The following is a 119910-nucleotide window of genomic DNA, read 5'->3' as shown; positions in this document are numbered from 1 at the left end:
TCTGGGCTGGCACTACTTGTTTTAGGACAAAGCGCGCTGGTCTTTGTCCTTGTTCGTTTGTCGGGAGGACTGATTGCCAGAGTTGGTGCGTCAATCTTGCTCGTGGCGCACACGTTTTGGGCTTCTGTGATAAGATGCCGTTGTGTATCTATTCTGTTTCTTTAAATGATGGTGTGCTATTTATTTTACATTAGGTGTGTTAGAGTAGTGCAGTCCTACAATGAATATGAGAAATGATACTATTCCCTGATTGATTATATTACGTGTGTTCGAGTAATGCAAACAGTTAGACGGTGCCTATGAGAAACGGTACCATTTTTCCTTTTCCCCCTCATGAGCGCCAATAAGGTGATTCACTCTACTGTGTTCAAGGCCACTGAGTGGAGTCTGCCTAAACTATAGATAAATGAATGTGTTATACTAATGCCAACAATTATATTGTGTGTGCGAGAACAGTACCTTTTCCCTTCAAATCTTAGTGTGATAATATGGTAATTCCATTTGTATGTATTTTGTGGTAAAAATTAAATTTTCATGTTGTTCACGCTAGCCACCCTTGTTAAGTGTTCTGTCTTCTCTCTCTCTTCACAACGTTATTGAGAGAGAAAGAAATTAATCAAATCAAATGTTTTAAACTTAGGATTTATATTTCATTATATAGACATGCCCCATAAGGAAAGGAGGTTGAGGGATTACAAAAAAAGGAGCTGGATGAAGCTGCTAAAGGCAGTGGATCCCTCATCAGCTGGGTGAAGAGCACAATAGTTAAGAAATACAGTTTTCAAGGATATTCAGGTATAAAATAAAACAACTACAAACATAATTACAATGCTATTGTTCTATAACATTTTATGTCAGTACTTTATTAGTTATTAGGTGCTAGAGTTGTCAAATATGGATAATCATGAAATAAGTTTTGAAAAAACTGTGCTGATTGTGGCTCAGTGAACATCTGAGGTGGTTTGTTCTCAGATGAAAAACAAGTTGGGGAAGGAAGTTTTGATATTTAGAGGTTATAGGAAGAAAAGAAGCAAAGACTGACTGAGTCACAGCCAGAAAGTGTTGATGACAGTGTTGATTTCTATTCACTATCCCCCCCCCCCCCCCCCCCCCAATTAAAGTCTGTCACATTCACAGCCAATTATACTGTAAAGCTGGTTAAACTGGCAGTTATGTTGTTGTAAGGTGTATTAAATTTTTGTTCATGTGCCCCTTTTGATCTATGAGCACCTGCCCCTCCATCGGTCTCTGCATGGCCCAGATCACTATATTTCCCCTTTTCGATTTATTGTCACGCCCCTGCAGGTTACAGACAGTTACTGTAAAAGACAAAGTGGAAATGAATATACTGAGTAAAATATGAAAGAATACAGTGCCTTGCAAAAGTATTCGGCCCCCTTGAACCTTGCAACCTTTCGCCACATTTCAGGCTTCAAACATAAAGATATAAAATTTTAATTTTTTTGTCAAGAATCAACAACAAGTGGGACACAATCGTGAAGTGGAACAAAATTTATTGGATAATTTAAACTTTTTTAACAAAAAAACTGAAAATTGGGGCGTGCAATATTATTCGGCCCCCTTGCGTTAATACTTTGTAGCGCCACCTTTTGCTCCAATTACAGCTGCAAGTCGCTTGGGGTATGTTTCTATCAGTTTTGCACATCGAGAGACTGACATTCTTGTCCATTCTTCCTTGCAAAACAGCTCGAGCTCAGTGAGGTTGGATGGAGAGTGTTTGTGAACAGCAGTCTTCAGCTCTTTCCACAGATTCTCGATTGGATTCAGGTCTGGACTTTGATTTGGCCATTCTAACACCTGGATACGTTTATTTTTTAACCATTCCATTGTAGATTTGGCTTTATGTTTTGGATCATTGACCTGTTGGAAGATAAATCTCCGTCCCAGTCTCAGGTCTTGTGCAGATACCAACAGGTTTTCTTCCAGAATGTTCCTGTATTTGGCTGCATGCATCTTCCCGTCAATTTTAACCATCTTCCCTGTCCCTGCTGAAGAAAAGCAGGCCCAAACCATGATGCTGCCACCACCATGTTTGACAGTGGGGATGGTGTGTTCAGGGTGATGAGCTGTGTTGCTTTTACGCCAAACATATCGTTTTGCATTGTGGCCAAAAAGTTCAATTTTGGTTTCATCTGACCAGAGCACCTTCTTCCACATGTTTGGTGTGTCTCCCAGGTGGCTTGTGGCAAACTTTAAACGAGACTTTTTATGGATATCTTTGAGAAATGGCTTTCTTCTTGCCACTCTTCCATAAAGGCCAGATTTGTGCAGTGTACGACTGATTGACAGACTCTCCCACCTCAGCTGTAGATCTCTGCAGTTCATCCAGAGTGATCATGGGCCTCTTGGCTGCATCTCTGATCAGTTTTCTCCTTGTTTGAGAAGAAAGTTTGGAAGGACGGCCGGGTCTTGGTAGATTTGGAGTGGTCTGATGCTCCTTCCATTTCAATATGATGGCTTGCACAGTGCTCCTTGAGATGTTTAAAGCTTGGGAAATCTTTTTGTATCCAAATCCGGCTTTAAACTTCTCCACAACAGTATCTCGGACCTGCCTGGTGTGTTCCTTGGTTTTCATAATGCTCTCTCGGCTTTAAACAGAACCCTGAGACTATCACAGAGCAGGTGCATTTATACGGAGACTTGATTACACACATTTGGATTCTATTTATCATCATCGGTCATTTAGGACAACATTGGATCATTCAGAGATCCTCACTGAACTTCTGGAGTGAGTTTGCTGCACTGAAAGTAAAGGGGCCGAATAATATTGCACGCCCCACTTTTCAGTTTTTTATTTGTTAAAAAAGTTTAAATTATCCAATAAATGTTGTTCCACTTCACGATGGTGTCCCACTTGTTGTTGATTCTTGACAAAAAAATTAAATTTCATATCTTTATGTTTGAAGCCTGAAATGTGGTGAAAGGTTGCAAGATTCAAGGGGGCCGAATACTTTTGCAAGGCACTGTATGTTAGAATGAGTCATTTGAACTGAGGGAAGCTCCCAGTTCATTTGACGGCCCATGGTTTAAAATGTCAATTGGAGAAAAAAAATCCCTACTCAACCAGACAGCCACTATCAACTGACATTAACGTTCCATGGCTTCATGGCAAATTATGTCATATATAAACAAGATAGGGCGTTACACACTTCTGAACTAAACCTCTGCACACGACTGCTAACTGTGCTGTGGTTTGCAGTATGTGATTGAACACAAAGGCATTCTTAAGGTGGAGAACTTGTTAACCTGGTGGAACACGTACTATACGTATATGGTTGTGGAACTGCCCAATCTTGTTTGGAGGAAATCAAGTTGTAAATTTAGTGCCATTTTTGGTCACTACAGTTGAGAATGCAGGCCTTTGCAGTACGCTAATGTACTCCGTAAGACTTATTATTGGACTCTGGTGTTTGTTTTCTTTGGCTACAAGGGTACAGGTATGTTCTTAAACTGTTCAAGTCAGGTGTCGGGGAGAATATGAGCGTTGGTGTGGTGCAACGGGCCGTTGTTACGCAGGTTTCCTGTGTGTGTGTGAGATTTGATTGAGTCACTTCCTTGCGGTTCTAGCAATGCTTCGTGATTTCAATTTGAAATACATTTTTGGATTCTGGCAGAGCAATTGTTTATATGTTATTGTAGGCAATATGATGTTTTCAGTTGAGCAAAAAAGTGGCAACTTGCAGCTAAAGCTTTTCACTTATAGTTCACTCAAAATAAGATCCGCATAGGATCTACAGTGCTCTCTCGCTACTTCGCGCCCTCAGTACATCACAGATTTTTTTCAATTAAAAAAAAAAATCAAATAAATACAGTATTTTATTTAAAAATGTTAAGATATAAGCATGTATACATGTACAAATCATTGTTTTCATTTATAAATATCTAGTTTATATAATAACTATTACATTTGCATTTAGGGTTGTTTCGATCATGTTTTTTTGCTCCCGATCCGATCCCGATCGTTTTAGTTTGAGTATCTGCCGATCCCGATATTTCCCGATCCGATTGCTTTTTTTTTTTGCTCCCGATTCAATTCCAGTCATTCCCGATAATTTTTCCCGATCGTATACATTTTGACAATGCATTAAGAAAAAAATGAGTAAAACTCGGACGAACATATGCATTTAAAATACAGCACATAACTACTAGGGTTGTTCCGATCATGTTTTTTGCTCCCGATCCGTTCCCGATCATTTTAGTTTGAGTATCTGCCGATCCCGATATTTCCCGATCCGATTGCTTTTGTTTGCTCCCGATTCAATATCAATCATTCCTGACAATTTTCCCCGATCATATACATTTTGGCAATGCATTAAGAAAAAAATGAATAAAACTCGGACGAATATATACATTCAACATACAGTACATAAGTACTGTATTTGTTTATCATGACAATAAATCCTCAAGATGGCATTTACATTATTAACATTCTTTCTGTGAGAGGGATCCAAGGATAGAAAGACTTGTGACTTTGTATATTGTGACTAAATATTGCCATCTAGTATATTTGTTGAGCTTTCAGTAAATGATACTGTAGCCATAACCAAATGCTTGACGGGGACCATGACTGTGCGAAGTGTTACCAATTGATATATCTTCTCTGAAATTACATAAGGCGTTAAGAAAAAGATCAATTGCTACTTTGCTTCCCCACATTGCTTCCCATATTTCTAATCGTTGGGAGAGGGATTGTAAGGCTTTAGCAAATTAAAAAAAGGCCCCAAAGGCTGCCAAAATTCACTCTACTCATTTTACGGGAGTTGAAACGGCGCCACTACAGATTGAGCGCGACAATGCGTGAGTGGGTCGTGCAGCGCATGCATTAATTGCGTTAAATATTTTAACGTGATACATTTTTTTAAAAATTAATTACCGCTGTTATCAGGATAAATTTGATAACTCTACCTTAAGCCTAAACTAAAGACTCTGGATGAGTGTAACATATTATGTCTGTAACGTTAAATACAATTAGAAAACGATTTAATTTAAAAATATATATAAATTAAAAAAAGGCATGGCCGATATTTTTTTGCCGATTCCGATACTTTGAAAATGACGTGATCGGACCCGATCACATCTCTATTTGCATTGCTTTAAAAACATTTATTAGAATATACGTATTTAAGATATACATTTTTAAAGCAAAACTAGGTAACTTTTAAACCTTTATAAAATATTTTCATAACATTTGTGATATGTCGATTGACAACGAGTTGAATGACCCCTCTTTTATATCATGGAGGGGGCCTGTATCGCTTTCACCGGCACTAATTAACTTTGGTGGCGGGAACCCTGGCACACACACAAAAAAAAACTTCAAATGTGCTGAGTGCTTTATGGCATACGTCATTTTCCCCTTTCCACATTTATTATAAAGACGGAAGTCGTTGCGAACGCTTTCAGGTGAATTCTGCAAAGATGGCAGAGCAACAGAAACAAAAAGTTTTGTCGTAGGTGGGAAAAAAAGGGAGTCTATCAGGAAGAGGTGGGAGTCTTTGGGCACCTAACGATCTGATTACGATTATGATTCAGAGGCTCAATTCGATTATAAATCGATTACTGATAAGCCCCCCCCCTCCCCCTAACCCCGCTTTTAATGTTTTATACATTAGTTCCAAAATCGTTCAAAAATCCTCTCTGGCTAAACCAAACCACTAGTTCAGTATCAAGTTAACGATTGAAAATAGTAAATAAAATACTGAAGTCCCCATTCTGTATCAGAACCTTTAAACTACAGTGCCTTGCAAAAGTATTAGGCCCCCTTGAACCTTGCAACCTTTCACCACATTTCAGGCTTCAAACATAAAGATATAAAATTTTAATTTTTTTGTCAAGAATCAACAACAAGTGGGACACAATCGTGAAGTGGAACAAAATTTATTGGATAATTTAAACTTTTTTAACAAAAAACTGAAAAGTGGGGCGTGCAATATTATTCGGCCCCCTTGCGTTAATACTTTGTAGCGCCAACTTTTGCTCCAATTACAGCTGAAAGTCACTTGGGGTATGTTTCTATCAGTTTTGCACATCGAGAGACTGACATTCTTGCCCATTCTTCCTTGCAAAACAACTCGAGCTCAGTGAGGTTGGATGGAGAGTGTTTGTGAACAGCAGTCTTCAGCTCTTTCCACAGATTCTCGATTGGATTCAGGTCTGGACTTTGACTTGGCCATTCTAACACCTGGATACGTTTATTTTTTAACCATTCCATTGTAGATTTGGCTTTATGTTTTGGATCATTGTCCTGTTGGAAGATAAATCTCCGTCCCAGTCTCAGGTCTTGTGCAGATACCAACAGGTTTTCTTCCAGAATGTTCCTGTATTTGGCTGCATCCATCTTCCCGTCAATTTTAACCATCTTCCCTGTCCCTGCTGAAGAAAAGCAGGCCCAAACCATGATGCTGCCACCACCATGTTTGACAGTGGGGATGGTGTGTTCAGGGTGATGAGCTGTGTTGCTTTTATGCCAAACATATCGTTTTGCATTCTGGCCAAAAAGTTCAATTTTGGTTTCATCTGACCAGAGCACCTCCTTCCACATGTTTGGTGTGTCTCCCAGGTGGCTTGTGGCAAACTTTAAACGAGACTTTTTATGGATATCTTTGAGAAATGGCTTTCTTCTTGCCACTCTTCCATAAAGGCCAGATTTGTGCAGAGTACGACTGATTGTTGTCCTATGGACAGACTCTTCCACCTCAGCTGTAGATCTCTGCAGTTCATCCAGAGTGATCATGGGCCTCTTGGCTGCATCTCTGATCAGTTTTCTCCTTGTTTGAGAAGAAAGTTTGGAAGGACGGCCTGGTCTTGGTAGATTTGCAGTGGTTTGATGCTCCTTCCATTTCAATATGATGGCTTGCACAGTGCTCGTTGAGATGTTTAAAGCTTGGGAAATCTTTTTGTATCCAAATCCGGCTTTAAACTTCTCCACAACAGTATCTCGGACCTGCCTGATGTGTTCCTTGGTTTTCATAATGCTCTCTGCACTTTAAACAGAACCCTGAGACTATCACAGAGCAGGTGCATTTATACGGAGACTTGATTACACACAGGTGGATTCTATTTATCATCATCGGTCATTTAGGACAACATTGGATCATTCAGAGATCCTCACTGAACTTCTGGAGTGAGTTTGCTGCACTGAAAGTAAAGGGGCCGAATAATATTGCACGCCCCACTTTTCAGTTTTTTATTTGTTAAAAAAGTTTAAATTATCCAATAAATGTTGTTCCACTTCACGATTGTGTCCCACTTGTTGTTGATTCTTGACAAAAAAAATTAATTTCATATCTTTATGTTTGAAGCCTGAAATGTGGCGAAAGGTTGCAAGATTCAAGGGGGCCGAATACTTTTGCAAGGCACTGTACATTCAATTAATTTAATGTTGTGAATCAGCCGTTAAAGTTGTAAAAATTGCTCAAGTTTTCCATAATTTCCCTTCTGTCTACTTTTGACATGTAAAAGTTTTAAAACTGATTAATCATTTAAAGATAGATTCAAGTAAATATTTTGCCAATTTAGGAGTATTTTAGATAAAAAGTTAATTAGGTTCGCTACAACAGAGCCTTCTAGATAAGTCCACTGCTTTAAGATGGCGGCTGTCTACTAACGCTGGCCGAGTCTGTCATTTCGCATCTAGTTCTCTAATACATGTTCTAACACCGCCGTCGTCTGTCATTTTGCATCTAGTTCCGCATATATGTGATATCTACTGTAGCTGTATGTGGCCGTATGTTTGTAGCAACTAGCAACTGGGCATTGTTTGTAGCGGCTGTCGGCCGCAGTCAGGTATTATTGTTTTTTTTAATCTAGCAGCATGAGTTGAACATGATATTTACTTTCGGTCCGTTCCTCATTGCGCCCTGAAGACCGCGCCGACTGTGTTTTAGTTCCGCTCTACCTGGTATGATTCAATAATCGGAATTTGGAAGTTTGTGAATCGTTCTCGAATCTTCCAAGGCCGAATCGCGAATAATCTAAGAATCGGAAATTTCGCACGCCTCTACTATCAGGGTATACAGAATAAACATTGGTCCAGCTGGCATGACACCCCCCAACCAAACTCGTCAGTGCTGATGTGTTCGGGTCGGGTGTAGCATATGACGGTTGCTAAGCCTAATATGCTATTGTTTAGCCAGAACTCGATTCATTACCTTATAACTTTTCATCCTTCACACAGCCGCTGAAAACAGAAATGTTGTTTAATCCATCTGCAGGCGACCATCATCATTTTACGACACTATGCGGGTGTGCGCTGGTTCTCATGGGAAACGCCTTGTGGCAAAAACACTATCACTTTTGTCCACCGGTGTCGCTCAAATTGACCAAAACTGAAAAGTTACCAAGTGTTGCTTTAAGTATACTTTGGGAAAAAGGGGAAAACATGTCTTAGATGTATCTATTCCTATGCTGTTAAATCTGAATAAATGCATTCAACACGAAAAAAAATATATATATATATTATATATATATATATTATATATATATATATATATATATATATAAATTAAATCGCTTTCTAATTGTATTTAACGTTACAGACAAACTGTCTTACACTCATCCAGAGTCTTTAGTTTTGGCTTAAAATAGGGCTATCAAATTTATCGCCTTAATGGCGGGAATTATTTTTTTCTAAATTAATCACGTTAAAACATTTAACGCAATTAACGCATGCGTTGCACGACCTACTCACGCATTGTCGCGTTCAATCTATAATGGCGCCGTTTTACCTATATATAGAGCTAAAAGGCAGCGTAAAATGAGTAGAGTGAATTTTGGCAGTCTTTGGAGCCTTTTTAAAATCCCTCTCTCAACAATTAGAAATATCGTGGGAAGCAATGTGGGCAAGAAAGGTAATAGCTGATCTTTTTCTTAATGCCCTATGTTATTTCCCAACGCAGAGAAGATATATCAATTGGTGCCCCTACGCACAGTCATGGTTGCACTTCCCATCATGCATTTGGGCAGAACAGTTAAATGGCTACAGTATCATTTACTGAAAGCTCAACAAATACACTAGATGGCAATATTTAGTCACAATATACAAAGTCACATTTATCCTTTAAGAATTACAAATCTTTCTATCCGTGGATCCCTCTCACAGACAGAATGTTAACAATGTAAATGCCATCTTGAGGATTTATTGTCATAATAAACAAATACAGTACTTATGTACTGTATGTTGAATGTATGTATTCGTCCGAGTTTTATTCATTTTTTTCTTAATGCATTGCCAATATGTATATGATCGGGAAAAATTATTGGGAATGATTGGAATTGAATCGGGAGCAAAAAAAAAAAAGCATCGGATAGGGAAATATCGGGATCGGCAGATACTCAAACTAAAACGATCCGGAGCAAAAAAAAACATGATCGGAACAACCCTAATATTAACCGCGAAAAACGAGGGACTACTGTTATGTCAAATATTTAATTATTTATGCTGATTTTGGAGTGGCATTTTAGAAAAACGTCCATACAGATTTATGTCTTCATATTCATTCAATGCTGCAGTGTTTTGAATTTACGTTTTAGAGCAAATTACTCAGCTAGATAAAAGAAAAATGTGTAACCTCACTTCTTGGGGGGGAGGGGGGGCATCTAATGTCAGGCTTTCTTTTCATGTACTGTATGCTAAATTATTCCCAAGTCACTTTGGACAGTAATTCGTCAAACTTCGGACTTCAATTTTTCACAGAAAATCAGTAAAATCAGCAATTTTATACGCCGAAAAGGAGGATTGTGTGAGAGGATGTGCCACTTTCAAAGAGATTTACGCAACATTTAGTAATCTGTGCCATTGGTGGTACCATTTAGCAACATCTGACAAATACGCTTCGATGTTAAAGAGGCGTTGATGATGTTATCCAATAGAAACCAAATATTGCTTTGACAAGCATCTCCCTTGACCAATAGAAATGCTGCGTAACTGGCGCTCGCGGAACAGCAGGGCGGGGCTTCATCGGCGACGTCTCTGTTCAACATGGAGTACAGAAGGAAGAAAAATAGGCAGGACCACTCTAAAAACTTGAATAAGCGCAATTCCATTTAGCTTAACTACCCGGGTATACACCATGGACTTTCGTTTGTAAACAGCGCACTTGCTTCCGGAACATTTACGAACGTCGGACGACATTTGGAGTGTCAGTCACTATTTTTTTTTTTTTTTTTTAAACTGAAACCACGCGAACCGGCGTCATGCAAAAGTCTCACTACTATTAACAACACCCGTTCAACAGTAGGCAACTTATCGCTCAGGAAAGCCGCACCAAATCGGAAGTAATTTTTGAAAACGACTACATGTGGCCGTGACCCCCCCCCCCCCCCCCCCCCCCTTCGGTTAACTTTAGGTTATTGGGTGAAAGGTGACACTGCCGTGGCTGTTTACTTGAGGTAAGTTAAGTTCATTCATGCTAAGCTAACCCACGTGACCTGTATTATAAATGCATAGTTCAAGTTCATTTTAAGCCAAACCCCCTGATGTATTCCAAAGAACTGTGCAAAAAGTGAACGTGAATCTGTATCATAAATTCGTATGAGTTGCCCAAGTGTTATGCATGCTTGAGTCATTTCTATTATAAACATATTTATCACTTGACTGTGCCTTGAAGTGTTCTACCTGTCTGTCTGTCTGTATCCGGTTAGCTAGCTGTCTGACAATATATCAAGGGTGTCGGTTTGGGCTCAACCTTGGTAGGGACGATGTAACAGCATAACATGCATGTACAGTTTTTGCTGGGGACGGGACATTAATAAGACCAAACAGATTGTGTAAACGGGGGTCAGGGCTACATTTCTCACGAATATGAACCTATTTAATTAATAGGCTAACTGTTCATTGCAAAATAAATCTGTATTGAGTTATACCAGTGCTTCTCAATTATTTTCTGTTACGCCCCTCATAGGAAGACAGTATGCGCTCATGCGCTGGTCCTCATGGGATATGCAGTCTTTAAAAAACTACCGCTTTTGTCCACGAGCGTTACTAAAATCGACCAAAACTGAAAAGTTACCAAGTGTTGCTTTAAGACCACATAAACAAAACAAAAATGAAAATAGAGTAGAAGGGGGTAAACCTCGGTTCACTACATTTCTCACAGTTTAATTAACGTTAACAGCAGAAAATACATACAAAAGTGGAGGGCACTTCTCTCTAAGCAGCTTCCAATTCGAGTTTTGCAGGTTAGCAAATTCACAGTTTAATGTTATGCAAACTCTGATGCAGGTTGTAGCAAAATTTCAATAGCAACACTAGTGGTGTGTTCCCCACCTCCATAACATTGATGTCTTTTTATATTACTTATAGGGGCTGCTGCTGCTGACTGAAAAAAAAACTTTTAATATCCCCTCCTCTTTGAAGGGGGAGGATGAGGCAACATGTTGGCGATTTGTTGTATTTTCGTCGGGTCAGTGTGTGTGTGTGTGGGGGGGGGTTTCAAGTCATCAGCCAATCAAACGTGAGTTTGATGGGGGAAAATGGACTACCACATTCAGCAGTGAAAAAGGGGTAAATATAAGTCTGAACATCATGAAAATAATTCACTTCATAATCATTTGTATCCTTACAACGTTTGGGAAGGCATTTTAAATTACCTATGTAACTGAACTCATTATAAAATGCAAACCAGGTTGCTTAAAAGTTGGTGGGGACAATTTGAGCATCCTAAAAAGTTGGTATTGTTCTGTCCCTACCGTCCCTATGCAAACCTACGCCCTTACAATATATGCATGTGTCTTCCTGCAAATGTATTAATTACCAGAGGTGGGTAGAGTAGCCAAATATTGTACTCAAGTAAGAGTAGGCCTGTCGCGATAACACATTTTAGTAGGCGATATATGGTCTCATAAATTATTGCGATATGCGATATTATTGCTTGTTTTTTTTTTTTTAACCTATTCAACCACAAATATAGTGACAATACATCCTAATAAATCACCTATTGAAAAGCAATATTGTTATTCTTAACACAAACTATATTAAAATTTATAAATATTAAAAAAAAAAAAAATGAAAAAAAAACATGCATTATGAGTCATTTTAAAGCTAGTTAGATGCATAATATGAAATAGGTGAGAAACCCACTGTCATTTTTTGTTGTCTGCCAATTAGTGCCCATTAAAAGTGTTAATTTGATCCAAAATGAGTGTCATCTTGTCCTGCACAGTGTGCATGCAACACATTTGAAGCCAAATTATTATCATTTATTACATCATATTATCAATTCCAATCAGATTTTTCATAATGGGTCTCATTTTAAATGAATTCTTAGAGTAGAATCTGAAGTATATGCGATTGCCTCCAGAAATCTGAAAATGGCATGCTTTTATTTCGAAATGTTCACCGGACGTACGTTTGCTAAGCCACTAACTGTAAGCTTTACACTCAGTAAAAAGAAACAAAAGTAAAATGCACTTCTCTTTCGTCATGCATTTTGTATCAGTAATAGATTATTTTTCGTTTGTCCGCATCGCTTGCAAATTTTTTAATCCAGCGAGTTTTCATGTTTCATATGTCACCTTTTAACCGCAATTTTGCGTTGTGGGGAAGACTTTCAATGTTTCATAGCAGACTACAGTGGTTAGTACATTGTCTTTTTTCCATTAGCCTCAATGTAGCAATGCTAACGTTTTACAATGTTTAATATAGAAGTGTTTCTTTATTTTGTATGTTTTAAACATTAATTCCACGCCATGGCAAATAAACATCTGTGAAAGCTACTGGAGTCTATATGTAATTAACACGCACATGTGCCGAGAGCACGCACGCTGCGATAAATCGCAGCCAGGAAAATTACCGCCCTCATTTTTATTTATCGTGCGATAATTTGACTCATTGCATATCGCGACAGGCTCAAGTAAGTAAGTAAGTAGCGTTACTTCAAAATAATATGTGTATTCCTCAAGTAAAAGTAAAAGTAGTCGTCCAAAAATGTAGTCAAGTACAAGTAAAAAAGTATTTGGTGAAAAGAAAACTCAAGTAATGTGTAACATTGTGAGTAACTGCTTACATTTTTGTTTGTTTGTTTTTTTTTGTTTTTTTTTAAACAATGGTATTGTTTTTTTCAGCAGTTATCTACAACCTCTAGCAAAAAGTATGGAATCGCCAGTCTCGGACGAGCACTCATTCTGACATTTTATCATGTAGAACAAACTCAGATAAAAAGCTTGCAAAAATAATGAATTAGTTCAAAAGTGCTGCTCTAAATCTCACTGGAACAGCACCAAACAAAGGTTCCAGCATCATCACCTTGTCCAATGCAGATTCTTGACTTTTGACAAGGTGGTGAATGGTGATGCTGGAACTTTTGTTGGGTGCTGTTCCAGTGAGATGTACAAAGATGACTGCCTGAAGAAAACATCAAAATTCCCTCAGTCCTTGATGATATGGGGCTGCATGTTAGGCAAAGGCACTGGGGAGATGGCTGTGGTTAAATTTTCAATAAATGCACAAGTTTACATTGAAATTTTAGACAGCTTTCTTATCCCTTCAATTGAAAATATGTTTGTGATTTTCCAAGATGACCATGCATCATGCCACAGAGCTAAAACTCTTAAAGCATTCCTTGGAGAAAGACTCATCCAGTCAATTGTCACGGACTGCAAATAGCCCAGATCTCAACCTTATTGAAAACCTGTGGTGGATATTGAAAAAAATGGTCCACAGCAAGGCTCCGACCTGCAAGGATGATCTGGCAACTGCAATCAAAGAGAGTTGGCACCGAATTGATGACGAATACTCATCAAGCCCATGCCTCAGAGACTGCAAGCTGTCATAAAAGCCAGAGGTGTTGCTACTAAATACTAGAGATTTGTTTTGATTGTTATGTCTTTGTTTGTTTCTCATGATTCCATATTTTCATTCCATATATATCTCCCTGCACTTGCGCTATAAAATTAACATTTACTAACCACCGCAATGTTTTTTATTCATTTCTTTTAGTGTTTCTGAATGCTAAAGAGTTGCACTTTTGAACTACCGTAATTTGCAGAATAGAAGGCGCACCCGTGTATAATGCGCACCCCAAATTTACTTGTAAAATCTAGGGAAATTTATTGTACCCGTTTATAACGCGCACCCTAATTTTAGCACCAACAAATAGAAGAATACAAGAAAACAGCTCGTGTACAGATACAGAAATGTCATTTTACTGACTGGTGAAACGCAGCACAAGCATAGCACATTGGTAGTTCAAAACATTACCATAAACTGACAATATTTACGGTAATAATATGATTTGACAACTTCTCCAACTTACCAGAATCTAGGAGAAAACAAAACAGATGTGACTTTTCTTTTAATGGCTGCTGTATAACTTGCTCGTTTCATCATGGTGATTAAATGTTTCTTCCATGGATTGATACGGTAAAATGAAATTGGGAACGTAAGTCGGAAATCTGTGAGAGCTCATCGCTGTCAACGCGACAGTAACAATAAGAACTATTGTTATTTGGGTTTGAGTTTCCCGACGGACGGATAGAGTTGACGGACACAGGAAGTCTGTGTACTTACGTTTGTTATGGTCCGAGTTGCGGAGCTGCAATAAACGTTGACTCAAATGAGTTCAAGAAACTAAATTCTGTGCTTTAGGAAGAGTGAAAAAAAGCAGAATTTAACACAGACGAAATCATTCGGCCGATTAGAGTGAAGTATTTCCGAAACAAAACGGTGACGTCACGTACCGTAATGGTCGGCAACGGGTCGCCGCATACGATTTTGGGGGGAAAAAGGTGCGCGTTGTATTCGGGAAATTACGGTAATTCATTATTTTTTTTCAAGCTTTTTATCTGAGTTTGTTCTACATGATAAAATGTCTGAGTGAGTGCTCGTCAGAGACTGGTGATTCCATACTTTTTGCTAGGGGTGGTATATGAACTGTTGTTATAATGATAATGTACAATAATGCATTACATAACCACATTAAGCCAAAGAAATAAAAAAAGAAATCATTGAATTCCAGCGAAAGAAATTACCAAAATGAAACATCATTCATCCAAAGAGCCCGAGTGCCCTCTAGTAGAAAAAAAACTTCCTAGTTTAAACCCCTTTACTTCCTTCGTAGTTCCTACTATGAAATTAAAAGGATCATAACTTTGGTTTTCCATGGTCAATCGGTGCCAAATAAAAACTGAGGGAGGTTAAAATCCGTGCTTTCGAGTCATGTTGAGGCCAGCGCTCTTTGTCAAACACTTCATTTTTTGCAGTGCTTTGAAGACACCACATGATTGAACATGATGGCATGAACAAGAACGGCAAGCATGCATCTGATTGGTATAATGGAGTCATGTGATTATTGTTGCGACGTCTCATTGGTGAAATTGGTAGAGCTACTCTTGGCATCGCTGGCAAAAAATAAATAAATAAATCTAATAGGCACAATAAAGAGGAAAAATTTAACTTGTATAGCCCAAAGTAGCAAAGAAAGAGTGCTGTTTTTTTCTTCACAAATCTACTCAAATAAAAGTAAAATGTATAGCTTAAGAAAACTAATCTTAGAAGTACATTTTTCTCAAAAAGTTGCTCAAGTAAATGTAATGGCGTACATGTAATGCCTTACTACCCACCTCTTTTAAATACACATATCTAACTGTCCATCTGTGTAATCTTATCCTTCTATTTGTAGAATGCACAATGCAGCGAGTGTGTCAGCCTCTCTGGGCTCCATGGGACTGCTGCGTCTCCTCGGGGTGTCCTGGCCCTGGAGTGTGGTGGCGGGACTTGGGGTCTACTTGGGCACCAGCAAATGGAAATACTTCTATATAGCGGCGCGGACGTTCAAAAGAGACTTCACGTAAGTCAGACTTGTCAGGAAGCCGACTAAATCCCAGAAAGATGGTTTGAGATTTATCCTTCTCGTGTAACTAAAAAAGGTAACAAAAAAACTATAGCTTAGATGGGATAGCAGCGATTAAACGAATGTTAATTTGTTGCCACCCTCCTAATTCAAACGTATTGGACGTCTACTCGTGATAAACAGTACAACGTTATTGACAACTTCTCATCCGTTCTTTTCCTGGCTCTCACCAGAGGTCTATGCGTTCTCCTAAGAGTCAAACTGGCCATGTGGCACTACATGCGCGACGACAGCAACGTCCTCACCATGTTTGCTCAGACGGTAAAACGCAACCCCAACAAGGTCGCGCTGATCTACGAGGCCACGGGCGAAGCGTGGACGTTCACCCAGCTGGACCAGATTTCCAACGCGGTGGCCAACTGGGCCAGAAGTCAGGGTTGGATCACCGGAGACGTGGTGGCCCTCTTCATGGAGAGTCGCCCGTTGCAGGTGGCGCTCTGGCTGGGCTTTGCCAAAGTCGGCGTGGAAGCAGCGCTCATCAACTTCAACCTCCGCGCGGATTCGCTCATTCACTGCATCGGGGTGTCTCGCTCTCGGGCTATTATCTTTGGAGCTGAGCTTGCTGATGGTATGTCCAGTATTGAAACGATACGATAACTTTTTTTTTAAAATACAAAATCATTCTTTTACGCTCTTTATTGTACACATTAGCCATTTCGGAAGTCAGCGCCTCCCTCAGTCAGTCCATGATGAGGTTTGTTACCGGAGACCTCGACACCAATTACAAGAGCTATCTGGGTGCCACGCCCTTGGATCCAATTTTAGCATCCACGCCGAGGAATTCCCCTTTACCTTGTATTACGCACAAAGGCATGAACGGTTAGTAGCATTTACTTTTGTATTTATTAGGGATGTCCCGATCGATCGGGTCTGATCACATCATTTTCAAAGTATCGGAATCGGCAAAAAAATATCGGCCATGCCTTTTTTTAATATATATATATATATATATGTTTTTTAATTAAATCGTTTTCTGATTGTATTTAACGTTAGAGACATAATATGTTACTCATCCAGAGTCTTTAGTTTAGACTTAAGGTAGGGTTATCAAATTTGTCCCGATAACGGCGGTAGTTAATATTTTTAAAAATGTATCACGTTAAAATATTTAACGCAATTAATGCATGCGCTGCAAGATCCACTCACGCATTGTCGCGCTCAATCTGTAATGGCGCCGTTTTACCTATATAGAGAGATGAAAGGCAGCTTAAAATGAGTACAGTGAATTTTGGCAGTCTTTGGAGCTTTTTTTTAAATGGCTAAAGCCTTACAATCCCTCTCCCTACGATTAGAAATATCATGGGAAGGAATGTGGGGAAGCAAGGTAGCAATTGATCTTTTTCTTAACGCCTTATGTTATTTCCCAACGCAGAGAAGATATATCAATTGGTAGCACTACGTAGTCATGATTCCACTTCCCATCATGCATTGGGGCATGGCTACAGTATCATTTACTGAAAGCTCAACAAATACACTAGATGGCAATATTTAGTCACAATATACAAAGTCACAAGTCTTTCTATCCGTGGATCCCTCTCACAGAAAGAATGTTAATAATGTAAATGCCATCTTGAGGGTTTATTGTCATAATAAACAAACACAGTACTTATGTACTGTATGTTGAATGTATATATTCGTCCGAGTTTTATTCATTTTTTTCTTAATGCATTGCCAAAATGTATATGATCGGGAAAAATTATCGGGATTGATTGGAATTGAATCGGGAGCAAAAAACAAGCAATCGAATCGGGAAATATCGGGATCGGCAGATACTCAAACTAAAACGATTGGGATAAGATCGGGAGCAAAAAAACATGATCGGAACAACCCTAGTATTTATTCATCTTTAATAATGCTGTTATTTATTTTTTTATTCACAATTGTCAAACTCACTGTAGTTCTCATTTTATTGAAAAAACCTCTGGGTAACTCACGATACGATTCGCCAGTGACGTGCGGTGAGGTTCATGGTTGGTGAGGCACTGACTCCTTTAGTGTCAGATTTCCAAATATATAAACCAAAAAGGGTAGCTTATTCAATTGGCTACTGGTTATTTCATATCTCATCAGCATTCTTCACAAAACACGCACACACGGTACATATCATCGATACGTAAAAGTAAGAAAATAACATGCATTTGCGATAATTCATGCAACATAAATGAGAGTAAAGAGTGGTGTACAAACCACAGAATTAAATTCTGACCTTTAGTGAAATATTCAGTTGTTTTCAAAACTTGTAATTCTGATACTTTAATCAATTTATTACAGATTGCTAAACAAAAAGTGTGAAAAGAAAAACAATATTTTATTTAAGGCCAAAATTTAGTTTTTGAATATTCTATTGTATTTTTCTTAGTCTAAGCTCTTGTTTTAATTTTTTTTTTATAAGATTGAAATGAAAACTGTTTGTGGTCTTGCGCTTGTCCTTCACCACAAAAACCGCCGTTACTTTGGAAGAGCATAGGTTTGGTCTCAACATTCGTAGGGACGATATAGACCCTACCCACCGACGTCACAAAATCACGTGCTCGCTGTATGGTTCCGCCCACTTGTCCGTCATTTTGTGTCTGTATTATCAATGGTCTCAATTGATCGAGCAATTTATAATGCATTTCATGGAAGACCCGGTGCTTTCGGATGCCGTAAACTCACTTGATGCGTTGCATAAAAGGCGTTATGTGGAAAAGCTTCAGTTTATCCATTCGCCAGATCCATATTTGATGCCTAAATCGATGTTTTTTGACCCGCTGTCTCCGCCGTATTTGCCTGACATCTGCTAGCTACCCTGAACTGTACAACTATCTTGTCCACACAAAATCAGCCTATTCTCACGAAAGTTTGAAAAATTTTAAGAGCTTGGAGGCTTATAAATACTTCGTTGCTGGTTGGGTGAAACAGGTCCTCGTCCACGAAAATTCGGCAGGAATCTATCTTGTGCTTGGAAAGGTGAGTTACGAAATTTTCAATTTCAAAATCTTTTGTTCTTGCTAACATCCACTGTCAAGTCTAATGTATTTCATGTCGTTTGTCAATGGAGTTAGGGCTTTTAATGTTTATATGGTTTAGCGATAGCACTCTCACTACATACATACGTGTATGTTGTCGGCGATTAGCCTAGCAATGATCTTAATTGTGGTTGTCAGCCCAAAACCCTCTAAATATATATTAAATGCATCTTACCAGATATAAAATGACTACTACATAATCTGTGGTAATCGTTTGGAGCCCAGTTTTCTCGTCGAATTGCAGCAGCCCATCTCGCTCTCTTCTCTCCGGGTCTCTCGGAATCCGGTAGAACATCAAGTCTCTCAGTCTTCTCCGTCTATCTTCTCTGTTATTGCAACCGACCGCCACACACGCCTTCACCATTTTGATTATTAATGTTAACGAGCAGAAAAACACGTCGTAAATAGGAGGAATGTACGTAGCCGTAACAAGGAAACATGATGTGTTGACGGACAATTGGGCGGCACCAGTCAGGAGTTGTGACGTCACGTGGGTAGGGTCTATAACAGCATAACCTGCATGTAGGTACACTTTTTGCTGGGGACGGGACATTAATAAGACCAAACAGATTGGATGAAGGGGGCAAAGGGCCACATTTCTCATGTATATGAACCTAGTTAATTAATAGGCAAAATGATCAATGCAAAATAAATCCTTATCTACTGATAATAACTTTTATGTGCATTGGTTCAGATGATACACTGTTCGATTCAAACCTTTGTTTTCAAAAAATACTAAAGAAACATTTTGAAAACTTCCTGAATAAATGTCTGGTTTTTATTAGCATAAACATAATGAAAATAATTCACTTAATAATGGTAGGGTCAATTCTATCCTTACAACATATGGAACTATTGAAAGATCTAAATTCTCTATATAACTGACCATTATTTCATGCAAAAAAGGTAAGGTTGCTTAAACGTTGGTGGGGACAAGTTTAGCATCCTGAAAAGTTGGTAGTGTTATGTCCCTACCGTCCCTATGCAAACCTACGCCCTTTTTGTAAAAGTCCTCCTTATTTTCCTTTACCTTAAAAAAAATCTCTCCGCCTCAATGGAGAGGATTGCTTCAATTAGATCGCTGTGTTCTATTTGACAAGCCAGAACACACAGTGGATGTGTCCAAATGTCTAGCTAACCTTTCATCTTTCTTAGCAAAACCATGTAATCGTTCTACATATATGCCACGTTTAGAAGAGCTTACACGCTCATCGTTACCACGAAATGTTAACTCCTATTTAGCTAGGATGCAGGTTGCATTAATGAGGTATTTCAAACTCTTTACCTTAGCATTCTGGATGCTACCGTTGAGCTTCCGCTGTTCGTCAAAGCCAAATCGATCCTTGAGCTTCCAAAAGTTTTTAAAGCAATCAGGCTTTGATGTGAGTGGTCGAGCTCTCGTGTCAGCTGAGGCTTCGTGGTAGTTTTTTAATGTCACAGTATCTCGTGTTAGTCCAGACATTGGCACAAGTTGAGGAAAAAAGGCAGGGAAAGCAGCAAAGCCGATTTTTTCGAAGGACAGCCACATAGCCAGTCTTTTCGGGTGTACCAGTCCGTTTGAAAAGCGCGAGTTATCTTCTGTCCCGTAGTTTGAAGCAAACCTTTTAGCTCCGGTGTTGTTAATCGCGTCCACTTTTGACGGAAAGTCCAGTTTCACGTACGCCCCCTTTCAGTGCGGCAGAGTACTATCTGCCGCAAGCTGTTCCTTTTCACTGCGGTTTTATTTCCCATCAGCAAAACTAAATATGTCGCTAACAAAAATTAAACTTTAAGGGTTAAAGACATTAGCCAGACTGTGGAAAATCAGGTCAAATAAACGTATCTGGAAACATTATAATGGCGACATGCAGATGTACGGCAACCAGCACGCTCCAATTCCATGTATCAACCCAGTTTGTTATGGATTGCGCAATCAGAGGTGAGGCTTTACTCGTTGCTGCCGCACCTCTCGTTTCATTTCGTTATTTGAACAGGAAATGGGCAAATTCAGCGATTTTGACTATAAAAAATGTTTGAAATGAGTCATACATAAAGAGCAATGGACAAATATTAATATAAATTTGATGCTATAATTATTTTTTTGTCATGATGACAGGTGGCTCTGCCTCACCTGCTTCCCCTGACCGCACGTCACTGCGATTCGCGATGCAAGGATAACGATTAGGGCTGAAACTATCGATGATTTAGGTAATCGATTAATCTATTAATCGGTTAGTTTGAATAATCTCGTAATTGGATAACGAACGTTTATTGCGTTGCACATTAAGTTTTAGCAGATGTAAAACAAAGAAACAAGTGTTTATGCCAGCATTAACATTTATTTTGGCTTGCTAAATGCAAATACAAAATTAAATTCCTAAATGTTTCTTCAAACAATGCAGAAATGCAATTGAATTTCAAAAGAGCAATAAATTCATTTAAAACTAAATTAAAATACCTGAGCTTGGCCTCAAACGGTCTTAAAAAAAATAGAATCTAAGTACACCAAAAGAACAATTGGCTAACTTGCATAGCAAAATCTGCCACCGTAAATGCTATAAAATGCTTTTTTTCCCCCGTTCAAACACATAATCCCACAAAAAAACACATAATGCCACTGAACACTGCTAAGTATACTTCTAAACTAAATAACAAATGCATAAACAAACATATTAGCTCCAACAAAAACATACCTTAGGTTGGGCTTAACAGGGAGCAGCTGGATTCAGCCATGTTAGGCAGGTTATGGCATATTCACTGTTGCCACGAGAGCCACCCAAAACAAAACTAAATACAACACTTTCAAAACGAACCATTAAAATGTCACTCTAATTGAACGAACCCTTGAAGCAGCAAAATTTGATTTGAAGCTTTGTTCTAATTGAATTAGTCGAGTTAATCGTTGCAGCTAATTGATTAATCCATCGATTAGTTATTTCGAATAATCGAGTAATTGGATTATGAAAATTTATTGCGTTGCAGAATAAATAATAAACATTGCTTGATTACTGATAAACTAAAAATCTCAGTCAGGTTTTGACAACTGATCATAAACGTTTAACATATTGGCTTCAATTTGATGTATTCCACAACGAGGTTGAGCAAATGAGCACGGAATAATTGAAATTCCAAAAATGGCACCTTTTTGACAAGTTTGCAAACAAGTCACTATTGTCATGAAACTTGAAAATGAAAATGAATAGAAATTTTTCTGGGAGGGGTCTGTTCATCCCCGGTTCTTCTTGGAGAGTATCAATGCCATTGTTTATTAACTCTATTTCCTCTGAATCCACGCCCCCTCTTTCTGGAGATTCCTCATCAGACTCGGCATAATTTACTACTTGTACTTGCCTCTACGGACTGGATGGTCTTCTCCTGGTGTTCCACACCTTCTTCTACCCCTGCCTTGCCGTTGTGATTCCATATTTTCAGTATAATTGTGATCAAAATTAATTATTCCAAGGCAGAGAGAGCATATAAAACTTTACGGATGCAAATTGTCGGCCACTGACGTGAACTTAGAAGGGATATTTCCAGTCGGCTAGGCAAAACTCGTTTAGTTATGATGCTGCAGTGATGCCATGATCTGGTGTTGAATGAAAGCACTATGATTCGTCTATTCACTTATCAAAAATGACATCTTTACAATGAATGCATAAACAAAGATATCAGCTCAAACAAAAACCTTAAGTTTGTCTTAACGGGGAGCAGCTGGTTTCAGCCATGTTAGATGAGTTATGGCATATTTACTGTTGCCACTAGTGGGTAGTGTATCCACCCAAATCAATAAAACTAATTGCAACACTTTCAAAACAAACCATTAGAATGTCACTCTAATTAAACGAATCCTCGAAGCAGGAAACTTTAATTTGAAGCTTTTTTTAAATCGAATTACTCGATTAATCGTTGCAGCGCTAATAACGATCTAATAACGATCTTGCGATATGGCGATACAACAATTATTAATACATGGGTCAGGAAATCCTTCTGGGATGTTCTACAAAACAACTAATAAACAGAAAAGCAAGATATTATCATGAATTACATGTTTTGGAGCTTTTCATAGTCCTTTTCTTGTTTCAGTTTCTCGTGTATTATACTTGCTCTTATTACTGAAGTATGTTAACGTTCTCCTCTGCAGACTGTTTGTTTTACATCTACACCTCTGGCACCACAGGACTACCCAAGGCTGCTATTGTCGTGCACAGTAGGTATGTTCCCCTTCTCAAAACCACAACAAAAAAATGACGTAGCATGTGTATCAATACACGTTTCAGAACAAGTGTGTGTTGTACAGGTACTACCGAATCGCTGCTTTTGGCTACTACGCGTTTCGGATGCGCCCAGATGACATCATCTATGACTGTCTTCCTCTCTATCACTCAGCAGGTTCCGAAGACATCTCATTGGTGGCACTTTTTTGCCTCGCCACTGCGGAGCGTTACTGAATCATACACTTTCCTTTTTGACAGGTAACATCATGGGCGTCGGGCAAAGTCTGATACATGGCGTCACTGTTGTCGTCAAGAAGAAATTCTCAGCGAGTCGCTTCTGGGATGATTGTATCAAGTACAATTGCACTGTAAGTGACAGTGGTTCTTAATTACATTATACCAAAGGGGCAAAGCCATATTGTGTATAGAGTTGTCCGATAATGACTTTTTAACTGATAGCCGATATACCGATTAGGGTTGTTCTGATCATGTTTTTTTGCTCCCGATCCGATCCCGATCGTTTCAGTTGGAGTATCTGCCGATCCCGATATTTCCCGATCCGATTGCTTTTTTTTGCTCCCGACTCAATTCCAATCATACCCGATAATTTTTCCCGATCATATACATTTTGGCAATGCATTAAGAAAAAAATGAATAAAACTCGGACAAATATATACATTCAACATACAGTACATAAGTGCTGTACTTGTTTATTATGACAATAAATCCTCAAGATGGCATTTACATTATTGACATTCTTTCTGTGAGAGGGATCCACGGATAGAAAGACTTGTGACTTTGTATATTGTGACTAAATATTGCCATCTAGTGTATTTGTTGAGCTTTTAGTAAATGATACTGTAGCCATGCCTAAATGCATGATGGGAAGTGGAACCATGACTGTGCGTAGTGCTACCAATTGATATATCTTCTCTGCGTTGGGAAATAAAATAGGGTGTTAAGAAAAAGATCAATTGCTACCTTGCTTCCCATGATATTTCTAATCGTAGGGAGAGGGATTGTAAGGCTTTAGTCAATTAAAAAAAGGCTCCAAAGGCTGCCAAAATCCATTCTACTCATTTTACGCTGCGTTTTATCTCTCTATATAGGTAAAACGGCGCCATTACAAATTGAGCGCGACAATGCGTGAGTGGGTCGTGCAGTGCATGCATTAATTGCGTTATTTTAACGTGATACATTTTTTAAAAAATTAATTACCGCCGTAATCAGGATAAATTTGATAACCCTACCTTAAGCCTAAACTAAAGACTCTGGATGAGTGTAACATATTATGTCTGTAACGTTAAATACAATTAGAAAACGATTTGATTAAAAAAAAATATATATATATATATATATTTTTTTTTAAAAAAGGCATGGCCGATATTTTTTTGGCGATTCCGATACTTTGAAAATGACGTGATCAGACCCGATCGCAGGACATCTCTAAACAAACTCTTTTAAATAAAATTAAAATAAATGCAATGCTTTAAGTGAGCCTAAACCCACAGCCACAGCTCAATATTATTACCATCGGAACAAAAATAACTGAATTATTTTTCATAATAAGCAGGTGCGTATGACTCGTATCATGTTTACAATACACACATGCTCTTCCTTAGCAAAGACAGTTGCCAGAGAGAAAAAAAACACGTTTTAGCAACGCTAGACACAATAAACGCGTTGGAGTTAACTCTCATAGCTGGTGGGAAAGGTTCTTGACAGTGTTTACTAACCTTTAATTTTTGTATATATGCGAAATCCTACTGGAGATATTGCCTCCTCAGCAGTCACCCTCCGCAAACATGTTTTACATGTCAATTGGCCCTCCTCCTCTAAGCCGTGGCCGTCTGTAACGTTTCTGTTGCCGAAGTATTCCCATCCCAGCAATTTTGTTTTCTTCGATGGAGGGAAATAGTTTAAGGAATTTCACCTCCTCCAGCCATCGTGTAGCACAGCTGACACGAAGCAGCAACCGGTGGGGGAAATTTTTGGGACATAAATAATAGCTAATACCACAGGGACTGTATGACGGAAACTTTTTGCAGTTTTGAAACCGTTTTCATACCACATTATACCTTTAAACTGGTAATCGGTGCATGTCTAAATAGTAAATGGAGAGTACTTACAGTGGGACAAATAAGTATTTAGTCAACCACCAATTGTGCAAATTGTCCTACTTGAAAAGATTAGAGAGGCCTGTAATTGTCAACAAGGGGAAACCTCAACCATGAGAGAATGTGGGAAAAAAACAGAAAATCACATTGTTTGATTTTTAAATAATTTATTTCCAAATTAGAGTGGAAAATAAGTATTTGGTCACCTACAAACAAGCAAGATTTCTGGCTGTCAAAGAGGTCTAACTTCTACTAACGAGGCTCCACTCGTTACCTGTAATAATGGCACCTGTTTTAACTCATTATCTGTATAAAAGACACCTGTTCACAACCTCAGTCAGTCACACTCCAAACTAACACTATGGCCAAGACCAAAGATCTGTCGAAGGACACCAGAGACAAAATTGTTGACCTGCACCAGGCTGGGAAGACTGAATCTGCAATAGGTAAAACGCTTGGTGTAAAGAAATCAACTGTGGGAGCAATTATTAGAAAATAGAAGACATACAAGACCACTGATAATCTCCCTCGATCTGGGGCTCCATGCCAGATCTCACCCCGTGGCGTCAAAATGATAACAAGAACGGTGAGCTAAAATCCCAGACCCACACGGGGGGACCTAGTGAATGACCTACAGAGAGCTGGGACGACAGTAACAAAGGCTACTATCAATAACACAATGCGCCGCCAGGGACTCAAATCCTTCACTGCCAGACGTGTCCCCCTGCTGAAGCCAGTACACGTCCAGGCCCGTCTGCGGTTTGCTAGAGAGCATTTGGATGATCCAGAAGAGGACTGGGAGAATGTGTTATGGTCAGATGAAACCAAAATAGAACTTTTTGGTAGAAACACAGGTTCTCGTGTTTGGAGGAGAAAGAATACTGAATTGTATCCGAAGAACACCATACCCACTATGAAGCATGGGGGTGGAAACATCATGCCTTGGGGCTGTTTTTCTGCAAAGGGACCAGGACGACTGATCTGTGTAAAGGAAAGGATGAATGGGGCCATGTATCGAGAGATTTTGAGTGAAAATCTCCTTCCATTAGCAAGGGTATTGAAGATGAGATGTGGCTGGGTCTTTCAGCATGACAATGATCCCAAACACACAGCCAGGGCAACAAAGGAGTGGCATCGTAAGAAGCATTTCAAGGTCCTGGAGTGGCCTAGCCAGTCTCCAGATCTCAACCCCATAGAAAATCTGTGGAGGGAGTTGAAAGTCGGTGTTGCCCAACGACAGCCCCAAAACATCACTGCTCTAGAGGAGATCTGCCTGGAGGAATGGGCGAAAATACCAGCAACAGTGTGTGAAAAGCTTGTGAAGAGTTACATAAAACGTTTGGCCTCCGTTATTGCCAACAAAGGGTGCATAACGAAGTATTGAGATGAACTTTTGGTATTGACCAAATGCTTATTTTCCACCATGATTTGCAAATAAATTCTTTAAAAATCAAACAGTATGATTTTCTGGTTTTGTTTTTCCACATTCTGTCTCTCATGGTTGAGGTTTACCCATGTTGACAATTACAGGCCTCTCTAATATTTTCAAGTGGGAGAACTTGCACAATTAGTGGTTGACTAAATACTTATTTTCCCCACTGTATATAGCGCATTTATCTACACGGATACCATGCCCAAAGGGCTTTACATTAGCACACATTTACCCATTCACACACACATTCACACACCAATAGTGCTGCTGCCATGCAAGGCGCTGCCAAGCCACTACTTGACAGGACTTGAATTATTCCACAGTGGCCAGTCCATGTATTTACCCATGTTTCCTTTAGGTTGTCCAGTACATCGGCGAAATCTGCCGCTACCTGCTGTCTCAACCGGTGCGACCGTCAGAAAAGGCCCACAAGGTTCGCCTGGCCGTCGGAAACGGTCTGCGTCCCAGCGTGTGGGAAGCTTTCACCGAGCGTTTCGGTGTGCCGCGAATCGGAGAGTTCTACGGAGCGACCGAGTGCAACTGTAGCATAGCCAATTTGGACGGCAAGGTCGGCGATTAGTGCGACGTTTTTGAAAATTTGCCGAAATGAAAACATGTAAACCAGTCTTTGTTTCTAGGTGGGGGCCTGTGGATTTAACAGTCGCATTCTACCCAATATTTACCCCATCCGTCTGGTCAAAGTGCACGAGGACACCATGGAGCTGGTCCGGGATAGCCGAGGCCTCTGTGTGCCCTGTCAACCCGGTAAATAATCCAAAACGATCCTCTATGACTTGAAAGTTACCCACTGGGTGACTTCTGTACTTTCCAGGTGAGCCGGGTCTCTTGGTGGGCCGCATCAACCAAAAGGATCCCCTGAGGCGATTTGATGGCTATGTTAACCACGAAGCTACTAACAAGAAAATAGCTCAAAATGTCTTCAAGAAGAATGACACAGCCTATTTGTCAGGTAAGTCATAGACGTTCAATCAATTCTGGCAGTAAATGATCATGTCCCATTGATGGTAGCTTTGCATGTAATGCAAAAGCAACCATGCTTGCTTCAAAATGTTATTCCGGTTTTTTGAATGGCGTTTCTTCTGCGCGCTGCACAACCCAAACAGGGTACCTGCGGGTTATTAAAAGTATTAAAAAAAGCATTGAATTTAGTTTTCCATTATTAAAGGTATTAAAAGTATTAAATTAGCTGTCGTAAGTCTGGAATTTTTTCACCGTGGTTTTAATTTTCAAGAACATCTCAGTGCAACCTAAATTATATACGTGACAAAGTTTGTTTTTTTTAATCCATAACGAAGATGACGCGTAAAATTTTTACGATGCACTGCACCTCGTGCGTGCGCGCCGTTAGCATCATTAGCATCAACATCACAACAGCAGGCAATCGCACAGTACTGTGTGCTAACGCAAGGAACTGCTCAGATGCCTTAGTTGTTATGTTCGACGAAAGCCTCAACAAGACAACCAAGTCCAAACAGTTGGACCAGCATGTGAGGTATTGGATCTGCAACCAAGTCGCATCCAGATACTTTGGGTCGTAGTTTATGGGTCATGCGAAGGCAGTGGACCTGCTTAACATTTTAAAGTAAGTTGCCAGTTTCTCCAATTAAAATGTGTTAGATGCAATAATGTATTTTTGCACGGTTTGCCTTTCGAATGAATGTAAATTTTGCAGTTTTAACTCAAGAGTTAGCCATGTTCAATGGGGTATTGGCAGGTGCACTAGCCTTACCATTGATAAACCGGAGTCGTAGATTCACCATCACTCTCAGATACACAACACGGTTGACACTGTCTATTATTGGAACGAGTGCAGGGTAACATTGATCTGAATAACATGGCATGGTGATAGGCAAATTATAATGTAGGTGATAGTAAAACACCTCCTGGTATATTTAAATGTTTCTCTTGATTAAATAAGAGTATGGATTTTCTCTATCTGATTAAAAGAAATGTCTTCAATAGCTAACAAAGGATTAACATGTGTTTTGTATACTTCTTGTAATGTGATTAGAAAAAAACAATTACCAAGGGAAATGGTCATGTGTAGCTTTTTTATTTTGTGGTAGTTAGTGATAAACTACTGCCATTTAGTGGCTGTTTTTTAAACTTTCACTGCCAATTGCAAGCACTTTACAGTTAAGGTGGCCAACTTGACAATCACCGACATACCACCTTGAGTAGGTCCTCTTAAAAGGGAAACCTGTTGTATTGCAAATATAATTTCTGGAGTTGCTTTACAATAATAGTGTAAAATCCATTTCATCCTGGGAAAAAAATTCTTAAAGACCTTATATTTAAATGTGTTTTAATTGTATCTTCAATAAATGTGCATTCTTTTGTCAAACACACTTAGTAATTGAGGTTAAATTTGATGTTCAGTGCTTTATTTTTTTAATATGATTCAATATTATCTAAATAATGGGTGCGAGAAAAGTATTAATTTTCAGTTGAAATGGCATTAAAAAAGGTCTTAAAAGTCTTGAATTTAGATTTATCAATCCTGGGGGGACCCTGACAACACCGTTCGAATACCGAAATGACCGGAGTTCTCGTGCGACGCATGGAATCTTTTGATTGTTCCTGCAAAAATTACCGTTCACACCAAAATGCGGGTTTTTTTAAAAAAAGAAAATGTATCTAGTAGAGCTTAAATGATTACTCGAATATTTCGAGTAACTCGATTTTAAAAATTGATCGGGGAATCGTTTAATTTCGCCACTTCTTAGCGTGTCGTTTTGCCCGGACTACTTTTAATGGGGCACAAGACGCTGACGTCACGTGCGTGCAGGAAGAAGACAGGTGGCGGGTAGGGTTGTTCCAATCATGTTTTTTTGCTCCCGATCCGATCCTGATCGTTTTAGTTTGAGTATCTGCCGATCCCGATACTTCCCAAATCCGATTGCTTTTTTTTTTTTGCTCCCGATTCAATTCCAATCATTCCCGATAATTTTTCCCAATCATATACATTTTGGCAATGCATTAAGAAAAAAATGAATAAAACTCGGACGAATATATACATTCAACATACAGTACATAAGTACTGTATTTGTTTATTTTGACAATAAATCCTCAAGATGGCATTTACATTATTAACATTCGTTCTGTGAGAGGGATCCACGGATAGAAAGACTTGTAATTCTTAAAGGATAAATGTGACTTTGTATATTGTGACTAAATATTGCCATCTAGTGTGTTTGTTGAGCTTTCAGTAAATGATACTGTAGCCATGCCCAAATGCATGATGGGAAGTGGAACTATGACTGTGCGTCGTGCTACCAATTGATATACCTTCTCTGCGTTGGGAAATAACATAGGGTGTTAAGAAAAAGATCAATTACTACCTTACTTCCCCACATTGCTTCCCACGATATTTCTAATCGTAGGGAGAGGGATTGTAAGGCTTTAGCCAATTAAAAAAAGGCTCCAAAGGCTTCCAAATTTCACTCTACTCATTTTACGCTGCCTTTTAGCTCTCTATATAGGTAAAATGGCGCCATTACAGATTGAGCGCGACAATGCGTGAGTGGGTCGTGCAGCGCATGCATTAATTGCGTTAAATATTTTAACGTGATACATTTTTTAAAAAATTAATTACCGCCGTTATCGGGATAAATTTAATAACCCTACCTTAAGCCAAAACTGAAGACTCTGGATGAGTGTAACATATTATGTCTGTAACGTTAAATACAATTAGAAAACGATTTAATTAAAAAATATATATATATTAAAAAAAGGCACGTCCGATATTTTTTTGCCGATTCCGATACTTTGAAAATGACGTGATCGGACCCGATCGATCGGCATATTTGATTTTAACCACTTATGAATATAGAGGTAATGTCGAAGAAGCTGACGAAACCGAAGAGTAAGGCATCAAGAAAAAGCAGAAAATTTCAAAAAGTGTGGGAGCATTTCAAGCTGGTGACCTAAAAAAAAGTTTTATGAGATTCATTGATGGAATTTTCAGTAGAATACTCGATTTCTAAAATATTCGATTGCTGCAGCCCTAATTTGGACGCCTGTATCTCTTGTAGGTGATGTCTTGGTGATGGATGACTTAGGCTACATGTATTTCCGAGACCGCAGCGGCGACACTTTCCGCTGGCGGGGAGAGAACGTGTCCACCACAGAAGTGGAGGGCATACTGAGCAACATCTTAAACCAGACCGACGTGGCTGTGTACGGCGTGACTGTGCCAGGTGAGTGAGTGCGAAATCTATCTTCGTATTTAAATTTAAGCAGCAGGGTTCTTGAAATCCTTAAAAATGCTTGGATTTTACTTTTGTGTTTTCAGGAAAAATGTTTTTCTTTTTGTACAATCGTTTGATTAAAAGCATTTTAAAATGATATTGGACAATATCGACACTGGTTTTTCATTATCGGTTTTGGGCACTTTGCCCTTGCACTTGATCCAAAAAACTGATGTTTGCACAATTTTGATTTAAATAATAAATATAGTGGTGCAATATAAGCACTTTTTCCATAACGTCAGTTGAAGTAGTTATTTTTCAGAGAATGTTTATTTGAAAACCTTGAAGTAGGGATGTCACGATCGCATATTGGTGAGTCCTGATTTTGAGAATCTACCAATACTGAGTCTTGGTCTTACTTTATTACTTCTTAGCCCTTAAAAAATAAAATTAAAAAAATATTTTTGATCTAAAACACAATCTTTTTTACCCGATTGCGATTCTCTGAAAAATGGCACACTCGGTCCAATTTCCGATCAAGTGATGGGATCGGTCACACTACTTCTTTGAATTTGATACATTTATCATTATTAAAGCAGACAGTGGAGCATTAAAATTCAATTAGCCATAATATGTTAAGTCCAAGACCGCATATATCTGTATCTGTTTGATATCAGATTGTTTGAGTTGGACAATATCAGGATACCGGTTGAAACAATCATTATCGGACAACTCTAGCTTTATGTTGTTGTTGGGAACTACAGTTCCACACAAATGTACATCAAGATATCATTTAGCTTAGCAGTTGGAGGTGTGGGAGCCATTTATGAGTGTCCAAAACGTCCAAGAAAGCGCCTTTATCACGCTTTCATCGGCCATGATGTGTGTGTCTCCGTCCACTGAACAGCATTCCATCACTACGCCAGCACCGCTGTCATAGGCCCTGTTTAGTTTGCCACAAGACGCTCACCGCTGCTGGAACCACACTCTCCCATGGAGATTTGCAGGATTCCCGCGGGTCATAAAAAATTTTTAAAATTCAGATAATCAAGGTCTTAAATTGTATTAAATTTAAAATATGGATAATCAAGGTCTTAAATCGCCTTAAATTTAATCCATTCACTGGATATTGGCCCAAAAAAGCCCTACTACTGTGGGACCATTGAACTTACGAGGAAGTAAGTAAACATCGTATTTTGTTTTATGTCAAATACTGGGATCATGGTACACGTTTTAATACGGAGGTGGCTTGCATTTTGTGGCTGATTGTCCATCGTGAATGCCCTCATCGTGTGCCCGGTTTTCTGTCAAATTTTCAACCCCATCAGAAATTGCGTCTTTGTGTCAAAAATTGCCACGAATACAGCGATTACAAAGTAAACACGACAGATTTATTTAAATAAAGGACTATTTACTTACGTTTAATCATTGAAGAAAATGTAAAAAATTTCTCCTCAGACACATTCTGCCATGTTAGCTGCACAACAGCTGCACGCCTATCTCTCACTTTTTACGTCTTCGCCGTGTAGTAAAGCATTATTTTACGCCATATTCGTGTTGACCATGTGGCAGCTACGCGCTCCTCTGACGTCGGCCGGTTTGTCCAGCTGCTTCCCCAGCAATATAGCTCTCCTGCCCGCTGCAGGGGAACGAGTCCAACAAGCTGTAACTTGCTCGCCGCTGTGCGGGTTGCCGATCGTCGAAGACAATCGACAACCCCGCCGCCCCGTGACACGGTCCGTGGTAGTATTCTGTGATTTTTCGCTTCGAAAGCCGAAAAAAAGAGAAGGAAACATCACTCTGTTCGGGTTAGCATTTCGGCTATCTGTCACGCCTCCTGGTTTGTTCACGCTCTCCCAAGCCGGGGCAGGGAAATGACAAAAGTCGGACTAATGCCGGTGGCATAAAATATAGTTTGGGAGGTGCAAGAAGTGGACAGTTTTGACCATTATGGAGTAATTTTGCCATGTTGTCTTGAATAAATGCATCTTTATTATTTCATATTCCATTTAGCACAAGACAGTTATTTGTCATGACCATGCCATTTATTTAGCTATTGGAGAAAAATAGTCAGATAAAAAGAATATCCTATAAAAATATTGGAGTTGTTCTGAATAATTTCCCCTCAATGGGCTGAATTCTAAATCAGATGAAAGCATAACCCTGCTGACGTCATCCTCATGTTGGGGACGCTAGGGCCCTATAATAGTAGGCGTGGCTAAACGGCAGATTAAAAGACTAAATTTCTCGTCATCTGCGTTTTTCCAAATTGTTGCATATTGTCAAATCGTCTCAAAATATGATTCTAATTCACATAATAATGCTATTTAAGAGTTTGTTTTTTTAATCCTGTCGTAGGCACTTTAAGGCAAAACACTACCGCTTTTGTCCACCTGTGCTACTAAAATTGACCAAAACTGAAAGCTCCCTAGAGTTGCTTTAAAAATTGCTTGAATTTGGGCAAGAAAAAGATGTACGAACCATGAAGATACTTGATATTCTCCCATGTATTGTGCTCAGGTGTTGAAGGGAAGGCAGGCATGGCCGCAATCGCCGACGCCAACGGCACTTTCGACTGCAATGCCTTCCTCCAGAAAGTCCAGACCGCTTTACCGCCATACGCTCGTCCGGTATTCCTACGTTTATCACCGACCGTCGATACTACAGGTAAACCACGGCTAACAATTTCCATTTCTTAAATCGTGTCTAATCGTGTTTTTCACATTTTGTAGGTACCTTCAAAATCCAGAAAACCAGGCTGCAGAGGGAAGGTTACGATCCACGCTTTACAAGCGACCGGATCTACTTCCTCAACGTGAAAGTGGGCCGCTACGTGGCCATCAACGATGAGCTCTTCGCGGCTATAATGGAGGCCCGAGTTCATTTATGATGCGAAGTCTGGAATTTTAACCCTTCAGGGAACAGAGCTGACAAGACTACTCACCAAGGCAGCATTGTTACAGGTGACTTTTTTGTTTTTTTAACACTTAGGAGTAATATGCCGCGTAATGTGCTGGGCATTTTTTTTTTTTTACCTCCGCCACCTCACAGAGCCTTCGCTGTACATACTTGAGTGGTCATTCTGAATTTAGGAGCACAATACAGTGGCTAAGTCACCTTTGTCAGAGGGAACTAGACGTTATTCTCATAGTGTTACGCGACGCCATGAAGGGAGTTGCGAGGTCAAAGACTAATGTTTGTTATGCCGTGGATAGGGAATAAAAAGTTTTCATGTTCTCATGTTTGTTCTTTAAAAAAAGTTTCATGTCCGCACGTCTCAAAAGCCACCATTGTTAATGTGCCTTATGTCAGGAAAAAAAAATTGAGTTTTATGCAAAAATTGTTTTGAAATGCACATACATCAGTGAAATGATCAGGAAGTAGTGAAAAAAATAATATATACACCTTCCAATGACAGCTTTTGTGTGAACTCCAAATTAAAGTTTGAATCTAAAACAAGGCTTGGCGTTTGTTTCATGTTATTTGCAATAGTGGCTTTGAAAATGCAAGGTTCGTACGCGTACGAGAAATCCTTGAAAATGCTTGGATTTTTACCATCTCATCATCAAAGTTTGAAAACTTGCGTCAAGTCCTTGAAAATGCTTGGAAGTGTTAGGCACACAATATTTCTCAGTGTCTAAAAATGGAAATGATTAAATGAAGGAAAGTCGAATATTTTTGCTTCATCGCTGCTCCACGCTCGTTCTGTTGTTGCTTTTCCTTAATGTCCTGCGTCACATCGAGTACGGTGCATTTGACTCCGTGCGTGAGCGGTTTGGAGTTTAATCAAGTGAACAGGATACCAGTATAGGATTTAAATGTATACATGTGCATTTGCTGTGGTTCAGTTTGATATGTGCCGATTACCGGTTTCAAGGTATACCTTGTTATGAAAACGTCAAGGTTTCAAAACCGCAAAAAAATTTCAATAATACTGTCCCTAAGGTATTAGCAAGGGCGTAGGTTTGCACAGGGACGGTAGGGACAAAACACTACCAACTTTTCAGGATGCTCAAATTGTCCCTACCAACTTTTAAGCAACCTTATTTGCGTTACATAACGACTCCAGTTATATACATTGGGGCAAATAAGTATTTAGTCAACCACCAATTGTGCAAGTTCTCCTACTTGAAAAGATTAGAGAGACCTGTAATTGTCAACATGGGTAAACCTCAACCACGAGAGACAGAATGTGGGGAAAAAAAACAGAAAATCACATTTTTTGATTTTTAAAGAATTTATTTCCAAATTTGAGTGGAAAATAAGTATTTGGTCACCTACAAACAAACAAGATTTCTGGCTGTCAAAGAGGTCTAACTTCTAATGAGGCTCCACTCGTTACTAGGATTAATGGCACGTGTTTTAACTCATTATCGGTATAAAAGACACCTGTCCACAACTTCAGTCAGTCACATTCCAAACTCCACTATGGCCAAGACCAAAGAGCTGTCGAAGGACACCAGAGACAAAATTGTTGACCTTCACCAGGCTGGGAAGACTGACTCTGGAATAGGTAAAACGCTTGGTGTAAAGAAATTACCTGTGGGAGCAATTATTAGAAAATGGAAGACATACAAGACCACTGATAATCTCCCTTGATCTGGGGCTCCATGCAAGATCTCACCCCGTGGCATCAAAATGATAACAAGAACGGTGAGCAAAAATCCCAGAACCACACGGGGGGACCTAGTGAATGACCTACGGAGAGCTGGGACTTCAGTAACAAAGGCTACTATCAGTAATACAATGCGCCGCCAGGGACTCAAATCCTGCACTGCCAGACATGTCCCTCTGCTGAAGAAAGTACACGTCCAGGCCCGTCTGCGGTTCGCTAGAGGGCATTTAGATGATCCAGAAGAGGACTGGGAGAATGTGTTATGGTCAGAAGAAACCAAAATAGAACTTTTTGGTAGAAACACAGGTTCTCGTGTTTGGAGGAGAAAGAATACTGAATTGCATCCGAAGAACACCATACACACTGTGGAGCATGGGGGTGGAAACATCATGCTTTGGGGCTGTTTTTCTGCAAAGGGATCAGGGCGACTGATCTGTGTAAAGCGCAGGTGTCAAACCGGTCCTCAAAGGGCCGCAGTGAGTGCTGGATTTCATTCCAACCAAACAAGATGAATACCTTTTCACCAATCTGGTGTTTTACAAGCATAATCAGTTGATTGCAGTCAGGTGCTGCTTATTTTAGCAGAAACCTCATTGGTTGAACTGTCTGTGCTGGATCTGTTGGAACAAAGACCAGGACCCACTGCGGCCCTTTGTAGAATCGGTTTGACACCACTGGTGCAAAGGAAAGAATGAATGGGGCCATGTATTGAGAGATTTTGAGTGAAAATCTCCTTTCATCAACAAGGGCATTGAAGATGAGACGTGGCTGGGTCTTTCAGCATGACAATGATCCCAAACACACAGCCAGGGCAACAATGGAGTGGCCTAGCCAGTCTCCAGATCTCAACCCCATAGAAAATCTGTGGAGGGAGTTGAAAGTCTGTGTTTCCCAATGACAGCCCCAAAACGTCACTGCTCTAGAGGAGATCTGCATGAAGGAATGGGCCAAAATACCAGCAACAGTGTGTGAAAAGCTTGTGAAGAGTTACAGAAGATGTTTGGCCTCCGTTATTGCCAACAAAGGATACATAACAAAGTATTGAGATGAGCTTTTAGTATTGACCAAATACTTATTTTCCACCATGATTTGCAAATACATTTTTTAAAAATCAAACAATGTGATTTTCTATTTTTTTTCCCCCCACATTCTGTCTCTCATGATTGAGGTTTACCCATGTTGACAATTACAGGCCTCTCGAATATTTTCAAGTGGGAGAACTTGCACAATTAGTGGTTGACTAAATACTTATTTGCCCCACTGTAGGTCATTAAGATCATCTTCCCCATGTTGTAAGGACAGAAAAGACCCTACAATTATTTTCATTATGTCCGGACATACGTGTACTTCTTTACACTTGCTGACTGTGCCGGTCCATTTTTTCCCCCTCCTTCTCTGATGACTTGTTGTTACTCCCTGACAAAGTTTTTTTCAGTTATATTTAATTTCTTTATTTAGACAATGTTGAGTGGTGTTAAGACATATGTTTATTTTTATTTTTATTCCTGGATAGGTCATAGATGATTAACAAGCTTGTATTTTTGTTTATGTTAATATAACTTAAATTATGTTCAAATAATGCCATCTAAATTTGCTTATAAAATCCATTTTTTTCCTGAAGGTTTTCAAAGTGTTTCTTTAGTAGTTTTTGAAAACAAAGGTTTGAATTGAATGGTGTAGGCTGAACCAATACACATTAAAGTTGCTATAGGCGGAAAACACAGACAAGACTGAAAAAGCAGTTCCTGCTCTTGCACTCCTCTTTAAAAGAAACTATTGTATTTTAAGCCAAAACAACTGTTGTGTTTGATAGAACAATATGTCTATATGCTGCCACAGCAGATTCGTGGCGCATTAGGCCCCAGAACCATTTTTAATTTGTCTATTTTACCCTGGAAACCACCTTTTACAGACGTCGCGCAACCGCTTTTGTTTCAACCCAGCCAAAAAACAAAGGTAATTAATTTTATTTATTATTCAAAATGTCTGTCATTTTTAGCTTACAATCATTGATGTGTAATATTTCGTTTAAAAAAAAAAACGACTTTAAAAAATTATTTACTCACATATTTTAAACTTTTAAACAAATGATGTCACAATGAAAAAAATGGTGTCTGTAAAAAATCACGGATATCTACCTCATAACTATCGCTTAATGGCATTTTTTTTGTTACTGTCGCATTTTTTTTTTTTTTGCTGATATGTTAGATGATGAATAATAAAACAAAGAAAAAAAAAAAAACAAAAAAAAAACTTTTAAAATGGCAAATATATGAAAAATGTCGACCTCTCCTTGATGTCTGCGATTTCCGCATCGCGACCCTTGTTATATTACCATGTTTCACCCATAAAATCCAGCTGTGGCCATTCGCAGCTGTGTCTTGACACTCGGTGATACATGCTACATTGAGTTTTTGGATTGAAACAAGGTAAGTACGCGATAATATCTCGTGAAAGTCATGGCGTCTGTAATTCTGCTCTCGCGTGTTCTCACCTCCAGATAGGGTTTTGCTGTTTAAAAAACTTTTTTTTTTTCTAAAATGCCCTCCTGTTCAAAATTTTGTTCCCCCAGAAAATTGAGATTTTAAGGTTTCCGATGATGTGTCACACATGCATATCGGACAATTTTGAAATTTGGCCACATTGGGGGTCTCAGAGCGGAACTTCAAGTCACCTGAGTGTTTTCCGCCTATAAGTCAATTAGAGATGTCCCGATCCGATATTTGGATCGGATCTGACGCCGATATGGGCAAAAAAATGTGCATCGGTATCGGATCGGCCGATACGGAAAAATTCCGATCCAGACTTCCGATCCAGTTTTTTTTGTGGAAAGGCCGGTCCGGGTTTTCCACCGCACCGATTTACATAATCCATTCCAGTTTTTGCTTCGGTTTCCCTAAAATCCGTTCCGCATTTTACGGGACACCTTCAACACACTACATTTTTTAAGACAGTTTACAATATTATTTGCACGTTTTACTGACTGACTATGCCATTTCTGTTTGTTATTTGTAATGTTTTGTGTTTGTCACTGAATAAACAGGTCAGTTTCTTGTTACCAACCGTTGTGTGTTATTCAAACTCACCTAATTCAGCTAATTCAGGCTAAATAACTTTAAACTTTAACACATGCTCAGATAGGTCTGTATTGGTATCGGCCAGTATCGGTATCTGATCGGAAGTGCAAAACAATATCGGTATCGGATCGGAAGTGTAAAAACCTGGATCGGGACATCCCTAAAGTCAATACAGATTTATTTTGCATTGGTCATTATGAATGTTCCATCCCTAGCAAAAAGTGCACATGCAGATTATGCCATATCGTCCCTACCAGTGTTGAGACCAAACCTACGCCCTTGGGTATTAGCTATTTTTTATGTCTCAAAAATGCATGGAGAAATCCCTCGCTTGCAGCTGAACCCTCCTCCACCGGTTGTTGCTCAGTGTCAGTGAGTCAGCTGTGCTACACGATGGCTGGAGGGCCACAAAAAAAAAAAAAAAAAAAAAAAAAAACTAAAAATGTGCTACTACTAATGATAACCTCAATTCATAGCAGTTCTGTTTATTACTTTATAAGAATTAAAACTCAATACTTATACCACTTTATTGTGAATGCCACACAGTGGCTGATGCAGCATCCCACAATTGCCCCTTGTTTAAGAACAAAGTCTCAATTCTCCGTCTTGTCGGACGGCCATTTGTATCTTTCTGCGGACAGTGGCGCGTCAGTCGGTGGTAAGAGTCAACTTAGCGGGCAAGATAGTCAGCGGGTGTTCTTTGCAAGCCGTGCAAAAGTAAGGAAAGGCTTTCGGCGTGATGATGTCGGTGAAAGTGTAGAGCGGCTCTCGTTCGGGGGGGCTGTAAAAAGCCACTTTGCCCCGGTCCATGTCCAACAACACCCTGATGACCTCCGGCTTGACCTTCATGTTGAGCGACTCCCACGGCGCCGTGCAGGCTTTGTACTCGTCGTTGCGGAAGCGTATGGTCCAGAAGCCCTCGGCGGGCGTCAGCACGTGCTTGCCCTTGCGGTTGATGGACTCGCTGGCTACGCCTACCACCCAGTAGGTGTTGTCCTTGACCTCCACGCACCAGCTGTGGCGGCCTTTCGTGTAGCCCTCGGCACCCAGCATCTCTGCGCTGATGTCGAAGCGCTCCGGGTTGTTGGGGAGCTTGAAGGTCTGCGAGGTGTTCTGCACCGCCGTTAGGTCCTCGGACATGATGAAGCAGTTGGCTGCCGTGTTGGGATCCATGATCACGGGACCTTGGAGAGGACAGCCGCTTATTTCACGTCTGTTTATACGGCGTCTTAATACTACGTAGCACATGATGTGAAACGCATTTACGGATTCATAAAATTAGCACTAGAAAATGCAATTTCCGGAGAAATTGCGATGGTCGCTTTGCTGTGATGTTTGGTAAAAACCTAAGTCACTTTGATTATGGGGCATTTCAGGGTCACTCCCTGTTTATATTGCGTCACTTCATGTTGATTTGCTGGTGTTTCGGGGTCACCCATTATTGGGTCGCCTCCTATTGATCTGGTGTCATTGTGTGGTCACTTTCTGTTGATATTGGGGAATTTCGGGGTCATTTCCTGTTGATTTTGGGGCACTTCAGGGTCACATCTCATTGTTATTGACTGTTAAACTTGTAAAACCGACACCGTCCATACACCAAAACAACTGGAATTCTCATTCAATGCGAGCTCTCTTTCGTGTGACACCCCAAAAATGACCGTTTGCCCCCCCCCCCAGTTTTTTTTTTCACATCAAAGAATTCGGAACGCTAAGAGGCTCAAAGGTCCAGTACAGTTTAGGGCTTCAGCTATTAATTATTTTAGTAGTCTATTAATCGATGAAGTAGTTAGTTAGAATAATCGAGTAATCGAATAAGGAACATAAAAATTTAAAATACCTGAGCTGAGCCTCAAATGGTATAAATTAATAAATAAATGAGGATGTAAGTGCAACAAAAAAAAAATTGGCTAACTTACATAGCAAAAGTTTGCTAGCTTAAATGCTATAAAATGCCAACATTTTTTCTTTTTATACAATGCTCTTAACAAATCTTTCAAATACATATTACCACAAAAAACAGCTAAATATACCTATAAACTTAATTACGAATGCATTAAAAAAACATCAGCGCAAACATAAACTTAGCTTAGGTTGGTCTTAACAGGGAGCAGCTGGATTCAGCCATGTGAAATGAATTGTCATATTCACTGTTGCCACTAGAGGGCAGTGTATCCACCCAAATCAATAAAACTAAATGCAACACTTTCAAAACAAACCATTTCAACGTCACTCTAATAAATCCTGCAACAACATTTGATTCAAAACTGTTTTCTTATTGAATTACTCGAGTTAATCGATTAGTCGTTGCAGCACTAATACAGTTTTTGCTAAAAACGTACGCTTCGGCCCAAATTTGCCAAAAACATACCCATACATATCTAATGGCCAATATTTCCCATTCATTTCCAATGGCCCAATTTGACGTTCATTTCAATAGCACAAAAACTGCCATTCACTCTTTTCGATTTCCAAACTAGGTGACCCCGAAATACTCCCAAATCAATACAAAGGGACCCAATAGGAACAGGAAGTGAACATGAAATGCCCCAAAATAAACAGGAAGTGACCCGATATACCAACTATCACAGCAAAGCTACCTTTTCTTGCAGTGATTAATAATCATGATTTCGGTGTCAATTAAAACTAAATCATATTCCTTAAAAAAGGCGCAACTATTTTCCCAGCCCTACTTTAAAAAAATTTCAATTTTATAGTGCAATTTTTTATTTTTCCATTCCCTTTTGCTACTGGATCCTTTATGACACAACTTAAATATCATAATTTTGGAATACAACCTCATAAAAATACAAATCTGCCACCAATAATTTCCATTAACTTTCAGAGGGAAAGTCCCTCGTCTTAAAGTGCTTGTAACATGAAAAAGCATGTTTATTTCATAATACACGCGGTATTTTATGCTCCTGAATGAAATGGACCGCTTCGATGTGTGTGGAAGCGATCGCTATATTTATTTAGTTTTTTGAATCCCGCGCCATGAAAATGAGTGACTGTACGGAGGAAGGAGTCCTCTTCACTATACAGCCGTACTGTTGTATGAGAAGGACTTAGGATTCAGCTGATTTTGCGGATTAATACGTTTAGTTTTCGCATCACGCCAGCCAAACGGCTGCAGAACAATCTTGCTGTACGAGGGAGAAGCGTGTGCGCCATTTTGGGGTTTCAAAAGGTTCCCATTCACCGTTGGATATTGGCCAAAACAAGCCCTACTACTGTGGGACCATGGGACTTACAAGGAAGCGAGTAAACGTCATGTTTTGTATTATGTCAAATACTGTACTGTGATCATTTTAATATGTAGGTGGCTTGCATTTTATGGCTGACATGCTCCTAGTCCCCTCGGCTGACGACCGGCGGCTTGTCGCACATCACCCCACCGGAAAAGCACTATACTCTGCTTACTGCCCTCTTTATTTGCCCGGTGTTCTGTCATATTTCCGACCGATCAGAAATTGCAACTTTGTGGTAAAAATAGCCGCGTGTACAGCGATTACCGTAATTTCCCGAATATCACGCGCACTTTTTTTCCCCAAAATCAACTTGTAAACTCATGGTGCGCATTATAAACGGGTACATGGATGGAGACAGAAATATATATGTATTACATATATATATAAACCGATTTTTTTTCATTGACACGGCCACGTTGTGTTGAAGAAACGTATGCGGCGACCCGTTGCCGACCATTACGGTACGTGACGTCACCATTTTGTTTCGGTATTACTTCACACTAATCGGCCGAATGATTTCGTCTGTGTTAAATTCTGCTTTTTTCACTCTTCATAAAGCACAGAATTTAGTTTGTTGAACTCATTTGAGTCGACGTTTATTGCAGCTCCACAATTCGGAGCATAACAAATGTAAGGACACACACTTCCTGTGTCCGTCAACTATATCGGTCCCTCGGGAAACTCAAACCCAAATAACAATAGTTCAGTAGTTTTACCGTATCAATCCATGGAAGAAACATTTATTCATCATGAGGAAACGAGCAAGTTATACAGCAGCCTTTTAAAAGAAAAGTCACATCCGTTTTGTTTTCTCCTAGATTCTGGTAAGTTGGAGAAGTTGTCAAATCATATTATTACCGTAAATATTGTCAGTTTACTGTAATGTTTTGAACTACCAATGTGCTATGCTTGTGCTGTGTTTCACCAGTCAGTAAAATGACATCTCTGTATCTGTACACAAGCTCTGTTTTCTTGTATTCTTCTATTTATTGGTGCTAAAATTAGGGTGCGCGTTATAAACGGGTACAATAATTTTCCCCAAATTTTACAAGTAAATTTGGGGTGCGCATTATACACGGGTGCGCCTTATATTCGGGAAATTACGGTACAAAGTAAACACTACAAACTTTCTTTAAATAAAGGACTACTCACGTTTGATCATGGATGGTCATGTAAAAAGCTCTCCTCATACACATTAGCTGCACAACAACTGCAGCCGCCCTCCTTCACTGAGTCTCGCTTTTTATGACTTCGTTGTGTAGTAAAGCATTATTTTTGCCATATTCGTGTTGGCCATTTGGCAGCGACACGCTCCTCCGACGTCGGCCGGTTTGTTCAGCGGTCGTTGCCCAGCTGCTTCCCCGGCGAGATCTCCTGTCCGTAGTAGCAGCGGCACGAGCTGTAAATTGCTCTCCACCGGGCGGGTTGGCGATCGGCGAAGACAATCGACAACCCAGTCGTCATGTGAAATGATCTGGGCTGGTTATGTGTGATTTTCCGCTTCGACGACTTTGAAACATCACTCTGTTCGGGTTAGCATGTCAGCTAGCTGTCACGCCTCTTGGTTGTTTACATCCTCCAAAGCCAGGGAAGGGAAATGACATAAGCCCGATTTAGGTGGCATAAAATATCGTTCGGGAGGTGCGACAGTAAAGGTGAAGTCGACAATTTGGCCATTATGGAGTAATTTTGCCATGTCGTCCTGAATAAATGCATTTTTATTATTTCATATTTCATTTAGCACAAGACTGTTATTTGTCATAGCTATGCCATTTATTTAGCTATTGGGGAAAAATATTTGGATAAAAACCAATATCCTGTAAAAATATTGGAGTAGAGAGACTGAAACAATGACATTTTGCGCATAGTCGAATCGTCTCAAAATATGATTCTAATTCACATAATAATCATATTTTAGACTTTTTTTTCTCCTGTCGTACACACTTTAAATGTTACCATATTACTATTGAATAACTCACTGTATTTGATTATTTTCTTCATCTTCTCCCACACTTGGAACTTGAGAGTGCCTGTATGCTTGGCCACATCAATTAGAGCACCAGACAGCTCTTCAGGCTCCACAGAGTTGATCCATGTTCTGCAAACACAAGTTGATAGGAAGCCGTCTTATTCTTAACTATAACCAAAGTGTCCAAGTGAGGCTCACCTCCTTATGATGTCCTTGTAATTCTGCAAAGACAATTAACAAAGCAGTTGTCACAGTGATGGATTTAAAAAATGTGAAATGAAGCTTCTCATGTTAGTTGTCCCTAACCTTAAGAAAAGGGATATCTTGCATTTGCATCTCCTTCTCCACCATGAGGATGACGTTGGAGAGCGAGGCCAGCTCTTGGTCCAAGTCCTCAATCCTCTGCTTAATCACCAGGCTCTTGTGAGCCTCCTCAGCTTGGAGGGCAGCCAGCCTGGTCGCCTCCTGCTCCCTGAGGAAGAGGTGGAGCGCCTCAAATTCTTTCTTGATCTGCATTTCCGTGTGCTCCGCCTGGTTCTGCGTATTGGAGATGTTGTTCATGACCAGCAGTCAACTTACTGTAAAATGAGATGGAGTTTGCTCGTGCAATACCAATCATAGTTTTAAATGGGTTCTCGCTTTACGTGTTTGAGAGCTCACGATGGGTGGAAAATGATACCTCGCGCTTTAAATCTTTAAAGTTCAAAGCAGGGGTGACAAGAACTGTATGTTAATAATATTTATGTTTATTTAATTATTATCATTACTACACTGTAGTTTTACATAAAAATATTATTGATGTAATACTTGTAATGAAACATTCTAAAAATTAAATGTAATTTTTGTACTTTGTATATTTTTATATTATGTAATATTTCACTTTTTTTTTTTTTTTTTTAACCCATCAATGATGGCCGATGAGGTAGTATATAAGGTACAATTTAGATATTGTGGATATATATATCTGGCGGAAAAATCACACAAAACTGAAAAAGCAGTTTCTGCTCTTGCACTCCTCTTTAAAAGGAACTGTGGTGTTTGATAGAACTATATGTCTATATGCTGCCATAGCAGATTCATGGCGCATTAAGCCCCCGAACTATTTTTAATTTGTCCCTTTTACCCTGGAAACCCCCATTTACAGACGTCGCGCAACCGTTTTTGTTTCAACCAGCCATAAAACGAAGGTAATTCAATATATTTCTTATTCAAAATGTCATTTTTAGCTTTGAATCATTGATGTCTAATATTTCGTTAAAAAAAAAAAAAAAACTTTAAAAAATTATTCACTCGCATATTTTAAACTTTTAAACAAATGACGTCACAATGAAAAAAATGGTGTCTGTAAAAAGGTCAAAGATATCTACCTCATAACTATCGCTTAATTGTTTTTTTTTGTTGTTTTTTTTTTGTTACTGTAGCATTTTCTCCGATGTGTTAGGTGATAAATAATTGATCCAAACAAAAAAAACAAACAAAAAACAAAAAAAAAAAAAGTTTAAATGGGTAAATACATGAAAAAGAAAATCTTGACCACTCATTGATGTCTGCGATTTCTGCATCGCGACCCTTGTTATATTACCAAGTTTCATCCATAAACTCCCCAAAAAATCCAGCTGTGGCCACCTGTGTCTTGACACTCTGTGATACATGCTACATGGAGTTTTTGGATCGAAACAAGGTAAGTACGCGTTAATATCTCGTTAAAGTCATGGCGTCTGTAATTCTGCTCTCGCGTGCGCTCACCTCCAGATAGGGTTTTGCTGTTTAAAAAAAATTTTTTTTCTTAAATGCCCTCCTGTCCAAAATGTTTCTTCCCCCAGAAAATTGAGATTTTAAGCTTTCCAATGATGTATAGCACATGCATATCGGACAATTTTGAAAGTTGGCCAAATTGGGGGTGTCAGAGCGGAACTTCAAGTCACCTGAGTGTTTTCCGCCATATACAGTAGAATGTTCCTACGTACATATATGTATATATACATACAGTATGTGTACGTCCTTATGCACGTATACAGTGATCCTTCATTTTTCACGGTTAATCCCCTAGCCCGTCACGAATATCGAAAATCCGCGAAGTAGAGGCGGAGTTCATTTACATTTTTTTAAAAAGTTGTTTTTATCTAACAGCATTGGAAAGCAATACATATAAGATGTAGTATTTCTAAGCCCTACAAATGTAGTAACTATGATATAAATGATTTATATATATATATATATATATAAATATATATGTACATATATATATATATATATATATGTATATATATATATAAGAATGTAACATTTTTAAATAACATACTGTATTTTTTGTTGAAAAAAAATCCACAATAGACAGAGGGCGAGAAGTTCGAAGCGCGATATAGCAAGGGATCGCTGTATATGCAGTATATACTGTATATGTGTGAATACGTAGGCGTATACATATATTTGTTATACATATATACACACACACACACACACACATATATATGTACACACACAGTGGCGCAAATAAGTATTTACTCAACCACTAATTGTGCAAGTTCTCCCACTTGAAAATATTAGAGAGGCCTGTAATTGTCAACATGGGTAAACCTCAACAATGAGAGAAAAAAAACCTGAAAATCACATTTTTTGATTTTTAAAGAATTTATTTGCAAATCATGGTGGAAAATAAGTATTTGGTCAATACCAAAAGTTCATCTCAATACTTTGTTACCCTTTGTTTGTTTGTTTGTTTGTTTGTTGCACTTTGTTGGCAATAACAGAGGCCAAACGTTTTCTGTAACTCTTCACAAGCTTTTCACACACTGTTGCTGGTATTTTGGCCCATTCCTCCCTGCAGATCTCCTCTAGAGCAGTGATGTTTTGGGGCTGTCGTTTGGCAACACGGACTTTCTACTCCCTCCACAGATTTTCTATGCGGTTGAGCTCTGGAGACTGGCCAGGCCACTCCAGGACCTTGAAATGCTTCTTACAAATCCTCTCTGTTTTTGCTCTGGCTGTGTGTTTGGATCATTGTCATGCTGAAAGACCCAGACACGTCTCATCTTCAATGCCCTTGCTGATGGAAGGAGATTTTCACTCAAAATCTCTCGATACATGGGCCCATTCATTCTTTCCTTTACACAGATCAGTCGTCCTGGTCCCTTTGCAGAAAAACAGCCCCCAAGCATGATGTTTCCACCCCCATGCTTCACAGTGGGTATGGTGTTCTTCGGATGCAATTCAGTATTCTTTCTCCTCCAAACACGAGAACCTGTGTTTCTATCAAAAAGTTGTATGTTGGTTTCATCTGACCATAACACATTCTCCCAGTCCTCTTCTGGACCATCCAAATGCTCTCTAGCGAACCGCAGACGGACCTGGACGTGTACTTTCTTCAGCAGGGGACACGTCTGGCAGTGCAGGATTTGAGTCCCTGGTGGCGCATTGTGTTTCTGATAGTAGCCTTTGTTACTGTGGTCCCAGCTCTCTGTAGGTCATTCACTAGGTCCCCCCGTGTGGTTTTGGGATTTTTGCACACCGTTCTTGTTATCATTTTGACGCCACGGGGTGAGATCTTGCATGGAGCCCCAGATCGAGGGAGATTATCAGTGGTCTTGTATGTCTTCCATTTTGTAATAATTGGTCCCTCAGTTGATTTCTTTACACCAAGTGTTTTACCTATTGCAGATTCAGTCTTCCCAGCCTGGTGCAGGTCTACAAGTTTGTCTCTGGTGTCCTTCGACAGCTCTTTGGTCTTGGCCATAGTGGAGTTTGGAGTGTGACTGACTGAGGTTGTGGACAGGTGTCTTTTATACCGATAGAGTTAAAACAGGTGCCATTAATACAGGTAACGAGTGAAGCCTCGTTAGACCTCGTTAGAAAAAGTTAGACCTCTTTGACAGCCAGAAATCTTGCTTGTTTGTAGGTGACCAAATACTTATTTTCCACTCTAATTTGGAAATAATTTATTTAAAAATCAAACAATGTGACTTTTTTTTTTCCAGATTCTGTCTCTCATGGTTGAGGTTTACCCATGTTGACAATTACAGGCCTCTCTAATCTTTTCAAGTAGGAGAATTTGCACAATTGGTGGTTGACTAAATACTGATTTGCCCCACTGTATATCGATTTTTTTTTTTTTATCTGGGATGGAGGAGATGGTACATTAACAATTCCAGGTGAGTAAATACTGGGATTTTCAACTACAAAATTACCTGTAAATCGGAAACATTTGTAAATTTTTCAGTTATAATGAAAGTTCTGACATATCTGAACAACTACAGGATTTTTCTTCCTGCAACAAATGCCTTCACTTGTCCGCTTCCATTGACAGCAATAGACGTCCAATCCAATGATATCTCCCAGTTCAAATGAATTGGACGTCAACTCTGTCAATGGCACGCAAGCATGATCCTCCACTACCAGCCCTCCCCATTCAAATAAATTGGATGTCTGGAACGTTTGGACAGTACCTTGACATGCTCCTGCATGTCCTCGCACACGGTTTTGGCCTGCTTGTACTGCTGTAACTTCTCCTTCAAAGGCAGCAGGGCGCCTTTCAGCTCTTCCTATATGGAAGTAAGCGGACAGCAAGGTCAATACACGGCAGGTGGCGAGCTGTCAACGCAATACGCCGTCTGGACTGTCGGTCCGCAATGTGGACGATGGACGGCGGCGCCAGATAAATGGGTCACATCTGTGGGGAAGACTCAAGCGCGGCCGGGTGACAAGCGTAAAGCTGAACTCGCGCTGCTCGAGCCAAGCGAGTATTCTTTTCACATTAGTCGGCGCAGGTCTCTCATTCTTGAGAGAGGCCCAGCAGGCAGAATGGGATGAGCGCTCAGAAAAAAAAGTGCACGGGGGCTCGAGTTTCACCGTCCCAGCAACCACCGTAAACCCCAAAATATCAGTCTATTATTAGAGCGGCAATAATCTCTGATAACCATCAACATGCAATATTAAAGAAACAACTGACACATGAGTTAAGTCTATATGTCTATAAGGTATGTCTATAAGGAATAATTTAAATTCGAGAAAATTGAAGACAAATGTTGTATTAGTTATATCCAAATAATTTAATCCATTAAAAAATGAATGAAATATTGGATAAAAAGTAGCAATTAAGAAAATAAAATATAAGAATAAAATGAAAAACACAATAAAAAAAAACCATGACCAAATGAGTACTGTATAGTTTGAGAGTAAAATCATTTATATAATCTAAAACATAAAATTTATAAATATTCATAAATAATGTAAATATGTGAATAAAAGTTGTGTGGGGGGGTGTAGATAGACATAATGCAAGTCAGGTAAAAAACAGATCAGGAACAATTAGGGTAATTTTAAAAAATCTGAAGCAAAATTGAAAACTATTCAAACATTAAGTACCGTAATTTTCGCACTATAAGGCGCACCTGACAATACGCCGCCACCCACCAAATTTACCAAAATGGCATTGGTTCATAGATAAGCCGCACTGGAATATAAGCCGCAGCTGTCTTCAGTGTCTTATAAGTGTCTGTCATAAGACCAAATGAACCACCATGAAGCTTTGAACCAATTGGCTGCAAAACTTCATTGCTTCAAGAAGATTCATTTGGCCATAATTACTCCCTTGGGAAAGACGATTAACATCTGCTGCCACCTGCTGTCAATACCGTTGTTTTCCAACATGCCTCCTAGCATGCATTGCAGCGCTACAGATGTGAATAGCAATCAAAATTCATTTTCTGTGCTAATCTTCAGTTACTCTTCCAGTTGTTTCATTAATTGCTATTTATGGTATTTGGTCACACTATATTTGACATTGGCACCAAAACACTGTCATTTGACAATCATATTTATGACACTGTCAAGAGCATTAATGAATGTCATTTAGTGTTATCCGGCAAATGATCTCACTTTTAAATGGATGTAAAAGATCCGAGCTGGACATTAATGGAGTTAGTTACATAATTTGCAGGATAAAACTTAATGACATCTGTCATAAGCAATCAGTAATGCCCATGATAGTGTCATGTCATAATTATGATGGTCTTAAGACAGTCTATGACGCCGCTGTCGAATAAAGTGCAACCTATTAACCAAAATAAATCAACAAATATTCCACACTGGACTATAAGCCGCAGGATTCAAAATGAAGGAAAACAGTAGTGGCTTATAGTCCAAAAATTACGGTAAGTATAGTTTATGGGTAAAATGATTTATATGATCTAAAATTAAACATAACATTTATAAATATTTATAAATAATGTAAATATGGGAATAAAAGTTTGGGGGAAAAAATGTAGATAGACATACAGTAACGCAAGTCTGGTAAAATACAAATAAGGAACAATTTGAATAATTTTTTAAAATCTAAAACAATATTGAAAAATATTAAGACATAAAATTATGTAATAAATTCATTATTGCTGCAATGATTTATCAATAACTCAAGTAATTCAATTGGGAAAAAAAGATTTGAGTTGAATTTAGCTGCTTCGAGTATTTGTTTAATTAAAGTGGCGTTGTAATGGTTTGTTTTGAAAGTGTTTTCATTTAATTTTAATGATTTGGGTGGATACACTGCCTTCTAGTGGCAACAGCGAATATTACATAACTCATTTCACATGGCTGAATCCAGCTGCTCCCTGTTAAGAACAACATAAGCTAAGAATTTGTTTGAGCTAATGTTTTAATGCATTCGTAATTTTGTTAATTGGTATATTTAATGGTTTTTCTGGGAATATGTCTTTGAACCATTTGTTAAGAGCATTGTAAAAAAAAAAAAAAAAAAGTTAGCATTTAAGCTATCGGAGCTTTGCTATGTGACTTAGGCAATTGTTCTTTTGATGTACTAAAATCCTTATTTTTATTTTTATTTTTTCATACCGTTTGACACTTAGCTCAGGTATTTAATTTTTGTATGTTCCATATCCGATTACTCGATTATTCGAACTAACTAGTTTGATGATTAATCGATTACTAAAATAATCGATAGCTGCAGCCCTAAAATTAATTATTAATAAAAAGTGCAAAGAATGTCTGTTTAAAATGATTTTGATAAACGTAATAACATAATGCAACAAGGAAAATAAGACTTAAAAATATGTGTATTAGAATCCAAAAGAAAATGTACGAACAAAATTCTGGTTTCCCTAAAAATTATACATATTATGTTGTATTCGCATCAAACCGAAATAACAGCGCAGGTAAAAAAAAAAAAAAAAAAAAAAAGAATAATAAGAAACCAAAAGTAGTAACTAATTATTACATTATAATATTCAGGACCAACCTAAAATGTAAAAACAGTAATTTTATAATGGAAAAAAAATGAATTATAAAAAAATAATAAAAATGATTAAGAATCAATGCCTCCCATTCTAATTAATTAGGATCTACTTCCTTAACTGTAACCGACAGTGCATGCACTTACTTGCCTATACTATATGTAGGTCTTCTGATAATAATAATTATTGCTAAATGACCGAGGTAACATGCTTACTTTGCAATCATTAGCCCCCTCTCCAATGGGATACAGTCTGTGTCCTCGATGGTCCGCCGCCTTCCCACAAACCCCGCAAATGGGTTCCAGGTCCTCCAAGCAAAAGAGCGTGAGCTTCTCCCCATGCTCGCCACACGCTTCGTGGTCGCTCTTTCCCCTCGTGCCTGACGCGAAGGCCTCTCGGGCCATCCCCAGCACCATTTGATCCATGGACGGAAAGAGAATCCGGGCCGATGTGGCCGCTATCAGTCTGAGCCAGAGAGGTCACCCTCTGAACGAGGTGGTCAGACGGTCACAACCGAGATGGAGGTTGGCGCCGCCCACTCCTCACACACCCCTAAATGCTGGACAACCTCCATCCTTAAGCCCCGAAATAAGTGTTAAGCCCCCCGGCTCCCAGAGGCGTATCTGATGACGGCCGAGGTTGTTCGACGACGCGGGTTGCACGTTCTCGAATAAACACCGCGCATCTAAATAGAACAAAGAAGCTCATGTGTCGAGACATGACAGCAGAATTGATGACGTCGGAATATTTGCCGTCATTGCCTCCCTGTTATTTGAGATGAGTGAGGAAAAACCTGGCAAAGAGCATCTATTGGCCCTTTCAGGGACAGTGGTCACTGCAGTTGGCACTTTAAACCACGGATACCACGGATAGAAAGACATGTAATTCTTAAAAGATAAATGTTAGTATGAGTTATAATAACTTAATATTAAAACCTTTCTTAATGTTTTCGTTTTACTAAAATTTGTAAAATCAGTTTAACTAGTAGGTCGCCATTGATGTTGACGATGCAATGGCGCTAACGGGCTTCCACAGTGTCACTCGCTAGCTACATGAACATGTTGTCGGTTCTTCCCTTCCAATTTGAACTTGAGCGGAAAAGTGATAAGCAGGACAGCACTGTTGATATTTCACAAAACAAGTAGCAAAAGCAACCAGACACTGCAACCCAGTGTGTGGAGATACAGATCTTAGCCCCGCCCGGTTTGGTTTGGGGACATTTCGGGGACAATATCTGGTCATTTCCTGTTGATTTGGGGACATTGATTTTTTGCCACTGAAAACGAATAGGAAAAAATTGGGACGTCCATGGCTGTCAATGGCATCGAGTTACATAGGCGCCAATGGAATCCAAGTACATTGGCATCAATAGAATGGACAAACATGCCCGTCAATGACATTAAACAAAGTAAATGCCATTAGAAATGAATGGGAAATTTGGACGTCCATGGCCTTCAATGGCAGCACCCTTCATAAGCGTCAATGGAATCGGGGAAATGTGGGGGACACGTCCTATTGATATCTGGTCATTTCATGTTGATTTAGGGACATTGTTTTTTTTCCCCCATTTAAAATGAATGGGACAAATTTTGGACGTCCATTTCCGTCAATGGCATGGAGTTAAATAGGCGTCAGTGGAATCCAAGTACATTAGCATCAATAGATTCCACATACATGGCCGTCAATGGAATCAATGCAATCTAAATTCCATTGGAAGTGAATGGGAAATTTCCCATTAAAAATGAATGGGAAAGCTTTTGGCAAATTTTCAGTGAACCATAAACTTTTTCCAAATTCTGTATAAAACTTTTATGCCCCCCACCCTCCCGGAATTTTTGATATCCAAATTATGTGATTTGGTCAAAAATTTATAGGACTAGATAGATTGTGAAAATGTTTTTTTTCCGAAAAATCGGTGAAAAATTGGCATATACGGGCGAACGGCGCGTCATTTGAACATTCAGGTCGTTTCGATATTTGAACGGTGCCGATCGGTCAAACGGTTCAGGCTGTCCGGCGTGCCGATGAAATCCCATTCAAAAAAAAAAAAAACAATAACACTATCTGGGTCGTTTTTCAAAGACCCAGATAATTAAATGAAAGTCTCCAGCGGGATTCTAACCCGCATTTCCAGTGTCACAGCAAAGCATTTAGACCACAAGACTATACTTCTGCGTGACATTAGTCATGATTTTCCAAATAAAGCAATCGCAACCCTCATGCGTTGTCTGTCTGTGTGGTAAAACCTGATGGGGAAACGCAACTGAAAAGAAAGTTCGGCTGGCTTGATCACGGAATTAAAAAACGCGGCTCACTTCAGACAGCAAGCAGCCAACAATAACAGGGATTATTGTGTTAACATAGGAATTTATTGAACACACGAAAAAACACGCGATCGCAAAATGGGAGGCACAAAAAGGGTCCGTGACAGTTGGTTGGGATCAATTAAAAAAAATAAAATGAGGGAAAACCGCAGCAAGAGGCAGACAAACAAAAAAAACAAGGCAATGATGCAACTAACAACGAAGGCATATACAAACTGTCAGTTCTCGGCAAGCCGCCTAGGATCGGTTTGAAGTCACTGCTAATGAGCTGGAATTGGATGCGGGTGCTACATTGGGAACTCATCCCACATCTCTGTAACAAAACAATCTGACCAGCAGCAGAATGTGACAAAATCGTGCCAGTCGTCCTACTAGCTTCGCTTGCTAGCTAGCACAGCTATTTTCCCTGTCCAGGCCAACCGCGTCATCACCCCCAGCCTGCATTGCCCGCATAAAACGTGGCACCCTCCGTCGGTCAAAATATGCCCTAAAAACTGTAGATTTTTAAATCAATAGCAATAATATGTGTTTCTAATAATATATTTCAGTAAAAGAGAAGAATTGTGGCTTATTAGAGCCTACAAGTCTTTAAGCCCGAGGATCCCATTAAAAGTCCGCAGAAATGATGTAAAAAAAAAAAAAAAAAAAAGAAAAAAAAAAAAGACTGCACTAATGTCATTTTACATTTACAAAATGAATTTGGCACTCAAATCTGGCAAACTTTTACCATGTCGTAGTTATTTTTTTTCTTCAGCAATTTTCATCGTGAAATCACAACCCTTCCCGGTAAAGTGTATTCAGGGGTTCTTCCGTCGGGAAGTGAAATCTCGGATTCAGGCGGAGCCGTGTGGTTTTCGCCCCGGCCGTGGAACAGTGGACCAGCTCTACACCCTGGGCAGGGTCCCCGAGGGTGCATGGGAGTTTGCCCAAACGGTCTACATGCGTTTTGTGGATTTGGAGAAGGCGTTCAAGTCATTAGAAAGTGTGCCAAAATCAACAGAAATTGACCTGATATCAACAGGAAGTGACCCAGAGATTAGGGATGTCCCGATCCAGGTTTTTGCACTTCCGATCCGATACTGATACTGGCCGATACCGATACCGGCCAATCCGAGCATGTATTAAAGTTTGAAGTTATTTGGCCTACTTACTTAGTTGTCAAACTCATGTTGAAAAGGGTTTTAGTACTCTTGATAACAACTAGCCACCTGAATTAGGTGAATTTGAATAACACAATGGTTGGTAACAAGAAACTGACCTGTTTATTCAGTGATAAACACAAAACATTATAAATAACAAACAGAAATGGCATATTCAGTCAGTAAAACGTGCAAATAATATTGTAAACTGTCTTAAAAAAGCAAAACGCACAAACAACCTCCGTGGAAAATAAACTATTAACTATGCATCAGTTCTCTGCTCTTGAACAACTGTACCAAGGCTTTAAAAAAATGAAGGTGTGCCATAAAATGCGGACCGGATTTTAGGGAAACCAAAGCAAAAACTGGAATTGATTATGTAAATCGGTGCGCTGGAAAACCCAGACCAGACGCTCAAAAAACTGTATCGGGAGTCTGAATGGGAATTTTTCAGTGTCAGCCGATCTGATACCGATGCGCATTTTTCTGCACATATCTGCGGTCGATCCGATCCAAATATCGGATCGGGACAACCCTACCAGAGATGCTCCAAAACCAACAGAAATTGACTAATAAAGAGAAAGTGACCTAGAATTGCCCTAAAATCAACAAGAAAAGATCCAAATTTGTAACCAGAAATCATCAGGAAGTGGCCCTGACATGCCCCAAATGAATAGGAAGTGACTCAAAATCAACAGGAAGTAACCTGTAAATGTCCTAAAGTGTACATAAAGTGACCAGTAAATACCCACAAGAATGCCATTGACGGCACGAGGCGTCCAATCCAATTTGACTGGGAGGGGCGAAGAGTTTAATAAGTGCCCGTAACGGTTAAAAAAAACATCACAATTCCTGCGTTAAAGGGTTAATTACCAGATCAGGTGTCCACTGCCTTAGATGACTATTTTAGTCCCTCGATTGGACGTCGATCGGGTCCGATCACGTCATTTTCAAAGTATCGGAATCTGCAAAAAAATATCGGACATGCCTTTTTTTAATATATATATATATATATATATATATATATATATATATATTTTTTTTTTTTAATTAAATCGTTTTCTAATTGTATTTAACGTTACAGACATAATATGTTACACTCATCCAGAGTTTAGTTTAGGCTTAAGGTAGGGTTATCAAATTTATCGCGTTAACGGCGGTAATTATTTTTTTTTTAATTAATCACGTTAAAATATTTAACGCTGCTCGACCTACTCACGCATTGTCGCGTTCAATCTATAATTGCGCCGTATTACCTATATATAGAGCTAAAAGGCAGTGTTAAATGAGTAGAATGAATTTTGGCAGTCTTTGGAGCCTTTGTTAAATTGGCTAAACCCTAACAATTCCTCTCTCAACAATTAGAAATATCGTGGGAAGCAATGTGGGGAAGCAAAGTAGTAGTTGATCTTTTTCTTATTACCTTATGTTATTTCCCAACGCAGAGAAGATATATCAATTGGTGCCACTACGCACAGTCATGGTTGCACTTCCCATCATGCTTTTGGGCAGAACAGTTAAATGGCTATAGTATCATTTACTGAAAGCTCAACAAATACACTAGATGGCAATATTTAGTCACAATATACAAAGTCACATTTATCCTTTAAGAATTACAAGTCTTTCTATCCGTGGATCCCTCTCACAGAAAGAATGTTAATAATGTAAATGCCATCTTGCGGATTTATTGTCATAATAAACAAATACAGTACTTATGTACTGTATGTTGAATGTATATATTCGTCCGAGTTTTATTCATTTTTTTCTTCATGCATTGCCAAAATGTATATGATCGGGAAAAATTATCGGGAATGATTGGAATGGAATCGGGAGCACAAAAAAAAAGCAATCGGATCGGGAAATATCCGGATCGGCAGATACTCAAACTAAAACGATCGGGATCGGATCGGGAGCAAAAAAAACATGATGGAACCACCCTACTTGTAATATATTGGGTGTCTATCAGCATCACTGGCAGCCACTGAGTTAACATGGTGACCAAATAGAGACATACAGTACCCCTAATCCCTGCATGTACAGTACTGTTTATGTGTGCGGCATCTGTTGACTCCCGTCAATTGGCAGCTCAACTACATTAACTCTGAACTCACACCCGTCACCCATTCGGACAAGACTGCAGTTGACTAATTCGGCCCGCAAGGATGAGTGCAGATTAAGTTTTCACCAGCAGAATGCGCTAGAAGTAGTCCTATTGGACACGAGCGCTGTGGAAGGCTTCCATTACTTGAGTGTCATCACGAAGGCATGCGTTTGGCGTTATAAAACAAATGCGGGACCTAAAGTTAGGATGGAATAGTTTATAGACCACACTGTGCATTGTTTTCGCTTCACCTGCCCGGTTTTCACATGTTGGCGTCCTATTCTGGGTAAAAGTCAATCCTAGAAATTTGCACTACCCTCCCCACAAAACCCCATCACAGTGCTGGGTAGTGGCTGCCAGTACACAGTAATAGGGTGGTAGTTGGGTCGCTCACTTTTCTATATGGTGGAGGTCCCGGGGCAGGGCCGCCTCTTCGTCTGGGCTGTCAGTTGCGGGGATGGGGAGGTCGGGGCTCTGTTCCCGTGCTGCCCTGCGTCAACCTCTGAGCGTTCTCCCGTTTCCGCCTTCCTCTGTCTTTTCTGCCTGGGCATGGTCCTTCGGCCCCGGCGCGGATTGCCGGTGAGGTGTCGCCCCCTCCAGGTGGGGATCCTTTCCTGCCGTGGGCGTCCTGCTGTGTGTGGTAGGGGGTTGCGGTGGTAGTTGAGGGTGTTTGGTGGTGTGGGAGGGAATGGGGGGAGCGGTGGCCCATCGTCTAATCCTTTTCCTGAGGGCCAATTAATGGGGGGACTCTCCACACACAATCCCATCATTGTGCTGGATAATGACTGCCAGTCAGGGACCTGGCACCCACAGTAATAGGGTGGTAGGTGGGTCCCACACTTTTTCTCTATGGCGTGGCCTCCTTTTCGCCTGGCTGCCAGTTACAGGAGTGGGGGGGGGTCGGGGTTCCGGTCCTGCAGCGGCTTCTCAGTGCTCTCCTGCTTGTGCCTTCCCCTGTCTTTTCTGCCCGGGTAAACTCCTTGTGCTCCGGCGCAGGTCGCTGGCCAGGTAGCAGTGGGTCGGCGGTGTGTCACCCGCTTCAGGTGGGGACTCTGTCCTGCCCCGGGCCGAGTGGACCATCGGGGTCCCGCGGTGTGCAGTCTTGGTTGGGGGGTTGCGGCGGTGGCTGGTGGGCTGGGGGAGCGGTCGTGAGGGGAGGTGCCGCGTTCCCTCATCCCTTCCCTGAAGGCTGGTTAATGGGGGGCGCTGGATGGTCCGGGGGACCACTCTGGGTCCCGGGGGGGGTGACGGAGGCCCCCCTGTAGGAGCTGCGGGAGGAGGGGCGGGCTGCGCTTGCTCACTCCTTCTGATTGGCCGAGGAGGGGCCGTGGCATTTCCACGTCCAATGGGATTCACGAATGACCGTGCAATTAGACACACTCAAATAGAGAAAGTACCTGTGCCAGAATGTAATAGGATGTCATCATATCCACACTTACTTGTGATGCACATTATACTGGGTTCTACACGTCACATTGCTGATTTATGTATGCTCTACCCCACCTAATCACATCTTTCTGACTCTCCCCCAATTCCTTTTTTTTTTCTATGTTATCGACCCCCCCCACATGGTGTCAACTGGAAATCCAATTAGCTAACAATAGCGCTACTATAGTCATAGTTAGTGTAGGCGTTTAATGTATTTCTTGTTGTTTATTCTTCTCTATTTCCCTTTCTGTCCCCCCATAATCCCTTCCTGCTTTCTCCTAATAAACGAAACACAATGAAAAATGTATGCAATTAGACACACTCAGGTAGAGAGGTTGTCGGTGCCAGGATTAAAGATCAGGCAGCATAGAATAGAATGTCAACATTGCCACACAATTGATTCATATAATACTGGCTTCTACACCTCACATTGCTGATTTGTGTACACCCCACCCTGCCAAATCACGTCTCCTTTTGACTTTCACCTTAAAAATTAGAGACTTGCATCCACTACAAAATACTGGATTACAGTTGGAATCAGGATAGCACTGCTTAAACTAATGTGATGTGATATACGAATTGTCCTTTTAAAATCATTGAAAGCCATACTAATTAGGGTTGTTTCAATCATGTTTTTTTGCTCCCGATCCGATCCCGATCGTTTTAGTTTGAGTATCTGCCGATCCCGATATTTCCCGATCCGATTGCTTTTTTTTTTTTTTTTTGCTCCCGATTCAATTCCCGACAATTTTTCCCGATCACATACATTTTGGCAATGCATTAAGAAAAAAATGAATAAAACTCAGATGAATATATACATTCAACATACAGTACATCAGTACTGTATTTGTTTATTATGACAATAACTCCTCAAGATGGCATTTACATTATTAACATTCTTTCTGTGAGAGGGATCCACGGATAGAAAGACTAGTAATTCTTAAAGGATAAATGTGACTTTGTATATTGTGACTAAATATTGTCATCTAGTGTATTTGTTGAGCTTTCAGTAAATGATACTGCAGCCATTTAACTGTTCTGCCCAAATGCATGATGGGAAGTGCAACCATGACTGCGTAGTGGTACCAATTGATATATCTTCTCTGCGTTGGGAAATAACACAGGGTGTTAAGAAAAAGATCAATTACTATCTTTCTTCCCCATATTGCTTCCCATGATATTTCTAATCGTAAGGAGAGGGATTGTAAGGCTTTAGCCAATTAAAAAAAGGCTCCAAAGGCTGCCAAAATTCACTCTACTCATTTCACGCTGCCTTTTAGCTCTATATATAGGTAAAACGGCGCCATTACTGATTGAACCGACAATGCGTGAGTGGGTCGTGCAGCGCATGGATTAATTGCGTTAAAATATTTAACGTGATAAATTTAAAATTAATTACCGCCGTTAACGGGATAAATTTGATAACCCTACCTTAAGCCTAAACTAAAGACTGGATGAGTGTAACATATTATGTCTAATGTTAAATACAATTAGAAAACGATTTAATTAAAAAGTATATATATATGAAAAAAAGGCATGTCCGATATTTCTTTGCCGATTCCGATACTTTGAAAATCGCGTGATCGGACCCGATCGATTGAGCTGATCGATTGGCATCATCTCTAATAATAATTTTAAGACAATGGTTATTCTGTTGCAATAGACGTCCAATCCATTTGAGTCGTGACGTATAGAGCCGTCAATGGCAGCCAGTATGTTAAGGAGGATCTATAGTTTGCTTACTTCATTTACGTGGCTTTAAAAAGTCTGCAACCCTGCCCAACTGCCATTTTTGCATTATATAAATTAAGACTGAGACCAATGAAAGTGTTCAGTGCTAGGCAGTATCTGACCAAATCATGATAGCAATTTCTATTCAAAACAGTATACAGTAATTTAGTTTTTAAAAAAAAAAGGGAAAAAAAGACAACTTTTGACCTACCAAAAATGGTGTCTTTCCAGAATTGTATTTGCTATTTGAGTTAGAAAAAATCAACATGTACATCGTCACACAGAATCCAGCTTTATTCGAGATTTTACACAAAAAATGACAACAAATACAGTGCAAAGCTATAAGAAATATATTCCAATTAAATAAAAGCTAACGGTGCGCATAACGACAACATGAGGAATGTATGACGCTTCTGAACTGGAAAAGTCAAGCCGGGTCAAACATGTGACCCTTTGTAAGTGGCTCACATGACAATAACTCATCATCGTGCTGATTAAATAACCATAGTGGACCACCCGGCATGAAATGTGTCTGTTTCACGTGAAATAAATGGAACAATTCATTAAGAGCAAGAATAAAAACATATACTGTACCACCTGACAGGAAAACACATGATTGTTGTAATTCAACTGTTTCAGCTGGTTGACATTTGTACTTCATTGACTCACAAACAGCATTGATGTGATACTTTGTTACATTAAATTAAGGCAACCAATTAACTGGAAATCATTCAATAAATACACCACTGCAAAAAACTATGATAATCACAAGGAGAACTGTATGGAATTATGGATACAACTCATTAAACGCAAGCAAATGTATTTTCCATATGACACATAGTGAAAAAAAAAAAACACTAATAGGAAAATACAAGTGAATTAAGGCCACACTGAAAAGAAAAAAACAGTATTATGAGATTTAAGTCATAATTTTGAGGGAAATTCGTCCAAAATACTCATGTATAATTTGATGTTAAAATTGTAACATGATGAAAATTTAAAAATACGTCCTAACATGCAATACTGTATATACCCTGAGCCTAGCATTACTTTAGAACACTTTAAATAGCTGTAACAACAAAAAAGTATATTTTTAATTTTTCATATTGAGAAAATTCATTGCAACAAGCTTTATATTTGGGCTGCAGCTATCGATTACTTTAGTAGTCGATTAATTGATGAACTAGTTAGTTTAAGTAATTGAGCAATCGGATAAGGCACATAAAATATTAAAATACCTGGGATGAACCTCAAACGGTATAAAAAATAAATGAGGATCTATGTACAACAAAAGAACAGTTGGCTAACTTACATAGCAAAAGTCTGCTAGCTTAAATGCTATGAAATGCTAACGATGTTTACAATGCTCTTAACAAATGGTTCAGACTCATATTCCCACAAAAACAAGACTAATTATACCTATGAACTAAATTACAAATGCATTAAAAAAAACATTAGCCCAAACAAAAACTTAGCTTACGTTGGTCTTAACAGGGAGCAGTTGGATTCAACCATGTGAAATGAGGCAGACCAGAGGGCAGTGTATCCAACCTAATCAATAAAACAAAATGTAAATACTTTCAAACTAAACCATTACAACACCACTTATAACAAATGCTCGAAGCAACAAATTTTAATTTGAATATTTTTTTCTTATTGAATACTCAAGATAAATGATTAATCATTGCAGCACTACATTATTTACAGATAGTCCCCGTTTTGCGACGTACTTGACTTACGCGATTTTTTCTTAACGACGCCTGAGTATCGTCCGCCGTTGTCTCCAGTCTTTTTTTTTTTTTGTCACATAAACAGTACCTTATTGTACCTCACAGTATCTTATTTTCTCCTTTACTTTAATAATATCACGTTCTGTCGTCACTAAACGAGAAGTTCAGTTTGGCAAACAAAGCAATTGTGCTTTTTTAAGCTTTTTATTTCCTTCACATTTGACCATTTAACACACTTATGTTCAAAACAACACGGATATTAACAATAAAACACTTGACACAAAACAATTGCTGTTCAAAAGTCCTAGTCTGATCAATATGTAAATTTTGTTTAAATTAGCCTAATTTGCCTGTCCGCTAGCTTAAATGCTACAAATGCTAACGTATTTACAATTCTCATAGCAAACTCCACAAACTGTAGCTGTAAACTTAATTACAAATGCATACACAAACATATATTAGCTGAAACAACTTACAGCCATATATAGGCCAAACCAGAGCGCAGCTATCCATTATCCATGTCAGACGTCAGTCTGCTTCTCCGTCATACAAGTGACAGTCCAGCCAGACCCGACGCTGCCACCAGAGGGCAGTGTACTCTCCATCATTAAACAAAATACACTTTTGGACTTGTTGAATAGTTATTTTTGGGTACTTGATGGGTTAATTCTGACTTACTCTGAAATTCGAGTTACGTGGCCTGCGTGGGAACGGAACTCATTCGTAACCCAGGGACCACCTGTGTATATATAATGTAGTACTGTAACGATTAATCGATTAACTCGAGTATTTGATTAGAAAAAAAAAATATTCAAATTAAATTTTGTTGCTCCGAATATTAGTTTAATTAAAGTGGCGTTGTAATGGTTTATTTTAAAAGTGTTTCCATTTAGTTTTATTGATTAGTGGATATACTGCCCTCTGGTCTGCCTCTTTTCACATGGCTGAATCCAACTGCTCCCTGTTAAGACCAATGTAAGCTAAGTTTTTGTTTGAGCTAATGTTTTTTAACGCATTAATAATTTAGTTTATAGGTATATTTAGCAGTTTTTTGTGGGAATATGTGTCTGAACCATTTGTTAAGCACATTGTAAAAAAAAAAACAAGCATTTTATAGCATTTGAGCTAGCTGACTTTTTCTATGTGAGCCAGTTGTTCTTTTGTTGTACATAGATCATAAAAAAAAAAATTATACTGTTTGAGGCTCAGCTCAGGTATTTTAATTTTTCATGTTCCTTATCCGAATACTCGATTATTCGAACAAACTAGTCCATCGATTCATCTACTAAAATATTCAATAGCTGCAGCCCTAATATAATGTTAAAGTACAAACTTTCTCATTTTAAAAACTAACCCTACCATATACTACGGGTGTGACAATACATCTAAAGGTGATTTATCGTGATACTTTGTCGCCCAAAAAGTTAACGATATGCATCCATCAAGAATCGATTTATCGTTTTCAAAAGGAACCAACAGGTTGCTACCAAAATCTTCCATTTGAATAGTGTCTATGTTAGCTCACTGGCTGCCATTGATGGCGCTAGACATCTAATACATTTGGATTGGTCGTCTAGCGCCGTCAATGGCACTGAAACCAGAGAATTCACAGCCAGTCATTTGTGGGCATTTACAGGTCACTCCCTGTTCATTTTAGCATATTTACAGGTCACTCTTACTCATTTGGGGGACATTCTTGAACCTCCATGAAGTTGGTCCCCTATCAGATCCAAATTTATATTAAAATGGTGTCAATCATTTGTGCCACGTTTGTGCTGTAACATTTTTATTTGTGCCGCTATCGTTTAATAGGTATTGAGAGAATAATTTCAAGTGATGACGTCAATCGCAGCCCCTCCGTCGCGTACCAACTCAATTACATGGGGATGTCCAAACTAACGCAAAAGTAGCACAAACGTATGGCACTCCTTCGTTTCCATTTTACAATAAATGGGGGGCTGCGAGTCATGTCATCGCTCGAAATTAATATCTAAAGCTGCCATCCGCGGGAGTTGGATTTGTACTGAAGTACAAATTTTTAAAAAAAAGTATTCTGGTAAAAGAATACTCAAGTACTGGGGAACATTGTGAGTAACTGCTAAATTCAGCAATGTTTTTTTTTCCCTCTCAGCACAAACTTGCATACCCGTTACATAATCACATTAAGCCAATGAAATTAAAAAACAATATTAAAGGGAAAGCATTATTCGTCCAAATAGCATGAGTGCCCTCTAGTGGAGAAAATACTTACTAGTTTGAATAGTGAATAGTTCCTTCATAGTTATTATGAAATTAAAAGGATCTAATCCCCGGTTTTCCATGGTCAATCGGTGCCAAATAAAAGTGCAAAGAGGTTTACATCTGCGCTTTGAGTCATGTTGAAGGAAGCACTTTGTCAAATACTTCATTTTTTACAGTGCCTTAAAGACACTATGTGATTGAACAGGGTGGCGTGATCATAGAACAGCAAGCTTGCGTCTGATTGGTGTAATAGAGTCATGTAATTATTCTTGAGAAGTGATTTGTTTGAGGATTCAAGGTAATTATTATATTTTTCGTACCATGCATGCATTTTTAAACGTGAAAAAAATCAATGGGAGAAATTAGCCGCCACAGCATTGGCGTCCTACTTCGCAATAGTTACGTAAATTAAATGCTAACTGCCCGTTTTTTTGTTTTTAACCAAGAATCGAGACTGTTTTATGTCCATACCTATAAAGAATTCAGGGATTTAAACATTTATTCACAAGAATTTTCATGGTAAAAAGCTCTATGTGGTGCTAAGGCGGCGCCACTTTGGCTAAAAGACTAGCATAACATTCAACATATTCACATAAAATAAATGCTAACTGCCCGGTTTTTGCTTTTAACCAAGAATCGAGATTGTTTTACGTTAATGTCTACAAAGAATACAGGGATTTATTCACAAGAATTTTCAACGTAAAAAGCTCTCTGTTGTGATAAAGGGGCTGCCCAATTGGCTTACGGACTAGCAGCACATTTGACATATTTATGTAAAATAAATGCTAACTGCCCGGTTTTATGCTTTTAACCAAGAATCAAGGCTGTTTTACGTTCATATCTATAAAGAATTCAGGAATTTAAGCATTTGTTCACAAGAATTTTCATGGTAAAAAGCTCTTTGTTGTGATTAGATGGCCGCCACATTTGCTTACGGACTAGCAGCACATTCGACATATTTACGTAAAATAAATGCTAACTGCCCCGTTTTTTGCTTTTAATCAAGAATCAAGACTTTTACGTTCATATCTACAAAGAATACAGGGATTTATTCACAAGAATTTTCAACGTAAAAAGCTCTTTGTTGTGATAAGGGGGCTGCCATATTGGCTTACGGAGTAGCAGCACATTTGACATATTTACATAAAATAAATGCGAACTACCCGTTTTTTTGCTTTTAACCAAGAATCAAGACTGTTTTACGTCCATACCTATAAAGAATTCAGGGATTTAAGCATTTATTCACAAGAATTTTCATGGTAAAAAGCTCTATGTGGTGCTAAGGCGGCGCCACTTTGGCTAAAATACTGGCATAACATTCAACATATTCACATAAAATAAATGCCAACTGCCCCGTTTTTTGCTTTTAACCAAGAATCAAGAATGTTTTACGTTCATATCTACAAAGAATACAGGGATTTATTCACAAGAATTTTCAACGTAAAAAGCTCTTTCTTGTGATCAGGGGGCCGCCACTTTGGCTTTCGGAATAGCAGCACATTCGACATTTACGTAAAATAAATGCTAACTGCCCATTTTTTTGCTTTTAACCAAGAATCAAGACTGTTTTACGTTCATATCTATAAAGAATTCAGGGATTCAAGCATTCATTCACAAGAATTTTCAACGTAAAAAGCTCCTTGTGTGTCCACTCAGTCAGCTTTGACGGAGATAGGCCTCCTATTAATCGGCCCCCGTGTCCCGTCAATATATAATGAAGTCTATGCAGTATGCATAGTAAAACTACTCTTACAAGTACATTTTTCCGAAAAAGTTACATGTACTCAGTTACATTTACTTGAGTAACGCGTTACTACCCACCTCTGTAAGTGACTGAAAATCAACAGGAAATGACGTCAAATGCCCCAAAATGAACTAATGGACTGGGATTTGCTCGCCACTGACGGCCATAGCCGCCACCCTCCCATAGGGTTGTTCCGATCATGTTTTTTTGCTCCCGATCCGATTCCGATCGTTTTAGAGTATCTGCCGATCCCGATATTTCCCGATCCGATTGCTTTTTTTTTGCTCCCGATTCAATTCCAATCATTCCCGATAATTTTTCCCGATCATATGCATTTTGGCAATGCATTAAGAAAAAAATGAATAAAACTCGGACGAATATATACATTCAACATTCAGTACAAAAGTACTGTATTTGTTTATTATGACAATAAAGCCTCAAGATGGCATTTACATTATTAACATTTTTTTTGTGAGAGGGATCAACGGATAGAAAAACTTGTGACCCAAAATAGTGCAAAGGAGTATTTGGTCCACATATGTGGAAATGAGTGCTGCAACGATTTTATCGGTTAACTCGAGTAATTCGATAAGAAAAAACCCTTTGAATCAAATTTTGCTGCTTCGAGGTTTCGTTTAATTAGAGTGGTATTGTAATGGTTTGTTTTGAACGTGTTGGCATTTAGTTTAATTGATTTGGGTGGTTTCCTGCCCTCTAATGGCAACAGTGAAAATGATACAACTCATTTTACTTAGCTAAATCCAGCTGCTCCCTGTTAAAATCAACATGTTTTTGTTCGAGCTAATGTTTGTTTATGCATTCGTCATTTAGTTTATATGTATATTCAGACATTTTTGTGGGAATATGTGTATGAACGATTTGTTAAGAGCTTTGTTTAAAAAAAAAAAAATTATAGCATTTAAGCTAGTTGACTTTTGCTATGTAAGCCAATTGTTCTTTTGTTCTATTTCGATCCTCATTTTTTAAGCACGTGTATTTTTCATATATTGTTGAATGAATGTATTGCTCTTGTGAAATGAAATTCTGCATTGTTTGGAAAAACACTTGGAAATTTTATTTTGTATTCACATTTTATGCTCTTTTGAAAGTGCAATTTTAGCAAGCCTTTGTTTTACATCAATTAAAATGAATTCTGTTACGCATTTAATGTTCATAATCCGATTACTAAAATATTCGAACTGATAGATTAATCGCTTACTTTAATAATCAATAGCTGCAGCCCTACTATTGTTTTGAAATTTTAAAAACAAAGGAATATTTACTATGAACTCATTGCCTTCCATTAAGGATGATTAGGGCTGGAGCAATCAAATATTTTAGTTAGGGTTGTTCCGATCATGTTTTTCATGATCATCATGATCCGATTCCGATCGTTTTAGTTTGAGCATCTGGCGATCCCGATATTTCCCGATCCGATTGCTTTTTTTTTTGCTCCCGATTCAATTCTAATTTTTCCTGATCATATACATTTTGGCAATGCATTAAGAAAAAAATGAATAAAACTCTGACGAATATATACATTCAACATACAGTACATAAGTACTGTATTTGTTTATCATGACAATAAATTAGAGCTGAAACGAATACTCGAGCAACTCGAGTAACTCGAGTTTAAAAACTGATCCGAGTAATTTTATTCACCTCGAGTAATCGTTTATTTTGACAGCTGTAAGCATCACGTTTTGCTCGGACTACTTTTAATGCGGGACAACGCACTGATGTCACGTGCGTAGAGGAAGAAGCAAAAAAAAAAAAAAAAACTTACTGCAGCCGACAACCGCTACAAACGACGCCGACGTTGCCAAATACTAGCCCGCCGTGCTACGTTAGTTGCAGCTAGGGTCTGAGGAGTCTCATAGAGATCACATGTATGTTGAACTAGATGCACAATGATAGACTAGGCCGCGTCTGGGCAGCGTTAGCAAACAGCCGCCATCTTAAAGCAGTAGAGCACCAAGCGCTAATAAAGAGCGCTAAGCGCTAATATATAAGATTAACTTTACTGTCACTACTAGCTCATCTTACGTTAGCCCTGCGGAGGGCTAGGTTTCAATTAATTAAGACCACTTTCATTCCAATCTTTGTATATTTTTCTCTTTCCACTGTGGCTGTAATACTCCTTCATAAAACATTCATGATATTGATGTTGGCACTATTTCCATGATAGAAAAAAATGGAATATTCATTTACAAAAAAAAACAAAAAAAAAAACAAGAACATTATGTACTTATGACCACAGTGTATTCAATTCAGTTCTGAGATTCAAAACTGGAGTGAAGCCTAAATTGACCATATGTCAGTGTGAACGGTTGTTTACTGTGTATGCGCCCTGTGATTTAATTGGACAAGTCATACCTTCAGATCATCTTATTGGCTGCCAACCCTCCAAGTTCGACTGTACTGGATGTTTGTTATTGTCAACTGTTGAAGAACATTCTCGTCGTGCCAGTGTATGTACAAAATTGTTCCCGTTAAGGTCAGTTTCCAACTTTTTTTACACGAGCTTCCTGTCGGGCAGCTCGGCCACGCGCCCAGAGCGCTGATGCCGCACCTCCAGGTGTTTTCCTTGCACGCAGTCGAAGTGGCGCAGCAGCTCGTCGTAGTCCACGTGAGCATGCGGGGCGCGCTTGCAGGCCGCCTGGGGCTCCTTGGCGCCATTGCGCTTGGGCCCGTCCACCGTCCGCATGAGTTCCGGGTTGGGCACGCAGCGCAGGCGGTTGGAGAGGAGCTGGAAGGCCTGACTTTGCGGCAGAAGCATGAGCAAACCGTACAGCGCCTTGATCAGGTAAGGGTTGCTCTCCACGTCCAGCAGTTGAAGGCGCAGGTAGGTGAAGATGGGGCTCTCCACGAGTTGTACCAGCTTGTCCACCTCCATCAGGAAGTCCACCGTAACCTCCAGTCCGCCGAACTTCTGGATGAGGTCGTAGGCATGCTTGTAGTTCTGCGTGAGGAAGCAGAGCGAGACTGTGGCCACGGGGTTGTGGCACCACGAGCGGTAGAGGCAGCAGAAGAGCGCGCAACTCTCGGCCGTGCGCAGATCTTTTAGCTGGTTGCGCAGCTGGAAGAGCTCGGCCGACGTGAGCAGGATGGTGTTGAGCGTCTGCACCATGGTGGAGGCGAACTTCAGGTCCTCTTCCTTGAGAAGGATGTCGGCCATGGAGTGGAAGATGTTCTCGGCGTGGAGGAGCAAACAGAGCTGCCGGATGATGAAGGCTCCTCGGCTCTCCAGGAGTTTCCGCTCCACGCTGAAGCGTTTCAGGAGGTTGATCATGAATTTGTAGAAGTAGGAGTTCATGCTCGGGGTGGACGGGGAGGATTCTCCGCCGCCGGTCTTGCTAGTCTTCTCCGGTACCTTCAGCGCCAACCGGCCGTCGACGCCGTCGCAGGACGACGACAGATCCGTCTGCCCGGCGGGCGAGGACGCGATCTCGGCCAGCACCTCCAGATCTTTGAGGATCACTTCATCCGACTCGTCCGAGAGGGTCTTGAGCAGCATGGGGAAGAGGCCGTCGGTGTGGCGGAACATCTTGCGCGGCGTCTTGATGTAGAGGTGGTAGAGCCACTTGAGAACGGCGATGCGCGTCATCATGCCCGTGGAGGTGTCGTGGAGGTGGCGGTCCAGCACCTGCACGATGCCGTCCAGGTCCAGAGTCACCGGAGCTCTGTCGGCGCCGGCCGGGGCGAAGAAGCTGATGTTGCTGAAGCCCACCGCTTCCTGCGAGGAGTTCAAGACGTCGCCGGAGTCGCCCTTGTCTTCTCTCGACGGCGACTCGACGCTCCTCTCCTCTTCGTCCTCCTCGTCATCCTCGGGAGTGACGAGCTTCATCAAGCTGTAGTTGCAGGCGCTGGCCGACTCCTTGGTGTTCTTCTTGCGGTCGTCGTAGGAGAGGCAGGGCAGCACGGCGGTGAGGATCCCCGACGAGTACGGCAAAACCGCGCGGCCCGCTAGCTGGATAAACTCCCTCATCCACGTCATGGCAGTGAGCTGGATCAGGTCGTTGGTCACCTTGGTCTCATCTGCCACTTGACAGTGGATGACCAGGATATTGGCCATCTCGGCAAATTTCACGCTGGACGGGGTCTTCTTGATCTCCTTTAGGAACTCGCCCAGAACCACCTCGCACATCCGGCGGATCTCCTTGCTGTTGTCCCCCAGGATCTGGAAGAGGCCATCCAGGATTTCAGGCAGGTAGTCCAGAAGGTTGATGTCAGGGACGGACTCCAGCACGTGGATCCAGGAGATGATGAACTGCCGGGCGTACTGGTTATTGGAGTAAATGCGCTCCCGGAGAAGAGGGACAAACGCAACCAGGTCGAACTTGTTGCTTTCTGTCACAATGTCCTTCAGGAGTCGGTCCAAAAGTTCAGAACCGCTCTTGACGTTAGGGTCCGGATCTGCTGCGAGCTTGCTTAGCCCATCAAAAAGGAGGTTAAAATGAGGAAGCACGGCTCCCCTGGCCACTTTGACTATATTGTAAAGAGCCTCGCAGGCATAGTAACGAAGGCGGCTGTCAGAGTCATTAAAACAAGTGAGAACCGGCTCGATGAGCTCTTTCAGATACAGACCGGAGTCTTTCCCCAGAGCGATGGAGCACGCGGCCAGTCCGATAAGCCCTCCCTTGCGGCTGTGCGGGTGTTGAGACAGCGCGAACTCAGAGGCCAGAATCTGGATAACGTGACGGATTTGAGTGGAGTTGTTCTGAGCCACAAACTCGCGCACCAGCTTTTCGATTTCCAGGGCCGCCACTTTCCTCTTCTCGTACAGTTTGTCATTCAGAGCCCGGACGATGTTGGGCGTCAGCGGCGAAAAGTCCTTCTCCGGGTTCATGGCGGCGGCAGTCCGAATAAAAGTCTTTGGAAAGGATATTCCCGTTTAAATTTAAGGAGGGAAACGCTAGATTAACGCAGCATTTAGGAGAAGATGACACGGAAAACGAGCCGTCAAGAGAACCAGGAAGCGGCGAGTAAATGCGACGCAGCTGACCAGTTGCTTCCGGCGGAAAGAAATACGTCACGAACCCTTTCGCGTAAACAGAAATAATAGTTGCTCGTTTATTTGAGTGAAAAAGTTTTGAATTAAACACGTTTTCTTATATATTGACAACATTGTTTTATCCTAGCTTGCGTTCTAATGCACTTGATTGTTTGTCAGGTAGATATCATAACATATCGGGTAGATATCATAACGATGCGCTTAGATGTACGAATTCGCTGTGAGCCAACGGGGACTAGCGTCGATTTTCTAATGTTCAGCCTGAATCATAGCAACGTTTAACAGTTTGTGTAAACCAACCTTCATTATTATTATTATTATTATTATTGTTTTTTGTGAATCGGTTTGTTTTAGGGGAGAAAACCATTCACACGCTACGTAGACCCCGCCAAGGAAATTCTCCGACCCAATATGGCCGCGAGTTATTAACGCCGCCGATCCTTTCTTTAGACATCTGTGCGCTACCCGTTGTCCAAATGCCAATAAATATCAATAATTTGTTTTAATTAACATGATAAACAGACAGATGAACAAATCAACATTCCAATAAACAAACAAACAAAACAAAACAAAAACACAAATATGCCACGGGGTACAAATATTCCAAACATTGCACATCAGAGAAAGAAAAACAATGAATAATGTTGTAATCAATTATTCACAAAAAGTTTTATTGTTTTCACAAATAGTAAGTGTTTTTTCCGCTTTCAGTTTATTATTATTATTATTTTTTTTTTTTTTTTAAAGATTTATGTAGCACACAGTCTCGAAAGTGAGAAAAAGAAGGTAACAACTTGCTAAATTTACATTTGTGGAGGTAGAATTTCGATAACAAAATGAGTAGCTTAATAATAAAAACATTGTCATTTAAATATTCACATTCGTTTTCTTATACAAACAACAAAATGATATTTTCACAAGAAATACCAACGAAGAAGAATCAGACTTCCGTCCTTTACGTCACGTTTGCTCTAACCCGATTGGTTCGACTTGACTTCAGGTTTAGCGCTTCCCTTTCTCTACTACGGGCTGTTTTTTACTCAAAACATTTACTTTTCTAATCCAAACAACGTTTTTCAGCACACGAGGACATTTCCAGAATCACACGAGCTTACAGAAGCGATGGAAAGCAACATATCTCTTCACTTGAAGCTTTCCTCCATCCTGGAAACGTTGGCTCAGTCCGCCATAACTGAGCTGAGCAAGGCAGTTGACGAAGACACAGTCGAGCTGCGTTTGGAACTCATGCGGCTCCAAACGCTCAACTCGGTCTTAAAACAGAAGGTCGACACGCTTGAGAACGAGCTGACGGCGGCCAGGAGCGACGCGCCGGGTCTGTCTCGAAGCCGCAGGACCGTCGGCATTCAGACCGACGAGCAGGTTCAGGGTATGTGGTCGATTGTTTACAAAATGTAAACCTTTTAGTGTACAAACTTTTTCTCCGAGAGCCGCTTTCGGAAGGTCGAAGGTAGTGAAACGTGTTATTCAATACCAGCCATCCCAGTTGAAATGTACTGATTGACTTTAACTTGTCAACGGAAGTGAATGAGCCTTTGTAGTACTGTATGGGTAAAGCTTTATGGTACAGTGCTGGCCAAAGGTATTAACACCCCTGCAATTCGGTCAGATAATGCTCAATTTGTCCCACAAAATTGCAATTACAAATGCTTTGGTGTAATTTCTTCATTTATTTTGCTTGCAATGAATAAACACAAAAGAGAATGAAAAAAACATTAATTCATGATCATTTTACACAAAACTCCAAAAATGATCCAGACAAAAGGATTGGCACCCTCAGCCTAATACTTTGTAGCACAACCTTTAGACAAAATAACTGGCAACAACCGCTTCCGGTATCCATCAGTGAGAATTTTACAATGCTCTGCTGGAATTTTAGACCATTGTTCTTTGGCCAACTGTTCCAGTTCTCCAAGCTGATGTTTTCAGGTCTCTCCAAGGGTGTTCTAAGGGATTCAGGTATGTACTCATTAGAGCTGGGAATCTTTGGGCACCAAACGATTCGATTACGATTCAGAGGCTCCGATTCGATTATAAAACGATTACTGATGCACCCCTCTCCTTTTTTTTTAATTTTTATTTTTTTATGTTTTGTACATTAGTTCCAAAATTGTTCAAAAATTCTCTCAGGCTAAACCAAACTACTATTTCAGTATCAAGTTAATATATAATAGTAAACAAATATACATAAACAACAGTAAATAAAAAAACTCCAGTCCCCATTCTGAATGAGCAGCTTTAAACTACATTCAATTAATTTAATGTTGTGAATCAACTGTTACAGTTGTTAAAATTGCTTCTGTTATTCCATAATTTCCCTTCTGTCTACTTTTGCCAAAGTTTTAAAACTATTTCATCATTTAAAGATAGATTCAACGAAGATTCTGCCGATTTAGGAGTATTTTAGATAATAAGTTAATTAAGTTCGCTACAACAGAGCCTTCTAGAGAGGTCTACTGCTTTAAGATGGCGGCTGTTTACTTATGCCGGAAAGGCTGTCATTTCGCATCCCTGTTCAATAATGCATCTTCTAACACTGACGTCATCTGTCATATTGCATCTAGTTCTACATATATATGATATCTACTGTAGCCGTATGTAATAACTAGCAACTGGGCGTTGTTTGTAGCGGCTGTCGGCCGCAGTCAGGTATGATTGTTTTTTTATCTAGCGGCATGACTTGAACATGATATTTACTCTCAGTCCGTTCCTCATTGCGTCCCAAAGACCGCGCTGACTGTGTTTTACTTCCGCTTTATCTGGTATAAATCAATCATCGGAATTTGGATATTTGTGAATCGTTCTCGAATCTTCCACGGCCGAATCGCGAATAATCTAAGAATCGGAAATTTCGCACGCCTCTAGTACTCATTGATGGCCACTTTAGAATTCTAGTCTCCAATGCTTTCTCTCAAACTATTTTCTACTGCTTTTTGAAGTGTGTTTTGGGTCATTGTCCTGCTGGAAGATCCGTGAACTCTGAGGGAGACCCAGTTTTCTCACACTGGGCCTTACATTATGCTGCAAAATTTGTTGGTAGTCTTCAGACGTCATAATGCCATGCACATGGTCAAGCAGTCCAGTGCCAGAGGTAGCAAAGCAACCCCAAAACATCAAGAAACCTCTTCCATGTGTGACTGTGGGGACTGTGTTCTTTTCTTTGAAGGCCTTGTTTTTTTTTTCCTGTAAACTCTAGGTTGATGCCTTTTCCCAAAAAGCTCTACTTTTGTCTCATTTGACCAGAGAACATTCTTCCGAAACGTTTTTGGCTTTCTCAGGTAAGTTTTGGCAAACTCCAGCCTGGCTTTTTTTATGTCTCTGGGTCCGAAGTGGGGTATTTCTCTTGGGCTTTCTGGGTATTCTACCATAGAGTCCCTTTTCATTCAGATTAGGGCTGCAGCTATCGAATATTTTAGCAGTCGATTAATCGATGGACTAGTTAGTTCGAATAATCGAGTAATCGGATAAGGGACGTGAAAAATTAAAATACCTGAAATGAGCCTCAAACTGTATTTTTTTTTTTTTTTTTAATGACGATCTATGTACAACAAAATAACAATTGGCTAATTTACATAAAAAAAAGTCCGCTAGCTTAAATACTATAAAATGCTAGTTTTATTTTTTATTTTTACAATGCTCTTAACAAATGGTTCAGACACACATTCCCACAAAAAACAGCTAAATATACCTATAAACTAAATTATGAAAGCATTAAAAAAAAAAACATTAGCTCAAACAAAAACTTAGAGCTTACGTTGGTCTTAACTGGGAGCAGTTGGATTCAGCCATGTGAAAAGAGGCAGACCAGAGGGCAGTGTAGCCTCCCTAATCAATAAAACTAAATGCAAACACTTTCAAAATAAACCATTACAACGCCACTTTAATTAAACGAATACTCGAACCAACAGAATTTAATTCGAATATTTTTTTCTAATCGAATACTCGAGTTAGTCGATTAATCGTTGCAGCACTAATTCAGATGCCGATGGATAGTACGGGTTGACACTGTTTTACCCTTGGACTGCAGGACAGCTTGAACTTGTTTGGATGAAAGCTGGGTCTCTCTCAGAGGTCATTAGTCTTCCAGCTGTAGAATGACCCAAAACACACTTCAAAAAGCACTGGAGACTTTTAAAGTGGCCAGCAATGAGTCCAGACCTGAATCCCATAGAACACCTGTAGAGATCTAAAAATAGCAATTTCAAATCTCAGAGACCTGGCGCAGTTGGCCAAAGAAGAATGGTCTGAAATTCCAGCAGAGCATTGTAAGAAAGTCGTTGATGGATACCGGAAGCGGTTGTTCGCAGTTATTTTGTGCTACCAAGTATTAGGCTGAGGGTGCCAATACTTTTGTATGGTCCGTTTTTGGAGTTTAGTGTAAAATGACAATGATTAAAAAAAAAAAAAAAAATCATACTCTTTTGTGTTCTTTCATTGCAAAGCAAAATAAATGAATATATTACTACCGAAGCATTTGTAATTGCAATCATTTTCTGGAAGAAATTGAGCATTATCTGACAGAATTGCAGGGGTGCCAATACTTTTGGCCAGCAGTGTAGCCGTCAATAGGTGTTTTCAATATCAATTTTCCTCTTTTATCATCGTCAACAACACATACGTTGTATAGACGTACTTAGTTAGTTTTATGTTTGTTGTTTTTTTAGTTAATCCATTTTGTCTGCCGTTTTTTGGTTTTCCCAGAATCTCAGGCTCCAGTCATTGAGGGAGTCTTTGGAAAAGACTGGTGCTTTAATCTGTGGAATGAACAATATGATGACAGTCCGAAAATCTTTGGCCAGCAAGCTGACTATGTGAGTTTTGAACATTCACCGTCGATTATACTCTGTATATTCACGCTTCTCCTGTAACGTTCGTATTCCTTTTTGCAGGATATAGATTCATCCATGGATCTTGACCATGTCTCCCCAAGCACTACGCCGGTGTTGGAGATGGGGGCCGAGTTTTCTAGTTTTGAATCTTTGACAGAGGCTATTGAAAACTGGCAGAGGTCCAATTTCGTGGAGCTTTACAAGCGTGGCTCCAGGACGGTGCAGAATGCCAAAAAGCGGACCAGGAAAAAATCATACAACAGCAATTTAGTGTTCGCCGAGCTGGACTATGCGTGCGCTCATGCCAGCAAAGGGTATGTTTGGATAGAGCTGTGTAACATACAGTAAGGAGCAGAAGTATTAACACCCCTTGTGATTTTGCAAGTTCGCCCACTTAGAAAATAGGTAGAGGTCTGAAATTTCAAAGTGGGGTTGGTGGTGCGTCCCCTCTTTCCATCCCTGAAGGCCGATTGATGGGGGCGCTGGTGGCCTGGGGGACCACCCTAGATCTCTGGGGGGTGACGATGGCCCCTTTGCTGGGCTGCGGGAGCAGGGATGGGCTGCGCTGGCTGGGTGGGGACCGTGGCCCTGGGGTGGCGCCCGCGCGGCGTCTTCGCTCGTCTGCATGGCTTTCGCGTGTTTGATAGGGCTCATGCACAGCTGGATGTGATTGGACGCGCTTGGGTGGGGGGGCCTCGGTGCCGGGATTGGCTATGGGGCAGCGTAGGGTCGGTTGCCAATGGGCTTACACTCACAAGTGATTCACACGATTCCTGGTTTCTAAATCACAGAGCTGATTTGGGTACACACAACCCCTCCCAATCACTTATCTTATAGACCCCCCCCCCTTTCTTTCCCTGGTCATCAGGCCCCCCATATGTTGTCAAACGGAAATATATCTAGCTGAAAATAGCACCAACATATTCATTGTTAGTGTAGGTGTTCAATGTGTTTCTTGTTGTTGTTCGTGTTTATTTTCTTGTGTTTCTTTTTTCTTCTATTCCCCCATAACCCTTTTCTGTTTGCTGTTTTGTCTTAATAAATGAGGTATGTTCAGTGATCACAACGGGAGTATGTCATACTCTCAATGTGAAACATTAAAACTGTTCAGACCAACCGGACACTTAGACTTCCATTCTCCGTGTCAAACAGCTGAACAGGACATATATATATATGTATATTAGGGCTGCCGCTATCGAATATTTTAGTAATCGAGTAATCGACTGAAAATTCTATCAATTAATCGAGTAATCGGATAAAACAAATATATTTTTAGGTGAAGAGCAATTATAAATATACATGAGAAAACAAGACATTTCATCTAATTTTGAACCATTTTCAGTCAATCAATGTCTTTATTTTCGATGTATATTGTTGAAAACAGCCAACAATTGCATCTCAGATGTAACTAGAATTAAAAAAAAAAAAAAAGACTAATTCACTGCTTTGACTCAAAAAACTTTAGATCTTATTACAAAAAAAAATATATATATATATCTTACCTAAAAATGCCGTTACGCTTGATAACACACATCACTTAAAAGTTTGGATTTTTTCCCACGTCTTTCAAATGAATTTTTCTTTGTGTCAAGCCATTTTTAAGTTCTAGTTAAGTTTTAAGTTAGTCTAAACTGCAAGTCCTGATAGGGTTTTGAGTTTTTGCAGTGTTCAAAATAAATGTATGATACAGGCTGTATTGGAGCACATTAGCACCAGTGCTACTTGGTGTTTTATCCAGCAATGACTACTGAGCTAAAATTGATAGTTAGCATGATTAAGTTTTTATTTTACACCCTCATCACTCCACAATGCTATGTTATGTTAAAGCCTGTATGTAAGACACGTTAGCCAAGCATCGACAGTGGTCATAATTAATAGAAACCTAGCCCTCCGCAGGGCTAACGTTACTTCAGAACAGTAATGTTAATCTTATTTATTAGCGCTTAGCGCTCTTTATTAGCGCTTAGCGCTCTTTATTAGCGCTTAGCGCTCTACTGCTTTAAGATGGCGGCTGTTTACTAAAGCTGCCCAGACGCGGCCGAGTCTGTCATTTAGCATCTAGTTCAACATACATGTGATCTCTATGAGACGCTACCTGTACCAACGTAGCATCGTGCGGGCTAGTATTTAGCAACGTCGGCGTCGTTTGTGGCGGCTGTCGGCTGCAGTAAGTTTTTTTTTCCCCCTTCTTCCTCTCCGCACGTGACAGCGCGTTGTCCCGCATTAAAAGTAGTCCGAGCAAAACGTGATGCTTAGAGCTGTCAAAATAAACGATTACTCGAGGTGAATAAAATTACTCGGATCAGTTTTTAAACTCGAGTTACTCGAGTTGCTCGAGTACTCGTTTCAGCTCTAATATATATATGTATATATACAGTTGTCAAAAGTTTACATACACTTGTGAAGAACATAATGTCATGGCTCTCTTGAGTTTCCAGTTATTACTACAACTCTGATTTTTCTCCGATAGAGTGAATGGAACAGATACTTCTTTGTCACAAAAAACATTCATGAAGTTCGGTTCTTTTATGACTTTATTTTGGGTTAACAAAAAAAGTGATCAAATCTGCTGGGTCAAAAATATACATACAGCAACACGAATTAGCAATTTTGACTTCTCTGAGGCCATTTAAATAGGGCTCATTGGATGCAAACGCCCACAAACGCTACAATGGGAAAGTCAAAGGAGCTCAGCATGGATCTGAAAAAGCGAATCATTGACTTGAACAAGTCAGGAAAGTCACTTGGAGCCATTTCAAAGCAGCTGCAGGTCCCAAGAGCAGCAGTGCAAACAATTGTAAGTATAAAGTGCTTGGCACTGTTTTGTCACTGCCACGATCAGGAAGAAAACGCAAGCTATCACCTGCTGCTGTGAGAAAATTGGTCAGGAGGGTGAAGATTCAACCGAGAATCACCAAAAAGCAGATCTGTCAAGAATTAGAAGCTGCTGGAACACAGGTGTCAGTGTCCACAGTCAAGCGTGTTTTGCATCTCCATGGACTGAGAGGCTGCCGTGCAAGAAGGAAGCCCTTGCTCCAAAAGCGGCACCTTAAGGCTCGACTGAAGTTTGCTGCTGATCACATGGACAAAGATAAGACCTTCTAGAGGAAAGTTCTGTGGTCAGACGAAACAAAAATCAAGCTGTTTGGCCACAATGCCCAGCAATATGTTTGGAGGAGAAAAGGTGAGGCCTTTAACCCAAAGTACACCATGCCAACCGTCAAGCACAGTGGTGGTAGTATTATGCTGTGGGGCCGTTTTGCTGCCAACGGAACTGGTGCTTTACAGAGAGTAAATGGGATAATGAAGAAGGAGGATTACCTTCAAATTCTTCAAGAACCTAAAGTCATCACCTGAAGATTGGGTCTTGGGCGCAGTTGGGTGTTCCAACAGGACAATGACCCCAAACACACATCAAAAGTGGTAATGGAATGGCTAAATCAGGCTAGAATTAAGGTTTTCGAATGGCCTTCCCAAAGTCCTGACTTAAACCCCATTGAGAACTTGTGGACAATGCTGAAGAAACAAGTCCATGTCAGAAAGCCATCAAATTTAACTGAACTGCACCAATTCTGTCAAGAGGAGTGGTCAAAGATTCAACCAGAAGCTTGCCAGAAGCTTGTGGATGGCTACCAAAGCGCCTAATTGAAGTGAAAGTGGCCAAGGGACATGTTACCAAATATTAGCGCTGCTGTATGTATATTTTTGACCCAGCAGATTTCATCACTTTTTTCTGTTCACCCATAATAAAGTAATAAAAAAACCAAACTTCATGAATGTTTTTTTGTGACAAAGAAGTATCTGTTCCAATCACTCTATCAGAGAAAAATCAGGGTTGTAGAAATAACTGGAAACTCAAGAGCCATGACATTATGTTCTTCACAAGTGTATGTAAACTTTTGACCACAACTGTATATTTATATAAATATACAGTGCTGCTCATAAGTTTGTGAACCCCCTCAACATTTTGGAATTTTCTATTATTTCAACCTGATTTCCTAATCAATCAATTCAGTAGTTTTTTTTTGTTTTTTTAACAGTTGTGATGTCGAGACTAAATTAAAAAGAGTTTTCATCAACTGATGTAGGTGCAAAATTGAACTGTTTGGTCACAACCAAAACCGCCATGTCTGGCGAAAAGTCAACACTGCATACCACCAAAAGAACCTTCTCCCAACAGTGAAGCATGGAGGTGGGAATGTCAAGATCTGGGCTTGCTTTTCATCCTCAGGACCTGGACAACTCCACATAGTCCAGGGAATCATGAATTCTGAGGAATATTGTCAAATCCTAGAACATAACCTGACACCATCTGTTTTGAAGTTAAAGCTTGGCAGAAGGTGGATCATGCAACATGATAATGATCCAAAGCATTCCAGCAATACAACCAAGGAATGGCTGAAAAAGAAGAAGATTCGTGTTCTGGACTGGCCCAGTCAAAGTCCTGACCTAAATCCCATTGAAATGCTGTGGCGGGACCTGAAGCGAGCAGTTCATGCCAGACGCCCATCAAACCTCTCTCAACTGACTGCGTTCTGCAAGGAAGAATGGGCAAAAATCCCCCAAAGTAGATGTGAGAGGCTGATTAGTCACTCCAGAAACCGTTTGGTTGAGGTAATCTCTGCAAAAGGAGGCGCAATATCCTATTAACTGAAGGGGTTCACATACTTTTGCACACATGATATCTGAGTTTTTCTTAAATCAACCACTTTTGTTAAATAAAGAATGACAATATAACTATTTCTTTTGTTTCAGTCCATTATTTGGAATGTCAGTATTGTGGATTTGGGTATAACTTAACATTTAATAAGGTTATTTTAGTTTTTTTTTACAAAAAATCTGACCATCGCTGTGGGGTTCACAAACTTTCGAGCAGCACTGTATATATGAGAGCGAGAGATTCTCTGACTGAGGGAAGGAGGTTGTGGCTCAAAATCTGATGATACATTTCACCATTCATCCTCTGCTTTGCACAGTACAGTCATCCTCTCCCCTTTGCCGAAAACCAGCTCCAAAGCATAAGGTTTCTTCACAGTGGGGCTGGTGTCCTTGAAATTGTACTCATCCATCTTCTTCCTCCACACACGACGAGTAAATCTTCCACCAAAAAAATCAACTTTGGTCTCATCTGACCACATGACTTTCTCCCATGACCTCTCTGCATCATTCAGATGGTCCCTGGAAAACTTCAGACTGGCCTTCACATGTACTTGCTTCAACAGGGGAACCTTCTGAGCAATGCATGATTTTAAACCATTGCACCGTAGTGGTCTACTGACAATATTCTTTGAAACTGTACATCCAGTTCTCTTCTCCTGCCGTGTAGTTCTAGGCTAAGTCCTCATCATGAGTGATGCCCCACGAGAGGAGATTTTAAATGGAGCCCCAGTCCGAGGTAGATAATCAGTCATGTTAAGCCTTTTCCGTTTTTTAACAATTGCTGCAACAGTCCCATAGCTTTTTCCAGCTTTGTGGAGCTCAACGTTTTTTTCTCTTGGGTCTTTCGAAAACTCTCTGGTCTTGCTCATGGTAGCAGTTGGATTGTGACTGACTGTGGGGTGCACAAGTGTCAATGAAGAGCTCAAACGGGTGGTGGGTGGGTGGTTACTCATGGGGTAAAAATTGATTTTTTTTTTTTAAGTAGACTGAGAATTCTTTGAGTGTCATAATTATTGCTGATTCGCAGGGGTACAGATACTTATGAACCCAAGTAAATTACAGATAAATTATTGAATAAATCATACAATGTGATTGCTGGATTTAAAAAAAAAAATTATGTCTGAGTGTAAATGCATCTATGATTGAAATTTTAGACCTCTATTTTCTAAGTGGGTGATTTTGCAAAATCACAAGGGGTGCAAATACTTCTGCTCCTCACTGTGTCTTTATTACACTTAAAAATATTGGCACAAAACTGCATTATTTATGAGTTATATTCTTCCTTTTCAGCTCTGAGTTAAAACGTTGTCCGTTCACCATCAGAGTGCGAGTTACACCTGATGGAAGGAAGCTCTACATAAAGGATATCAGTCCTGTTAATTGCCACAACCATGAGCTCTCCAAGGTAAGGGTGTGACAAGTGTTGTTAATCTTACTTTCAAAAAGTAATTTATTACAGTTACAAATTACTTCGCCCTCAAAAAGTAATTGAGTTAGTAACTCAGTTACCTGATTGTAAGAGTAATTAGTTACTTGGCAAAGTAACTGGTCTTACTTTTCATGTTTTTTTTTCCATGTGAAAAAAAAATAGGTAACACTATGTGAAATTTAAAGGGTTTTTTGGAACGGTCGCCCTCGCCCAGTGCTTCTCACTGCTCCCCCCGGAAGACGTAAATGTTTGGTATCATTTTTCTATAAAATTATAAGTACACCTCTCCCAAGCAATGTCCTTTTTTTCTATTTAAAAAAATGTAACGAGCTTTTGTTTGTAACAAAAGCGCATCAATTTGCCTGGATTAAAAAATTAAAAAAAAAAAAGTCACATCCAAAGTTTAAAAATACACTCAAGGTACTTTTTTTGACCATTTGATACTGAAAAGTAAAATTTAGAAATCATAATAATACATTCAAATTGATATCAAAGTTAACTCATGTGGACAATACGCCAGACAACTTGACCGAAAAAAGAAATATGAATAGAACAAAAACGACAGTTTTTATTTTTGCTGCAGGCAGTATGTATGCTATGAGTTCACGAACAGCACAGAAAGTCTTGAAGTGTCATCTACGTCGTGCTGAATCCATTTTTGGAGATTCCGTGGGTTCCTTTGGTTTGATTTTGCAGTTTAACTTTGTCAACACACTACTTACTTCAACCGCAATTCATGTTGTTCTTCTCAAATGGTAGTTCGGAGCAGAAATTTTCCAAGAAGGCGCCGCCCATGTATCGCTCAGGAAACTTGTCAATATAGTTTGTGTTGTATTTAAGAAAAACAATTTATTGCATTTGAACAGGTACACAAAAATCTCGGTTCGGTACGTACCTCGGTTTTGAGGTCACGGTTCGGTTCATTTTCGGTACAGTAAGAAAACAAAATGCAAAATATAAATGTGCTAGTTGTTTAATACACACCTTTGTGCTTTCAACAATAGGAACATTAGCCTATACCAGTGCTTCTCAATTATTTTCTGTTACAATTTTCCATCTGATTCAATACATTTAATGCTCTGAAAAAAAAAAAAACTATTTTTTGTTTAGATTTTTTTTGCAAACGAGCAAAAATTAAATTCCCATCATATAAACATGCATTTTAGAGCATAATATCTATGTGCTTACTTCTTACTGATCTGAAGAAATTTAGTATAAAAGTGCTGAGAACAATCTTTACCGTTTGTAAAGTGAGGCAGGGCACACTGTTGATTGCTACAGCTCTCTTAGCAACAAGGTTTACTACATGAGCAAGACATCCTATTTGTGGTCCGAATCCATCCGTGTCACGTATTGAATTAACAATATTTGCAGCATTATCTATAGTCACTGGTATGGATTGATTTGGCCTTAACTTCCGTTCAGTCATGGCGGTTTATAATTCATCGATGTAGTATATGTACTACATGTCCCATAATCACTCTGGGCTCACGTAGCCAATGGCATGGGACGACGCACATCTAGTTTGCTATTTCATGATATCTAGTGTGTGCGCGCATTAAAAAAGCAAACGCCACAGAAGTCACGTCTGCTCATTACTGCACAACACCAGCATATGACAATCGAGTTTCATAAAAAAGGACGAATTTGAAGCACAGCGCTCTTAATTTGCCACTCAAATATCCGGTGTTGTGCCGAAAAATAGCCGCCCCGCGTGAAATGTCTGACGGGAGCATCCACTCGTCAACAACACCGGCATGCCGGAGATGGTCCGCAGTCAATCCGGCGCACTGACGCGGCCGTTATACATTGAACAAAAGGATATAATGGGAACGATTGGCTCCAGTGCTATTTTTTGCCGGACCTGGAACGAAGGTGCATTTTGCGCAATTGGTATCAAGGAATCCGAACTTTTCACAGCATGTCTGCCGCACGAGCAAGCGAGGCGATAAATCGCAGTGGAAAAATTACCGCCTTCATTTTTATTTATCGTGCGATAAATGGAATTATTGCATATTGCGACAGGCTTACTCTGCCGTTCTTTTCGCGTGCGTCGTGTTGAGCCGCTTCTGGGACGCGTCTAATACGCGGCCGCACTGCGACTGGTGTGCATTGGCTGATTGACTTTAACGCCCGCGTTTCACTGCGTTCTCGCGGCGGCCACGTGTCGCGCCGTTGACGTTTCTGGGTTATACTGTCCTACCATGTTGGTCCTCATTATAGTAGAGAAGACGGAGTAGATATAATCTACACAAAGAAACTGTAATCCGATCGACTCACAGCCTCGAAAAGTAAGGGTTGCATTACGTCAGAAACTCGTTCGGTACGCCACCGTTCTGAACCAAGCACCACGTACCGAAATGGTTCAATACAAATGCATGTACCGTTACACCCTTATTTTCGGGTATTTCTGGTTCACTTCCATTGTCTTTTGGGGTCACTTTGTTACAATTTTGAGGCATTCCAGGTAATTCCCAAAATCGACAGGCAGGAAGGGACCTTTAACTGCCCCAAAATGAACTAATTGCCCGGTATTGGCTGTCACTGACTACCATAAACATCCAATCCGTTTGAAGTAGGAGGTGGGCAGCCTCCCAGTACAAACAGGTTCGACGTCTACTAGTGAAAAACTCAAGTAAAACAGTGGTCTACCGAAATATGTTACTGTCTGTTTTTACGCTTTACTGAGTTCTTCTCTTCATTTTTCTGGGGGATTTAAAAAAAAAAAAACACTTTTCAGTCCAGTTGTTCCATTCCACAGGCTGTGATGACTGGACCCGACTCGGGACACGCGGATCCGATTCAGGTCAAAGTGGAGGAATATTTGGATGGTATTGCTATCACCTCCCCTAACAAAAACCTCAGCCTGAAAAGTAAGTGAAGCCGGTCTTCTATGAAGGTAGATTTGTGTCTATATTATTTCACAACAAAAAAAGTTGCTTCAATCAAAATAATATTTTTCAATAAAAAAAAGTCACTTCAGTCAAAATAAAATGTTTGCAGGCAAAAATGCATTTGAAACAAAAAAATGCATTTGAAAACTATTTCTTTTATGGATTTTTTTTTTTTGGATTGAAGTAATGTTTTACCTTTGGGCCACATTTTGGCAAGGACATTTGTGCCTTCATTATTCAATCAAAAAGTAAGTGGCATCAAAAGAAAAATCACTTCAATTAAAAGAAAAAAAAATCATAGAAATAAGGTTTTTGAACATTTGCAGTTGAACATAATTTTACATTGAAAATGTTTTCTTTGATTGAAGCAATCTTTTTTATGTATGGGCCATATTATGAGTAGGACATTTGTGTCTAAATCAGTACTTCTCAAATAGTGGGGCGCGCCCCCCTGGGGGGGTGCAGAGCGATGCCGGGGGGGGGCGCATGTGACCTCGGGGAACATGCTTTTTTTTTTTTTTTCTTTTCTTTTTTTTTTTTTTTGCCGTACTGGAATAAAGTGTACTTGCACATCCACTCAGTGGGTGGCAGTGGCGCTCTCATTTTCAGAGTGCGCGCAGTATTTTTGAACTAAGCAAGAGCACTCAGCACACAGAAAACAGATATGAAGAGCAGTGCGCCGCCGCCTTTTTCGAAAGCCGTTTTCCGACCGGACTCACTCACGCAGCGACCCACTGTCTTCTCCGGTTCTCACGTCTCCGCCCAAGAAGTGCCATTTTCGGCTTGGGATCGTCACGACGACCACCCTCACCTACGGTTCTACCTCGGCCGCCGAGAATGCGCTTTTTTCGTGCCGTTTGCCTTTTAGCTTTGACTTTTAATACAGTGGGCGATGAGGAAAGACCACTGTTTACTGTGTCTAAAAATAATTATAGCGGACTGCCGGAAGCCAAATCAATTAAGACGCCACTTAAAGACATTAGACCCCAATTTTATTGCTAAGCCGCTTGATTGTTTTTCAGCGAAAACGTGCCGAATATTGCCAACAATCGTCCTGCTTTGTCAGTGTTATATCAGTAAACCAGTGAGCATTGTTAGCATGCTCATTGCAAAATAACTACACACCATCGCAAAGGTGATGCAAAAATAAAAACTGTCCTTCAGTCCAAAGTCACTTTTTTTCTTTTATTCAGTTTTGTTTTTTCGGTCAATTTTTATGCATATTGTCCTCATGAGTGAATGTTTCTAATCAATTTGAATTTGTTATTATTTACTGATTTTATTACTTTTTATTTTTCTGTATCAAATGGTCAAAAATGTACCTTGAGTGTATTTTTACAGTTTGGATGCGACTTTTTTTGAAATTCAGGCAAATTGATGCTCGTCAAGTCTTTTCTGTTACAAACAAAACAATGTTAATAAAGTTATACTTTATTATAAGTTGATCTATGTTACTTGTTACACAATGTTAGGCAGATGCGTATTTATAATAGTAATTTTATTGACAAATGATACTATTTACAGTGGCGGCAGAGAGTTTGGGGGGGGCGCGAAACATTTACGTCTTCCTTGGGGGGGCGTAACAGAAAATAATTGAGAAGCACTGGTCTAAATCAATCAATCCCCCCCAAAAGTTGATTCAATCAAAAAACAAAATAAGAAAAAAATCATTTACAATAAATAAACAATAAAATCGCCTTCCCCTAAAAAAAAAAAAGACCATATGGAAGCCTGTGTGTTTTCTAAAATATTTGGTCATCTGCATATTTAATACCAATTTTAACAATGTTGAGAGATTCTATTTTTCGGACTATAAGTCGCACATGAGTATAAGTTTCACCAGCAATAAAATGCCCAACGAAGAGGAAAAAAACATATAAGTCGCACCGGAGTATAAGTCACATTTTGGGGGGAAATTTACTTGATAAAATCCAACACATAGAACAAATATATCGTCTTGAAAGGCAATTTAAAATACACATACAATAGAGAACAACATGCTGAATAAGTGTACAGTATGATCAGGTTACATGATGCATGAACAACGAAATGCGAACATGGCCGGTATGTTAAAGTGATCCTCGATCTTTAAGGCTAATTCTTAAAAGATAAATTTTAGTATGAGTTATAATAATTTGATATTAAAACTAGGGCTGTCAAAATTATCGCGTTAACGGGCGGTAATTAATTTTTAAAATTAATCACGTTAAAATATTTGACGCAATTAACGCACATGACCCGCTCAGATTAAAATGACAGAAGTGTAATGTCCGCTTGTTACTTGTTTTTTGTTATTTGGCGCCCTCTGCTGGCGCTTGGGTCCAAAGGATTTTATGGGTTTGGGGAGTGAGCATGGTGTGATGACATCAACAATGGTGAGCTGCTAGTTTATTTTTTGATTGAAAATTTTACAAATTTTAATAAAACGAAAACATTAAGAGGGGTTTTAATATAAAATTTCTATAACTTGTACTAACATTTATCTTTTAAGAACTACAAGTTTTTCTATCCATGGATCGCTTTAAGAGAATGTTAATAATGTTAATGCCATCTTGTTGATTTATTGTTATAATAAACAAATACAGTACTTATGTACCATATGTTGAATGTATATATCCATCTTGTGTCTTATCTTTTCATTCCAAAAATAATTTACAGAAAAATATGGCATATTTTATAGATGGTTTGAATTGCGATTAATTACAATTAATTTTTAAGCTGTAATTAACTCAATTAAAAAATTTAATCTTTTGACAGCCCTAATTAAAACCCCTCTTAATGTTTTTGTTTTAACAAAGTTTGTAAAATTACTTTAAGTGATAGGTCGCCATTCTTGTTACGTCGCAGTGCGTGACGTCACTTGGCCCGTTGCTGAACTTTCAGCGTGTCACTCTTAATTACCCCAACATGTCATCGGTTCTGCCCTTCCAATTTCAACCGGATCAGAAAAGTGAAGAGCAGAACAGCACTGTCGGTCGTTAACAAGACGAGCAGCAAAGGCTAAATGAGAGCAGGAAATACAGTACAGTGATACCTCAGCTCACGAACATAATTGGTTCCCAGAAAGTGTGTGTAAGGCGGAAAGTTCGTCTTCCGAACATTTGTTTCCCATAAGAAACCATTAAAATGAGAATAATCCGTTCCCAGGTCCCCATAAAACATAATTTTCTACTAAATAAGCCTTAAAACTACACAAAAATATACCTTATTTTCTTTAATGTCTTCTTAGGCTTAACACTAGCCTGTGGTGGGGTCTTTTTCGGTCCCATAATAGCAAAAGTACACTCAATATGGTCCAAAATGTCTATCAAACACAAACCACGTCCGCACTTAACGAAAGGGAGGGGACGAACTGGGACGCCGTGAGCGTGCGTCAGCTTCTCGTGGCCACCACCGTGGCGCTGTTCGACCGCGTGGTTTGGTTCGTCCGCCGAAAACTAGTTCGTCAGCAGAGACTATATGCTCGCGAATTTAATGTTCTTGAGGCGAAAAGTTCGTGAGCTTAAGCGTTCGTCAGCTGAGGTATCACTGTACCTGATAAAACGAGTTGGGAAAAACTGGTGATGTACTCGCGGCAAGTGCGTCTCAATGACAATGGAGCTAGAGAGTGTATGCTGTTGAGAACACCGGTTTACAGTGGGGAGAACAAGTATTTGATAGACTGCCGATTTTGCTGGGTTTCCCACTTGCAAGCCATGTAGAGGTCTGTAATTTGTATCATAAGTTCTCTTCAACTGTGAGGGACGGAATCTAATACAAAAATCCAGAAAATCACATTGTATAATTTTTAAATAATACATGTGTATTCAACTGCATGAAATAGGTTTTTGATACATTACCAACTACTAAATATTTCGGCTCTTAGTTCTTTTTTAAGAACCCCTCCTGTTCTCCACTCATTACCAGAAGTACTGCACCTGTTTGAACTTGTTACCTGTATAAAAGACACCTGTTCACATGCTCAAACAAACAAACTCCAACCTCTCCACAATGGCCAAGACCAGAGAGCTGTGTAAGGACATCAGGGATAAAATAATAGACCTGCACAAGGCTGGGATGGGCTACAGGAAAATAAGCAAGCAGCTTGGTGAGAAGGTAACAACTGTTGGAGCGATTATTAGAAAATGGAAGAAGTTCAAGTTGACCGTCAATCTGCCTCGTTCTGGGGCTCCATGCAAGATCTCACCTCGTGGGGCATCACTGATCATGAGGAAGGTGAGGGATCAGCCCAGAACTACACGGCAGGACCTGGTCAATGACCTGAAGAGAGCTGGAATCACAGTCTCGAAGAAAACCATCGGAAACACATTACGCCGTCATGGATTAAAATCCTACAGCGCATGCAAGGTCCGCTGCTGAAGCCAGTGCATGTCCAGACACGTCTGAAGTTTGCTACTGACCATCTGGATGATCCAGAGGAGCAATGGGAGAAGGTCATGTGGTCGGATGAGACCAAAATTGAACTTTTTGGTCTAAACTCGGCTCGTCGTGTTTGGAGGAAAAAGAAGGATGAGTACAACCCCATGAACACCATCCCAACCGTGAAACATGGAGGAGGAAACATCATTTTTTTGGGGCTGCTTCTCTGCCAAGGGTACAGGACGACTGCACCGTATTGAGGGGAGGATGGATGGGGCTATGTATCGCCAGTTCTTGGCTGACAACCTCCTCCCTTCAGTGAGAGCCCTGAAGATGGGTCGTGGCTGGGTCTTCCAGCATGACAACGACCCAAAGCACACAGCCAAGGCAACTAAAGAGTGGCACCGTAAAAAGCATCTTAAGGTCGTGGAGTGGCCTAGCCAGTCACCAGATCTGAATCCGATAGAAAATCTATGGAGGGAGCTGAAAGTCCGTGTTGCCCGGCAGCAGCCCCGAAACCCGAAGGCTCTGGAGAAGATCTGCGTGGAGGAGTGGGCCAAAATCCCTGCTACAGTGTGTGCAAACCTTGTCAAGGACTACAGGAAACGTTTGGTATCTGTAATAGCAAACAAAGGTTTCTGTACCAAATATTAAGTTCGATTTTTGTGATGTATCAAATACTTCTTTCATGCAATTAAATTCAAATTTATTATTTAAAAATCATACAACGTGATTTTCTGTTTTTTTTTATTAGATTCCGCCCCTCACAGTTGAAGAGTACTTATGATAGAAATTTCAGACCTCTACATGCTTTGCAAGTGGGAAAAACAGCAAAATCGGCAGTGTATCAAATACTTCTTCTCCCCACTGTATGTTCCTCAAGGTAAGCTATTGCGTTTCCAAACTTATCCCAGTATAATTATTAGAGCTGGGAATCTTTGGGCACCTAACGATTCGATTACGATTACGATTCAGAGGCTCCGATTCGATTATAAAACGATTATTGATGCATTCCCCCTCCTTTTTTTTTTTAAATAAATGTTTTGTACATTAGTTACAAAATTGTTCAAAAATCCTCTCAGGCTTAACCAAACTACTATTTCAGTATCAAGTTAGCATATAAAAGTAAACAAATATACAAAAATAACAGCACATAAAATACTCCAGTCCCCATTCTGTATCAGCAGCTTTAAACTACATTCAATTAATTTAATGTTGTGAATCAACTGTTACAGTTGTTAAAATTGCTCCCGTTATTCCATAATTTCCCTTCTGTCTACTTTTGTCAAAGTTTTAAAACTATTTCATCATTTAAAGATAGATTCAAGACAAGATTCTGCCAATTTAGGAGTATTTTAGAGAAAAAGTTAATTAGGTTCGCTACAACAGCCTTCTAGAGAAGTCATTGCTTTTGTACTGCTTTAAGATGGCGGCTGTTTACCAACGCCGGAAAGTCTGTCATTTCGCATCTCAGTTCAATAATAGATGTTCAAACACCGCCTTCGTCTGTCATTTTGCATCTAGTTCTACATTTGTATGATATCTACTGTAGCCGTATGTTTGTAGCAACTAGCAACTGGGCGTTTTTTGTAGCAGCTGTCGGCCGCAGTCAGGTATGATTGTTTTTTTTATCTAGCGGCATGAGTTGAACATGATATTTACTCTCGGTCCGTTCCTCATTGCGTCCCAAAGACAACGCTGACTGTGTTTTACTTCCGTTTTACCTGGTATAATTCAATAATCGGAATTTGGATGTTTGTGAATCGTTCTCGAATCTTCCACGGCCGAATCGCGAATAATCTAAGAATCGGAAATTTCGCACGCCTCTAATAATTATGTCGATTTTTAGTATCCAGAGCTGTCGTGTGCAAACTGTCCTCATTAAATTCGTCATCTGACGGGAACAAATCCTGGAATCGAGTGTAATCCATGTCTTGTACATTGTAACGCGTGGTAGGTAGGATACATGAATAAAAGTACCAAGAGGGGGAGAAGCTTCCATTTATGCACATTTATTCACAAAAAATAATATTTCCACTTTGACCACTCGTCACTCGGGAGCTCAGCGGTACACACGCACACGCGTTCCCAGACGAACTCCAACATAAAAGTAATGTCTGTCAGGGTCACTGTCGTCGCTGTAGCGTGCCATAGTGCTTTAATTATTTGGTATGATTTGGGGAAAACTCCCATGAAGAATAGTCAACCAAAAAGAGTAATCCAAATCCGCGTTTTTTTCACTCGCTCAAAGATCCAGGAATTAGACCAATCCCATGATTACGTTGCAGCTGCGATCAGGCCGTCGAATCTGCAAAATAGACTGATCCGAAAAGCCGCTGTGGGAGTGTCGAATCCAGAAAGTAAATAGACAGATCCGAAACCAATGTTGCAGCCGCGGTGGGACCGTCGGATCCAGAAAATAGACGGATCCCTTACTAGACTAAGGATCCAGGAAAAATGTTTGTGCGCCAGTTGTAACGCATGGCAGGTAGGATACATGCATACAGGGACCAAAAAGGGGAGACGCCTCCACATATGCACATTTATTCACAAAAAATAATAATTCCACCTTGACCACTCACGTCACTCCCCTTGTTTCAATTTGACTGGAAACTGAGTTTCGGCAGCAATACACAATTGTTGTATATGCTACACATTTGGAAAGATCCCCTTTACGTCATCACTGCGAGCCCGCAAAACATGGCGCCAACTATCAGTCAAAATGTGTTCTAAAAATTATAAAATATTGCCATTGATTTAACATTTTATGTGTTTCTACAATATATTTTAGTACAAGAGAACAATTGTGGTTTATTCGAGCCTACATTTATTTAAGGTAGAGCAGGTATGTCCAAAGTCCGGCCCGGGGCCAAATGCGGCCCGTGGTCAAATTTCATCCGGCCCCCAGCCTCTGTCATAAAATCAATAAGGTCTGGCCCGCACACAGACTTAATAAATTGGTCAGCAGTACTGCTACCAGCATATGAGGTAGCTTACACACTAAATGCTGCTCCTCATTTACCCACTAAAAGGCAGCAGCACTCTAAGCAACATTACCCCACGTTACCCTTTATTCCCCATTTCTAGAATGGCGACAATCAACAATAAAAAGAAAGTTGACTGTGACGGCCGACGCTCCAAGGATAGATGGAAATTGGACTACTGTATTTCTTCTCTAAAATACGCAACAACTGTGTCTGCCTCATTTGCAAAGAGACAGTCGTTGTTTTTAAAGAGTTCAATGTGAGGCGATATTAACAAACAAGACACGCTGACATGTACAACAAGATTACAGGGAAGATACGTATCAAGAAATTGAAGCAACTTGAAGCTAGTTTAAATTTACAGCAGCAGTATTTCGCAAGAGACCGAGTCGAAAGAGAACGCCACAAAGGCTAGTTGCGAGGTTGTTGAAATAATTAATTTAGGGCTGTCAAACGATTGAAATTTTTAATCGAGTTAATTACCGCTTAAAAAACAATTAATCATAATTAATCACAATTCAAACCATCTATAAAATATGCCATATTATTCTGTAAATTATTGTTGGAATGGAAAGATAAGACACAAGACGGAAATTTACATTCAACATACTGTACATAAGTACTGTATTTGTTTATTATAACAATAAATCAACAAGATGGCATTAACATTAACATTCAGTTAAAGCGATCCATGGATAGAAAGACTTGTAGTTCTTAAAAGATAAATGTTAGTACAAGTTATAGAAATGTTATATTAAAACCCCTCTTAATGTTTTCGTTTTAATAAAATTTGTAAAATTTTCAATCAAAAAATAAACTAGTAGCTCACCATTGTTGATGTCAATAATTACACAATGCTCACGGTGCTGAAACCCATAAAATCAGTCGCACCCAAGCGCCAGCAGAGGGCGGCAAAACACCAAAAAACACAAGTAACAAGTGGACATGACACTGTGCTGTTATTTTAATCTGTTTGAACGGAGCATGTGCGTTAATTGCATCAAATATTTTAACGTGATTAATTAAAAAAATTAATTACCACCCGTTAACGCGTTAATTTTGACAGCCCTAAATTAATTAAAAAACTAATAATAAAGCAAATGTGACACGCAGAATGGCTTGCTAAAATTTGCTTAAATATATTGTTCTACGTAAAGGCCAAGGTCGGCCCTCCACATTTTTACCACACCAAATCTCGCCCCCTTTGCAAAAAGTTTGGACACCCCTGAGGTAGAGTATCACTTTAACGTAACATAGCTATTAAGTAGGGCTGTCCCAAACGACCAATTTTCTCCCGATTAGTCAGCCGACTATTTTTATGATTAGTCGACTAATCTTATCATTTAAAAAAAAATTTTTTTTAAACAAATTTAGCAATGACATTTTTTTTTTACGCTTATCAATTCACAAAAACATTTTGGAACACTCAAATTCTTTATTAAAGTACAAATAAACAGATAAATAACAATAATAAATCACAAATAAACAATGAGTTCAAATGCTGATAGAATTAACTTGTGCAAAAGAATGGAATGTAAACAGATTCAGAAGACTGACTTCACCTTTCCAACATGATTCAAAACAATTCTTAAAAAAATACCTAGCATTAATATTATAGTTTACTGTAGTACTATATATAATAGTATTATAATAATTATTCATTGCCAATCAGAATTTTCATAAAGGGTGTCATTTTAAACGTATTCTTAGTGTAGAATCTGAAGTATGTGGGATTAACTCCAGAAATCGTTATTTATATGACGAACATGTCATGCTTTTATTTTGAAATGAAATGAAATGTTCACCGGAAGTACGTTCGCTAAACCGCTAATTTAAGCTTTACACTCCGCAAAAAAAAGCACTTTATGTCATTGCACGTGGTGTCAGTAATAGATTTTTTTTCCTTTTGCAAATGCTGTTAACCAGCGATTTTTCATGTTGTAAGTGAGACCTTTTAATTGCAAGGCTGCCTGTTTTATAGAGAACACCGGCTAAAGTAGGTCGTCTTTTTTCCCCATTCACCTCAATGTAGCAATGCTAACGTATATAGTGTTAATATAGATGTGTTTTCTTATTTTGTATGTCTGAATTTTAATTCTACAGCGTGTTGATGAGAGAAAAGAACTAGATTCTCATATGCCATCAGCACGCACAAATGTACGCACGCACGCGCGCGCAGCGGTAAAACGCAGCCGTGAAAATGACCGTCCTCATTTTTATTTACCATGCGATAAACTGACTCATTGCATATCGCGACAGGCTTAGCAACTTCAATAAAACATGTCATTAGTTAGTTAGATGGACTTACAATCTCCTGCCGTTATCATTCACGGCCGACGTGCAGCCAAGCTTGGCATTGAAGAGACAGGACACAACAGTGTACCCTCCTTTGTTTCTTTGAAAATAAGTCAATGTTTTGGACTCTGGTGCGCTTTTTTGGCTTTGGGCCGCTTTCCCCGCTTGCATACCAAACGTCCGACATTCTGAACTTTCCACGCACATATTTTTTTTAACCCTTCATTAACCGTCGACGGGATGTTGTGCTCGTCGACGGATTTACGTCATCGATGACGTCGACTATGTCGACTAGTCGGGACAGCTCTACTATTAAGAGTTATTCAGATAACTATAGCACAAAGGACTTGCTAACAATTTTACCAAACCATCAGTGTCACTCCAAAACACCAAGATAACATGTGAAATGATATAATAATGTGTTAATAATTTTACACATAAGTCGCTCCAGAGTATAAGTCGCAGTTTTTTTTTCATAGTTTGGCTGGGAGTGCGATTTATAGTCCGAAAAATACGGTAATACAACTAAACAATTAAAACTGAAAAAAATATATTTTATAATATTCTGTAAAATGTAATTTTTAATCATTTCTGTTGAGGAATAAATTAGGACACCCCCATATTCAATGCCACTTAAAATGGCTAAAATCACACACAAGCACATGATTAGAAAATCATTCCCCAGTGTTTTGAAGGAGGCCTGCTTTATTTTAACCTCACATTTACCGTAATTTACCGAATATAATGCGCACTTTTCCCCCCCAAAATCAACTTGTAAAATCATGGTGCACATTATAAACGGGTACATGGATGGAGACAGAAATATGTATATATTATATACATATATAAACAGATTTTTAAAAAATTTTTATTGACACGGCCACGTTGTGTTGAAGAAACGTATGCGGCGATCCGTTGCCGACCATTACGGTACGTGACGTCACCATTTTGTCACCAAGTTCCTCAAGGCAAAGAAGATCAAGATCCTCCAGGACTGGCCAGCCCAGTCATCAGACATGAACGTCATTGAGCATGTCTGGGGTAGGATGAAGGAGGAAGCATGGAAGACGAAACCCAAGAATGTTGATGAACTCTGGGAGGCATGCAAGACTGCTTTCTTTGATGTTCCCGATGATGACTTCATCAATAAATTGTATAAATCCTTGCTGAAGCCCATGGAAGTCATACAAAATATTACATTTGGATCTTACATCACCACTTAATTATGTCTTCATTAAATGAGAAATCTTTTTTCACTGAAACAAATATGAGCCTTTTCTGAAACCAGTTGAATAATGAAAAGTCAGGTTATTAGCAATTGTTTCCACAAAATGGATAAGCGACAAGACTTTTGTCAGGCACTGTACATGTAACGCGTTATTACCCACCTCTGCTCGTTTGTAAAATGCGGACTACCTGTATAGACCCTACTCACCAACGTCACAGAATGACGTGTCGCTGTATCCGGCCGCCATATTGTCCGTCTTTGTTTATCCGTATTCTCAATGGTTTCAATTTGTCGTGCAATTTATAGTGCAATTCATGGAAGCCCCGGTGCTTTCAGACGCTGTAAACCCATTGGATGCGTTGCATAAAAGGCATTATGTGGAAAAGCTTCAGTCTATCCATTCGCCAGATCCATATTTGATGCCTAAATCGATATTTTTCGACCCGCTGTCTTCGCCCTCTCTGGCTGACATCTGCTACCCTGATATCTACAACTATCTTGTCCACACAAAATCAGCCTATTCTCACGAAACTTTAAGAGCAGCACTCTAAGCAATATTACCCCGTGTGACACTTTACTTCCAATTTTCTAAAATGGCGCCAATCAATAAAAAAAAAGTTGACTGCGATGGCCGACGCTTCAAGGATAGGTGGATATTGGACTATTTCTTCAATAAAACACGTAACAACTGTGTCTGCCTCATTTGCAAAGAGACAGTCGCTGTTTTCAAAGAGTTCGATGTGACGCGACAATAATATGACCGAACAAGACACGCTGACATGTACGACAACATTACAGGGAAGATACACAGCGAGAAATTACAGCAACTTGAAGCTAGTTTAATTTCACAGCAGCAGTATTTCGCAAGAGCCCGAGTGTCGAAAGAGAACGCCACAAAGACGAGATTGATGAAATTATGAATTAAAAAATAAAGCAAATGTGACACACAGAAGGGCTTGCTAAAATTTGTTCAAATATATTGTCCTATGTAAATCAGCCAAGGTAGCCCCCCGCATTTTAACCACACCAAATCTGGCCCCCTTTGCAAAAGGTTTGGACACACCTGTTTAACTGATGATCCGTAGATGAGGCCAGCTTCTTTCACTTGGTACCAGCTAAATGTTATTCACAATGTAATGATGGTGGAAGAAATAAGCGTCTTGAATTTGAAACTGTATGTTGTCGGCGATTAGCCTCGCAATGATCTTAATTGTGGTTGTCAGCCCAAAACCCTCTAAATATATATTAAATGCATCTTACAAGATATAAAATGACTACTACATAATCTGTGGTAATCTTTTGGAGCCCAGTTTTCTCGTCGAATTGCAGCAGTCCATCTCGCTCTCCTCTCCGGGTCTCTCGGAATACGGTAGAACTTCAAGTCTCTCCGTCTATCTTCTCTGTTATTGCAACCAACCGCCACACACGCCTTCACCATTTTGATTATTAATGTTAACGAGCAGAAAAACACGCCATAATAGTAGAGCTGGGAATCTTTGGGCACCTAACGATTCGATTACGATTACAATTCAGAGGCTCCGATTCGATTATAAAACGATTATTGATGCACCCCCCTCCATTTTTTTTTTTTTTTTTTTTTAATGTTTTGTACATTAGTTCCAAAATAGTTCAAAAATACTCTCAGGCTAAACCAAACTACTATTTCAGTATCAAGTTAACATATAGCAGTAAACAAATATACAAAAATTGAGTTTTTGGATTTTTTCCTTGCCGGCATGGTGGGTCTTAGGGATAGGGGATACCCAGGACTTGAACTGTATCTATTCATCTTTGTTGCTTTATTTCTAATTGTGTATCATATTGCCTCTGTAAAGCCCTTTGAGACTTCTGTTGTGATTGAGGGCTATACAAATAAAATTGAATTGAATTGAATTGAAAAATAACAGTAAATAAAAAAACTCCAGTCCCCATTCTGTATCAGCAGCTTTAAACTACATTCAATTAATTTAATGTTGTCAATCAACCGTTAAAGTTGTTAAAATTGCTCCTGTTATTCCATAATTTCCCTTTTGTCTACTTTCGGCATGTGAAACTTTTAAAACTATTTTAAAGATAGATTCAAGTCAATATTTTACCGATTTAGGAGTATTTTAGATAAAAAGGTAATTAGGTTTTCTTGGAAGGGTCGCTACAACAGCCTTGCAGGGGAGTGTACTGCTTTAAGATGGTGGCCGTTTACTAACGCATGCATCTAGCTTTTTGTAGATGTGCTGCAACGCTACCGAATCAATGGTGCATCTAGTCCTATATAAATGATATCTATTATCCATTATGTGGATGTACTTGTAGCAGCTTTTCGGCAGCAGTCAGGTATGTTGTTGTGTTTTTTTATCTCGTGGCATGAGTTGAGCTAGAGCCGTGAGTTGACCATTGGCATTACCCGAGGGGCCGGATAATGAGAAGCATGATGTTTGGCTACTCTCGCTCCGTTCTTCCTCATTGCGTACCGAAGAGCGCACGGCGCGCTGAGTGTGTTGTACTTCCTCTTTCCTTGGCATATTTCAATCATCGGAAATTGGATGTTTGTGAATCGTTCTCGAATCTTCCGCGGCCGAATCGCGACTAATCTAAGAATCGGAAATTTTGCACACCTCTACATAATAGGAGGAACTTACGTAGCGGTAATGCGTCAACACGACGAGTAGACGGACAATATGGCGCGGAGGCGTGGTTGTGACTTCATGTGAGTAGGGTCTATTGAATTCAGTCAGTCTTTCGCGTACCACTAGGGGGAGCTTGCGTAGCCGCTGGTCCTCGTACGATCCTTAGAGAGCCATTGCTCCAAATAAAATGGTACAGCATTGAAATTTGCAGTGGAAAAACATGGTCATACACTGAATGCGTTCAATAAGGCCTTTCCGTATTTTATGTTACAGCAGATGATGACGAAATCTTCTCTGAGGAACTGGAACTGATGCCGGCGTGGACGGCCCCCATGGACGCAGACAGTCTAGATCCTAACTATAACATTAACGGGATGGAAGAACAATCCGCGCAGTCGGCAGACGGTCTCGAAAACGGCCTAGACGTTGTCGGAAACAGTTCGAGCGAGCAGTCTTTGCAAGCGAGCTCGAGCGCCGCCGAGAACAAGTATGTTTGCTTACGATGCGATATTGTCTTCTACAACCCCAGCACTTTGATGCAGCACCAAAGAGCCCACCAGCGGTACTGGTGCGACGTGTGCAAGGAGCAGTTCGCCACCAAGGCTGAAATGAAGCAACACAACTGTGACATGAACCCTAACAAGTGCCGCCTGTGTGGGAAAACCTGGGCCAGTCAGTCGGCGCTACAGACCCACATGGTGGTCCACACAGGGGATAAACGCTTCGTATGTCGTTTCTGCGGGCAGAGATTTGCGCAGAAAGGCAACATGAGGAACCACCTCATCCGGATGCACAAGGGTTGCGATGAATGCGGGATGACGTTTAACAACAAGTCGCAACTGATGCAACATTTATTGAAACATAAAATGCGCACTATTAGACAGGGGCTTTTATAGGTCGATTCAAGGATATGGCCAACTGAGACTGGCGGTGGGAACCTCTGGGTACCTCAGGACACAATTAGCTCACAAGAACGATGATGTCACGAAAAAAAACAAGCTGTTTTCCACCTCAGTGAAGTTGGACCCCCATCAAATGCACATTTATGTAAAAATGATGTCAATCGTTTGTGCTGTAAAAAGTTTTGCTTGTGCCGCTATCGTTTTTAAGATATCTACAATTGTTTTATAGGTCAACCAGCTCCCCATTTGGATTAAAAATGGTGTCTATCGTTCATGCTTCGTTTATGCGTTTTTGCTTTTGTTTTTGAGGTATTGAGATTAGTGCTGCAACGATTAATTGATTAACTCGAGTAATTCGAGTAGTAAAAAGATTCGAATTAAGCTGCTTTGGGTACTTGTTAAAGTGGTGTTGTAATGGTTTTGAAAATGTAAGCATTTGTTTTAATATTTTAGGTGGATACACTGCCCTCTAGTGGCAACAGTGAATACGACATAACTCATTTCACATGGCTGCATCCAGCCGCTTCCTGTTAAGACCAACTTAAGCTGAGTTTTTGTCTGAGCTGTGTTTTTAATGCATTCGTAATTCAGTTATCAGTATATTTAGCTGTTTTTGTGGGAGTATGTGTTTGAACCATTTGTTAAGAGCATGGGGAAAAAAATTTTTTTTGTAGCATTTAAGCTAGATGACTTTTGCTTTGTAAGTTAGCCCATTGTGATTTTGTTGTATTTGGATCCTCATTTATTCATTTCTTTATACCATTTAAGGCTTAGCTGAGTTTTTTATTTATTTATTTATTTTTATGTTCCTTATGTGATTACTCGATTATTCGAACTAACTAGTTCATCGATTAATCGACTACTAAAATAATCGATAGCTGCAGCCCTAATTGAGATATCAATTTTGAGTGATGACGTCACTGGCAAATTTACCAAATCCAACTCCCGTGGCTGACGGACGGAGCGTACCAACTCTCTCAATAATAGAGGGGTGTCCCAACAACTAGCGCAAACGCAGCACTAATAAATGGCACCCCATCGGGTCCATTTTGCAGTAAATGGGAGCCTTGAGATAGTTTCTCGAATTGACGTGACTCGCAACCCCCCCCATTTAATGCAAAATGGACCCGGAGGGGTGCCATTCTTTGGGCTACGTTTGTTGGGACATCCCTTTGTTATTGACAGACTTGGTACGCTCCGTCAGCCGCGGAAGTTGGATACGGAAAAGCTGTGAGTGACGTCCTCACTGGAAATTAAAATCTCAATTAGGGCTGCAGCTATCGATTGTTTTAGTAGTCGATTAAGCAATGAACTAGTTAGTTCGAATAATTGAGTAATCTGATAAGGAACGTGAAAAATTAAAATACCTGAGCTGAGCCTTAAACGGTATTAAAAAAGATAAATAAATGAGCATCTAAGTCCACCAAAAGAACAATGGGCTAACTTCCATAGCAAAAGTGTGCTAGCTTAAATGCTACAAAATGCTAACTTTTTTTTTTTTTCCCAATGCTTTCAACAAATTGTTCAAACACATATTCCCAAAAAAAGAAGACTAAATATACCTATAAATTATATTACGAATGCATTAAAAAAAACTTTAGCACAAACAAAAACTTATGTTGGTCTTAACAGGAAGCAGCTGGATGCAGCCATGTAAAATGAGGTATGTCCTATTCACTCTTGCCACTAAAGGGCAGTGTATCCACCCAAATCAATAAAACTAAATGCAAACACTTTCAGAAACATTATAACACCACTTTAATTAAATACTCAAAGCAGCAAAATTTAATTTGTATCTTTTTACTAATCGGATTACTTGAATTAATCGATTAACCGTGCGACACTAATCTGTATATCTAAAAAATGAAAGCAGCACAAATAAAGCATAAACGATAGACACTATTTACGATAGCGGCACAAACAAAACTATTTACAGCACAAACGATTGATATTTTTATTTGCGTCCGATTGGGGGCAAACTTCACGGAGGTCTACAACCATCCTTCTACTGTGAGTTTATCAAAGTAGACGTCCAATCCGTTTAAAGCGGGAGGGGTGGAAGCGAATGAACGAATTCATTGAACGGAATTCATTCGCTGCCACCCCTCCCACTTTAAACGGATTGGACGTCTAAAGCTTCAAATTATTATTTTTTGTTTATTATTAATTGCTTTCTATTATAAATTCAAGGGTACAGGCTCTGGAATTCTATTTTTTCTTTTAATTTCATTTATTTATTTATGGCAAAAGGTTGCTACTGGATTTTGGTATGTCAAATGCAGTCTATAAATTAACTTGTATAAGTTGAAAAAAAAAATCCAAAATGATTATATTTTATTGTCCTGGATAATCTATCTTGAAACTTGTTGTTTTAAAATTAAAATGCTTCTGTTTGATTTAAAAAAAAAAAAAAAAAAAAAACTTGTGGCCCCTCTGGTAAATTGTGCTCATGTCCCTTTAAGATGACATCACTTTTGTGCGATAACAACACACCAGTGGCGGGAAGTTCAACTGTGGTAAGCAATTTTATTTTTACCTCCTTTAAAAATCACGTTTTGCAGTTTTACAAAGTACTTTCAGTTTGGATGGTCATAAGTTACATGTCCACCTTGTTAAACCATATATCAAATTGAATTATTTCAAAAGGTTTATTTGTAAAATGATAGATTTCTCCTAGCTAGCAAAGCATTAGCAAAAAGTGTCCACTGTGTTAGTGTCCAAATGCACCCTACTGAAATGGCTACAAAGGCTTACAAGTCAGCCATCAATTCCACCTAAAGACAACTAGCCTGATATGAGATATCTTCGTTAATTTGACGTACAGGCCTATAAAGAGAAAAGTGAGTGCAAAGTTTTCTGTAAAATGGAATAGAAGTATTTCCGTTTTTGTTTACAGCTTTAAAAAATGGTATTAGTCTTGATTTAATCTTCACAATAATCATCAGTCTTCACTTGGGAGTCAAGAGGTTTATTAAATAAACAACCCTCAAAAATACAGACCCAGTGTGCTTTGTTCTGAAATAAAGAATGCACTTTGCATTGAATGCCTGTGAATATTTGTACATTTTCTAAGATGGGGTGGGATTTAGGGCATGCAAGACTATCATTTGGCAAACACATCAAGCAAAATAAGTACAAGGGATTTATAGTATGTCATTTGTCTTGTTTGTACTTTTAAAGCATTTGTTGTTTATTTTGAAAAAAAAAAAAGCCCCATGACCTTTATTTTTCTTACAGGTTGAAGGGAAATGGAATTTTTGCTAACATGCTAATTGATAATTGGGTACGAAAGTAATACAAGTAGGGTTGCCAACCGTCCCTTGAAAAACGGAACCGTCTGGTATTCAGAAACAAAAGTATGCGTCTGGTATTATCATGAAAATCAACAATTATGTTTTATTTGTAGAACGAACGAGCAAATAATGGTATGGTGCTTTTCAAGAATATGTGCGGGAGCGCATTCCCCCGCCTCTCCTTTATTCTGACCAATGAGCTGACAGAAAAATGACAAACCCACTCATCTCATTGGTCGAGGAGGTTTGAGTGAAGCTTGACTTAAAAGCAAAATGATTTGTTTTCTTGTTCTTGTGTATTTATACTATTTGAATTATATTTTTGTGTTCTGTAAATTTCGTTTGCATTTTCACATTATATGAGTAATCATTTGCAAAACTCTTATTGCTTAGGGGACTATGAATGCACATAAATTGGTTATATAAAAAAAAAAAGGGTAATGTTTGCACTTTTTTAAAAAAGAATGCCAAAAACACAAATGCACACAAAAATAGGCTCAGGACCTTAAGTGTTACATTTTACATTTTTAAATTTAGCATTACGGATGTTAATTTTATTATACTATTTTTTTGTATTAAAGCAACACTATGTAACTTTTCAGTTTTGGTCGATTTTAGATACGACGGTGGACAAAAGTGGGAGTGATTTGCCTAAAGGAAGACTGCTTTTCCCATGAGGACCAGCGCACACCTGCACAGTGTCACAAAATCATCAATCCCATAGACTTCAGAATTATATTGACGGGTCACAACTGGCAGACACTGCGCCATGCCTTCAAGTAGGGGGCCTGCCCACACCCATTATCAAGAGGAGTTATTTTCAAACACGCACGCAGCGATCTAACGATGGATTTGGGTTGAAAGCTGTACCGCATACAAATAGGAAGGATTGTCTCAAGAGTGATTTGGTAATTATATTTTTCGCACCATGCATGCATTTTGAAACGAAAAAAAAAAAAAAAAGGGGAGAAATTAGCTGCTACAGCATAAATGTCATAGTTCGCAATATTTAGGCCTACGTAATTTTTTTTTCTTTTTTGCTTTTAACCAAGAAACAACTTTTACATCCATATCTATAAAGAATTCAGGGATTCAACCATTTATTCACAAGAATTTCCGACAGAAAAAGCTCTTTGTTTTCATAAGAACGCCACTACAATTGCTCACTAACTTCATAGTTCGCAATATTTACGTAAAATAAATATTAATTGCACTTTTTTTTTTTTTTTGCTTTTTACCAAGAATGGACGGTTTTACGTCTATATCTATAAAGAATTCTGGGATTTAAGCATTTATTCACAAGTATTTCCAACGGGAAAAGCTTTGTTTTCATAAGGCAGCAGCTACATTTGCTTACTGACTAGCATCATAGTTCGCAATATTTACGTAAAAATAAATGCTAACTGCATTTTTTTGTGTGCTTTCAACCAAGAATCAAGACTTTTACATCCATATCTATAAAGAATTCAGGGATTTAAGCATTTATTCACAAGAATTTTCAACGGAAAAAGCGTTTTCGTAAGGCAGCCGCTACATTTGCTTACTGACTAGCATCATAGTTAGCAATATATATGTAAAATAAATGCTAACTGCCAGTTTTTTGGTTTTTTAATCCGCTTTTAACCCAGAATTGAGACCGTTTTACGTCCATATCTAAAAAGAATTCAGGGATTTAAGCATTTATTCACAAGTATTTTCAACGGAAAAAGCTCTTAAGGTGACCACTACATTTGCTTACTGACTAGCAGCATAATTCGCAATATTTACGTAAAAAAATGCTGACTGCACTTTTTTTTTTTTTTTTTTTTGCTTTTAACCATGAATCAAGACTTTTACATCCATATCTATAAAGAATTCAGGGATTTAACCATTTATCCACAAGAATTTTCAACGGAAAAAACTCTTTTGTTTTTATACGGCAGCCGCTACATTTGCTTACTAACTAGCTTCATAGTTCGCAATATTTACGTAAAATAAATGCTAATTGCACGTTGTTTTTGTTGCTATCAACCAAGAATCGAGACTTTTACATCCATATCTATAAAGAATTCAGGGATTTAAGCATTTATTCACAAGAATTTTCAACTGAAAAACCTCTTTGTGATTCCACTCGGTCAGTTTTAACAGCCACGTCAACAATGCAGACCCCCTATTAATCGGCCCCGTGTCCCGTCAATAACTATGAAGTCTATGTCAATCCATCAAAAATCTCTCTTGGTCGCCTGCAAATGGATTAAACGACATTTCGGTTTCCAGCAGCTGTGTGAAGGATGAATAGTGATATTTATAACAATAGCATATAACAGTTAGCAACCGTGTTGCTAAGTGTGTCTAGTGTTGCTTTAAATACATTTTTTAATGTGCTCAAATCATTTGAATATGTGCCTAATTGATTGTTTTGAGCAAAATTATTGTCATGAGGAAAAAATCACTTTTCACGTACAAAAAAAATGATCAACGGGTGACTTATTGGGCCTGCCGGCTCTACCAATCAGGTATTTTTTTTTCCAGGGTCTTGGCGACCCTAAACAAAAGCAACCAAAAAAAAAAAGCGGGTATATTTACAATTATCGATTAGCACGTTAGCCATTTACCTTAAAGGTGCACCCCAATAAATAAGTTTAAAACTTAACATTTACTGCTGTGATGAGGTAGTTGAAGGTGTTTTACTATATGCTACAAGTGTGCAAACAACAGCACAAACATTTTTCCGGCTTTTTTTTTCTAGACGAGAGCGTCGACTCTGGCCTTGAAGGAGGTATTTCAAACAATGCACGACATGCAATGCGGATGAGGTCAGCGTTTCAATGAGGTAATTGCACAACGTGCCGTAAAACACGCACACAGAAAAATTCAGTCGAGCTAACCTAGACGATCGCGACGTGTTCTATACATGGAATTTTCTCATGCATTCCAATAGCAAGTGAATGAAAGCACAATGAGGAATAAAGACGTTTTGAAAATTCATAAGCAAAGCTAAAATAAATGTTTTCCACTTTTTTCCACATGTATAAACTTGGTTTACCTGACATTTAAATTGTGTCTCATTTAGTACAAAGGAGTATTAGGGCAATAATGAAAAGGTTTTTTTTTTTCAATCTGAAATATAGGACTCTTGAAAAGTGACCAGAAAAATTGTAATCCTGCAAAGAATTCTCGTAAAAATGTATATTTACTAAAGGTGCGCCGATCGATCGGGGATGATTTCATAAATTTTTGGAGGATAACGAGTCGGTTAGCCATATTAGCCCGCTAGCATTTAAGTGTGGAAATTTGTGGTTATCAATACGAGCAAATAAGTGCATTTTATGAGTGAATTCAATCAGATAAGTTTAGTGAATGCTTACATTTGGCTCATATTCAAACTGCTCTAGCAGTAAACAGTATTAAGATGTGTATAAAACTTGAGACCAGATTTCATTGACTCGTATGGTTTTCCAGGAAATTAATTTATCATTGTCCTTAAATATTGGACTTAACTCTTGTAATTTTGCAAAGAATTCTTGTAATAATGACATATTTACTAAAGGTGCGCCGATCGATCGGGGATGATTTCCTAAATTTTGGGATCACGAATCTGGTAGCCACATTAGCCCTCCAGCGTTTAGTCATGGGTATTACTATGGGCATATAAGTGCATTTTATGTGGGAATTCAGTCAGATAGTAGCTGTTGTTTAGTGAATGCTTACATTTGACTCACATTCAAACTGTTTTAGCATTAAACATTGTGATGCGTATAAAACTTTGAGGCTTAATATTATTTACTAGTTTTGCTCTCCAGGAAATTTATAAATGTCCTTAAATCTTTAAAAAAAAAAAAAAATTTTTTAAAGCTATATTAGAGCATTTAATGGAATTTAGTAGTTTGAAAAGAATTTTTAACTTTTCAATTTTTTTTTTTATAGAACTACTGCGTTAAAAACTGTTAGTTCTCAGGTAATGTACAATATTTTGCAATCAAACATGATTGATTGGAATATTAAAGGCATATGCTGTTCAGGAACAAAATCGGGATCGGCAAAAATCGGAATTAGCTGGTCAGACTTTTCAAAAATCAGGAGTCGGACAGAAATTTGTGATCGGTGAGCTCCTGGTCTTTACCGTTTTGGAATTTTCGCTCACCTTTAACCCTCGTATTATGTCATCAAGTTTCAATGGTACTTCTTACATCCCCGATCTCACCCGAAAACAATATACTGACAAGGTTTAGTATTTTTCAGGTTAATTCACAAATTTGATCCACTAACAAAAATATGGGCATATTTCTAACAATTTGTGAATTTGTGATTCATTTAGCTCATAATTCAATTCACCATTTACAATTGTGAGGGGTTTTTTTTTAGGGGGGGGGGGGGTTTGCTTTATTTAAGTTATTTGTAGTTGTCAAGGCAGCCAATGAATTAAAATACATTACAGCTAGAGTTGTCCGATATTATCAGGTAGCCGCTCATTGATAATACCAATATTAGCTTTTCATTATTGGTTTTGGGCCAATACGCATGTTGTTTTCAAAGCGAATGCAGAAACCATCTGCCTTTGTGCAAGGGCTAGTCACAGCTTAACACAGCCATTATGCTTATTGACCACTAGATGTCCCAAAACTAAAATCTTTGGGATTTATGTTTGCAGACCAATTGCATTCATGGTGCAAAAATTAAACAATAAATCATTGAAAAACAATGAATTATTGTTCATTCCACAAAATAATAAACAGAAAAACAAGTTATTTTCATCCTTCTGCTATAGGTTTATCACTAGTATCACTAGTGCCATGCAACGAGGTAATTTTGGACCATTTCAGGTCATTACCTTTTGATTATGCGTTACAGAACAGGAAGTGATCTGCAAATGCCCCAAAAAAATCAGAAAGAGTGTGTGTGAATGCTCTGGTTTCAAACTAACGGACGTTCATTTGCCCTGCCCGGTCCTAATGGATTGGATGTCGAGTGCAGTCAATGGCAGCCATAGAGTTAATATTATAGTGGAAGATTTTGGCGTCTGCCCTTTTCGTTTTTTTTTTTTTAAAACTTGGACACCTTTTTAAAGCAATATTCTTCTTGGCATGAGCATATCGATAACCTTTTGGGATGCAAAGTATCACCATATATCACCATTTCGGTATTTTGTCACACCCCTAATTATAAACTCATTACATATAACTACTGTGCTGCCAGAAAGAAATAGTCACTAAGAAAAGTAATAAAATACAAAAATGTAAAAGCCCAGCAAAATGCATCTTGGGAATTGTCACTGTATTGGCCTGTCCTATGATTACCTGCCTGTATTAGTAATGCTTTGGTTGCCCCCTAGTGGCTCTTTGGGGTCACTACTGTAAACGTGATTTAACCCCTGCAGACCCAACCCAATTTTTTTTCTGGGCAAAAAAACAAAACAAAAAAAACAATGCTGATTTTGTAATGATAATTTTATTGTTAATATGTTTTTGATGACAAATGACCACTTTAAGTTATCCTTTTTTAAATTGGGTTTGGCCAGCCATTTTCAAACAAGCAAAAATAACAAAGAAGGCTTGCCAAACCTTATGATTTGAATTCGATGGATCAAGTTTCATCCTATCTTCTCAGAGAAGTGGCACTAGCAAAATTTAAAAAAAAAAAGTGTGAATATTGGTTCGGAGTAGGGCTGCAGCTATTGAATATTTTAGTAATCGAGTAATCGACTGAAAATTCTATCGATTAATCGAGTAATTGGATAAAACAAATATATTTTTAGGTGAAGAGCAATTATAAATATACATGAGAAAACAAGACATTTCATGTGATATTGAACCATTTTCATTCAATCAATGTCTTTATTTTCGATGTATATTGTTGAAAACAGCCAACAATTGCATCTCAGATGTAACTAGAATTAAAAAAAAAGACTAATTCACTGCTTTCACTCAAAAAACTTTTAGATCTTACTTAAAAAAAAATATATATATATATATATATATATATCTTACCTAAAAATGCCGTTACGCTTGAAAACACACATCACTTAAAAGTTAGGATTTTTCCCCCACATGTTTCAATTGAATTTCTATTTGTGTCAAGCCATTTTTAAGTTCGAGTTAAGTTTTAAGTTAGTCTAAACTGTAAGTCCTGATAGGATTTTGAGTTTTTGCAGTGTTCAAAATAAATGAATGATACAGGCTGTATTGGAGCACATTAGGGACCAGTGCTACTTGGTGTTTTATCCAGCAATGACTACTGAGCTAAAATTGACAGTTAGCATTATTGAGTTTTTATTTTACACCCTCATCACTCCACAACGCTATGTTATGTTAAAGCCTGTATGTAAGACATGTTAGCCACGCATCGACAGTGGTCATAATTAATAGAAACCTAGCCCTCCGCAGGGCTAACGTTATGTGAGCTTGTGACAGTAGCGTTAATCTTATTTATTAGCGCTTAGCGCTCTTTATTAGCGCTTAGCGCTCTACTGCTTTAAGATGGCGACGGTTTACTAACGCTGCCCAGACGCGGCTGAGTCTGTCATTGCGCATCTAGTTCAACATACATGTGATCTCTATGAGACGCATCAGACGCTACCTGCTACCAACTAGCATCTTGCGGGCAAGTATTTAGCAACGTCGGCGTCGTGTGTAGCGGCTGTCTGCTGCAGTAAGTTTTGTTGTTGTTGTTGTTTTTTTTGCTTCGTCCTCTACGCACGTAACATCAGCGCGTTGTCCCGCATTAAAAGTAGTCAGAGCAAAACGTGATGCTTAGAGCTGTCAAAATAAACGAATACTCGAGGTGAATAAAATTACTCGGATCAGTTTTTAAACTCGAGTTGCTCGAGTATTCGTTTCAGCTCTAGTTCGGAGACATAAACATGTCATGTCCTTCAGCAGCATGCTTATTCCTGAAGTTTAATTGTTAATGATTCATGTAACTTTGGACATTTTTTGGCTCATTTCAATCCATATTCTTTATATGGGGTATTTATTTTCTATAACTTCAGTTGAAGTTATGTTATTTTTCACAGAACCTGGAAGTTGTTACTTTTATCATTATTAAAGCTTCCGGTGGGGCATTACAATATAATTAGCCATAAAATGTTTAGTCCACGACTACAGTTTGGTATCGGTTTTATATCGGTATCCAATTTTTGGAGTTGACAATATTGGGTTATTGGTTAAAAGTCATTATCGGACAACTCTACCCAAAGGGAAAAGACGTGGAATGCCCTAAAATTAACTCGTCACCTAACATCGGCTGCCACTGACGGCCATAGACGTCCAATCCGTTTGAAGTGGGAGGGGTGGCAGCGAATGAACGAAGGTTCATTCGCTGCCACCCCTCCCACTTCAAACAGATTGGACGTCTACTAGTGATAAACTCATTCCAATTCACAGCAGAAAGATGAAAATTTTGTAGTATTTAAACTCTTGCCCCAATACTCCTTAGCAACAGCTAACGTGTTGGCACTTAAAAGCCCGGAAGAATTTTCCATTTAGATGCTCTTCATGTGGTTGAAACACTGGTGGTGGTTCAAGCCGTACTTGTAAGCGTAACATTTCCCGCAATCGACGCAGCTGTACGGCTTCTCGCCGGTGTGCGTCCGAAAGTGAATGTTGAGCGAGCTTTTCTGAGAGAAGCTGCGCCCGCAATTGGGGCAGCTGTACGGTTTCTCCCCGGAATGCACGCGCTGGTGCAGCTTGAGGTACGTCTTCTGGGCGAAGCGTTTGCCGCACACAGTGCAGCTGAACGGCTTCTCGCCCGAGTGTCGTCTCACGTGCACTTTTAGGCTGCTCAGGTAGTTGAAGACTTTGCCGCAGAAGAGACACTGGAAGTGTTTGGTGGGGCGGACGCTTTTGGCGGGGACCGCGGACGGCTCTTTGCCGACGCTCCCTTGGACGGTGTAGTTGGCGTAGTCGGCGGAGTTGGCGGGGACGGGCGAGGCGTCCAGCAGCGTGCTCAGAGCGGCGTCCTCGATCAGTTTGTCCATGATGTTGGGTTGCGTGCGATGGGATTGGGCGTCCGACATCAAGGGGAAGCTGCTCAGATCCCCCGACTGGAGCTGGAGATCGTTGACGGAACTATGGAGATCGCCGTCCAGCAGCCCTATATCTGCCACGTACACAAAATATAACATCTTGAAAAGATTCTTAGGGTGATTACCCTAATTTTCGGACACTGGGGAAAGTACCGTATTGGCCCGAATATAAGACGGTGTTTTTTGCATTGAAATAAGACTGAAAAAGTGTGGGTCGTCTTATATTCGTGGTCAAGACGTTATACCCATTCACGACGCTAGATGGTGCCAGATATCATTGAAGCGATGTTCTGTCATGACAGATCTCCGCTACTCTCAAGTTTAACCAGTTTGCATTATTTTATTGCAATGTTTTTCCTTATTCAGATTTGTTTCAAGACTCCAGTTACAGTTAGACTTCACTTCGATGGTTAATGCAGTTATTGCAATTTTTTTGTTTTATCACAATAGATTGGTTTATTTACATTTCAAAAACCAGAAGCCATTCATTTAAGAATGTGATTGCACTTTAATTTACATTTTTAAATGTTCAGATATTAAGATTTGAATGAGGCAAAATAACTAGGGCTGTAAAACGATTAAAATTTTTAAACGAGTTAATCACAGCTTAGAAATGAATAATTGTAATTAATCGCAATTCAAACCATCTCTAAACTATGCCATATTTTTCTGTAAATTATTGTTGGAATGGAAAGATAAGACAAGACGGATATATACACTCAACATACTGTACATAAGTACTGTATTTGTTTATTATAACAATAAATCCACAAGATGGCATTAATTTTATTAAAATTCTTTCTGTGAAAGGGATCCACAGATAGAAAGACTTTGTTAGGTCTAAACCTACTTGTATCTAGCAAAATAATAAAGACCTAGAGGAGGACGAAGACAATGATCAGAACGGAGACAGAGATAAGGCTTTACGCTAGCGGCCGTCAGGAGAAAAGGTTGATGCGGAGCGAGTAGCTCACAACAAGCTTATCTGCCCTCCCCCTGAGGAGCGCAGCCTTTTATTGCACACACGTGAGTTTCGTTTACTGAGAACAGAAACAGAAATGAAACATTATGGTGACGTTTACTGAAAACAGAAACCTTACTCTTTTCATTGTGTAAACACTAAAGCACAGGCTAATAAACTGTTACATGAGAAAACATAATCATAACATCTAGTTTTAAACACACATAATTGCTTTAATTATTGTAAATACTGTTATTGTGATTGTGAATACTGTTATTGTGCAAAAGCATTGAAGCACATCTTACAGACTTGTAATTCTTAAAGGATAAATGACTTTGTATATTGTGACTAAATATTGCCATCTAGTGTATTTATTGAGCTTTCAGTAAATGATACTGTAGCAACCTAACTGTTCTGCCCAAATGCATGATGGGAAGTGGTGCAACCATGACTGTGTGTGGTGGCTGCAAACGCTACATCTTCTCTGCGTTGGGTACACTACAGGGTGTAAAGAAAAAGATCAACTCCTGTCATTCTTCCCCACCTCGCTTCCCACAATATTTATAGTTGCTGTGGGAGAGATGACAAAGCTTTTGCCAATTAAAAGCACGGCGCCAGTAAATGCTTGTACTCCATTCTGCCTCCTACTGTATCTCTTTATATAAGTAAAACGGCACCATTGTAGGCTGTTTGCGGCAATGCGTGAATGAGTCGTACCGCGAATGTGTTAATTGCGATATTTTCACGTGATTAATTTAAAAAAATTAATTAGCGCCCGTTAATGTGATAAATTTGACTGCCCTACATTTAACTAAACAAAATAAATGCATTCATTTGAGAAGAAATGCATAACTGATGCTACAACAATCTAACGATATACTGGCAAGCGGGGTGGCCAGTGGGGTGGCCAACCAATTTATAGGGGTGGCCGTAGCCACCCCCTGGTGGCGCCACTGGGTATCATACATTTATTTTGAACACTGAAAAACTCAAAATCCCATCAGGACTTACAATTTAGACTAACTTAAACTTAACTCGAACTTAAAAATAGCTCGACACAAAAGTTTTTTTGAGTGAAAGCAGCAAATTAGTTTTTTTCTTGTCACATCTGAGTTGCAATTGCTCTGAGTTGCAATTGCTGTTTTCAACCATGTACATCTAAAATAAAGATATCGTCTAAAACGGTGTTTTTCAACCGGTGTGACACAGCACACTCGTGTGCCGTGGGAGATCGTCAGGTGTGCCGCGAGAAGTTATCCAATCTCGCTTTTTTTTTTTTTTATGTCGTCGGGCGGAGTTTGTAACAGTCACCTCCTTAAATGGTGTTCCTCCCGACATCCACCACACAGTGGCGCTGCTTTATTTACATCGAATATGTTCTTCTTTTGTTACTGCTTACTTTTATGTTGGAGTTCTGTGAATGAGTGCGAACCGCTGAGCTCCCGAGTGATGAGTGGTCAAGGTGGATTTATTATTTTTTTGGGTGAATAAATGTGCATAAGTGGAAGCTTCTCCCCTTTTTGTTACTTTTATGCACGCATCCTACTTAGCACGCGTTACAAGTTGCAGTAGGAAAGGAGGAATAGGTAGAAGCTTGCGGTGGTGTCTCAAATGAGCAATGTATTGCTCGTGTCGCGTTCAAGAACTGCTCAGATTTTTAGCCATCTGATAACTTGCTGTCCACGAAAATGTGGACCACAGCATGTCTACTGTACATCATTTGATTAGAGTCGTCAAGTGTCAATATACACGGAAGTGTCATTTCCATTTCATCCATATTTGAGACCGTCAATCCTCCCCCTGTGTTTTATTCCAACACATTGTTGAGGACAGCGAGGTAGCTGATGGCTAAAAATCCAAACAGTTCTTGAACGTGACGCGAGCAGTTGCATTTGCTCTTGTTTCAAACCAAGTCGATTGACTATTTTGTTCGCCTCCATTAACACACAGAGAGAAAAAAGGCAACTTTTTTGAAAAACACTACCAAGGTAAATGAGAAAGCCCTCGAAGCCAGTTGCTAAACTTGTTGCTGAATCCAAAAAGGCAATACTACCTGCCTGCAAAGCCATTGTCAGTGAGATGCTTGCGATTAAAGACATTTCTAAAGTCCCCGTCTGACAGTTCTGAGCTTTTCAAGCCTAACTGCTATAAAAAATAAAAACGGAGACTTAGAGCTGTTGATGTAGATTTCTGCAAGAATATCGGCTTTGTGTTCATCCATACAGGCTCAAGTTTCACACTGAGTAAGTATAAATATTGAGAAATTATTTCATAATTAAATATACTGTACAGAAAGTAATTTTGGAACATTTTTGGTTTGTGGCGTGCCGCGAGATTTTTTCCAATGTAAAAACGTGCCGTGACACAGAAAAGGTTGAAAAACACTGGTCTAAAAATGGATCAATATTACGTGAAATGTCTTGTTTTTTCATGGATATTTATAATTTCTCTTTACCTAAAAAAGAAAAAAAGTTTTATCCGATTACCCGATTAATCGATGGAATTTTCAGCAGAATACTCAATTACTAAAATTAAAGATGTCCCGATCGATCGGGTCTGATCGCGTTATTTTCAAAGTATCGGAATCGGCAAAAAAATATCAGCCATGCCTTTTTTTAATATATATATTTTAATGAAATCGTGTTCTAATTGTATTTAACGTTACAGACAAAATGTCTTACACTCATCCAGAGTCTTTAGTTTTGGCTTAAAGTAGGGCTATCAAATTTATCGCGTTAATGGCGGTAATTAATTTTTTTTCAATTAATCACGTTAAAATATTTAACGCAATTAACGCATGCGCTGCACAACCCACTCACGCATTGTCGCCTTCAAACTATAATGGTGCCGTTTTATCTATATAGAGAGCTAAAAGGCAGCGTAAAATGAATAGAGTGAATTTTGGCAGTCTTTGGAGCCTTTTTCTAATTAGCTAAAGCCTTACAATCCCTCTCTCAACAATTACAAATATCTAGGGAAGCAATGTGGGGAAGAGAGATAGTAGTTGATCTTTTTCTTAACGCCCTATGTTATTTCCCAACGCAGAGAAGATATATCAGTTGGTGCCACTACACACAGTCATGGTTGCACTTCCTATCATGCATTTGGGCAGAACAGTTAAATGGCTACCATATCATTTACTGAAAGCTCAACAAATACACTAGATGGCAATATTTAGTCACAATATACAAAGTCACATTTATGCTTTAAGAATTACAAGTCTTTCTATCCGTGGATCCCTCTCACAGAAAGAATGTTAATAATGTAAATGCCATCTTAAGGATTTATTGTCATAATAAAAAAATACAGTACTTATGTACTGTATGTTGAATGTATATATTCGTCCGAGTTATATTCATTTTTTTCTTAATGCATTGCCAAAATGTATATGATCGGGAAAAATTATCGGGAATGATTGGAATTGAATCGGGAGCAACAAAAAAAAAGCAATCGGATCGGGAAATATCGGGATCGGCAGATACTCAAACTAAAACGATCGGGATCAGATCGGGAGCAAAAAAACATGATCGGAACAACCCTAACTAAAATATTTGATTGCTCCAGCCCTAATCATCGTCAATGGAAGGCAATGAGTTCATAGTAAATATTCCTTTTTTGTTTTTAAAATTTCAAAACAATAGTAGGGCTGCAGCTATTGATTATTAAAGTAAGCTATTAATCTATCAGTTCGAATATTTTAGTAATCGGATTAGGAAGATTAAATGCATAACAGAATTAATTTTAGTTGATGTAAAACAAAGGCTTGCTAAAATTGCACTTTCAAAACAGCATAAAAAAATGAGGATCAAAATAGAACAAAAAGAACAATTGGCTAACTTGCTTAGCAAAAGTCAACTAGCTTAAATGCTATAATTTTTTTTTAAAACAAAGCTCTTAACAAATCGTTCATACTCATATTCCCACAAAAATGGCTGAATATACATATAAACTAAATGACGAATGCATAAACAAACATTAGCTCGAACAAAAACATGTTGATTTTAACAGGGAGCAGCTGGATTTAGCTATGTAAAATGAGTTGTATCATTTTCACTGTTGCCAGTAGAGGGCAGTATAACTACCCAAATCAATCAAACTAAATGCCAACACGTTCAAAACAGACCATTACAATACCACTCTAATTAAACGAAACCTCGAAGCAGCAAAATTTGATTCAAAGGTTTTTTCTTATCTCATACTCGAGTTAACCGATTAATCGTTGCAGCACTCATTTCCACATATGTGGACCAAATACTTCTTTGCACTATTTTGGGTTAAAGGACGAATTTAAGACAGAATTTTGAGTCTTGCTTTTCTTTTGAAAAGTTTACCTTTCCTGTTTTCCGTCATTCTCATTCTCTGCCCAAGCGGATGCTCCTCATAGGCTTCCTCCTTGACGAAGATCAGATCGGGTTCCGCGTCCATTATATCTAACACCTGCCAAAATTTGAACACGTTAACATATCGAACTCCTATGCTACGGGTTATAAATCGTACTAACCTGCGTCCCCATGGTGGACATGGCGACGGGCTCTGCTACCGCTTTCCTTTGAGCGGCCGATCTTTTGTCTTCCCTCCACAGATCCATGCACCAATCCTTCCCGAATACGCCATCGATGGCGAGAGAGGCTGCCTGTTGCTGCTGATGCTCTGCAAATAGAAAGGTTTTGTATACTGACTGTTTAAGGGACTAGGCGGGATTTTTAGAGTTAATTTAAAAGACTTCCCTACTCCGTGTAAGATTGCACTTCCAAAAGAGCATGAAATAAACTGTGACACCTTTTTGAAACGATATATCGATTCTTGTCGGGAACATATAGATAAAGTGGTATGAAAAAGTATCTGAACCTTTTCGAATTTCTCACATTTCTGCATAAAATCCCCATCAAATGTGGTCTGATCTTTGTCAAAATCACACAGATGTAAAAACAGTGTCTGCTTTAACTAAAACCAACCAAATATTTATGTTTTCAAATTTTAATGAGGATACCATGCAAACTAGGGCTGTCCCAAATGACTAATTTTCTCCCGATTAGTCGACTAATCTAACAATTAAAAAAAAAAAAAAAAAAAATAAAAAATATATATATATATATATATATATATATACAGAAATTTTTTTTTATTTTTTTTTTTTACTAATTTAGCAATGAAATTTTTGTCGACGCTTATCAATTCACACAAACATATTGGAACACTTAAATTATTTATTAAAGTACAAATAAACACGTAAATAACAATAATAAATCACAAATAAACAATGAGTTCAAATGCTGATAGAATTAACTAGTGTAAAAGAATGGAATGTAAACAGATTCAGAACACTGACTTCGCCTTTCCAACATGATTCAAAACAATTCTTAAAAAAACACCTAGCATTAATATTATAGTATGGTACTATATCCAATAGTATTATAATAATTATTCATTGCCAATTAGATTTTTCATAAAGGGTGTCATTTTAAAGGCATTCTTAGTGTGGAATCTGAATTCTGAAGTATGTGGGATTAACTCCAGAAATCGCTATTCATATGACGAACGTGACATGCTTTTATTTTGAAATGTTCACCGGAAGTATGTTCGCTAAACCACTAACTTCTGCTTTACACTGAGCAAAAAAAGCACTTTTTGTCATTGCATGTAGTGTCAGTAATAGATTTTTTGGGTCATTTTTTTCATTTGCAAATGCTGTTAACCAGCGATTTTTCATGTTTGAAGTGTCACCTTTTAACCCCATTCACCTCAATGTAGCAGTGCTAACGTTACAGTGTTTAATATAAATGTTTTTTCTTATTTTGTATGTCTGAACTTAAACTCGACAGCGTGTTGATAAGAGAAAGGAACTGGAGTCTCATATGCCAGTCTCATATGCCATTAGCATGCACGTGCGCGGCGATAAAAGGCAGCTGTGAAAATTACCGCCCTCATTTATATTTGCCGTGCGATAAATGGACTCATTGCATATCGTGACAGGCTTAGCAACTTCAATAAAACATGTCGTTAGTTAGTTAGATGGACTTACAAACTGGGTGATGGCGCTTTAGGTGTTTATTCACGGCCGACGTGCAGCCAAGCTTGGCATTAAAGAGACAGGACAAGAGTGTACCCTCCTTTGTTTCTTTGAAATAAGTCAATGTTTTGGATACTCTGGTGCGCTTTTTTGGCTTTATGCCGCTTTCCCTGCTTGCATACAGAGCGTCCGACATTCTGAACTTTCCGCGCATATATTTTTTTAACCCTTCATTAACCGTCGACGGGATGTTGTGGTCGTCGACGGATTTACGTCATCGATGACGTCGACTATGTCGACTAGTCGGGACAGCTCTAATGCAAACAATGACAAAAGAGGGAAAATAAGTAAGTGAACCCTCTGCCTAATGAGACTTAAAGAGCAATTTAAACCATTTTTTCCCCAAACAATTTAAGTTAGGTGCGTTCCCAATCACTGATGAATGGTTCAGAGCTACCCTGCCCACTATAAAACACACACCTGGTAAGAATTAGGGGTGCACGATATCCATTTTTTTGGAGGGAGCATCATGATTTGGGGCTGTTTTGCTACCTCAGGGCTTGGACAACTTGTAATCATTAATGGAAGAATAAATTCAAAAGTTTATCAGGATGTTTTGCAGGGAAACCTGAGGCTGTCTGTCACACAGTTGAAGCTAAAAAGAGGATGGATCCTGCAATAAGACAATGATCCAAAACACAGGAGTAAATCAAAATCAAAATGGTTTCAGAACAACATGTTCTGGAGTGGCCAAGTCAAAGTCCAGACTTGAAACCAATTGAGATGCTGTGGCATGACCTAAAGACGGCGATTAATGCCGGACATCCCGGTAATCTGACTGCACTACAGCGGTTTTGTAGAGAAGAATGGGCCAAGATTAGTCCTGACTGATGTGTCAGACTGATCTGCAGCTACAGGAAGCGTCTGGTTGAAGTTATTGCTGCCGAAGGGGGGGGGGGGGGGGCACAAAATATTGAATGTGATGGTTCACTTACTTATTTTCCCCATTCTGTCATTGTTTGCATACTACCCTCATTAAAATACGAAAACCTGTAAATGTTTGGGTGGTTTTAGTTAAACCAGACTGTTTTTTTCATCTGTGTGATTTTGACCAAGATCAGATCACATTTGTGATTTTATGCTGAAATGTGAGAAATTCCAAAAGGTTCAGATACTTTTTCATACAACTGTAACCTTTTCGGTTTATCTGTAATTTTAAGCCTCTCAATTTACGATTTATATTTGTGGTTTTCAGCAGCAGAATGATAAGCATTTAGTGTTTTTATATATCTATTTTAGTTTTGTTGACAATTTGAATGTTGTTTTAAATTTCTTAAATCACAATTTAGACTTAGTTTTTTTTTTTTTTTTTTTTTTTGCCTGGAATATTTTATGCTGTTTTGTATAGCAATGCAATTAACCATATTCATGTCTGTATATATTATAGGGCTGCAGCTATCGATTATTTTAGTCTTCGATTAATCGATGAACTAGTTAGTTCAAATAATCGAGGAATCGGATAAGGAACATAAAAAATTCAAATACCTGTGATGAGCCTCAGACGGTATAACTTACTTTTGCTATGTAAGTTACAATTGGCTAACTTACACAGCAAAAGTCCGCTAGCTTAAATGCTATAAAATGCTAACTTTTTCACAATGCTCTCAACAAATGGTTCAGACTCATATTTCCGCAAAAACATGCTAAATATACCTATAAAGTAAATTACGAATGCATTGAAACATTAGCTCAAACAAAAACGTAGCTTACGCTGGTCTTAACAGGGAGCAGTTGGATTCAGCCATGTGAAATGAGGCAGACCAGAGGGCAGTCTATCCACCCTAATCAATAAAACTTAATGTACACTTTCAAAATAAACCATTACTACGCCACTTTAATTAAACGAATACTGAAGCAACAAATTGTATTTCGAATATATTTATCGAATACTCGAGTTAATCGATTAATTGTTGCAGCACTAATATATTATTCAACTAGCAGCTAAAAGTCTTCATGAAAAATGGAAGAGAAAAAAAAAGCTTTTGGGGAAAATATTAAGTCGTTACTCAATTAAAATGTGATTAATTAAGATGAATTAATCGGAAACGTTCGAATTAATTTGATCTGGAATTTGTTCAAAGCGAGGGTGACCTACCGGCTTTCTGGGCATCTTGACCTTCGGGATTTCTCCGGCCGACGCTGTTGACGTGTCCCGGGTAGTAGTGAGCCTCCCGGGCGGCCCTGAGCTGCACCTCCAGGGAGTAGCACCTTTTCTTCAAGGCCTCGTTTTCGCTCTTGTGCAGGGAGATCTCGCCCAGCAGGACCGAGGAGCACTCGTCCGCTAGGTTTCCGATCTCCACCAGGGCCGTCTTGGTGAGCTTCTCCAGGATGGCCGCCAGCTGCATTCGAAAGCTTCTGTTGGTGGTGTCGCACATCATCTCGACGCGGAACGGGCGCAAGTACTTAGACGCTTCCACCTCGCCCCGTCAGGCATGTATTTGTTGAAAGCAGATCCGCGAGCGAGCGAGCGGACAGTGTAGGATGGAGCACGGCTAGCTGCTAGCTGCGGGCCCGCAATGCACTTTGGGAAGTGGATATCGCCCTTTCCGAGTTGTACGTGAACGCAGCACAAACCATTTGACGAAATTCGACACGTTCAGGTCATGTAGACGTACTGTACTTCTTTATACTCTTCAACATACTTCATACTTCAACATACTGTATTTCAAAAATTCATGCCACGCGGGCTTCTATTGTTTTTGTGAAAAAGTAATGGTTCTGCCAAAATATTCAATTTTAAGACCCAAAAATTCCCATTAATGTCCTGTGGGCGGGGGCCATATGGAGGTAGATTTGTGTCTTTATCATTCAATAAAAAAAAAAAGTTGCTTCAATCAAAATATATATTTTCAACCAAAAAAGTCGCTTCAATCAAAAAATATGTGTTTGGAAAAGAAAAAAAAATGCACGTGAAAGCAATTTTTTTTT

At 39.3% G+C, this 119910-nt stretch overlaps 5 protein-coding genes and 1 long non-coding RNA gene across 8 annotated transcripts; 3 read left to right on the top strand and 3 right to left on the bottom strand.

The window, feature by feature from the left end:
* The first annotated feature begins 3309 nt into the window (after positions 1–3309).
* Positions 3310–34289, top strand: slc27a1a (solute carrier family 27 member 1a). 2 transcript variants are annotated; one of them, XM_057817719.1, is made up of 13 exons: positions 3310–3458; positions 15639–15806; positions 16043–16437; positions 16521–16688; positions 22998–23067; positions 23154–23245; positions 23329–23438; positions 26978–27187; positions 27258–27384; positions 27452–27589; positions 30675–30839; positions 33351–33497; positions 33563–34289. In XM_057817719.1, the coding sequence occupies exons 2-13, from the start codon at positions 15640–15642 to the stop codon at positions 33718–33720; spliced, it is 1947 nt and encodes a 648-aa protein (XP_057673702.1). In that variant the 5' UTR covers positions 3310–3458; position 15639; the 3' UTR covers positions 33721–34289. The 2 variants fall into 2 exon arrangements, with proteins under 2 accessions (XP_057673702.1, XP_057673701.1); XM_057817718.1 differs by lacking the exon at positions 3310–3458 and adding an exon at positions 9974–10410.
* Positions 34290–38974: 4685 nt separating this feature from the next.
* On the bottom strand, positions 38975–51545 carry trim35-13 (tripartite motif containing 35-13). Its single transcript, XM_057861561.1, has 6 exons — positions 51199–51545; positions 48182–48277; positions 44046–44276; positions 43938–43960; positions 43750–43868; positions 38975–39706 (listed from the first exon to the last, which is right to left on the bottom strand). The coding sequence occupies exons 1-6, from the start codon at positions 51406–51408 to the stop codon at positions 39171–39173; spliced, it is 1215 nt and encodes a 404-aa protein (XP_057717544.1). The 5' UTR covers positions 51409–51545; the 3' UTR covers positions 38975–39170.
* An 8417-nt stretch (positions 51546–59962) lies between these two features.
* On the bottom strand, positions 59963–70427 carry vac14 (vac14 homolog (S. cerevisiae)). The gene is made up of 2 exons (XM_057861560.1): positions 67798–70427; positions 59963–61257 (listed from the first exon to the last, which is right to left on the bottom strand). Exon 1 carries the CDS (start codon positions 70268–70270, stop codon positions 67937–67939), a length of 2334 nt encoding a protein of 777 aa, XP_057717543.1. The 5' UTR covers positions 70271–70427; the 3' UTR covers positions 59963–61257; positions 67798–67936.
* Positions 70428–71386: 959 nt separating this feature from the next.
* On the top strand, positions 71387–100223 carry LOC130904369 (zinc finger protein 90 homolog). 2 transcript variants are annotated; one of them, XM_057817091.1, is made up of 6 exons: positions 71387–71822; positions 75155–75264; positions 75343–75596; positions 81232–81346; positions 84132–84243; positions 98031–100223. In XM_057817091.1, the coding sequence occupies exons 1-6, from the start codon at positions 71558–71560 to the stop codon at positions 98648–98650; spliced, it is 1476 nt and encodes a 491-aa protein (XP_057673074.1). In that variant the 5' UTR covers positions 71387–71557; the 3' UTR covers positions 98651–100223. The 2 variants fall into 2 exon arrangements, with proteins under 2 accessions (XP_057673074.1, XP_057673073.1); XM_057817090.1 differs by having other exon boundaries at positions 98028–100223.
* Positions 100224–100231: 8 nt separating this feature from the next.
* On the top strand, positions 100232–115797 carry LOC130904371 (uncharacterized). Its single transcript, XR_009060838.1, has 3 exons — positions 100232–101172; positions 104678–104761; positions 115495–115797. It is a non-coding gene; the product is annotated as an uncharacterized LOC130904371 (long non-coding RNA).
* On the bottom strand, positions 109284–119589 carry LOC130904370 (zinc finger protein 813-like). Its single transcript, XM_057817092.1, has 4 exons — positions 119078–119589; positions 115414–115562; positions 115244–115349; positions 109284–110025 (listed from the first exon to the last, which is right to left on the bottom strand). The coding sequence occupies exons 1-4, from the start codon at positions 119358–119360 to the stop codon at positions 109409–109411; spliced, it is 1155 nt and encodes a 384-aa protein (XP_057673075.1). The 5' UTR covers positions 119361–119589; the 3' UTR covers positions 109284–109408.
* Between the last annotated feature and the right edge of the window lie 321 nt (positions 119590–119910).

This window comes from Corythoichthys intestinalis, chromosome 16 (genome assembly GCF_030265065.1).
Source record: "Corythoichthys intestinalis isolate RoL2023-P3 chromosome 16, ASM3026506v1, whole genome shotgun sequence".
NCBI lineage: Eukaryota > Metazoa > Chordata > Actinopteri > Syngnathiformes > Syngnathidae > Corythoichthys > Corythoichthys intestinalis.
The sequence above is the reverse complement of the archived record's forward strand: the minus strand, read 5'-3'. Positions and strand labels throughout refer to the sequence as shown.

Coding starts and splice junctions, on each gene's coding strand:
- slc27a1a (XM_057817719.1), top strand. CDS start 15,640: ATGCACAATGCAGCGAGTGTGTCAGCCTCTCTGGGCTCCATGGGACTG. Junction 16,438..16,520: donor TGGAGCTGAGCTTGCTGATG/GTATGTCCAGTA, acceptor TGTACACATTAG/CCATTTCGGAAGTCAGCGCC. Junction 23,068..23,153: donor GCTATTGTCGTGCACAGTAG/GTATGTTCCCCT, acceptor TGTGTTGTACAG/GTACTACCGAATCGCTGCTT.
- trim35-13 (XM_057861561.1), bottom strand. CDS start 51,408: ATGGATCAAATGGTGCTGGGGATGGCCCGAGAGGCCTTCGCGTCAGGC. Junction 48,278..51,198: donor AGGGGGCTAATGATTGCAAA/GTAAGCATGTTA, acceptor ACTTCCATATAG/GAAGAGCTGAAAGGCGCCCT. Junction 43,961..44,045: donor AAGATATCCCTTTTCTTAAG/GTTAGGGACAAC, acceptor TTGTCTTTGCAG/AATTACAAGGACATCATAAG.
- vac14 (XM_057861560.1), bottom strand. CDS start 70,270: ATGAACCCGGAGAAGGACTTTTCGCCGCTGACGCCCAACATCGTCCGG.
- LOC130904369 (XM_057817090.1), top strand. CDS start 71,558: ATGGAAAGCAACATATCTCTTCACTTGAAGCTTTCCTCCATCCTGGAA. Junction 75,265..75,342: donor TTGGCCAGCAAGCTGACTAT/GTGAGTTTTGAA, acceptor TCCTTTTTGCAG/GATATAGATTCATCCATGGA. Junction 81,347..84,131: donor ACAACCATGAGCTCTCCAAG/GTAAGGGTGTGA, acceptor TCCATTCCACAG/GCTGTGATGACTGGACCCGA.
- LOC130904370 (XM_057817092.1), bottom strand. CDS start 119,360: ATGATGTGCGACACCACCAACAGAAGCTTTCGAATGCAGCTGGCGGCC. Junction 115,563..119,077: donor TCAAGATGCCCAGAAAGCCG/GTAGGTCACCCT, acceptor TTCTATTTGCAG/AGCATCAGCAGCAACAGGCA. Junction 115,350..115,413: donor TGTCCACCATGGGGACGCAG/GTTAGTACGATT, acceptor AAATTTTGGCAG/GTGTTAGATATAATGGACGC.